A 116,760-nucleotide genomic window follows, 5' to 3' on the forward strand; every position below is an offset into this window, starting at 1 on the left:
AGACCCCCACCAGGCAGGAAAACAAAAACAATAAAAAAACAAAAAATCTCGCAGGAGCACAACGTGCCCAGGTGGAACAGAGCCGGCCACTATGAGTAGATGACAACTAGCTGCACAGTACCTTGCATCCCAACCAGTGACGAAAACTACCTCCTTCCCAGAGGCAAAGAGGGGTGCATGAAGCACCCCAGCTGACTCCAATGGAGGGTAATCACCGAGCAGCAAAAGCCCACAGCAGCGGTAGACCCCAAAGGTGATTTGTGGAAGGTAGCCCCAAGCTCCATGGGCAGTACTTACAGGCAGTACTCTAGGGCTACCTGCCTAGGGAAGGTAACCCTAGGTGCAAGCAGACCGAGTACTGGTAAAAGTACTCCTGGCTCGCACACCACCACAGGACAGGACCACATCACAAGGTACAGTACTGGAAAATTCAGAGCCAGAGTCGCACAACCGTCCAGGAAGCACATCAGCCACAGAACTGATGTGGATAGCCGGCATGTGGGTCTGGGGCTCCCCTACTCCCTCCCGGGAAGGGGGGGTTGCTACGCAGACGGCGGCACGGTGAAGGTTGTGACATCATGTTCGTTTGCTCATTTTTCATTTGGGGAGTTCTGTCCAATAGTTCGGCTTCCAGTAGCAATCTTTTAACCAGAATAGAGGTTTGCTTTGGGATGCCTACTTTTCTGGGTGCATTACCCGGTCGATGGCAGATATAGAATGCTTTCAACCACACAGGGTTTCTATAGACCATTGCTAGTCGTGCCTTTCTGAGGGGAGGCCAGGTTCAGGTCAGTGTTAGGCCTAGAACTCCATTCGCTTGACTGATGTCAGGGGTCTAATACATTCATATCAGCCCGGATAGCTTCGTGGAGCAGAAGGGGCTTCCCCCAGAAAGTTTCCTATATATAAAGTCTACTCTCATCTTGATGTGTCTCCATGTCAAAAGTGTTTATATAGAGGCAATACTACACTCAGTTGGGTGAGAACAATGTGACCTTCAGCAACGTACCTTCACTGAGGTGTGGACAGTCTTGACATCTGGGAAGAGTTCCTGGCACTTCTTGAGCCAATCTTCTACCTTCATGCTGCACTCATCAGCTGTGTCTATGGTTGTGTCAACCTCCTGTAGGGTGTTGACTGTGTTGAGGCTCCCCAACATGGCCTGCAGCTGAGTCTTCCCTTCCTCTCCTTGTGTTGTCATATCCACCACACTGGTATCCTCCAGTTCCAAGAGCTTCATTGCTGACTTGTTCTGCTCTACCAGAGCATAGAGTCTGTCCTGGAGCTGGAGGTGGTGAGTCTTCCAGTCCCCCAGCTGCCCCCGGTACTCCCCCAGCTGGGACAGTACCTCTTCACAGCTAGTAATGAGGCTGCTGATGATGCTCTTCTGCTCCTGCACCAGGGAACGTAACTTCTTACTGATTCCTCTCGCAGGAGTTTTAATGGGTTTTGCTGGTACTGTTACCCCTGGCACAACCTCGATACCTTTTAGTTTTCTGATAAGGGCCTCCATACCATAGTTAATTGGGAACAGAGTAGCAGCTGTGGCAGCATGCTCGGCACGGCAGCTGGGGCAGTTCAGCTGACCATTCTTGATAGCATTGTCAATACACTGGGAGCAGAATGTGTGGCCGCACGGCAGTGTGCGAGGCTGTAGTTGATTGTCGTCATAATCGTTATAACACACTGAACATTCCTCTGGCTTGTTATCCTGTGGAAAAGAATATTTGGTTAAGCTAGATGTATTTGCAACAAAAAGTAATATTACAGTACTGTACTGTATTTATCAATACAAATTATATAATATTTACATAATTTCCTTGTACAGAGGAACCTCAATATTTGCACTGCTTCCAATTCACACGTTACAGTATTCAGACACTGTGTTCATGTTCGGTATTCATTCGTTTGCACAGCATTCAGAAGTAAACATGCATCCCTGATGCTTCAGTTTCACCATAGCTGTTGTTCACTACACAACCCACTACACTTTTCTCTTGGATATTTTGGATATGTTTGATATTCTTAGTGTAAATAAGTCATCATGTCACTTATGAAGTTAGTGATAAGGGCCAAGCAAAAAAAAAAAAATAAGTTATATTCTTCATCATGATACAGATGAAGAAAGTGTCGGAAAATCCGACACCATTTAATAATATCATACAGACAGATAATGTTGCTGTGTTGTATACACAAGTTACCCATAGAAAATGTAAATTGTAGTGGAATTTCCGTCTATAGAAAACGGGATATCATTACCACATACTATTATAAATTCACCACCTATTATGGTGGGAATTATTCTTAAATACATTAGTCTTTGGACTTTACCATCATAAAAACATCTCATATAAATTAACTTAATTATCAGAATTAAAATAGAGTAAATGTGACCCTTCTATCACTTACTGTCATCTGGACAATGTAAGCCAGGAGTCAGGGAGGAGGGAGTGGTCAGCCATTGTTATTGTAATTAGACCAGAGTCGTGGAGCAAATTCAGCTCCTATAAATTCTCTTGGACGAAGTGTTATGGAAGATCAGAGTAGTGATCTGCCATCATCAACACGCTGTCATCAATCTCAAGGGAAGTGTCTTTCCGAAACCCGTTTATCTTTCATTTATGGCCATTAATGTCAATAGATATAGGGTGAGCCGGTTAGATCACGAGATCGCCTCATACTAAAGGTAATTAAGCCAGGTCTTTATGGTTCCTTGTACAGTGTTTTCTCTGATATAGCTGTCATATATTAGGATTCTGGCTTTACAGCTAGCGCCCTTTTGACAGGTCAAGACGAGGAAGTATGCTTTGTGTACCAGTTACTGGGTGATGGAAGCTACCTCAAAGAGGATAATTTGGTGTCTACATCCTGGTTATACCTGGTGGACTAAGGCCTGCTGTACAATAAGATAAGGAACCTCTTCAATGTGTAGTTAATACTGTAGTTTGATTGGCTGCATATATATAAATTTAATATAAACCCCCCCTAATGTGTAGAGGAGAGATTTGTGAGATTATGAGATTATTGCAGAAATACAGTCCACTTATCATTATACAAATTGCTATCGAAGTATACAAATTAACGTAAATATAAATTCTATATAAATTCATATAAATTAAATAAATATAAATCTCACAGGTCGGTTCCCACATTATTTGGACCTTCGGAACCGGAATATTGGTCCTATGAACCCACATTTGGTCATCTTAGTACCGGATGAACCAGTTAACCAGTGGATTCATTAAATATACTAGTGCAGTGTGATTTATACAAAGCCAGCAGTCAAAGACGGCAGCGTTGCCTCGAGTGAATTCACGAGCCCCGCTCAGTTCAGATAAGCCTTAGTCAGCGGTTTCATGCACACCCACAGATTTGGTGGCGTGTTATTCTGTGAAATGACAGCGCTAATATTGAAGCCAGCCAAATTAGTAACTGTGTCTTCGTGATATTGTTCACTGATTTCGTGGTGTTAAATTTCGCGAGAGATTATCTACGAATTTTGTGGAGTTTATTTCGCGAGGTCACTAATAATATTTAATACTTCTAGATAATATTAGAAGTTTCATAGAGGCTAATTAAGAGGCTATTATCAATAATTGTGTAGATTATTTCTCCAAAATAGAGAATTATTTAATATATATTGCACTAGTGATCTCAATATAATATTTACTAATTGCCAACCCACAACAGGGTAGGATATTAACCATTGACTAGTTGAACTATTTATTGTTCATCCTAGTCCCATTATTACCATAGTCTAGTTGTACTATATTGAACAACCTAGCACCATTAATGAATGGTCCAGACCCTATTTTGGGTGTAATTTTTATCAACTCGAGTTGAGTTGTATATATAATAATTTACTTATGGTCATTACATCTCTGAGGGATTAATTAGTGTCTATACCATCCTAGGGTGATATAGAAGAGCTAACCTAAAGGTACTTCCAGTGACACTGGTTTATCACTCAAATCATTAGTGTGTATGATTGTATTATATAATGTGTATTAATTTTAAGTGCTAACCTCTAGTAGAGGTAGGATTACAGCCTAGTGAGTGCAGAATTTGACCCTAGGCTACCATCAGTGCTTGTTCAGTATTATGAGCGACCCAAGTACAAGCCCCACAAGGCTTCACCAACTAGCCAGTATGGATAATGCAGGGAGAATGAAAAGAACCCTTGCAGGTCTTAAAGGCCACTTAACAAGACAGATCAAGAAATGTGAAGATTTGTTACAACAATCTCAAGTTGATTATGCTGACCTGGAAAGCTATTAATCAAGCAGCTGCAGGTAAATTTGAGCAAATCAATGCCAAATAGCAACATATGTGGCTGAACTTGCCAACACCAATTTATCAGAAACAGAAATAGACGACATTATGGTTGATCTAGCGAGTTATGAAGATCACACTCAGGCCACGTTACAGCCTTACGTCAAAATTAATTGCCCAGAACAAGGCAACAGCAACAACAACAGTTGCATCTAATACGAGTCAAGCAGAAGCTCGACTCCATCCAATTAATTTACCCACTTTCTCAGGAAAAGATGAGGAAGATTGGGACAAATTTTGGAACAAATTCGTTGACCTTGTGGACTCAAAACAATCTTTACCAAAGAGTAGTAAATTCTCTTATTTGCAAGGCCAATTATCAGGTGAGGCTAAAACAGTAGTATCCCATCTGAGATTAACTAATGACGGCTATGATCTGGCAGTAAAACTCCTCAAGGATAATTATGCTGATCCAGAAGTAAGAACATCACAATTAGTTCATGAGCTGTTGCATTTACCCCCACCGGAGGCTTCAGCTGATTCACTCCAAGTCTTCAAGCTGGAGGTAGAATCATTGATCAATGCCCTCAGCCTGACAGCAGATACAAACGGGGCTGAGTGGGTCTTGAAATAATTGTCCAGGAGAAAATACCTAGGGACATATTGAGACAAATGAGTGCTCATTACAATAAAAGCATCTTATCCATGAATGAAATATCTGAAGGTTTTAAAGTCAGTAGTTCATCAATTACGAACACATGACAAATTAAAACCACCAAGTAAACCCTCAGAAACCAATAATAGTAAACCACAGAGTACCAAAGGTACTCCAAATCAATCTAGACAATATAATTCAACACCAAAGTGGAACAGTAGCAGTGTGGGTGTATATGCAGTGGGATCCTCCAAGCCTATAGTTACTGTGTCACCCAAGAACGTGACACCAAAGGGTACTGAAGCTATGGAACATGTTTGTTCTGCGATGAGAAACATTCAATGTACCACTGCTCTAATTTTCCTGATAGTGACGCCCGTGTTGAGTGACTCAAAGATTTGCAACATTGCACGAGGTGCCTCAGGAAACATAACATCAAGGACTCTGAGACCAATTACACACCTGTAATAGGTGTAACAAAGGTCAGCACCATGCAGCATTGTGCAGAGACATCAAAACAACGTCTCTAAACCCCAAGGTGGAAGATAGCATTCCCACCACAGTACAGTACTGCAAGGTGCAACCAACAAAGAGTGTCCAATCCGCGAAGTCTAAAGGTAATACAACTTTGCCAACTGCCCAAATTACCATCCTGAATAAGAGGGGCCAAGGTCCATACCCGTGGGTTGTTTGACCAAGGATCCCAGAGAACATATGTCACTAAAAAGTTGGCAGATGAACTACAATTAAGGCCTGTAGCCCAGATGTCATTCAATATCTCAGGGTTTGTAAACAGATGCAGGACCTCAAGTCTACCAGGTGGTACATAACCATCAGTACGTTTAGGCAGGTACGTCTGTCGAGTACAAGCCATTGTGGTGGACAAAATACCAGTAGACCTACAAGTTCAAGGTCTGAGAGCAACAGCCAAATTCCTGAGAAATAGAGGAATAAAATTGGCAGATAATATTAAGTCTGATCACCTCACCGACTTCGGTCTCCTTGTAGGGACAGACTATTGTCATCGATTCATCGGTAGCCCTACTAAATATCAGGGCATAACCATGTTAAACTCTGCAGGAGGTAAATTACTCCTCAGGTCCAGTATCAAGCCTGAGGAGACCTATGCCTGCAGATAAACAATACCAATAGAAATCTAAATTTTGTCAGCTGATTATATTTCTCCAGTAGCATTATACTAAGGAGATTACAGCTGACTATAGTAACAGAGGTTGATGTTAGTATCATCATTTAAAGCTGGAGATGAGTTCATGAGGCCTCAGTGGCAATTCAGTGAACAGTAGCCTAAACAGCTACAAGTCACTGCGACCAATGTCACTGAACCCACTGCAGTCTCAGAACCATACTTACTTTAATGATGAAGCTATTCAATCTTCTGAATCAATTAACTAAATTAAACCCCAATAAATCTGATGACTGATTTGATACATTTATTATTTAATCAAGATGTATTCCATGGGCCTCAGTACTCACCCTAGTTGTGTTTGCGGGGGTTGAGCTCTGGCTCTTTGGTCCCGCCTCTCAACCGTCAATCAACAGGTGTACAGATTCCTGAGCCTATCGGGCTCTGTCATATCTACACTTGAAACTGTGTATGGAGTCAGCATCCACCACATCACCCCCTAATGCATTCCATTTGTCAACCACCTCTGACACTAAAAAAGTTCTTTCTAATATCTCTGTGGCTCATTTGGGCACTCAGTTTCCACCTGTGTCCCCTTGTGCGTGTTCCCCTTGTGTTTAAATAGACTGTCTTTATCTACCCTATCAATCCCCTTCAGAATCTTGAATGTGGTGATCATGTCCCCCCTAACTCTTCTGTCTTCAGCGAAGTGAGGTTTAATTTCCGTAGTCTCTCCTCGTAGCTCATACCTCTCAGCTCGGGTTACTAGTCTGGTGGCAAACCTTTGAACCTTTTCCAGTTTAGTCTTATCCTTGACTAGATATGGACCTCCATGCTGGGGCTGCATACTCCATGGATTGGCCTGACATATGTGGTATACAAAGTTCTGAATGATTCTTTACACAAGTTTCTGAATGCCGTTCGTTATGTTGGCCAGCCTGGCATATGCCGCTGATGTTATCTGCTTGATATGTTGCTGCAGGAGACAGGTCTGGCGTGATATCAACCCCCAAGTCTTTTCCTTCTCTGACTCCTGAAGAATTTCCTCTCCCAGATGATACCTTGTATCTGGCCTCCTGCTCCCTACACCTATCTTCATTACATTACATTTGGTTGGGTTAAACTCTAACAACCATTTGTTCGACCATTCCTTCAGCTTGTCTAGGTCTTCTTGAAGCCTCAAACAGTCCTCTTCTGTTTTAATCCTTCTCATAATTTTAGCATCGTCCGCAAACATTGAGAGAAATGAATCGATACCCTCCGGGAGATCATTCTACATATATCAGAAACAAGATAGGACCGAGTACAGAGCCCTGTGGGACTTCCACTGGTGACTTCACGCCAATCGGAGGTTTCACCCCTCACCGTAACTCTGCTTCCTATTGCTTAGATACTCCCTTATCCACTGGAGCACCTTACCAGCTACCACCCTGCCTGTCTCTCACAGCTTATGTACCAGCCTCTTATGGCGGGTACTGTGTCAAAGGCTTTCCGACAATCCAAGAAAAATGCAGTCCGCCCAGCCCTCTCTTTCTTGCTTAATCTGTGTCACCTGATCGTAGAATTCTATCAAGCCTGTAAGGCAAGATTTACCCTCCCTGAATCCATGTTGGCGATTTGTCACGAAGTCCCTTCTCTCCAGATGTGTTACCAGGTTTTTTCTCACGATCTTCTCCATCACCTTGCATTGTTTATATATCAGTGACCAGTTACCTGAACAAACTTCAAGTTATATCTAATGTCACTGATCTCACTGCAGTCCCTGAATCATACTTGACTGTAGTACTTGATCACATTCAGTCTTCTGGGTTAAATAATATGTAATTAGGCTTGAATTTTAGCCTTTCAAGAGTTTAACAGGGAAATGAAATCGCAATTAGACTTCTAACCCCTGCAACTCTAGTACGGGGACATCCGTCCTGTACGAACAGACGCACAAATGTGTGATTACTAACTACTAACATCAAATTAATCTAATAATTCGAAGGAGGAGTATCGGTGTTCGGTCTGTTCTAAATAGGACTTCGACCCGTGAGCAGCCCCTGGGGAATCATGTCGGAAAATCCGACACTATTTAATAATATCTACAGACAGATAATATTGCTGCTGTATTGTATACACAAGTTACCCATAGAAAATGTAAATTGTAGTGGAATTCTGTCTATAGAAAACGGGATATCATTACCACATACTATTATAAATTCACCACCTATTATGGTGGGAATTATTCTTAAATACATTAGTCTTTGGACTTTACCATCATAAAAACATCTCATATAAATTAACTTAATTATCAGAATTAAAATAGAGTAAATGTGACCCTTCTATCACTTACACAGATTTCGCAAAAGCTTTTGATAAATGTGACCATGGTGTTATTGCACATAAAATGCGTTCAAAAGGAATTACCGGGAAAATAGGCAGATGGATCTACAATTTCCTGACTGACAGAACCCAATGTGTAATAGTCAACAAAATAAAATCCAGCCCATCAACCGTGAAGAGCTCAGTCCCCCAGGGTACTGTGCTTGCTCCAGTACTTTTTCTCATCCTCATATCGGACATAGACCAGAACACAACCTATAGCACTGTATCATCCTTTGCAGATGACACTAGGATTTTCATGAGAGTTGCAACATAGAGGACACGGCAAACCTCCAATCAGATGTAGATCAGGTCTTTCTATGGGCTACAGAAAATAATATGGTATTCAACGAGGATAAGTTTCAGCTCATGCGCTACGGAAAAATTGAAAATATAAAAACAGAAACCACGTACAAAACGCAGGCAAATCATAACATAGAACGAAAAGGCAATGTAAAGGACCTGGGTGTACTCATGTCGGAAGACCTTACCTTTAAAGAACACAATAAAGTAGCCGTCACAACTGCAAGAAAAATGACAGGTTGGATAACAAGAACTTTTCACACTAGAGATGCTATACCGATGATGATACTTTTCAAAACGCTTGTGCTATCTAGAGTGGAGTACTGCTGCACAATGACAGCCCCTTTCAAAGCTGGAGAAATTGCTGACCTAGAGAGCGTGCAGAGATCCTTTACTGCTAGAATCCACTCAGTAAAACATCTAAATTACTGGGACCGACCTAAAGAGCCTAAATCTGTACTCCCTTGAGCGCAGGCGGGAGAGATACATAATAATTTACACGTGGAAAATAATTGAGGGGCTTGGTCCCAAACCTGCACACAGAAATAACACCACATGAGACCAGAAGACATGGCAGGATGTGCAGAATACCCCCGTTGAAAAGCAGAGGTGCAACCAGGTACTCTGAGAGAGAACTCTATCAACATCAGAGGCCCGAGACTGTTCAACACGCTTCCACTACACATAAGGGGCATAACTGGCAAAACCCCTCACAGTGTTCAAGAGAGAACTGGATAAGCACCTCCAAAGGATACCTGATCAACCAGGCTGTGACTCATACGTCAGGCTGCGAGCAGCCGCGTCTAACAGCCTGGTTGATCAGTCCAGCAACCAGGAGGCCTGGTCGACGACCGGGCCGCGGGGACACTAAGCCCCGGAAGCACCTCAAGGTAGCCTCAAGGTAGGTACTGTCATCTGGACAATGTAAGCCAGGCGTCAGGGAGGAGGGAGTGGTCAGCCATTGTTATTGTAATTAGACCAGAGTCGTGGAGCAAATTCGGCTCCTATAAATTCTCTTGGACGAAGTGTTATGGAAGATCAGAGTAGTGATCTGCCATCATCAACACACTGTCATCAATCTCAAGGGAAGTGTCTTTCCGAAACCCGTTTATCTTTCATTTATGGCCATTAATGTCAATAGATATAGGGTGATCCGGTTAGATCACGAGATCGCCTCATACTAAAGGTAATTAAGCCAGGTCTTTATGGTTCCTTGTACAGTGTTTACTCTGATATAGCTGTCATATATTAGGATTCTGGCTTTACAGCTAGCGCCCTTTTGACAGGTCAAGACGAGGAAGCATGCTTTGTGTACCAGTTACTGGGTGATGGAAGCTACCTCAAAGAGGATAATTTGGTGTCTACATCCTGGTTATACCTGGTGGACTAAGGCCTGCTGTACAATAAGATAAGGAACCTCTTCAATGTGTAGTTAATACTGTAGTTTGATTGGCTTGCATATATATAAATTTAATATAAACCCCCCCTAATGTGTAGAGGAGCGATTTGTGAGATTATGAGATTATTGCAGAAATACAGTCCACTTATCATTATACAAATTGCTATCGAAGTATACAAATTAACGTAAATATAAATTCTATATAAATTCATATAAATTAAATAAATATAAATCTCACAGGTCGGTTCCCACAGAAAGAACTCGTAGCTGAATATGAAAGTGGTGCCCGTGTGTCTGCTCTTGACACAGAGTTTGGTATTCCTAAATCTAGTTCTCTAATAAAAGGAATGTGTGCAAAATGGCAAACATTTTCATGAAAATTATCACCCCTGACAAACTGTGTTATAAACCTGTTGAATGACAATGCCATGTCTCACTTTAGAAATATCTTAACCACTGGGCTGCTCGGCTTCCGAATACGGCACCCCACCCACCCCCCGTGCATAGGAAATAAATTCTCTGGATTTTTTTTTTTTTTTTAGTGTCAAAAACCTTTACCTGAGTATGGATATGTTAACAAAAAGTCGAAATTGTACAGGGGTACCTCGGTTTAAGAGTTTAATCCGTTCCTGGAGACAGCTCGTAATCTGAAAACTCGTAAACCGAAGCTAATTTCCCCATAAGAAATAATGGGAAATGAATTAACCGGTTCCTGACTACCCAAAAACCTCACTTCAAACAAAATTTTATACCTAATTCATATAAATCTTTACTACATAAGTATGTTCAAGTTATTACTTATCCTTGCTGAAGACTACTGTTGGTGTATGGAAGATGGTGAGGAGGGGGGAGGAGGAGAGGTGTTACTGTTTGGGAGGGGAGTCCCCTTCCATTATAACATCAGGCAGTGAGGACTTCTCTGGTGTAATTACCTAAGTGTAGTTACAGGATGAGAGCTACGCTGGTGGTGTCCCGTCTTCCCAGCACTCTTTGTCATATAACTCTTTGAAACTACTGACGGTCTTGGCCTCCACCACCTTCTCACCTAACTTGTTCCAACCGTCTACCACTCTGTTTGCGAAAGTGAATTTTCTAATATTTCTTCGGCATCTGTGCTTAGCTAGTTTATATCTATGACCTCTTGTTCTTAAAGTTCCAGGTCTCAGGAAATCTTCCCTATCAATTTTATCAATTCCTGTTACTATTTTGTATGTAGTGATCATATCACCTCTTTTTCTTCTGTCTTCCAGTTTTGGCATATTTAATGACTAACCTCTCCTTGTAGCTCTTGCCCTTCAGTTCTGGGAGCCACTTAGTAGCATGTCTTTGCACCTTTTCCAGTTTGTTGATGTGCTTCTTAAGATATGGGCACCACACAACCGCTGCATATTCTAGCTTTAGCCTAACAAAAGTCGTGAACAATTCTTTAGTATATCGCCATCCATGTATTTAAAAGCAATTCTGAAGTTAGAAAGCGTGGCATAGGCTCCTCGCACAATATTCTTTATGTGGTCCTCAGGTGATAGTTTTCTATCTAGAACCACCCCTAGATCTCTTTCTTTATCAGAATTCTTTAAAGATGTCTCACATAATATATAGGTTGTGTGGGGTCTATGTTCTCCTATTCCACATTCCATAACATGGCATTTATTAACATTAAATTCCATTTGCCAAGTAGTGCTCCATAAACTTATTTTGTCCAGGTCTTCTTGAAGGGCATGACAATCATCTAAGTTTCTTATCCTTCCTATTATCTTAGCATCATCAGCAAACATGTTCATATAATTCTGTATACCAACTGGTAGATCATTTATGTAGACAATAAACATCACTGGTGTTTATTTCTCCAGTCCGATACATTGCCTCTGATCACTGCCCTCATTTTTCTATCAGTCAGAAAATTTTTCATCCATGTTAGAAGCTTACCTGTCACCCCTCCAATATTTTCCAGTTTCCAGAACAACCTCTTATGTGGAACTCTGTCGAAAGCCTTTTTTAGGTCTAAATAGATGCAGTCAACTCAACCATCTCTTTCCTGTAATATCTCTGTTGCTCGATCATAGAAACTGAGTAAATTTGATACACAGGATCTTCCAGATCGAAAACCATACTGTCTGTCTGATATTACATCATTTCTCTCCAGGTGTTCTACCCATTTAGTTTTAATTATTTTTTCCAATATTTTGACTATAACACTTGTCAATGATACCGGTCTATAATTAAGGGGGTCTTCCCTGCTTCCACTTTTGTAGATTGGAACCATGTTAGCCTTTTTCCACACATCAGCTACAACTCCTGTAAACAGGGATGCCTGAAAAATCAGTTGAAGAGGAATGCTGAGCTCAGGTGCACATTCTCTCAGAACCCATGGTGAAACTCCATCTGGACCAACTGCTTTGTTCTTATTTAGCTCCTTAAGCATTTTTTCCACTTCGTCTCTAGACACCTCTATGTGCTCTATGTTGTTCTCTGGAATTCTTATTGTACCAGGGTCCCTGAAGATTTCATTTTGTACAAACACACTTTGGAACTTTTCGTTTAATGTTTCACACATTTCCTTTTCATTTTCCGTGAATCTATTTCCCATTTTCAACCTCTGTATATCATCCTTTACCTGCAATTTGTTGTTTATGAATTTATAGAATAGACCTGGTTCTGTTTTACATTTGTCTGCAATCCCTTTTTCAAAATTTCTTTCTACCTCTCTCCTCACTGCCATGTAGTTGTTCCTCGCATCTTTGTATCGCTGGTATGTTTAGGGGTTTGGCCTCTTCCTGTATTGATTCCATTTTTGTGTCTTTTGGTCTCTGGCCCTCTCGCACTTACTGTTGAACCAATCCTGTTTCCTAGTTCTGCTTCTCTGTTTTGGTATAATTTTTGTTTGTGCCTTTATCATATATTTCACAAAACTTGACATACATCTCATTCACTTCCTTGCCTAGCAACAAGTCTGTCCAATCATACCCACCGAAAATTTTTTTAAGGTTGCCATAATGTCCTCTACTAAAGTCAGGTTTTTCAATTGCATCAACCTTCATATTTTCTTCCAGATTATAACGCATTGCATACTTTATTCCCAAAAAGACATGGTCACTTTTACCCAAGAGAGGAAGGTACTGAATGGCAAATATTTCTTCCTCCTTCCTGGTAAATATCAAATCTAGCATGGAGGGAACGTCCCCTTCCCTCATCCTCGTAGCTTGTTTAACATGTTGATACAAAAATGTTTCCAGGATGAGGTCTACAAATCTACAGGTCCAAAAATCTTCTGTTTTAACTTCATATGCTTCCTAGTCTATGGATTTCAAGTTGATGTCGGTGACTATCAACAGTTGTGATCTATCGTTATCCGCTCTCGCTATAATCTCTCTCATTGTTATAAAACCTTCTCGTTTACTATCTAGCTCCTCCTTTGACCATATGCTGCTTGGCGGTGGAGTATATGCATTTATGATCATTAGTTTATCATCCTCATGGCAGATCTCTAGTGCTATTATGTCAACTTCTTGTGGATTGTCAGTCATTATTTCGTTCACCTTTTGGTGTTCTTTCACCAGCACAGCAACGCCACCGCCTTTCCTAATTTTTCTGTCCCGTCTCCAAATTGAGTAACCCCTTGGGAATATGACCTCATTTAAAATAACATCTTCAAGTTTTGTTTCCGTGAGTGCAACAATGTCTGGTGTCTGCAGCTGTATTACATCACTTAACTCCAGTATCTTCAATCTCACTCCATCTATGTTGGTGTATGCAATCTTCAGGAACTTGTTTCCCCTCTCCTTATTTTTCACTCCCCCCTCTCTCTAATGCTTTTGTTGGTTTGCCTTTATGTACCACTTTACTGGTCTGCCTACCCCTATCACTTTGTAGAAAAAAGAATTGATTTCTTCTTCGTTCCTGCTCTCATTTAAACGTTTTGCCTCGGCGAGGTTCAGTTTCAGCTTCTGGTGGTGTGTGCACTCTCTGGCACGCTTTGCCTGCATACCACTAGGACCTGCTTGTGGCTCACTGCTTGCTTGTCTTACTAAGAATCTGTTTCTTTTTCCCTACATTTTAACACTTGACTGTAGTAAGACATCACATTGTTATTTAAAAGGTCAATGCAACGGCCTGCTACAGCTTTTCTGGTTGAGTTTTTTCAACAAAACTTAGCAGTTCTTCCCATACTTCACACATTTTCTTAATGAGGAAGGGACATCCTCTACTGCCTCTACTCAAACTATTTTCTTAGGTTGAACCTTACCACTGGCTTTCTTGGGACCCATTGCGAGATATATAATAACTTTTATGCTCAAATGGCCAAATATTCGACAAAACACCGTAAATCCTTGTGAAGAATTGAGGCGGGATAGTCCACTGGGCACGAGGCACTGGTAAACTGAGCGGCGATCGCCGTGCCACCATGCACTAGGTTGGCCTTTACGAGTATCAACACCCTCGTATTCCGATGTAAATTTTCTGAGCAAATCCTGCTTGTAATCTGAAAAATGCGTAAACAGGGACGCTCGTACTCCGAAACACCACTACTTACTTTGGCTACTATGGGGTCTGTCAGTTCGCGCGTGATGTCATCAATCCCCGGTCGCCTGTGGCATATGCTCCCAGGACCAGTAGGGTGCCCGGCTCAAGATGCGCGAGTTGCCACGAATATATTTTTATTCACTTTTTGCGCTCAGCTCCCAGTCTCCGTGGTGTAGTGGTAAGACACTCGCCTGGTGTTCCGCGAGCGCTTTGTCATGGGTTCGTATCCTGGCCAGGGAGGATTTACTGGGTGCAAATCCTTAACTGTAGCTTCTCTTTAACTCAACAGTAAAATGGGTACTTGGTTGTAAAAACAATTCTTCAAGGCGGGGATCATATTCCAGGGACCTGCCAGAAACGCTGTGCGTACTAGTGGCTGTACAAGAATGTAACAACTCCTGTATATATCTCAAAAAAAAAAAAGTTACAAATACATTTCATTTGTTTTTTTTGTGCCAATCCTATGTATAAAGAACACGTACACTACTTTATGGCAGTAGAACATCCGTACTGTCCGAAGACACTGTGTTACGTGCATGACACGTGTACACATATCTTGCACATACTTCTAATGTATCATGCTAATTTATGTATATATACAATCTATTTACACACTATACACTATCACACACTATATATACACACACCATAAACACACTCAGAACTCAGCGAGTGTCAGCTGCCACATCCAGCCAGTCCTCCCTCACTCCTCCAACATCGTACTCACCATCACTCCTCCTCCCACCATACTGTTACTCACAACAATGTTTCATGTTCATTTATGTATATTTACAACATATTTACACACTATACACTATTACACACTATATACATTCTCCATAAACACACTCAGAACTCCGCAAGTGTGAGCTGCCACTCCCAGCCAGCCCTCCCTCACTCCTCCAACATCGTACTCGTCATCACTCTTCCTCCCACCATACTGTTATTGTTTTTATTACACTATTTACACGTTATGTATATGTATCTACATGTTTTATCCACCAGAACTATGCAAGTAAGCTGGAATTGTGTCCAAACAGCACAGTGGCCACCATACACTGCATGAGAAATCACACAGCAGCCAGCAGACGATGCTACTATTATGACGTCACCTCCCTCACCAAAATAGCTCCTCCCAACTTACTCCTGTTGCTGTTATTACACTACATATACACATTCTATATATCCATGTACATATGTGTTCACCTAAGCGAACCACTAAGCTAGTGAGCAAAACAAGAGTGACTGCCCCACACAGTGACGCTATATGGATTCTCTCCCTCCCTCACCAAACTTCATCCTTTCACAATACTACGCACATCGCTAATTATCGCCAAAATCCAGCTATTATCACAATCCTGGCCACTAAATCCTGTAAATGAATAACTGACTACAGCTTTATTTTGTAAAGTAACATAAGAAATCGTTTGAAGGTTCCTAGATGGATGAAATAATGCTGTGGTGCTGTGGCTAGCACTGTGAACATTGTGAACAGCCATGATTCACTGATATTTGAACAATGTACGCAGTCATTATCACACTCAGGCTCTTCTGTAATACTATCATGGCTAAATAATACAAGTTATATATATATTTTGACATTATTAGGTGATGCTGTGGTCACAAGCTGAACAGCAGTGCTGCGAGCTCATGATGCGTGTGCCAGCCTTGGTTGCTCACTCAGTACTGAGGCTCTCACACCCAGGAATGTTGCCCACGATTTTTTTTAAAGATGGCATCTGTTTATAAGAGCCCTGAGGAAGCTGATGTGAACCCCATGTAGCCGCGGGAGTTTTGAATTATACGCTAAAAATATAAAATTCCTGGAGGCGCGTTGCTCACCCCCTGTCAAGGGCCTGCAGGCGTGGACAGGCGCATACAAAAAAAAAAAAAAAATTATATTTTCTTCTAAACCTGTTAATTTGTGTTTACTGATCATGGGAAAAAATAATTAAAAAATCGTAAGTGGCATATATTGCCCGCTATAGGGAGGGGAAGTCTGGCAAAAAACAGGCGCTGACTCAGCGTGAGTCCCAGACGTTTTGTTGCTTGCCAGCTGTCAGGCCGGAGTTGCCACAAAGAGATAATTACCTAATTATTTCAATGTCTGATTGATTTTTCGTAGTTTTTTGCTGTAATATTATTCAGTAGTGTGTAGTGCGATATTTTTATATAATAAAATAAGTGAATCATCACTGTACTCAAAAATATGGTGTGCATATTGTTGATTCAATTATGTTCATCAAACAGTGAACAAATACTTTGTCGGTTATTACACTATATACACAGGTTATATATAAGTATCTGCATGTTTTATATAAGTATCTGCATGTTTTGTTCACCATAACGAACCACTAAGCTGCTATTATGAGTCAAAAAGTATCGAGAAGTGACTGCCACACACCAGCCAGCCACTCACTCCCTCAACACCTTACTTGCCCACATTCTCCTCCCACCATACTGTTTTTGCTTTTATTCACTATATACAGACGTTATATATAAGTACTGTAACCCCGCGATTATCCGGGATTCAAACATCCGGAAAACGCCCTTATATGGCCAAAATCGTGATCGGATAAAGTTATCACAATATCTGGCCAAAATGGCCACAGGAACCGGATAAAAGCTGGTTTGGCTGGATGAATATTTGGCCATACCGTATTAATCCCTTCTGTGGCTCTAGACGCATGGTGGAGGAGGGGGTGGGGTGGGTGGGTGGTGTCGGGATGGTGGGAGGGGTGCGTCGGAAGGGACCACCTAGGTACAGGAATTACCATTAATTTTAGAACACTTAATCATAGCCAAAAACAAATGAAATAAGTACTAGTAATTATGTAATAACAAATAAATAAGTTTCCTAAAATTAATGTGCACAGGCTGAAGTTTCCTTCAAAAATATTGTGAGTTTTTTTTCCTCCTGGCGGTCTACGTAACGCGCTATAGCTGCCCCACCCCAAGTGGACCTGTCCAACACTGGTCAACCCATGTGCATCTGTCCCTCGTGTTATACACAGTGCTGCGCCATTAGTGAAATATTTTTTTAAATAACTTTTTTATTTTCATAGTAACTTTGAAAATTTTTGGCCAAGACTGTGTCTGGTAGCAGCATCAATCATTCTGGAGGTGTTAAGAGGAAGAAGGTTGTCCTAGCAATTAAAGACAAGTTATGTGTTGTTCAACCAGTGAGGCGTCACAGGCAGCCAAATGCCTTTAACAAGTGAGGCGCCACAGGCAAGCCAAGCGCCTTCAACAAGTGATGCGCAAGCAAGCAAGCGCCTTCAACAAGTGAGGCGTCACAAGCAAGCCAAATGCTTTCAACAAGTGAGGCTTCACAGGCAAGCCAAGCGCCTTCAACAAGTGAGGCGCAAGCCAAGTGCCTTCAACAAGTGAGGTGTCACAGGCAACCCAAATGCCTTCAACCAGTGAGGCTTCAGCAGCAGGCAGTCAAAACTAACTTTGCTTAATGAATTGTACAGTAATTTTAAGTGTTAATTTTAGTGTTGTGTTAGTATAGGTTACGTAAATTGTTAAGAATTCTTAACTTCAAGATGAGTGGCATCAATCAAGAAGACGAACACCAACAAGGTAAGTTGAGGTTTCTAGTTGAATATTTAATAATTATATGTGGCAAGGCAATTCAAATTACGTTGTTTGTAGTATAAAAGTAGTTGGAAATTGTCACTTTTGGACTCGTAGGTGAAAAAGTACCATTATCCGAAAAATGTGATAATCCGGCTGGGGGTCCTTCCCATATAGTCCGGATGATCGAGTGGAGACAGTATCTACATTCGTGTTCACCATAACGAACCACTAAGTTGGCATGCTGAGTGGCAGTGGCAGTGGCAGCCCGCTGCTGGCTGCTACTTCCTCCCTCCCTCAAGTCACTTGACTCACCCACATTCTCCTCCCACAATACTGTTTTTGCTTTTATTCACTATATACAGACGCTATATAAAAGTATCTACATTCGTGTTCACCATAACGAACCACTAAGTTGGTATGCTGAGTGGCAATGGCAGCCAGTGGCAGCCCGCCACTGGCTGCCACTCCCTCCCTCCCTCCCTCACTTTACCTGACTTGCCACCATTCTTCTCCCACCATACTGTTTTTTGCTTTTATATACAGACGTTATATATAAGTATTTACATGTTTTGTTCCACCATAACTGTACATCTAAGCTTGTATGGTGAGTAAAGGCACCAAGAGGTAGCTACTCACACAGTCAACTGGTGGCGGCTGCCCTCAAGGCCAGACGCACTAATATTTCTCCTCCAACAATACTGTTTGTGGTGTTATTATGCTATATACACACATTATATATAAGTATCTCCCTATTTTATTCACCATACTTGTACAAGTAAACTGGTACGGTGTCCAAAGACCATAGTGGTCACCAGTAAATAATATGATAAGTCGTGCAGACGATGCCACCTTCCTCACCAAAATGGCGGCTCCCAACCTTCGCCTATTGCTGTTTATACCCTCTATACACACGTTATATAGAAGTATCTACATTTGTGTTCACCATAGCAAACCACTAAGCTGCTATGGTGAGTGCAGTCAATAAAAGGTGGCCACACACAGTCAGAAGACAACGCCACCACCCTCCCTCCCACAGCATTACTCCTCCCTCCATGGAGGACAGCGCTAAATATCACCACAATCCAGCTATTATCAGAACCCTGGTCAGTTTTATCACAGTCAGGGGTCTTCTGTAATAATATCATCACTACATAATAGCTTGAACAAGTATATTATGGCATCTTTAGGCGATGTTGTGGTCACAAGCTGAACAGCAGTGCTGTGAGCTCATGCTGCGTGTGTCAGGCTTGGTAGCTTACTCAATACTGAGGCCCCTAACACCCGGGAATTTAGCCCACGATTTTTTTTTATGGCGTCTGTTTACAAGAGCCCTGATGAAGGTGTGGTGAACCCGGTGTATCCGTGGGCCGTTTAAATCTTGCATAGTACTCCAAAGCATCATATGATGCGATGCGCAATTTACTGCAAGTTGGTCAAAGGATCATATGATGCGATGCGCAATTTACTGCAAGTCGGTCAAAGCATCATATGATGCGATGCGCAATTTAAGGGTTAAAGTGCCGACAAAATTAATTATCCTTGGACAAGTTTCTTGTAAGAAAAGCATCCAGTGATGAGGGAAATGAGGGAAACAGAAAAAGACAGAAAAGAGAAAGAATCCCAGAAGCACAACTACCAGAAGTTATAATGGTATGGGACTCCCCTGCCAAAGAACATCTCTCTTCCTCTGCCTCACCACCTTCCACATATGCCATCAACATATGTCTAAGTGTTGGTAAAGTGTGTTAGCATTTATTTCATTTAATTATTGTATAACTATATTTATTTTTGTGGTCTGAAACTGATTAATCCAATTTACATTATTTCATATGAGAACAAATTATTCGGCATTCGCACTTTTTGGCATTCGTCTCTCCTTCAGGAACCAAATAAATCCGAATACTGAGGTTCCACTGTATTAGCTATTCTAAAACAGTGATTCAGTGAAGTTACAGTGAAGTGTAACACGACACATAAAAGTTGAAATGTAGGAATATTGCCATGTGAAAAAGTGGAGATGTATAAGAGTGCCAAAATAAGGCAACACCCTTGAATGTGTATACACTAGCCACGAGGTGACCAGGGCTAGAGCCGTCCTCAGTGAGAATATACTGTATACACTAGCCACGAGGTGACCAGGGCTAGAGCCATCCTCAGTGAGAATATACTGTATACACTAGCCACGAGGTGACCAGGGCTAGAGCCGTCCTCAGTGAGAATATACTGTGAATTTATATTGAAATATGGGAATGGGAATCTAGAAATAAATAATAGAGTAAGTCAACAGAGGAAGCCAGAAAGTAAGCATAAAATTCCTTATGATAATGGATACAGCCAACCAGTCATTAATGGTTTAAGAACAAAGAAGTGGCAACAGGACTCATCAACCCAGAGACCTGAGGGGAAGGTTACGGTCAACAACAGTGACTTGTACACCTCTACATACGATAAGTACCTGTACATAAGGGTTAAGCATATAAATTTAAATATACATATACTGTAATATTAGAAATAGTAAAATACTGAGGACAGTTTACTAAATACTGAAATACTAAGGACACCAAATAGAAAACTGGCACCTCCACATTGGTGGTGATGGTGACCCGCGGAACAGCCAGGGAGTGGACCACTCACTAAACTCCAGGTTGCCATCTACAGTATACCATGGAACATGCAGCTGGGTAGGGTTTGAGATAAAGGGAACAGACAAACTGGTCTTGCATATTGAATGTTGTAATACACACTTTCAAGATTAGGTAAGTACAAGAGGTTGGCATTCGTGCAAATATAGAACACTGGCAACCCCATTCCAAGTGCACAGCAAAACAGGACAAAATGGCAGTAAACAAATTAATTTGCTGCCACTAATAAACCTTAAAGTCAAAGGCAACGGGAATTGAATGTTATATATGTAAGAATAGATTACATTCAGCTTGTACAAGAGTAACACCATGGGACTGAGAGCTGGCCATTTGCTCTGGGTGTGTAAAAATTACTTGCCATCTTGGAATATCCTAAAAAAAACTTCTAGATAACATGACGCATAATCCCGGAAAACATAATTCATTGAAAGCGTACCAGCCATCCAGAGAGAGTTTGAAATGAACAACAATAATTCTAATAGACCAGGGGCAGAGACTATAGTCAGGGAGGAAACTGAAGCAAACTCTGGAAGTTCTAAACTCTGATTCAGTATGCCCGGATGCAGACGACAGTAGACTAGAAAGTGTAATGGACAGCACGATAGGTACAAACACTACAACAGCCCCAGATAGAGCGAGTCAGACCAGAAGGACAGACATATAAATTTTATGTAAAGGGCGTATGCAGACATAGATATGCTGGTAATAAGAAAGGATTAGAATGCAGTTACCACCATCCCAAATTTTTTTTAAATGTACTTAGGAAAGGACAGTGTCAATTTGGATCAACATGTAGGTTTTTCTATCCTGACATGTGCCAAACCTCACTCGAGGACAGAAAATACTATGACCTCAGCTGCCAATACTTTGACGTGAAAGGCACGGAACGTTACATAAAGAGTGGCAAACAAGATAATGAATTTTGAGGAAACTCAATTAATTTTTTATACCAAGCCAAAAGAGATTTCAAAAGGGGGAACATAGAGAATGTATGGAACTGGATGCCAGACCCACTTGCATACCAGAATCACAGATACAATTACACACCCGATACAAATACAGATACATTACAGATACAAATTACAATTTGACAGGGTAGACAAGGATGGATTATTTAACACAGGTGGTACATGCACAAAGGGACACAGGTGGAAGCTGAGTACCTAAATGAGCCATAGAGACATTAGAAAGAACTTTTTCAGTGTCAGAGTAGTTAGTAAATGGAATGCACTATATAAAGTGATGTGGTGGAGGCTGACTCAATACACAGTTTCAAATGTAGATATGCTAGAGCCCAGTAGGCTCAGGAATCTGTACATCAGTTGATTGACGGTTGAGGGGCGGGACCAAAGAGCCAAAGCTCAACTCCCGCAGGAACAACTAGGTGAGTACACCAAAAAGGAACTACAACTACAACAGGCAACTGCCCTACAACAATCAGCACTGGGCCAAACAAACTAAACATGTCCTCCCATAATGTACCTGCCAAAAAAGTCTCCCAGTCAAACTATCCCAAATTGAGTAAACTCATTCATCTTTGCCAACATGCAAGGACTAAAATCAAGAAAAAAAACAAAGTACAATTCATAAATGGCTTCCTCACTGAGTCAAATGCAGTATTTGGAGCTTTCACAGAAACCCATGCAGGGGAATTCTTCGACAGTGAGATCTGGATTCCAGGATATAATCTATAAAGGTGTGATAGGGTAATTTAGGTCACATGAAGGACTGGGTCTGTATATTAGGGAAGACCTTGTATGCTCGGAACTCCTTGACTCTACAAATGAGGTGGTAGAGGTACTGGGAGTAAAAATAGAGAAAATAAACTTAGTTTTTATTCTAATATACAAACTGTGAGATACAACGGCTGAGGAATTCGCAGAACAGATAAACAAAATAGAGAATAGCCTTGATAATTTTGCGAACCTGATACCTGATATTATCTTCCTAGGTGACTTCAACTTGCTAAATCTAAGATAGAGAATAGCAAACAATATTATTATACCAGGAAATCTATCAGGACATAACCAACCACAGATTAGAGAACTGCTTAGATTCTGTGATAAATTTTCACTCAACCAGCAGATATCAGAGCCAATGAGGAATGAAAATATTCTAGATCGGGTCTTTACAAACAATGAAGACATAGTCAGGGACATTACGATATCAGATACCACATACTCATATCACAAGCTCATTGAAGTGTAAACTACCATCAATACCCAGAATAGACCTAAAACAATGATCAAGCGAGAGATGGGTTATTCAGTAAATTAAATTATAATAATAAAATGGTAGACTGGGAGACAATAAACAGAGAACTTACAAACATTACATGAGAAACTGTTGTAAGTAATACATGTCCTACAGAAAGAATAGAAAAACTGCCTTCAAAAGCATATCAAGTCTGGCTGAAACATGTTCCTTGAGGAAAGCCAGAAAGAGGTCCAGCATAGAAAGAAAACGCAGATGACACTATAAAAAAAAGGAAAAAAAATAATGGAAATGCATAAGCATTTCACACACACACACACGCACATCAACAAACTACAAGTTTGTTTGTACAAACTACAAGTTGTACAAGAATGTAACAACTCTTGTATATATCTCAAAAAAAAAAAAAAAAAAAAAAAAACTGGAAAAGGTGCAAAGACATGCTACGAAGTGGCTCCCAGAACTGAAGGGCAAGAGCTACGAGGAGAGGTTGGAAGCATTAAACATGCCAAAACTAGAAGACAGAATAAAAAGAGGTGATATGATCACTACATACAAAATAGTAACAGGAATTGATAAAATCGACAGGGAAGATTTCCTGAGACCTGGCACTTCAAGAACAAGAGGTCATAGATTTAAACTAGCTAAACACAGATGCCGAAGAAATATAAGAAAATTCACCTTCGCAAATAGAGTGGTAGACGGTTGGAACAAGTTAAGTGAGAAGGTGGTGGAGGCCAAGACCGTCAGTAGTTTCAAAGCGTTATATGACAAAGAGTGCTGGGAAGACGGGACACCACGAGCGTAGCTCTCATCCTGTAACTACACTTAGGTAATTACACTTGGGTAATTACACACTAAGCAGACACAACACACACACACTAAGCAGACACAACTTTCCTTACAAAGAAAGAATAATTTAAATAGGGAGATTGAAGAAATCGAGTGGAAATTGGAAGACTCATATCAGACTGAAGAAAGGCGGTTAGAACAGCAAGCAATTCAGGAAATAAAGAAAAATACAAAATACTTCCTCACACATGTGAAACCAAAAGCAAAAACCACTGCCAGTATTGGACCCATTCGTACGAGTGAAGGTTCATACACGGATGATGACAAAGAAATTAGTAAAATCCTAAAAAGCAGTATGAGGACATGTTTAGCTCTCCAATAAATAACATGAAAGTGGAAGATCCAGATAATTTCTTTATGAGTGATATCCAAACCCCAGTATATATAACTGATATCAACACGAGCGTACTAGATGTTATGACCCTGGGTTCCTCAAGTGGAAACCAGAGGTTAAATTGAACTAAATAAGCTACGTTAGATTAGCAAGACGCAAGTCGACGTGTCTTTGTTCGTATCTTTCCTGCCAAATGTAGGACGAATCTTGAGTGCTCACAAACCATTCAGACTCTTGAGCTTGTTGGGGATTAAGTATAACATTGTAGTAATTAGTAACTTTCCCTAGACCGAGTAAAGTAAACAATATGGTACATAGGTGAAGATTGTAATGTGTATAGCTGCACGATCAATTGGGCTCTTCCCGACACCACACAACTGGGGGAGCACTGTCCTGGTCGCTGGATGTGCTCTTCTCTGGCTGGCGTTCTGGTGAAAGGAAACCTCCTCCCCTTCCTCTGTTTCTTTATTTCTGTGTCGTTGTTATCCAGTTAAATAGACTGTGTAGTATCCTCATTGTCTGGCATAAACATGTTCTATGTGTATAGTATTGATGTGTAGCAATTAGGTGTTCACTAGTGTTTATTTTTACAAGTTACTCTAGGGGGTTCCAGGGGAACCACGTGGGCTCCAGTGTTACCAGTAAGCTCCCTAGAGTCATTGCTAGTGTCCCTTGCCTAGTAGAACTTTACCTTAGCTTGTTCTCAGTGTAAACCTTGTATCCTGCTTATGTGGACCAAGGCTTTTACGTAAGATAGTGTGGTAAAGTAATTATTATTATTGTTATTGGTGTGAGTGTATATGGGGGGTTGCTAAGGGGTTAATAAATAAGTTAGTTAAAGGAGTATCCATTCTTCCTGTGTAGGAGATCTATGATCAACCTCTAGACTGACATGAACTAGTAGCAAGTTAATATTCACTGTGGATAGTTTATTTTGGGGGCTGGGCCTTTTAGATCTCCCATATTTGATAACTCTTAATGCTAACTACTGCCCCTACATCCATGTTATACTAGATCCCCCATAGTACAGACTCCCCTTTTATAACACTAGATTTTGAAAGAGAAATTGCAAACATGCCCATACACTGAGTCCCGGGTCCAGATTCATGGAATTCAATATTCATAAAGAAATGCAAGGTGCCAGTAGCACAGGCACTCAATATAGCGTGGAGGAAGAGCTTGGACATGGGGGAGATACCAGATGCACTTAAAGTAGCAGACAGCCCCTCAACACAAGAGAGGTAGCAAAGCATTGGGAAAGAATTATAGACCAGTTGCACTAATGTCCCACATAATAAAAGTATTTGAGGGTGTGATTAGGAGTCAGTTCACCAGTTTTATGGAGACCAATGACCTTCACAACCCAGGCCAACATGGATTTCGAGCGGGAAAATCGTGCCTCTCACAGCTACTTGATCACTACGACAAAGTCACTGAGGCATTAGAAGAAAAACAGAATGTGGATGTGGTATACATGAACTTCGCACGAGCATTCAATATATATGTGACCATGGAGCAATTGCACACAATATGAGGTCAATGGGAATAACCGGTAAAGTAGGACACTGGATACTCAGTTTTCGGTCAAACAGGACACAAAGAGCAACAGTCAACCATAAAAAATTGAGTCCAAGCACAGTTAAAAGCTCTGTGCTTTTAACAGGGACAGTTTGTGCCCCACTGCTTTTCCTTATTCTCATATCAGATATAGACAAAAATACAAGTCACAGCTTCGTATCATCCTTTGCAGATGACACAAAAATCAGTAGGAAAATTACCTCTGCTGAAGACATTGAAAAACTTCAAGCAGATATTAATAAAGTTTTCGACTGGGCCATAGAAAATACTAGTACATTATATGTAAGTATCTACATTTGTGTTCACCATAGGGAACCACCTGCCAAACACACACAACGAAACTACGACGTTGGTATAACGTTCGAGCACGTTTTAACACCACCTAACCAGTGATATCAACCAATATAGCAAGTTGTAACAATGTTCTAATACCTCATAAACACGTTAAGCCAAGATGTAACAACTTTATTACAAGCTGTAACAAGCGGAAAATAGAGACAGTTTCGGTTTGTGCTTCCAAGGGCACTAAGTTGGTATGTTGAGTGCACACGATAACAGATGGCCACACAGATTCGACAGATGACACTATAGCCCTCCCTCCAACATTACTCCTCCCCCCAATACAACGCACAGCACAAATTATTATTTATTTATTTATCTATTTATATCACAACAATCCTGCTATTATTAGAATCCCAGTCATTTTTATCACAGTCAGAGATCTTCTGTAATACTATCATCGCTAAATAATATTGGTACATATATTTTTTACATTTTTAGGTGATGCTGTAATCACAAGTTGAATAGCAGTGCTGTGAGCTCATGCTGCATGCGCCAGCCTTGGTGGTTCATTCAGTACTGAGGTTCTCACACCCAGGAATGTTGCCCAAGATTTTTTTAAATGGCATCTGTTTACAAGAGCCCTGAGGAAGCTGATGTGAACCACGAGTAGCCATGGGACTTTTAAATCTTGCATGGTACTCCTAAACATCATATGATACTGTGCCCAATTTCTTGACAGTTACTCAAAGCATCATATGATGCTTTGTGCAGTTTAAGGGATAAAAAGTTAACACAACAGCCTGCTACAGCTTGATTTGGGTGACATTTTTCAGCAAAACTTTGCAATTCTTCCCATGCTGCACTCATTTTCTTAATAAATGAGGAAGGGACATCCTCTACTCTATATCAACAACCCTCATACCATTTCCGTGTTTATGAATGATCTCTTGTTTTTCCTCTATGGTCATCCTCACATGTGCTTTCTTAGGTTGAACCTTACCACCGACTTTCTTGAGACCCATTACGTGATATATAATAATTACTTTTATGTTCAAAAAACAAAAAAGCACAAAAATAATTAAATTCTTTACAAGCACGATCATCACTAAGCAGGCAGGTCTGATAAACTGAGGCCGGGTCGGCCGTGCCTCCAGGAATCACGGGATTGGTCGACCCATATGCGTTTCAACAAAGTCGCTTGTCGAGGCAAAGGACGTAAATCGAGTTGCATTTTCCGACGAAATTTATGTTGTAACTCAAAAAATTCGTAAGCAGGGGCAGTTGTAAGTCCAGGTGCCACGGTACTTGGTGCACACAACACTTCTAGGAAATCCACTTTCAACTTCCTTTATAAGCTGAACTTTTTGTTCAAAAGTCATCACAACCTGTTTTCTCTTGGCTCTACCACTTGTTGAAGCCATGAACAACAGATTTCCTGCATTTCCTGATATATTACCAGGATGCAAAAAAAAAAAAGCATTGAATGTAATGAACACCAGTTTTTGGGTGAGACCCGGAGGCTCCCGGAGCTATCCAGACTGATATGGATATACTGTATTAGACTTTAGCATCAATCAAGTGAATGGAGTTCTTAGGCCTACCGGAGACCATGAGCCAGAACCTGGCCCCTTCAGAGAGGCACAAGGAGAAATGACCTATAGAAATGCACATGTGGTTTGGAGCATTCTATCTCTGCCATCGACCGGGTCAGGCACCCAAAAAGGTAAATGCCCCAAAACAAACCCTATTCTGGTTAAAACTGCTACTGAAATTCAAACGAGTGAACAGAAATCCCCAAATGAAAACAAGCAAACGAGCATGACGTCACCACGTGCCGCTCCGCTGTCTGCCCAGCTCCCTTCTTACTGGGAGGGGGGTAGGCGGAGCCCCCAGACTCCTTGTGCCGGCTATCTACACCCCAGTTCTGAGGCTGGATGTCAAAACATGCAAAAAAATGCCTACTGGAGGGATGGAGGGTTGCAGGCGATGAGTCACAATAACGTGGCTGAAGAATGTTGACCAGACCACACACTAGAAGGTGAAGGGACGACGACGTTTCGGTCCGTCCTGGACCATTCTCAAGTCGATTGTGATGAAGTTGATGCAGGCAATAAATAGGCAAGAGAGAGGTGAAAAGCAAGGTAAGGTGTAGTAGAGGGGATAATAGTAGGAATAAGAACTGCAGAAGGCCCATTGGCCCATACGAGGCAGCTCCTATTATAACCACCGAATGAGAAGGGGGATAGTAATAGGAATAAGAAGAAGATAGCAAGGGAACATAAGAGAAAACAATGAACAGAAAAGAGAGAGAAGAGAGAAAGAAAAGGAAAGAGAAAGAAAGATAAATGGAAGGGTAAGCTTATGTTAGGAAAGCACGTTTGTTAGAAAGATTAGAGCATTTGAGTATATACTGTACTATGAAAGGGAAGAGTCCACAGCAATAAAGCCAGGACTCAAGTTCATGTTGGGTACGTTGTGTATTGGAGCCAATTCAACAAGACGGCGTCTGTGTAGAATAGAGGCAGGAAAGATTATTTTGGAGGAAGACTAATCAATAGGATGATTAGAATCCCTCACATGACAGAAGAGAGCATTGTTAGTGTCTGCAGACACTAACTTCTCTTGTGTTCTTTAAGCCTGTCATTAAGAGTACGGCCAGTTTCGCCAAAGTATTGGAGAGGACAAGACGAACAGGAAATAGAGTAGACACCAGCAGTATTAGAAGCAGGAGGAGCAGTATGAACTAGATTGCTACGAAGTGTGTTAGTTTGTCAAAAAGCGAGCTTTATGTCAAGAGGACAAAAGGTATTAGTAAAAGTTTTGAGTTCAGATATGAAGGGAAGGCATAGTACAGTGCTACTAGTGTTGGAAGCAGGTTTAGGACGAGTGAAATTTCGTTTAGCTTGAGATGGAGGGTTGCCAGGGAGCCTCCGGGTCTCAACCAGAAACTGACGTTTCATTACATTCAACGCTGATTTTCTGGGGGGGGGGAGGGGGAGACCCCATCCATTCGCCTGAGCTACTTACCCAAAGAAAAAACGAGGGACTAACCCCGGAGGCAGTCGCCACTCGCATACCAACCTGAAAGCGAAGCAACAGGCTGCAACCGCCGACCAAATGCGACACACGCCCAGCTAGGGCCAGGAACATTGTCCTGGCCCATTGTGGCTCGCTAGGTAAGCACTGGTCACAAAGCCCCAGCCAAGAGACGACGTGTCCATAAAAACATTGAGAGAGGGCTCAGGTAGGCACCGAGGCACTGAACCCTGAAAACCTGAAGAGGTAGCCGACGAAGCAACAACCGACACAAGGCCCCCTGAAGGCAGAACCCAGCGATCCCGAGAGAGGCAGAAGGGACGTCCCTGAAGGAACCAGAACAGACAGCATAGCCAAACTCGACCCGGCAGGTAGACCAACACAGCAAAGTTCAGACTCCCGCACAAACCGTCGAGCAACCGCCGAGTGACTTGAGAGCACCCCAGAAACAGTTGAAGGCAAGACTGAAGCTGAAGCAGAGACTCCGGAGGGAGAGACAAGGAAGCGGTCTGAGAGTCCAACACAAGACCCAACCAAGTCCGAACATGAGAGGGAACCAGATGGGGCTTCCTCCAGTTCACTAGGAACCCAAACCCGGCGAGCTGGGAAAGCACCAAATCCCTTGCAAGCAGACACGCGGACCGGCTGGGAGCCTACACCAACCAGTCGTCGAGGTAGGCCAGCACCCAAACCCCTAACATACGCAGACGGGCCACCACGACCCAGGTAAAGCGTGTAAACACGAGAAGAGCCAGATCCAACCCGAATGGGAGGCAACAAAAGCGGTAACTGAGATGCCCCACAAGAAAATCGAGCCAGTCCCTGAACCCCGGATGAATTGGGATGTGCCAATACACGACCCGGAGGTCCAGGGGCACCATGCAAGCGCCCGGCTCCAAAAGCAGCTGGACCTGGGACAGACTAGTCATCCGAAAGGAAGGGCAAGAAACCCAGGGGTTCAGACGTGACAAGTCCAGAATGAACCGCAGGTCCACACAGTCCCGTTTTGCGGACTGGGAACAGAGAGGAAGCCCATCCGATGGATGTCATCGTTTCGACAATGCCCAAGCACAGCCACTCCAAGATGACTCGACAGAGTGCAGGAAAGGTGGCCTGCCACTAGCCCTGAACTCCCCCGAAGGAGAAGGAGCCACTTAACACCCCCCCCCCCCCCCATTGCCCCATCAATGGGGCGAGCCGCGAAAGGGCCGACATCCCTTGCAAGAACCCGACTTACACACAGAGCGATCACCACACCGATCAGACGAAGACAGGTCCGAAGGTGGCGCCAGCTCGAAAACTGGCACCACCTGCCTAACATGACGAGAGGAACCCCGAGCCTTGGCACCACCTCTCCGGGAACCCCCTCCCCCCCCCTCGGGCCTCCCGGAGAACCAACAAGTCCAACATCGGACAGCAACTAAAAGAGGCTGCCTGCAAGTACTGTAGAAACTCCCTAATGCGGGATCCACCAATTCGGAAAACGCCCTAATCCGGCAAAAATCGTGGCCAAATAAAGTTATCTCCCTATCCGGCCAAACTGTTTATAGAAGTCAGACTGGCGGATATTTGGCCGGATCAGCGTATAATGATAGAGTTTGATACCTAAAAATCTCTCCAAAACCAAGGGTCTACTTGCCACCAAATATGAAATGTGAACCTTTACCACTGAGAGATAAGTCCGGCCTAACACTCTTTGTACACCACCACCAGGAAGAGAGGGAGTCATGAAGGGAGGGAGGGAGTCATGAAGGGAGGGAGGGAGTCATGAAGGGGAGGGAGGGAGTCATGAAGGGAGGGAGGGAGTCATGAAGGGAGGGAGGGAGTCATGAAGGGGAGGGAGGGAGTCATGAAGGGAGGGAGGGAGTCATGAAGGGAGGGAGGGAGTCATGAAGGGGAGGGAGGGAGTCATGAAGGGAGGGAGGGAGTCATGAAGGGGAGGGAGGGAGTCATGAAGGGAGGGAGGGAGTCATGAAGGGGAGGGAGGGAGTCATGAAGGGGAGGGAGGGAGTCATGAAGGGGAGGGAGGGAGTCATGAAGGGGAGGGAGGGAGTCATGAAGGGGAGGGAGGGAGTCATGAAGGGGAGGGAGGGAGTCATGAAGGGGAGGGAGGGAGTCATGAAGGGAGGGAGGGAGTCATGAAGGGGAGGGAGTCATGAAGGGGAGGGAGGGAGTCATGAAGGGGAGGGAGGGAGTCATGAAGGGGAGGGAGGGAGTCATGAAGGGGAGGGAGGGAGTCATGAAGGGGAGGGAGGGAGTCATGAAGGGGAGGGAGGGAGTCATGAAGGGGAGGGAGGGAGTCATGAAGGGGAGGGAGGGAGTCATGAAGGGAGGGAGGGAGTCATGAAGGGAGGGCAGGAGTCATGAAGGGAGGGCAGGAGTCATGAAGGGAGGGCAGGAGTCATGAAGGGGAGGGCAGGAGTCATGAAGGGGAGGGCAGGAGTCATGAAGGGAGGGAGGGAGTCATGAAGGGAGGGCAGGAGTCATGAAGGGGAGGGCAGGAGTCATGAAGGGAGGGAGGGAGTCATGAAGGGAGGGCAGGAGTCATGAAGGGAGGGCAGGAGTCATGAAGGGAGGGAGGGAGTCATGAAGGGAGGGAGGGAGTCATGAAGGGAGGGAGGGAGTCATGAAGGGAGGGCAGGAGTCATGAAGGGAGGGAGTCATGAAGGAAGGGAGTCATGAAGGGAGGGAGGGAGTCATGAAGGGAGGGCAGGAGTCATGAAGGGGAGGGAGGGAGTCACCCCTCACTGCTGTTCTTCCTCCCACACTCACTTCCTCACCCCCTCTCCCCACATCCCATACACTCTTTGCTCCACTGGTCACATAGCCTGCCTGCCTTCCTCCCTCTCTGCCTGCCTCCCTACCTCCCAGTCTCTCCCTCCCTCCCTGCCTACCTACCTCCTTCCCCCCCTGCCTACCTACCTCCTTCCCTCCCTGCCTACCTCCCTCCCTCCCTCCCTCTCTCCCTGCCTGCCTGCCTCCCTCCCTCCCTGCCTGCCTGTCTCCCTGTCTCCCTGCCTGCCTGCCTGCCTGTCTCCCTGTCTCCCTGCCTGCCTCCCTCCCTGCCTGCCTCCCTCCCTCCCTCCCCCTGCCTGCCTCCCTCCCTCCCTCCCTCCCTCCCCCTGCCTGCCTCCCTCCCTTCCACCCTACCTGCCTGCCTTTCCCTCCCCCCTGCCTGCATGCCTTTTCCTCTCTCACTACCTGCCCCCTCCCTCCCCCTTGTCTGTCTGCCTGTCTGCCTGCCTGCCTGCCTGCCTGCCTACCTGCCTGCCTGCATCCCTCCCTTCCACCCTGCCTACCTGCCTTTCCCTCTCTCACTCCCTGCCCCCTCCCTCCCCCTTGCCTGCCTGCCTGCCTGCCTGCCTGCCTGCCTGCCTGCCTGCCTGCCTCCCACCCTGCCTGCCTTTACCTCCCCACACCCTGTACTGTCAAAAAGTACGTTAATCCAGAAAACGTGCTAATCCGGCTGAGCATCCTTCCCGTATTGTCCGGATTAGCGGGTTTATGCAGTTCTGCCCAACCACAGACTCTGCAAACAGTAAAGGACAAAAAGGTGAAGAAAACCTAAGAGCCAAGGCCCAAGCAGATTTGAAGGAGGAAGCAAGAACCACCTGCTGACACACGAGACTCGAAGCGAAAAAGACACACCGCATTCCGCAGGATCGTCGCAAACAGCATCAAAAAACCAGCGTTGAATGTAATGAAACGCCATTTTCTGGGTGAGTCCCGGAGGCTCCCCGGAGCTATCCCACGCTGATATGCTAATGTCAGACTTTGGCATCAGTCATGTGTATGGAGTTCTTAGGCCTACCGGGGACCACGGCCAGAACCGGGCCCCCTCAGAGAGGCAAGGGGAGCAATGGCCTATAGAAGCCCCCGTGTACTTGGAAGCATTCTATGTCTGCCATCGACCGGAACAGGCACCCAGAAAGGTAAGCGCCCCAAAACAAACCCCTATTCTGGTTAAAATTGCTACCAAAAACCGAACTAGTGGATAGAACTCCCCAACCGAAAACAAGCAAACTAGTGTGACGTCACACACTGCCGCTGTCTGCGCAGCTCCCCCCTCCCCGGGAGGGGGAAGGGGGAGCCCCAGACCCCCCGCGCCGGCTACCCACACCTCAGTTCTTGAGGCTGGATGTCAAAAACGCAAAAAAAACGCCTACCGGAGGGAGGGAGGGATGCCGGGGAGCCTCCGGGACTCACCCAGAAAATGGCGTTTCATTACATTCAACGCTGGTTTTCTGGGGGGAGCCCCGTCGGCTCCCCGGAGCTAACTACCCACAGACAGAAAAAGAGGGACTTACCCGGGAGGCGGTCGTCGCTCACCCCTCAACTCAAAGCCGAGACAACTGGCTGCAACCGCCGACCCAAAGCAACACAGGCCCGACGAGGCCCAGGACCATTCACAAGGTAACGAGCAGCCAGGACCCTGTTCGACCGCCAAAATCCCCGCGCCCGAATATCAGACCAAGACATATTCCCAAAGACGGCAGCAAGAGCCGCGAACTTACGAACGTCATGGGCACGGGGATAGACCGCAGGCTGGCTGGACCTAATAACCCTGCGGACGACCTGAGAGACCCGAACCCGCGAACAGGGAAGAAGGGAAACCGGATCAACCCACAGCGCGTCCCCGGACACAGAAGCTGTGGCGCGCAAATAACGGCGAAGCGCCGCAACCGGACACAAAACATGATGTACCCCCGGCCTGACCAACCAAGCATCAACCACCCATGGACCCCTCCGGAACGCAGCAGTCTCATTCTTCGCCAGAAAAGAAGGAGACGGCTGCAAACGAACAAAACTATCACCACGACCAAAAGAGCAGAAACCCCTGCGCCGGAGGAGAGCATGAAGCTCCCCTACCCGACCCCCAGAGGCCGAAGCCAACAAGAAAAGTGCCTTGGAAAAACAATCCTGGACCGAAGGGGCCACAACGAAACGAGGAGATGAAAGGAAAGCGAGCACTCTGTCCAAAGACCAGGACGGCTCAGGCGACGCATGAGCAGGCCGGAGGTGAAACAATGCACGAGACAGCTTGCGAAATGGCGCAGACGTAACATCGATACCGAAAGCAAGCTGAAGCGGCTCCGCCAGCGCCGCACAATACGAAGCGACAGTGTTAGGCATAAGATGACGGTCCTGAAACAACCACGAGAGGAAGGACAAGACCACCCGAACAGACAAGGAGCTAACACGACGAAGACGCAAAAAGAAACGGAAGGACCGCCAGGAAACTTCATACTGCCGCCGAGAAGAAGCCCTCAGGTGGGACACCAACAAGGAGGCCACCTGATCACCATAGAGATGATGATAGACTTGAGTCAAAAAAACCATACGCGAAGACTCGAGGAGAAGATCGAACCAGCTACGTGACGTACCGGTTCGATCTGCTGAAAGAGGCGGAGCCGCGGGAAAACCCTTGGGTTCGGACACCGAGCAACCAGCGCCTGAAACCAAGGCTGGGCCGGCCACCAAGGGGCCAGAAGAACAACTCTCCCCCGGTAAGTCTCTAAGCGAGTCAGGACCTGGAGCAACAGCCGAACCGGGGGAAAGAGGTACAGGAACCCCCACCTCGACCAGTCTAGCCGAAAGGCATCGACCCCGACGGCCTCGCAATCGGGGAAGGGCGCCGCATAAACGGGAAGACGCCGCGACCACGCCGACGCAAAGAGGTCCACTTCGGGGCGCCCGAACGTCTGGTAAAGCCAACGGAAGGACTCGTCGTCGACCGTCCACTCCGTGGAGAGGGGAACGAAGCGAGACAGGGCGTCGGCCAAGACGTTGGACACGCCCCGTACGTGAACCGCCAGGAGAGCCAAACCCCGAGAACTCAGCAGACGAGTCACCCGAAGCGACCAACCCCAAAGAGACAAGGACCGCATCGAACCCCCGCGGTTCAGGCAATGAACCACCGGAGAGCAATCCGAATGGAGCCGAATCGTCGATCCGCGGGCCACCCGAATCCTCCCCAGAGCAAACCACACTGCCGCTAACTCCCGCACCGTACTGTGAGCTCGACGGAAGGACGGATCCCAACGCCCCTGGCCGGCCTGGTGAGCACTGGTCACAAAACCCCAGCCGAGAGACGACGCATCCGTGTACACATCGAGCGAGGGCTCGGGTAGGCGCCAAGGCACTGAACCCCGAAAAACCCGCAGAGGAAGCCGGTGACGCAGCAACCGACGCAAGGCCCCCGGGGGTCGAACTCTGCGATCGCGAGAGAGGCGGAAAGGGGAACCCCGAAGGAACCAGAACAGCCGTTGAAGCCAAACCCGACCCGGCGGGTAGACCACCATCGCGAAGGTCAGGCTCCCGCACAGCCCCTCGAGCAACCGCCGGGTGACCCGAGGGCCCTCCAGAAACAGACGAAGGCGGGACCGCAGCCGCAGGAGAGACTCCAGAGGGAGAGACAAGGAGGCGGTTCGAGAGTCCCACACGAGACCCAGCCAAGTCCGAACCTGAGAGGGAACCAGATGGGACTTCCTCCAGTTCACCAAGAACCCGAACTCGGCGAGCTGGGAAAGAACCAAATCCCTGGCTAGCAAGCAAGCTGACTGGCTGGGAGCCCAAACCAGCCAGTCGTCGAGGTAGGCCAACACTCGAACACCTAGGAGACGCAAACGAGCCACCACAACCCGTGTAAGGCGCGTGAACACGCGAGGTGCCAGGTTCAACCCGAACGGGAGACAACGAAAGCGGTAACTCAGACGCCCCACAACAAAACCGAGCCAGTCCCTGAACCGCGGATGAATCGGGACATGCCAATAAGCGTCCCGGAGGTCCAGGGACACCATCCAAGCTCCCGGCTCCAAGAGGAGCCGAACCTGAGACAGCGTAGTCATCCGAAAGGAGGGGCAATGAACCCAGGGGTTCAGACGGGACAAGTCCAGAATGAACCGCAGGTCCGCGCAGTCCCGTTTCGGAACCGGAAACAGACGGGAAACCCATCTGAGGGACGACGTCGTTTCGACGACGCCCAAGCGTACCCACTCCAAGACGACTCGACAGAGCGCAGGGGAAGAAACCTGCCCTGCCAGCCCCGACCCCCCAAAGGGGGGACCACCCAACGCCACCGCAGGCCGCGAGACACGACCCGAAAGGCCCACGAATCGTGGGACCAGGCGCAGGCGAACAGCGCAAGCCGCCCCCCCATCGCCCCGTCAAGGGGGCAAACCGCGAAAGGGCCGGCGACCCTTACGAGACCCAGAACCCCGCACAGCGCGAACACCGCTCCGACCAGACGAGGGAGGGTCCGCAGGAGGAGCCAACCCCAAACCTGACACCAGAGGCCTACCACGACGAGAGGAACCCCGAGCCCTGGCACGACCTTTCCGGGAAGACCCACCCCGGGACCCCCGGAAAACCAACAAGTCCGACATCGGATGACAAGCCGCCGATGCAGCCTGAATAAACTGTGCCACGGCCGACTCCCCAAACAGGAGAGGACAAAAAGGTGAAGAACGCCTAAGAGCCAGAGCCCAAGCAGATTCCACGGAGGAACCCAGCACTGCCTGCCGACACGCGAGACGGGAAGCATAGAATAGGGAAACCGCATCCCGCAAAATCGGCGTGAACAGCTTCAACAAGGCAGCCGACGAACGCGCAGCCGAGGACAAGGTGCCGGACCCCGGGACGGATCCAAGCGTCCCCACATCCTCCACGAGCCAATCCGAAGACAGCTCCAGGAGGGAAAAGAACCGCAAGGCCGAACACAAAAGGCCCCGGGCGCGCAAGTCCTCCGCCATGAGCGCCGCCGAAAGGGAGGGAACCTGCACATGGAGCTGAATAAAGCCCTCATCGTGGGGAAGGGCAGGGGCAAACAAGCACTCATTCAGGTACTCAAGTTCACCCCCCAGGAAAACCTGAAGCACTGGGGAAGCTTCCCGCCACTCCAGCGTGCGGGAACGACAGAAGGAATGCCAGGAATCCAGACCAAACAAGGGGCAGTCTGCTAGCCAGGACGACTCCAGAACCTCGGAACGGAGCCAGAAAGGGAACGAAGTCCCAAACCTGAACGTGGACGGATCCATTTCCGAGGCATAATCCGGGTCACGCAGGAGGTAAGCTGCAAAGGCCGCTCGCACCACACCAGGTTGGATGCGATAAGCCGAAAACCTCCTGAAGGACGGAACCGACGTACCCGGGGGAACACGGAACCGAACCCGGGGAAGGGCCGACACCAAATCCAACTCGTACGCAGAGGGGGGAAAAGAAAACCCCACTCCTTGTAACAATAAGCCCCGCTCAGTGGGAAGAAAAACCCAGGCGGGGTCCAGCGGGGCCCAAGGCCCCCAAGTCAGCCACTCCCCAGCCTCAAGGTCCGTCACCACAGGACCCGAGGCCGAGTCCTCTCCCCAAGCCCCGACCCCACAAGACAAGGACGGAGCAGCCGGAAAAGCTGGAGGAAGGGGGGCCCACTGGTCAGACCCTGAAGCTTCGGCCGGGAGACAAGACTCGAATGCCTCTGCCGCCCCCTGGAAGGGGCAACCCCCGAAGCTGCCCGAGTCTCGAGATCAAGTAACCCCTGCTCCGACCCCGAAACCCTCAGACGCTTCGGGGCCGGAAGCAGGGGCGGGGGACCAGAACGAACAGAAGGGGAAGGACGAGGAGGTGCGGACTGAACCAGGATCGAAGCGACCCCCACCCCCAAGTCCGGGTCTCGAAAAGCAAAGCGGGGCAGCCCCGGGGCATCCGGGGAAGCAACCAACCGAGCGCGTTGCAACAGACGAAACCTAGACTGCAACGCACGTGCCGCCTGTACCCGAATAGAATCATCAGAGGATTGGGTAAATTGAGTCACAAGCAAGCAGCAACACTCACAGGACTCAGGGTCGAAAGTATCACCGACCCAACAGGCAGCGTGGCAGAGGCAAAAACAATGAGGGTCACCCTGAGACAAGGGGACCGAGCAACCCTCAAACTCGCACACAGCGAGTGGGGACTCCGGGGTCACATCCATCGGACCCACGCGCCTCCTAGGGGATTCCCAGGGTCCTGAGCGTTTACTTTAAGAGGACTCGCGCTCAGGTAGTCCCAGGCAGGGTGCTGCAAACCGGCGCCCAAAACTACCAAGCAAACTTCTAAAGCTGAACCCCAGGGACGTGTACACTCACGGGGACCTAGCAGGGGGCGCCACCGAGGAGAACAGTGGAAGGGCAAAAACAAACTGAATAAAACGACAGAACCCCCCACCAGGCAAAAACAAAAAGAAAAACAAAACCCCACAAGAGGACAGCGAACCCCAAGGAACAGAGCCGGCCGCGATGTCGGGAATTACAAGCTGAGCAGCACCCTGCGCCCCTACCAGTGCAAACTGCCTGTTACCCGCCGGTAACAAGGGAGAACAGAACACCCAAGAGCCCAACAGGCGGCCGAAAAACCGAAAGGTAAAACGGACCAGCAGAGGCAGACCCCGAGGAGCCTGTGGAAGGTGGCCCCAAGCCCCAAGGGCAGTACTTACAGGGCACCTAGGGAAGGCAGCCCTAGGCGCATGCAGCCCGAGTACTGAAGATAACTCCTGGCTCTCGTACCCACAAAACTAACACCACACGCAAAGCACAGTGTAGTAGCGACACCGGAGCCAGAGCACACGACCATCGCCTATAGCATCAGCCTCAAGAACTGAGGTGTGGGTAGCCGGCGTGGGGGGTCTGGGGCTCCTCCTTCCCCCTCCCGGGGAGGGGGGAGCTGCGCAGACAGCGGCGCGGCAGTGTGTGACGTCACACTAGTTTCCTTGTTTTCGGTTGGGGAGTTCTATCCACTAGTTCGGTTTTTGGTAGCAATTTTAACCAGAATAGGGGTTTGTTTTGGGGCGCTTACCTTTCTGGGTGCCTGTTCCGGTCGATGGCAGACATAGAATGCTTCCAACTACACGGGGGCTTCTATAGGCCATTGCTCCCCTTGCCTCTCTGAGGGGGCCCGGTTCTGGCCGTGGTCCCCGGTAGGCCTAAGAACTCCATACACATGACTGATGCCAAAGTCTGACTTTAGCATATCAGCCTGGGATAGCTCCGGGGAGCCGACGGGGCTCCCCCCAGAAAATGCATTGCCGAGATCCAGGCACAAGACCCAGGAACAGCCCCAAGCACTTCCACATCTTCAAGCCAATCCGAGGATAGCTTCAAGAGGAAAAAGAACTGCAAGATTGTACACAACAGGCCACGAGCGTGCAAGTCCTCAGCAACTAGTGCAGCTGAAAGGGAGGGAACCTGCACGTGGAGCTGCACTACACCAATATTCTGAGGAAGGGCAGGGGTAAAAAAGCATGCACTGAGGTGCTCAAACTTGCCCCCCCCCCTCCCCCGAGGTAAACCTGGACCACCATTAGCGCCTCGCGCCATTCTAGCGTGCGGTAATGACAGAAAGTATGGCAAGCCTCCAACAAAAACAAGGGCAACTCGCTAGCCAGGACGACTCCAGAACCTCATAATGAACCCGGTAAAGAGATGAAGACCCAAACCTGAATGAAGACGGATTCATGATGGAGGCAGAATCCGGGTCCTGGAGGAGGTAAGCTGCAATGGCCTCCTGCACCTCATGAGGCGGGATGCGGGAAGCCGATAACCTCTGAAAGTATGGGACCAATGGACCCGAAGGGACACCAAACCCGAAGAGGAATTGACACAAAACCAACACGTACGCAGAGGAGGGGTGGAAAAAAAAAAACTAGTAACAACAAGCCCCGCTCCAAGGTTAAAAAAATACTAAGGGGTCCAATAGGGCCCCAAAGCCCCCAAGTCAACCCCTCCCCAGCCCCGGGAACCTCCACATCAGGACCCGGGGCTGAGTCGTCCTCCAAAGCCCCAGCCTGAAAAGAAAAACCGGAGCAGCCAGAAAGGCAGGAAGGAATGGGAACCACTGGTCAGACCCAGATGCCACAGCATAAAGAACCGACTCAAATGCCTCCATTGCCAGCCCGGAAGGGGCATCCTCCAAGACTGTCCAAGTCTCAAAACCAGCTAAACCCTGCTCCGACCCCGAAGCCCTTAGACACTTCGGAGCCGGAAGCAGGGTGGAGGGGAGGGGGGGGACCAGAATGAACCACAGTAGGAGAAGGACGAGGGGGCGTGGACAGAACCATTGTCGAGGTGACTACCTCCCCCAAGTACAGGGGTACCTCAGTTTAAGAGTTTAATCCGTTACTGGAGACGACTTGTAACCCGAAAACTCGTAAACCGAAGCTAATTTCCCAAAAAGAAATAATGTGAAACGGATTAATCCAGTCCTGACTACCCAAAAACCTCACTTCAAACTAAAGTTTATACCTAATTCATTGAAATCTACACTACAAAACTATGTTCAAGTTATTACTTACCCTTGCTGATGACTGCTGTTGGCATATGGAAGATGGTGAGGAGGGGAAGAAGGAGAGATGTTACTGTTTGGAAGGGAAGTCCTCTTCCATTATAACATCAGGCAGTGAGGACTTCTCTGGTGTGCACTCTCTGGCACATTTTGCCTGCATACCACCTGGACCTGCTTGTGGCTCACTGCTTGCTTGTCTTACTAAAAATCTGTCTAAAGACACTTCTTTTCCCTACATTTTAACACTTGTCTGTAATAAGACATCACATTGTCATTTAAAAGATCAATGCAACAGCCTGCTACAGCTTTATCTGGGCGAGTTTTTTCAACGAAACTTTGCAGTTCTTCCCATACTTCACACATTTTCTTAATGAGAAAGGAACATCCTCTAATCACAACTATTTTCTTAGGTTGAACCTTACCAATGGCTTTCTTGGGACCCATTGCGAGATATATAATAACAACATTTATGTTCAAATGGCCAAATATCCAACAAAACACTGTAAATCCTGGTGAATAATTGAGGCGAGATAGTCACTGGGCGCGAGGCACTGGTAAACTGAGCGACGATTGCCGTGCCACCACACGCTAGTCGGCCCGTACGTGTATCAACACCCTCGTATCCTGAGGCAATCCTCGTATCCCGATACAAATTTTCCGAGCAAATCCTGCTCGTAACTAAAAAAAACTCGTAACTAAAGAAACTCGTAACCAGGAGGGCTTGTAAGCCGAGGTACCACTGTACGGGTCTCTATAACCAAAACAGGGCAGCCATCAAAAGAGCGCATTGCAGCAACCTAAACTGTGCATGCAATGCATGAGCTGCCTGCACCCAAATAGAATCATCAGTGGACTGGGTGATCTGATTCACAAACAAGTTACAAAACTTGCAGAACTCTGGGTCGAAGGTGTCACCAACCCAACAGGCAGCACGACGGAGGCAAACACGGTGAGAGTCACCCAGAGACAAGAAGACAGAGCAACCCCCTCAAACTCGCACAAAGCGAGAGGGGACCTAAGGGGTCGCATCTATTAGACCCAGGTTCCCCACGGGGATTCCCAGGGCCCTTAGACTAGTATCACTAAGGAAAGCCCAGGCAGGGTACTGCGAACCGACACCCAAGTCTACCAAGAAAACCACTAAATGCTGCACCCTCGGGACATGTTCACTCACGGGGAACTAGTGGAGATACCACTAAGATTCAATGGTAATAACCGAACACAAGGGGCAACTCCCCACCAGGCTGGGAAACAAAAGAAAAACCCCCACAAGAGGACAACGTACCCAGGCGGAACAGAGCCGGCCGCTATGAGGTGATAATTAGCTGCGCAGTTCCAGTGCAAACTACCCCTTCCCAAAGGCAACCAAGGGTGTAGAAAACACCCCAGCACACTAAGGGTAGCAGATCACCGAGCAGCAAAAGACCAAGCAGAGGTAGATCCCAAGGTGACTTGTGGAAGGTGGCCCTAAGTCCCAAGGGCAGTACTTACTCCTGGCTCACACACCACCAAAGAACAGCACCACACCATAAGGCACAGAGCTAGAGGACAAATCTGGAGCCAGAGTCTTACGACCGTTGCCTATCACATCAGCTTACAAACTGGGGCCTGGGGCTCCCCTTTCCCCCTTCTTGGGAGGGGTGGAGCTGCGTAGACAGTGGCGCGGCACATGGTGAAGTCATTCTCGTTTACTCGTTTTCATTTAGGGAGTTCTGTCAACTCAATTGACTTTCAGTAACAGTTTTAACCAGAATAGAGGTTTGTTTTGGGGCACTTACCTTTTGGGTGCCTGATCCAGTCGATGGCAGACATAGAATGCTCCAAACCACATGTGCATTTCTATAGCCAATTGCTCCTTGTGCCTCTCTGAGGGGGCCAGGTTCTGGCTTGTGGTCTCTGGTAGGCATAAGTACTCCATTCTGAGTACTTTTTAACATACTTTTTGAGTAGCATTTTGACTGATGCCAAAGTCAAATATATATCCATATCAGCCTGGATAGCTCCGAGAAGCCAAAGGGTCTTCCCCAAAAATATGCCCAGATATAAATAAATATGCCCAGGTAAGAGGGGAAAAGGTTTTGCACACTGCAGTTAGCCACAAAAGCAATACAGGGTCATCGAGCAGGTGCAGAGGTTGCGCTGCTACAACGCAGTGGTCGGATGTGAAACTACATAAGCCTCTCATGAGTTGAGGCGCCGCTTGGGGCCGGACAGCAAACGAATAGATGGAATAAACGAAAGATTGAGGTCCGGCAGTTAGGTTGGGGAATGTAACATCCCAGAGGTGGGTAAATATTCTGAGAAACATCCCAGAGCTGGGTTAATATTCTGAGAAACATCCCAGAGCTGGGTAAATATTCTGACAAACATCCCAGAGCTGGGTTAATATTCTGACAAACATCCCAGAGCTGGGTTAATATTCTGAGAAACATCCCAGAGCTGGGTAAATATTCTGACAAACATCCCAGAGCTGGGTTAATATTCTGAGAAACATCCCAGAGCTGGGTAAATATTCTGACAAACATCCCAGAGCTGGGTTAATATTCTGAGAAACATCCCAGAGCTGGGTTAATATTCTGACAAACATCCCAGAGCTGGGTTAATATTCTGAGAAACATCCCACAGCTAGATTAACATTCTGAGAAACATCTGAGATATGGGTTAATTTGCTGACAAACATCGCAGAGGACAGAACTTCAGTACAGTATTGAGCTTTTGTTCAATACTGTTCAATTTGAATTTATTCAAACAAACTTTTGAACATGAACAGAGATTCCAAACACAATCCTGGGAATTAGGAACCTCCCTGATGAACATGTACAGAGAAGGATGACAAACACAATCCATGGAATTAGGAACGTCCCTGATAAAGAGATTAAAAACTTTCTTTACATTCTTTACAAAGGTTAAGAACAAGTAGGAGAGAAGACTCGGGTATACAAAGTTTAAAAATAAAGAGTATAAGGGCATGAACTTGTAAGCCGTACCCTAGAGTACGAACTCAAAACCAATCCTTTACTTCCTTACTTATAGTGTAGATATGTTACTTTAAAACAGGGATGTAGAACCAATGTGCATTTATAAACACTTCAAACCTTCAAACACAAGAGTAACAACGTGGGACCGGTACCATATTTTTTGAACTGGCAGAACTCGACAATCAAAGTACAGTACATGCATTACATTTATTAAAACCCAGGAAATGGGACAATACACTACCAAGGAATAACATCTCGCTCACCATTAATGACAGTATTCCAGTCACAGAGATATAATGGAGGTAAATAACCCCACACAGTGAGGTGGACTCCTCACCAGCACACACCACACACCCGCAGCGTGTGAAGTCTCGCTCCTCCCTCTCTGTCCTCGTACTGCTGGGACGGTACTCTCACGAAAACTTGTGGGAAAACTTAACACACACAATCATACACATTTACTAATGTTCAGTTTAACATACTCTCACATTGCTGGAGTGACAAGACACAGGAATACAAAGGTTAAGAATAAAGAGACAAGACTCAGGAACACAAATGTTACAAGTAAGGGGAGACAAGACTCAGGTACACAAAGGTTACAAGTAAGGGGTGACAAGACTCAGGTACACAAAGGTTATGAATAAGGGGAGACAAAACTCAGGTACACAAAGGTTACGATTAAGGAGAGACAAGACTCAGGTATATTAATACACTCACCAACACACGTTAGCAACAACTGTTAAGAGCCACCAGTCCCTCATAATATCCACCCCACCCAGTATGAGAGTTATAGTATTCCATACTTATACCATGTTTGGACTGGCTTATAACCCATTAATATGCAATACAGTATGTGTAGTTAGGTAGGTAATACAGTGGAACCTCGAATAACAAATTTAATCCATTCTGGCACCGTGGTCGTCATGTGAAACTGACGTCATTCAAAACGAAGTTCCCCATTTAAAATAATGTAAATAAAAATATTCCGTTATACCACCGAAAAACATCAGTATGATATTCGATGCTATAAATAATGGAGTAGCCTACCTTACATACACTGAACAAACCTTTATGACATTTTTCTTTCTTAAATACATGGATGGCGATATACTAAAGAAATTGTTCACGACTTTTGTTAGGCCAAAGCTAGAATATACAGCAGTTGTGTGGTGCCCATATCTTAAGAAGCACATCAACAAACTGGAAAAGGTGCAAAGACATGCTACTAAGTGGCTCTCAGAACTGAAGGGCAAGAGCTACGAGGAGAGGTTAGAGGCATTAAATATGCCAAAACTAGAAGACAGAAGAAAAAGAGGTGATATGATCACTACATACAAAATAGTAACAGGAATTGATAAAATCGATAGGGAAGATTTCTTGAGACCTGGAACGTTAAGAACAAGAGGTCATAGATATAAACTAGCTAAACACAGATGCCGAAGAAATATAAGAAAATTCACTTTCGCAAACAGAGTGGTAGACGGTTGGAACAAGTTAGGGGAGAAGGTGGTGGAGGCCAAGACCGTCAGTAGTTTCAAATCGTTATATGACAAAGAGTGCTGGGAAGACGGGACACCACGAGCGTAGCTCTCATCCTATAACTACACTTAGGTAATTACAGTTCCCTGCCCTATAGCGGGCAATATATGCCACTTACGATTTTTTTATAATTTTTCCCGTGATCAGTGAACACAAATTAACAGGTTAGGAAGAAAAAATCATTTTTTTTTTTTTTTTTTTTTTTGGTATGCGCCTGTGGGTGTCAAATGGTATATAGCTATGCGCCATTTAAGTGTTAATTTCGTTTTTTCTACAAAAAAGTCAATGCTTTACAACATCCCAGCATCAATAGCATCATTAACCCTTACACTGCTCAGGGGTCATATGGACATTTACACCCCTGTGCGCAAGAAAAAAAAAAATTCAAAAAATTTTTTTCGTCTTCTAAACATGTTAATTTGTGTCCCCTGAGCACGGAAAAAATAAAAAAAAAATCGTAGGTGACATATTTTGGGCGCAATTGACCGAGGAAGGCTGGCAAAAAGTGGGCGTTGACAGAGTGGTCGTCAGACCCGGTCAGCGTCACCCGCGTTGACAGATGGGAGTTGCCACAAAGATATTATTACCTAATTGTTTCAATGTCTCCGATTGATTTTTTCTTAGTTTTTTTGCAGTAATATTATTCAATAGTGTGTATTGTAATATATTTATATAATAAAAGTGGTTAATAATCGCTATACTCAAAAGTATGATGTGCATATTAGTGATTCAATTATTATGTTTATAAAACAATAAACAAATAGTTTTGCTGCTATTACACTCTATACACAGGTTATATATAAGTATTGGCATGTTTTGGTCACCATAACGAACCACTAAGTTGGTATTGAGAGTCGAAAAGCAACGAGGAGTTACCGCCACACACCAGCCAGCCACTCGCTGCCACTCCCTCAACACACGCACTAAACTTTCTTCCCCAACAATACCATTTGTGGTGTTATTACACTATATACAGACGTTATATATAAGTATGTATATTGTGACGGTAACGCGTTGGTGTTCGGCTGTTTAAGGCTAGGGGTATGGCCTCGTCACATAGTTATAAAAAAAAATAGAAAAACTGGAACTTCGTCTGTGGTAAGGTAAGGAGAAGACACACAAAACACAAGTAAAACTTTAACAATGAAATTTTAATGACGTTAAATAAATCAAAACATGAAAATAATGCACAAACAAATTCTTATAATAAAATCAATGAATCAAAATAATAAGAATTCTTAAATGACAAAATGAAAAGTTACGTTAAGGCAAAATAACAAGAAGTGCAATACAACAGTAAGTGGGAGGTGCTGGAATATTGGCTTAAAGCCACCACCTCTCTCAGTACACTCTAAGAGTCTAGCTGGGAGGAGTGCTGGCTACGAAAGCACGGAACATTCTGAGGACTGATGTTGGGGCGACCCCAGACATCAGGTAGTATTGGGGCGAGTGCAGGTGCAGCCAGACCGGCGACCAATCAGCGGAGCCGTAGCGATCAACGGGTAGTTTGGTGGTTGGAGTTCGAACAGGTGGCTGGTTGCATACGTTTCTGCTCACCCTGGCAAGCCTTGCTGGTGCTGGTGTTGTTGGCGTTGTTGGACATTTCTTCCATAGTCTTTTATATAGTTGTGAAGACGTAATTATGAAGGGAAGAGCAGGCTCAATCTCTTGAAGGAGATTATCGTCACAACTCTCCCCCGAAGCCTGCGGTTCTGGAAGAAGTACGTCGTTATGTGGTGGAGTAATGGATGGAGTTGCTTCTACTTCATAAACTCTGGAGAGATCATGGGCTAAGATGTTGTCAGACTCTTGGTATAGCGTGTCTCCAGGTTGAATTTCTGCAGGTAGCAAGCCCATAGTAGAAGACGTTGAGATGAGAAGTGGGCGTGCTGCAGGAGGTGTAGGGTGGTGTGGTCCGTATTGATGGTGGACCGAGCACTTTTCAGGTGTGGAGTGAAGTGCTGAAGCTTCAGGATGAGGAAGAGTAGCTCCTTGCCAATTGTTCCGTAGATCCTTGTAGCAGTAGTCGCTGACAGGTGTATTCTTCTCGCCTCGTTGCTGCATCACGACACCACCCACGTCGGTACCATTGGCGTCGACATGGAGGATGAAGGGCTTATCTGACGAGGTGAGAGTGGAATTAGAAGAGGGCATAGGAGCACGATTATTATCCTGAAAGCATTTGGGAAGATCATTAAGGATTTTGGAATTAGAAAGCGCCGACTCCTTGTCAGTGCTTTCGGGAGAAGAAGCCGGGATGGTCTCACTGTGGATGTAGGGTTCTGTGAAGGTAGAACAATTAATCAAGACAGTGGGAGGAGTACCATTATATTGCTTCAGGAGGTTGACGTGGCACAGCTGGGTCTTCCGCCGCCTATCTGGAGTCTCTATCACATAATTATTATTATTCCTGCACTCTTTGACGCAGTAGGGTCCTGAAAATCTGTTCTGTAAAGGTGAACCTGGGATAGGGAAATAAGCAAGGACGAAGTCTCCCGGCTTGAATTTTCTTACTTTGCTGGTCTGGTCGTAATGAGTCTTCATTCTCACCTGGGCTTTCAATAGATTATCATGGGCAAAGCGGTGGACTCTCTCTAGAATGTGCTGAAGGTTTTGAAGAAACTGGGGCACATTCTGATGCTCACTGAAGGTGGCATCTCTGAGAGAGTCTTTGAAAGCCTTAAGGGGAGTACGGCACTTACGGCCGTAGAGCATCTCATAAGGAGATACTCCTAGGGACTCATTGGGGAGACTTCTGAAAATACACATTATTAGGTCAATCTGCTTATCCCAATCCTTTGAGGTTTCACTACAAAACTTTTTCAAGAGTGCTTTGATGGTCTGATGACTACGTTCAAGAGAACCCTGTGAAGCAGGATGATAGGGGCTGGACAATACCTGTTTGATGTTGAACTCCTCCAGTGTCCTTTTGAAGAGATCACTGGTGAAGTTGGTGCCACAGTCACTTTGAATCTCCCTGGGAAATCCGTATTGAGTGAAGATCTTCAGTAGATGTTTGATAACCGTAGCAGCCGTGATGTTCTTCACTGGAACTGCTATGGGAAATCTGGTGGTAGGACACAGGATGGTTAGGATGTAGGCGTTACCTGAACTGGTCCGAGGTAAAGGACCAACACAGTCTATTATGAGTCTGTGGAAAGGTTCCGCAGGCACCTGTATGGGAATCAGTGGTGCTCTGGGAATGGAGACGTTCGGTTTGCCTGCCATCTGACATGTATGACACTGTTTTACGTACTGTTTGACGTTATTTACCATACCTGGCCAGTAGTAGTCTTGACGAATCCCATGGTAAGTCTTGTTGAAGCCGTAGTGGGAGAATGATCCGTGGGCCAGGTGTAGAATAGTGGGCCGCAGGCTGGTGGGAATCACAAGTTGTTCGGTGTTGGCCCAATCGTCCTCCTCCTTCAGTTTACTGGGTCTATATCGGCGGTAGAGCAAGTCGTTCTCTAGGAAGAACCCAGGAATACTGTCGGGTTGAGTCTCAGCCTGGAAAAACAATGGTGTTAAAGTAAGATCTTCCCTCTGCAACTTACGGAACTCCAACTTGGTCAGATGCGGGGGTAGTTTCTGAGGGTCTTGAGGGACAGCGGTAGCAGTAGAGTCAGCTGGCTGTGGACGTGCGGCTTGTGCACGGGTGGTCACGAGAACCGGAGGAGAAACTTCACTCTCTTGAACCTCTGCTGGAACATACTCAAGAATAGGGTTACTTGGCACAGAGTTACACACCTGGGGTTTGTCCATGACGATCAGGTTGGTTGGTTGCAGGTCTTCTGCCAAGTCGTTGCCTAGGAGAAGTTGCACTCCAGGCATGGGAAAAGGCTTTTCCCTGACGGCGACTTGGACTTCCCCGTTCACGTAGGGACAATCCAGGTGGACTCTGGCGAGAGGGTATGGAGTAGTAGCAGTGAGGTCAGTGATGAAGACCGTTTCCCCGGTGTAGACTATGTTGGGCACAGCCGACTTCAAGATGATCGATTGTAGAGCCGCTGTGTCCCTCAAGATCTTCAATTTGAAACGTCCCTCCGGATTTGAACCGTTGGCAGAGACAGTTCCAGTATACAGGTGGTTACTGAAAAGAGAAAGATCATTAACATCAACACCAACATTCATCACAGGCTTACCGGACTTAGGAGGAGTTGGTTTGGGTCGTTGTTGGTCAGTGGTTCCCTTGTATTGAGACTTACCACACTTGTCTATGGTATGTCCATAGAGTCTACAATACTTGCAGTACAGTTGTGAACCAGCTTGATCGGGGCTCACCTTCTCGTAACTGTACCACGACTTCTTACTGGAGGATGGTTCAGGTGTAAGCCGGTGGATGAGGCTGTAAGTGTCAGCCGACTTAGCACACTTCAGGTAGTCGGTTTCTTCTTTATCTGCTAAGTAGAGGCGGACAGGAGGCGGCACACGTCTCAAGAATTCTTCAACAAGCATCAGGTTGACGAGTTCTGCAAAAGTAGAGACATGTGCTGCTTCCAGCCATTTCATGAAATACCTCCGTTTCGTGTTAGCAAACTCGAGGAAGGTAGTGGTACTTGCCTTCAGGTGGTCACGGAATTTCCTTCTATAACTTTCGGTGGAAAGTAGGTAGGCGTCCAACACTGCTTGTTTCAGAGTGTAGTAGTCATTCTCAGACGCCAAAGTACTGAGTGTGACTGCAGCTCTACCTGTAAGATGGACTCTGAGAAGTGTGGCCCATTGGTCGACAGGCCAACTGAGTTGATTAGCAAGGGTTTCAAAGGTGGTAAAGAACACATCAACTTCTGCTTCTACAAAGGATGGCATTAACTTACTTGCATGTGATATATTAAAACTGACGGGAAGATTTGCAGTAGCTTGCTGGCGTTGAGTGAAGTGTGAAGTTTCCAAGGAGATTTCGCGTTGACGACACTCTAGAGCCAGAGTTGCTTGTTGCTTGTCATGTTCGCGTTGCATCTCCAACTCGCGTCGTTTGGTTTCAAGCTGTACTCGTTCCCGCTCCTGGAGTGTTTCAAGCTGTACTCGTTCCCGCTCCTGGAGTAGTGCAACCTCACGTTCCTGGAGGGCGAGTCCACGTTCGTGTTCTTCTCTCCTCAAGGCAGCTTCACGTTCTCGGAGGGTGATTTCTCGTTCTTGTTCTTCTCTTCGTATGGCAGCTGCTCGTTCTTGTTGTTCGAGGGCTTCCCTTTGCTGTTCGCGGGCTTCCTTTTGCTGCTCACGTTCAATCTTAGCCAGCTCTAGTTTAAGTTTCATCGTTGCCAAGTCAGTTTTATCTGCAATATAGTAAGTTTCATGAGTTTCAGAGTCTATCTTACCTTGCTCTAAATAGTAATCCAGCAACAGGTTGTGTAGGTCATTTTTGTTGGCTTGGTAGGGAACTTCTAGTTGATACTCATGTGCAAGAGTTTGTAGTTCAGTCCTCTTGGCACGACTTAAAGTCCCTATTTCACCTGCTGGATTTGCACGGAAAGTTTGGAGACGAAACATGGTGAAATTAGCAAATAAAGGTACACGAATGTTCAATAATGAAATGTCAGAAACAGGACAACGTGGCAACTGGTACCTATCCTGTGTGATCTTTAACAATTAACGTTAAGTGAAAGATATTAAATTAAATCAAGGGCGCAGGAAATCTTGTACCCGGTACTCATGTAAGAGAATAAGGGCAAGAAAATCCTACTAACAAATGAAACAAAGTTTCGAAAACAAATGAAACAGTTAAATGCTTCAAAAGTAAAATTGGTAGTCCAAGGATGTAGGCATACCTTGCCAAGTCTCTATAGGACATAAAGCAAGTTTTTCCTACTGAATTTAATATGATACTTACAGAATTAGCGAACTTTTGTGCTCTGAAAAAATAAGCTAATTCCCTACCGTTGTATGTATCATCATCTCTGACTGACGTGTAGGGGTGCGAGGTGTCAACTGGTGACGAGAACTGCTGCTGAGGTCCCAATTCAGCAACTAAAGTTCGAGCTAGAGGAACTATGGCCCTCTTTGTCCTCCTACAGTCAGATTGCAGAAGATTGGGTACTCTTGACCCGGGGCAGACCACAGTACCAGGGTACCAATATGATGATCTGTCAGAATGAGAAATATTCAAGGGACATAGATGGTAAATACGAGTAATAACATGGAGGGAGAGATGACCAATTAAGAGTATGACTGAGGCCTACAGTCACCACGTAATCCAAAGTTGTCTCACCTTCACTATATGTTACTCTCGTAATGCACAATACACCGCACCTTATAAAAAATGAAATTGAATGAAAAATAGTAAAGCTACGTTAACAGAGTTAAATACGCTTACCATAAATTACCACTTGGCACCAGTACCTGAGTGAGGCTCCTAGGACAGGCCCCCATAAAACTTGTGACGGTAACGCGTTGGTGTTCGGCTGTTTAAGGCTAGGGGTATGGCCTCGTCACATAGTTATAAAAAAAAATAGAAAAACTGGAACTTCGTCTGTGGTAAGGTAAGGAGAAGACACACAAAACACAAGTAAAACTTTAACAATGAAATTTTAATGACGTTAAATAAATCAAAACATGAAAATAATGCACAAACAAATTCTTATAATAAAATCAATGAATCAAAATAATAAGAATTCTTAAATGACAAAATGAAAAGTTACGTTAAGGCAAAATAACAAGAAGTGCAATACAACAGTAAGTGGGAGGTGCTGGAATATTGGCTTAAAGCCACCACCTCTCTCAGTACACTCTAAGAGTCTAGCTGGGAGGAGTGCTGGCTACGAAAGCACGGAACATTCTGAGGACTGATGTTGGGGCGACCCCAGACATCAGGTAGTATTGGGGCGAGTGCAGGTGCAGCCAGACCGGCGACCAATCAGCGGAGCCGTAGCGATCAACGGGTAGTTTGGTGGTTGGAGTTCGAACAGGTGGCTGGTTGCATACGTTTCTGCTCACCCTGGCAAGCCTTGCTGGTGCTGGTGTTGTTGGCGTTGTTGGACATTTCTTCCATAGTCTTTTATATAGTTGTGAAGACGTAATTATGAAGGGAAGAGCAGGCTCAATCTCTTGAAGGAGATTATCGTCACAATATATTTTGTTCACCACAACTGTACAGCTAAGCTGATATAGTTAGTTCAGGCACTAAGAGTCGTCGCTATACACAGATGGCGGCTGGCGGCTCCCTCACTCATTCAAGGTCACACCCACTAAACTTTCTCCCCCAACAATACCTTTTGCAGTGTTATTACCCTATATACACATATTATATATAAATATCTACATGTTTTATGCACCGTAACTGTACACCTAAGCTTGTAGAGCGCCCAAAGAGCATAGTGGCCACCCTCTAAACAGCTAGAGAAATCGTGCAGACGACGTCACCTCCGTCACCCATATGGCTCCTCCCAGCATAATCCTTTTGCTGTTATTACACTAATACACACATTATATATAAGTATCTACATTTGTGTTCACCATAGAGAACCACTGACCTGGTATGGTGAACGCAAACAATAACAGGTGGCCACACAGTCAGTAAACGATGCTGTCTCCCTCCGTCTCTCAGCATCACTCCTCCCACAGCGCTAATTATTACAACAATCCTGCTATTATCACAACCCTGGTTATTTATATCACAGTCATTGGTCATCTGTAATATTGTCATCGCTAAATAATAACAATTATATATTTATTTTGACATTTTTCAGCGATGCTGTGGTCACAAGCTGAACATCAATGCTGTTCGCTCATGCTGCGTGCGCCGGCCTTGGTTGCTCCAACAGTACTGTGCCTCTCACATCTGAGAATATTGCCCACGATTTTTTTTTAAAATGGCATCTGTTTACAAGAGCCCTGAGGAAGCTACTGTGAACCCCGTGTAGCCGCGGGCCATTTGAATCAGGCCTGGCACCCTATGGGGTATATATACGCCATGTGCACCATGGGACATGTTACTCAGTGCGTATATATACGCCATGCGCAGTTTAAGGGTTAACCCTTGAGCCACTAAGGGTCATAAAGGCTTCAACGCCCACAGGCGCAATAAAAAAATAAATCCAAAAAATTCTTTCGTCTTATAAAAGTATTCATTTGTGTTCCATGGTCACGGAAAAAATAACAAAAAAATCGTAGGTGGCATATTTTGGCCACAATCAGGTGGGGAAGTCTGGCAAAAGAGAAGCATTGACAGAGCAGTCGCCAGACGAGGTCTGCTCTGCCCGAGCTGTCAGGTGGGATGTTGCCACAAAGATATTATTACCTATTTATTTCAATGTCTCTGATTGATTTTTTCTGTTGTTGTTTTGCAGTAATAATATTCAATAGTGTGTATTGTGATATATTTATATAATAAAATGTGTGAACCATCGCTATACTCAAAATTATGATGTGCATATTAGTGATTCAATTATTATGTTCATAAAACAATAAACAAATAGTTTTGCTGTTATTATACAATATACACAGGTTATATAAAGGTACCTGCATGTTTTACTCACCATAACAAACCACTAAGTTGGTATTGTGAGTCAAAATGCAACGAGGAGTGACCGCCACACACCAGCCAGCGACTCGCTGCCACTCTCTCCCTCAACAACACCTCACTTGCCCACATTCTCCTCCCACGCTACTGTTTTTGCATTTATTCACTATACACAGACTTTATATATAAGTATTTACATGTTTTGTTCACCATAACTGTACATCTAAGCATATATGGTGAGTAAAGACAATAAGACGTAGCTACTCACACAGTCAGCTTGTGGCAGCCTTCTTCACTAGTTCGAGGCCAAATGCACTAATATTTCTCCTCCAACAATACTGTTTGTGGTGTTTTTACACTATATACACACACATTATATATAAGTATCTACATGTTTTATTCACCATACCTGTACAATTAAGCTGGTATGGTGCCCTAAGACCATAGTGGCCACCAGTAAACAACATGACATGTTTTGCAGACGACACACCTCCCTCACCAAAATGGCGGCCCCAACATACAGTACTTCTATTGCTGTTATTACACTTTATACGCACGTTACATATAAGTATTTACATTTGTGTTTACCATAGTAAACCACTAAGCTGGTGTGGTAAGTCCAGTCAATAAAAGGTGGCCACACACAGTCAGAAGACGATGTCACAACCCTCCCTCCCTCAACATTACTCCTCCCACCATGGAGGAAAGTGCTAAATGTCACCACAGTCCTGCTATTATCAGAATCCTGGTCAGTTTGATCACAGTCAGGGGGTCTTCTGTAATACTATCATCGCTAAATAATAGCATGAACATATATATTTTGACATTTTTAGGCGATGCTGTGGTCACAAGCTGAACAGTGGTTCTGTGAGCTCATGCTGCATGTGTCAGCCTTGGTGGATCGCTCAGTACTGAAGCTCTCACACCAAGGAATGTTGGCCAGGATTTTTTTTTTAGGTGGTGTCTGTCAACTATCGGTCGTGGCTGCACTATAGCTGCCCCCTATCCTATGCGGGGTGTTTAAATTAAGGCACTAAACACTAAAACAGCTATTAATGTATAATGTTAAACAAAGAAAAATAATTTATTTGCATCGTCGGAGGCGTCCGAGAATCTGTGAGAAGCAGTGCAACCCCACCATGTGGTGTTCACATTATTCAAACGAGCGCTCGCCTAACAAGACGAATTGTCAGCGATCGGGGTGTTCGTTAACCAAATTGCGCGCCATTTGAGGCGGTCATCACTCGAGGTTCTACTGTAATGGATTTATAAGTGTTTCAGGTTCTCCAAACAATAGGGATCAACAAAAACTCCATGATTTGCTCATCATCAGCTCTACTGAACTGCCTGAAGAACAAGAATGTGAGAACTACTCAGGTGTAGCTCATCAACTGATTAGATCAGAGATAAACTTTAATGATACTATTAAATCTATCAGAATAGATAAAAACAATCACTAAAGCACCAGACAGGTAAGCTCACTAAACTAGCTTATCCCAATGATAAGTAAGATCTCATTCAATCAGCTATAAATATAAAACCAACCTTTATATTAATGAATGCCTTACCAAGCAGCGTTGATCCTCCTCTACAGACTGCATCATGTTCACAAACAAAACCTAAATCTTATCAAGCAGTGCTACACCAGGAATGGAACAATCATTGGTAAGAAAGAACAAGCAAAAGACGTGAAATAAAAAATGTCCAACAATTATAGGCTTTCTTTGTTGATTGTGACATAACTGGAAACCAGCAAACTTCCAATGTCATTGCTGAAACTAACACATGAGTGACCAAGCCTTACCTAGCCTAACCATATTTAAATTTAGTTTTTTTATATTTTTATATCAATTAATATATGCTTCTTTTTTATATAATTGGCTTCAAATACATATAATTTACCCTGTTATAACTATTACTACAATGACTTCAATTTTATAAAATGTAATAATTTTTTGAATGCTAAATTTGTCTAGTTATCAGATTCTTACCTTACAATATTTGCAACTTACCCATTTATCTGTTGATACTAACACTTCAATTTCCCAAAATGTTATAAACCTTGAACTCTTAATTTGTAAAATTATCTGAATCATTAATTCACTACTTTGTAAATTAAAAATTAATAATTTAATTTCTCACTTATATATCTGCCCATTAATATTAGCTACTAGTCTTGTTTGTTGTCTAATATTCCAGTATTGTTAATGGATTCTTAAGCTTTAAGTACATGAGTGTTTCCAGCCCATATGTGTTTGTTTCTATTGCATACCCTTATCCAACTTGTCTTATTACCATATGATATTACTGTATTACAATCTTAAGAGATTACTGAATTTTTAATTTGATTAATTATGTATCCTTTTTTATTAATTATTTTGAATCTGAATCCATTTGTTTATTCATAATCTTAATCTAATTGTTTAATTTTAACTTTGTTCTCTCTCTTTTTTTTTTGCCTGTTTATATTACATATCCTTGCCCATCTTGTATTATTACCATATTATATTCATGTATTACAATATTAAATTAATTCTTTACTTACCTAATTATTTGTATTCCAATTGATTAATTATTTGAATCTCAATTCGTTTACTCTAGAAATCTTAATTTGATTAATTATCTAATTTCCCACTCTTGTTCTTTATTATTTTTACTTTTATATCTGCTAAATTTTATTACTTATATACAGTATCTGATAAATTTTATTACTTACATATCTGCTGAATAATATTTGCAATCACTTCTCTATTCTTGCATTTTTTCTTTCCAAATACAGTGCATCATCACTCTAACAAACCCCGCTCTAATGAATTGCCGGATGGTCCGAACGAATTGCATTTAGCACTAAATGTTCAGTGGAACATACAAAAATTCATTTGTGCTGTTCCACTGATGGTGATGACCTAGTCCGGCACGGCAGGGCTGTGAGAGCTGTGTACTGTACACACTCTCCACATCGTTCACTTCAATATCCATATCACTAGTAGCAGACACCTGTGTTAGGTCTTTTTCCAGATTTGGGTTATCAAAATCATTGGAATGCTCATCTTCAAGCAATATGCCCGGTATTCCAACATCAGATGGGTTTTCTTAAAAACATGGCCAACTAGGATTGGAAGCTCGATATGGATGAATATGACATGGTTGCTACCTTGAATATGAGCCTGCCCATGACCATGGGGAATGATGGGAATTTTTTTCAATCTGGCAAACACCTCAGGAATCCATCTTGTACCTAAGTCAACACTGCGTTGGACAGGTGTTTGGGAGCCAGAGGCGCGTGTGCCTCCCATTGTTGCTCACCCAGTACTAATCCAGCCAGCAGCCCTACCTTACCTTGAGGTTACCTTGAGGTGCTTCCGGGGCTTAGCGTCCCCGCAGCCCGGTCGTCGACCAGGCCTCCAGGTTGCTGGACTGATCAACCAGGCTGTTGGACGAGGCTGCTCGCAGCCTGACGTATGAGTCACAGCCTGGTTGATCAGGTATCCTTTGGAGGTGCTTATCCAGTTCTCTCTTGAACACTGTGAGGGGTCGGCCAGTTATGCCCCTTATGTGTAGCGGAAGCGTGTTGAACAGTCTCGGGCCTCTGATCTTGATAGAGTTCTCTCTCAGAGTACCTGTTGCACCTCCGCTTTTCAATGGGGGTATTCTGCACATCCTGCCATGTCTTCTGGTCTCATGTGATGTTATTTCTGTGTGCAGGTTTGGGACCAGCCCCTCTAATATTTTCCACGTGTAAATTATTATGTATCTCTCCCGCCTGCGCTCAAGGGAGTACAGATTTAGGCTCTTTAGTCGGTCCCAATAGTTTAGATGTTTTACTGAGTGGATTCTAGCGATAAAGGACCTCTGCACGCTCTCCAGGTCAGCAATTTCTCCAGCTTTGAAAGGGGCTGTCATTGTGCAGCAATACTCCACTCTAGAGAGCACAAGCGTTTTGAAAAGTGCCATGATAGGTATAGCATCTCTAGTGTGAAAAGTTCTTGTTATCCAACCTGTCATTTTTCTTGCAGTTGTGACGGCTACTTTATTGTGTTCTATAAAGGTAAGGTCTTCCGACAAGAGTACACCCAGATCCTTTACATTGCCTTTTCGTTCTATGTTACGATTTGCCTGAGTTTTGTACGTGGTTTCCGTTTTTATATTTTCATTTTTTCCATAGTGCATGAGCTGGAACTTATCTTCGTTAAACACCATATTATTTTCTGTAGCCCATAGAAAGACCTGATCTACATCTGACTGGAGGTTTGCTGTGTCCTCTATGTTGCCTACTCTCATGAAGATCCTAGTGTCATCTGCAAAGGATGATACAGTGCTATAGGTTGTGTTCTTGTCTATGTCCAATATGAGGATGAGAAAAAGTACTGAAGCAAGCACAGTACCCTGGGGGACTGAGCTCTTCACAGTTGATGGGCTGGATTTTATTTTGTTGACTATTACACATTGGGTTCTGTTGGTCAGGAAATTGTAGATCCATCTGCCTATTTTTCCGGTAATTCCTTTTGAACGCATTTTATGTGCAATAACGCCATGGTCACATTTGTCAAAAGCTTTTGCGAAATCTGTGTAAATTACATCAGCGTTTTGTTTGTCTTCCATAGCATCTAATGCCATATCATAGTGGTCCAGCAACTGTGACAGGCAAGAGCGCCCTGTTCTGAAACCATGTTGTCCGGGGTTATGGAGATGCTGTGATTCCATGTATTTTGTGATCTTACTTCTTAGCACTCTCAAAATTTTTTATAATGTGCGATGTTAGTGCTATCGGTCTGTAATTTTTTTGCCTCTGCCTTATTTCCTCCTTTATGAAGTGGTGCTATCTCTGCTGTTTTTAGTATATCAGGAATAACGCCAGTATCTAGGCTTTGTCTCCACAGAATGTGGAGGGCCTACGATAGTGGTTTTTTACAGTTCTTGATGAATATGGAGTTCCAAGAAACCGGGCCTGGTGCAGAGTGCATAGGCATGCTGTTTATGGCTTCTTCAAAATCCAGTGGGGATAGGGTGACGTCTGATATATGATTTGATGTTGGTATCATATCCATGAGATATGATATCCATTTGGGTTATCGATCTTTAGTGCATTTAATGGCTCACTGAAAACAGTCGTACTGCTTCCTCAGTAGCTCGCTCATTTCTTTGTTGTCATCGGTGAAAGTTCCATCTCCCTTTCGCCCTAGGAGATTTTGGAATTTTTTCCAAGATGGCTGTCTCTCACTGGAGGTCCTAAGAATCCATTTCGTACCCAACCTACCTCGAGCGCGTTTCAACTGTGTACGAAAAAAATGAAAAATACTTTTGTCGGTTGGCGCAATAATTGGCGAATGGTATTTGTCATTTGGTGCAGTGCAGTGGTTAAGGTGTTATGCGCACCCCCTGATCGAGTAAAATTAGGCACTACAGTATTTGCATTTCAGAGGGTTAATACACTCAACATAACTGGGTAATAACACCATGATTAACCCTTAAACTGCACAACACGTCATATGATGTGTTGAGTAACTTGCTATAAATTGTGCATCACGTCATATGATGTAATGGAATACCGCACAAGATTTGAATGGTCAGCGGGGTAGGGGGGCCCCCATATGCTGCCCAGGGGCTATAGTAAACAGCTGCCATTTTGTATAAAAATCCAGCTCACGTTACCAACACGTGGGAGGCTCCAATTACCCAGCGGTCACCATGGCGAACGCACGGCCAAACGCCTCCCGAGCACGAACCACGCACTCACTTACTCAAAAGCAAATAACTAGTTAATTATTTTCTGATGGTGAGAAAAGTGATTTTGATGACCCTGACATTGATAAGGACTACAGACAATTGACCGATGATAGTAGCACAGACAGTGAATATGAGATACAGCCTCCTCCCATGGCGAGGCCTACACGCTCACCCGTGCCTCCTCTCCCAGTGTCTACTCCAATTCACCCACGACCACACAGTTCTTGTGCTTATTTAGAGTATGAGGATATTTTGGGCGACGAGTCAGAGAAAGGTGACTCATTTTCTGGTTTTAGTGAAGTGGATTCAGAGCATAATGTTACTGTGACTGTTGCTAGTACCAGTGGTGATACCGGGCGAGAACATGTCGTGTCAGCAGCGTCTCGCCCAGCCAAGCGCCGCTGCATGGAACAACATGAGGAACCAAGACCCTCATGTTCACGTGATTTCACCTCACGTTCACATAGCACCCATACTTTGCGTAGACGGGCTTCAACTCCTGGTCCACGGTGTGCAACGCTTCCTCGCTGTCGTGCCGCTGTTGCGTCTTGCAGGACAGCAGGTGTACTTGTGTGGAGTGATGGTGACGATTTTATTCCTCTAATTCCTGCCTTTGACAATAAAGAAGTTGGGATTACAGACCTTTTCCCTGATAATGGTGAGGACATGTGTGAAATGGATTACTTTACAACATTTTATGATGAGCTGCTCATGGAATATATTGTATACCAAATGAACCTTCATGTGACTCATCTCATTGGAAAAGAGATAACAGAATATTCACGATTGCAGCGTTGGAAAAACACTACTGTAGGTGAAATGTATGTATTTTTGGCAATATGTATGTTGATGAAACATTGTGTCAAACACGCTATCACAGATTATTGGAGCAAAGACCAGACTATTCCAACACCTTTCTTCGGGAAATATTTGTTCCGAGACAGGTTTCAGATACTCCTCAGGTGTCTTCATTTTGCAAGTAATGAGGACTGGACAGAGGACGATAGACTTTGGAGAGTCAGGCACTATATGAATGAAGCGATTGGTAAGTTCAGAGATTTCTACGTACCAGCACAGAAGCTGGTGATTGACGATTCCCTTGTGCTTTTCACAGGACGTGTTTCATTCAAGCAGTATATTCCCTCTAAACACCACAGATTTGGATTGAAATTCTTTGTTTTTTGTGACTGTGAAACAGGATACGTGTTACACACGATTCTGTATTCTGCTAGCGATGTAGACATTCTCGGTTACGACCAACATGGTTTCTCGGGTAGTGTGGTAAAGTCACTGATGACACCATGGCTGAACAAGGGCCACATTTTATACACGGATAACTGCTATACGAGTCCCTTGCAATCTAGGTTCTTGATTTAAAATAGAACTGGATTGTTTGGCACAGTAAAGCCAAGAAGAAGGGAAATGCCAGTGTTTGACAATAAACTTGAAGTTGGTGACTGCCAGCTAAGAAAAAGTGATCAAATACATTCAGTTAGGTGGAAAGACACGAGAGAAGTGAACTTGCTGACAACCGTTCATGATAGTACAATAGTGAACATTGGCAAGGTGAACCGAGTAACGCAAGAACCAATAAGCCAGATTGTGTTCTTGCCTATAATGTCAACATGCATTTGGTTGATAAATCTGACATGATGGTGGGCACTATCGAGTGAGTGCGGAAAACATTGAAGTGGACGAAAAAAGTGTTTTTCGATCTTGTTGACATAAGCATCCTGAACAGCTATAATATGTATCTGGTGAAAACTGGACATAAACCATGTTTCCGTTTGTTTGCTGTACACTTGGACACAGTTTGGCAAAGTTTGGCAAAGATATTTCTGGCATACAAAGACCCATCATGAACCCAGTGTTGCAGCATGCTGCTACACCCAGGCTCACTCACACGGAGTGCTTTCAAGCACACAGACTAAAACGTTTGCCACCAGCTGGAAAGCGTGCAATAGGCCAATGTGATTGCTTAGTTTGTAGAACAATAAACGAGATCAGAAACGTAAACTTGTGCAAACATGGTGTGAAGCGTGTGCAGTCCCATTGTGTGCTGTCAACTGCTTCAACAACTACCACTCTCTCCAAGAATTCTAAATGTGCAATAATAGTGCAAAAACCTGTAAATAGTGTGTGCATGTGTGTGTAAATATAATAATGAACAATGTGAATACATATTATATTTGCATAATGGGAAAATATTTTTGTGTGCATGTGTATACTCAATATATGCAACATTTATTACCATTGAACATGAAGTAACATTATATGCAACACAATTAGTGAAGAATATTTGTGATAAAATACACCTAGACACTGTAAATAATGCAGCAAAAATAAATTTGTGGCAATTCTGACTGCTTGAAGACTGCGCGCAATGCCTCTGGGATGCACCTTGCATGAGCAAGCATGCAGGGTGTGACGTCATCGCTCATATTGTCGGCTCATTTATGTCATTTGTATGTACGATTAATTTTTTTTCTCTCTCTTGTGTCAGGGAACACAAATTAACAGTTTAGGAAGATTTTTTTTTTTCTTTTTTGTTATGCGCCTGTGGGTGACAAGGGGCAAACAGCCCTTAGCAACACAAGGGTTAATACACTCAACATCACTGGGTAATGACAATATGATTAATACACTCACCATCACTGGGTAATGACTATAATTATTACACTCACCATCACTGGTAAATGACAACACCCACATTAATACACTAGTTAATGAAAATATCTTGATTAATACACTGACAATCACTGGTTATTGACATCAACATGATAAACACACACACTGGTAGTACAGTAAGAATAAAATTGTCCTTACCATCATTAATGGGCAGAAGTTGTGTTTGCTATCGTCCTGGGTAGCCGAGCAGAGACTGGAAGCAGTATTACCCATTAAGGCAAAATAAAACAAATTTAAAGTTTCTATGACTAAATTTTTCCCACCAAAACATAGTAAATGTTTAGAAAAATTAAAAAATTTTTTTTAGGTATTGTGCTTTGAGCAAAAGTAAGGAGGGCGGGCAGGAGTAAGGAGGGTGGCCAGGAGTAAGAAGGATGGGCAGGAGTAAGGAGGATGGACAGGAATAAGGAGGGTGGGCAGGAGTAATTAGGATGGGCAGGAATAAGGAGGGTGGGCAGGAGTAAGAAGGATGGGCAGGAGTAAGGAGGATGGGCAGGAATAAGGAGGGTGGGCAGGAGTAAGAAGGATGGGCAGGAGTAAGGAGGATGGGCAGGAATAAGGAGGGTGGGCAGGAGTAAGGAGGGTGGGCAGGAGTAAGGAGGATGGGCAGGAATAAGGAGGGTGGGCAGGAGTAATTAGGATGGGCAGGAATAAGGAGGGTGGGCAGGAGTAAGGAGGGTGGGCAGGAAAGGGGAAGGGGGTATGGGCGGGTTCTCGGCTGCCTCCCCCTCCCTCACTAACAGCCTACGTAATACAAACCACGTGCATTAACCCTAAAGCTGCTACAGCCTGGGCTGTAAAAGCTGGGGCAGGGCAAAAAATATTTGAATTATGTGAAAATTAATATTAAATGTTAAACAAATCTCCAACTTATTGGCTTAAGCATCATGAAAGTTTCATTCCAATATTTTCAAAATATATTTAAGACCATTTTTTTTTTTAAAGAACATTTTGTTGATAAGGAGAACATCTATTAACTGGAACTGAGGGATAATGCAGTAATAAAGAGATGTGAGCACCTGTTCAATGTACAAAGAAGAATAGTAGCAAGAAGTGTCCACAACTTAGATATGCAGCTGGTGTCTGCATAGCATTGCTGAGTAATACATAATAATACCAATAATAACGAGTATGTTATCATGCTCTATTTTGTTAAATATCATAAAAATGCATTGCCTAATGTTAATATCTGTTACTTTCACCAATGTCCAAAAAAATGTTTTTCAGGGACAGGGGGGGGGGGTATTTTTTTTTTTATCTCCTTTGTTTATTATCTGATTTTGTTGTAACCTCTACATCCTGGAGAGTGCATACCCATCCCTAACTATGTCAAGATAGAATGAAATTGGTTATCAAATGAATCAGTCACAACTGGCAGAACTTGGGACTTTGCATTTTTCCTTACTGAGTTTTTCACCGATTTCAAATTCTATTTCCATTGTCTCTTTGTGCTGTTTTGATGATTAGGGACCAGATTAGAGCTTTATCACTTCTATAAAGTATACATTTTTATCCCATAAATCATTATAATTACCCCCATATTTTGTTTTTTGGGGGGTTATTTTTTCTTGACATCATTACAACACATATTGACCTACAACTTTCACATACTCGAGTACGAATACCAAACAACTTTTATTAAAACATATAAGTAAATTAATGAATTAGAACTACCTTATTCATTGTTGATAACTTCAACTTCAATTATCTCTAAAACTAGAGTTTCAACTTTGAGTCAGCTTCAAAAAATCCAGTTTCTCACCGATTCTCACCATTTTTACAAATAATGTGCATAGCTATCTGTTCTACAATCCTATTAGAATGGATTTTTCACAAACCCTAAACGTTTGGAGTTATCAATTTTTTTTTTTCTAAATTTGGCCCATAATTCAGATGCCACAATGACAATTTTTTTTACAGTAAACTAAATTGAAAACATATATTCTAAATCTATGAAAATGAAGATCATATACTAATCTGAGAGCATAACAACACCAAATGAACAATTGGTGTTAGTTTATATTTTTGCAGCTGATTTCAAAATCTGAAGTTTTCAATATTCAATTTTATAATTTTTTTGTTTTCTTATTTTTCAAGTTACGTTTGTGATCATTTAGACAAAGTTGCAGGATTTGCTAGTATGCACAAAAAATTGGAAAGCATTAGAGCAAATTTGAGAAATTGAACTTTGCCATCAGGTCCTGTCGTATATGTATGCCATACACAGCTTAACCCTTAAATGGCGCATGGCTATATAACATTTGACACCCACAGGCGCATACAAAAAAAAAAAAAAAATCTTTTTTCTTCCTAACCTGTTAATTTGTGTTTACTGATCATGGGAAAAAATAATAAAAAAATCGTAAGTGGCATATATTGCCCGCTATAGGGCGGGGAAGTCTGGAAAAAAACCAGCGTTGAATGTAATGAAACGCCATTTTCTGGGTGAGACCCAGAGGCTCCCCGGAGCTTTACCGGCTGATATGCTAATGTCAGACTTTGGCATCAGTCATGTGTATGGAGTTCTAGGGCCTACCGGGGACCACGAGCCAGAACCTGGCCCCCTCAGAGAGGCAAGGGGAGCAATGGCCTATAGAAACCCCCGTGTGGTTGGAAGCATTCTATGTCTGCCATCGACCGGGTCAAGCATCCAGAAAGGTAAGCATTCCAAAACAAACCCCTATTCTGGTGAAAATTGCTACCTAAGCCGAACTAGTGGATAGAACTCTTCAACAGAAAACAAGGAAACTAGTATGACGTCATACGTCACCGCGCCGCTGTCTGCGCAGCTCCCCCCTTCCCGGGAGGGGGAAGGGGGAGCCCCAGACCTCCCATGCCGGCTATCCACCCATCAGTTCTGAGGCTGGATGTCAAAACACACGAAAAACGCCGACCGGAGGGAGGGAGGGTTGCCGGGGAGCCTCCGGGTCTCACCCAGAAAATGGCGTTTCATTACATTCAATGCTGGTTTTCGTGCGGCGCAGGCTCCGCCTGTGCCGCACGAAAAGAGGCGACAGTATGCGGCAAGACGACGGCCCCCAACCCCCACTAGAAAACCAAGCCGAGAGTAAACCAAGCGAACAAGAGTAACCACCTAAGAAGGGACAGGAAAAGGAAGGACCGCCAAAATACCCCATACTGCCGCCAAGAGAAGCACGCAGGTGGGACACCTACCACAAAGCCACCTACCCCCCTACCCGAGCCCAGGAAAAGGCGGAGCCGCGAGAAGATCTCGGGCGCGACCACCGAAACCCAGGCGGCACGAGGAGATGGAACGTCTGCCGAACAGAAAAACTCCCCAAAGCATGCAAGCCCGCCAGGAGTTCAGAAACAACGGGTCCGACGCGAGACATCGCAAGACCCCCCCCCAAAAAAAAAAAAAAAACGGCAGGGCAAGCTAGGAAAACCAAAGAAGGCGGAAGGGTCGCCGCCAGAACAGTACCCGAACCAAGGGGCACGAACAACTGCAATAGACCGAGACAAAGAAGCACATCACAGGACACAGGCTGACCAACGCCTAAGAACACACGCAGAACATCCCTGCTGCAGAGGAGGCAGGAAGAAAGAGCAGAAGCACAAAAAAACCCAGGAGAACAACCAGGGGTGGACAATCAGGCAGGGACAAAAACCCCACGCAAACCCCAGGCACAAAACGGCAGCAAAGTGCCACTCCACAACCGGACACAGGAAGAAGGACATGCCACCGTGAAACACGGTACCAATGCACACGTGCAGCAGCAGCAACAGGCACCACTGCAACAAGCAACATGTAAATAGCAACTCCCCTCTGCAAAGGCAGAGAACGGAGCAGGCAGACCCTAGACAGGGCCAATGGAGACACGACAAAACCCTGCAGGCCCAGAAACCTGCACCAGGCGACCGACGGCGGAGAAACCCCGCTCGATACCTGCTGGATGAGGTACTGGGAGCTCTTTTACACCTGAAGCCCGGCCCAAGGTCAGGCCAGACCGGCCAGAGGATGGCCCACCAGGCAGCTGCTAGGAGCAGTCCACCGGCCCACATACCCCCACAACCAGGACGGGCCGGAACTGCCATACGAAAACAGGCCAGTGCGCCCTGGAAGTCCACGGACAAACCAGCAAGAAGGCTTATGCTCGCAAGTAGGTCGTGTAACAAGCACAGACCACTGATGGTAATACAGTGTTCCTCAAAAGTGCCAACAGCACCACTGCACTCCACTGGTACTATCCCGCAAGTTCTACCAGATAGGCGGGACCCAAGAGCCAGAGCTCAAATCCTGTAAGCACAGCCAGGAGCCTTACCAGGTGAGTACAGAACCAACCCTACAACCCCCCACACCTCACAACATTAAAAAAGGAGGGTCCCCTGAATGACTCCAGCATGGGTTGGACATGCACATGAGGGGGACAGGAAGGGGTGATAAAGGGACAGTCACTGGTGTGCGAACGGTCTCAGTCGTACAAAAATATACCGAAATAAAGACAGGTATATAAACACCGCCGCATCCAGCGCCCGGCCAAAAGACGCCAGACCGCAGAAACTCACCTGGCGAATGGTGGCACGAACTTGACACGACTCAACCGTGCCCAGAAGAACTTGGGAGCACCGCCAGGTGAAGACGCCAGAGCCGCACCCTGCCGGACCCGCAGGAGAACAGGGAGAGGCGAAGGAGGCGGTCCACACCCATGACACAGGGAAAACCGCGGTGTCCTCCCCACAACTGGGAACCAGGACACCCCCGGCGCGAAGGGGCACATACCGCAGCCAGGGAGAAGAACGAGAGGCGAAGCACTGTAGCAAAAAAGGGCGCAAAACCCCAGCACTGAAACACCGCCCAGACCAAAACAAACTCCACGGCGCATGCGCATAACACGCTGGCCGAACCGCACACCCTCCCTGCGGAAAGGCGCCAGCCAGGACTACTGCATGAGAAAAGGAGCCAAAAGAGGAAGCAGGAACAATAAAACCGGCCAAAGAAGCAAAGAGCCCAAAAAAGGAACCCAACCGGGAGACAAGTAGCCCAACCGGGCGACAAGTAGCCCAACCGGGCGACAAGTAGCCCAACCGGGCGACAAGTAGCCCAACCGGGCGACAAGAAGCCCAACCGGGCGACAAGTAGCCCAACAGAACGACAAGTAGCCCAACAGGGCGACAAGTAGCCCAACAGGGCGACAAGTAGCCCAACAGGGCGACAAGTAGCCCAACAGGGCGACAAGTAGCCCAACAGGGCGACAAGTAGCCCAACAGGGTGACAAGTAGCCCAACAGGGCGACAAGTAGCCCAACAGGGCGACAAGTAGCCCAACAGGGAGACAAGTAGCCCAACCGGGCGACAAGTAGCCCAACCGGGCGACAAGTAGCCCAACCGGGCGACAAGTAGCCCAACCGGGCGACAAGAAGCCCAACCGGGCGACAAGTAGCCCAACAGGGCGACAAGTAGCCCAACAGGGCGACAAGCAGCCCAACAGGGCGACAAGCAGCCCAACAGGGCGACAAGTAGCCCAACAGGGCGACAAGTAGCCCAACAGGGCGACAAGTACGAGGAGCCGACAGACGTTCCAATAATGCAGGAAGTAGCGAAAAACCTTCCCGTACCCTCGAGAACACAGAAGCCAACACTAGTCCCGAAGGCACACGAAGGCGCAGGCGCACCCGAGATCAGAAGTCACGCGGAACCCTATCGAATGGGGAAACATGACAAAAACACCGTCCCAAAAAGGGGGGGGAGGAAACATCCACCCACAGGACGGAACCAACCGACTCAAAGGCCAAGGAACCAAGCGCGGGGAGGGGCCGACGTCCAACAGCACGTACGGCGAGTGGGGAGGAAAGACCCCACTCCGCGTAACCACAAGCCCCGCCTAGAGGGGGATAAAAACCCCCACGGGGTCTAACGGGGCCAAGGCCCCCCAAGTCAGCCCCTCCCCAGCCCCGGGAACCTACAAGAACCTACAAGAACCTACAAGGCCCCCGGGGCCGAGCCGTTCCCCCAAAGCCCCGGCCGTACCAGAAAACCGGGGCAGCCGTGAAAACACTAAGGAAGGGAGCCCACTGGCAGACTCATACAACACGGCTGGAGGAACAGGCCCAAATGCCCCCGTCACTACCCCGGAAGGGGAATTCCCCGAGACTGCCCGAGTCTCAACACCACCAAAAACCCCGCCCCGAACCTACAGACGGTAAGAAACCGGATGCAGGCAGGAAGGGTGAACCAGGGGAAAGACAAGGGGGCGTGGATGGAACCGAAGCAACCAACACCCCCAAGTCCCGAAACGAACTACAACGGGGCAGCCCCGGGGCTCCTGGGGAGGAAACCACGAGAACGTTGCCACCACCAAGGCTCAAGCGCAACGCCCCTGCTGCCCGCACCCGCTTTGTTAGCACAACCGGGTAACCGAGCCACAACGAGCAACCAAACTCGCAGGACTCCGGGTCGAAGGTGTCACCGACCCCACAGGCAGCAGACGGAGGCAAAACAGAGAGTCACCCAGAGACAAAAGGTGAGAGCAACCCTCAAACTCGCTGGAAGCGAGGGGGGGGCTCTGGGGTCACATCCATCGGACCCGCGCGCCCCCAGGGGTTTCCCAGGGTCCCGAGCTTTTACTTTAAGAGGACTCGCGCTCAGGTAATCCCAGGCAGGGTACTGCTAACCGGCACCCAAAGCTACCAAACAACTTTCTAAGAGCTGAACCCCCGGGGCATGTACACTCACGGGGACCTAGCAGGGGTACCACCAGAAAATACTCAGAACACAAGGGACACAAGGGGCAAGAACGAAGGCAGACCCCCCCACCAGGTAGATAAACAAAAAGAAAAAGAAAACCCCGCAAGAGGACAGCGTACCCAAGCGGAACAGAGCCGGCCGCTATGATTGGTAAAGACAAGCTGCACAGTACCCCGTGCCCCACCAGTGCAAACACTGCCCCTTACTCTAAGGCGAACAAGGGAGACAGAACACCCGAGCACACAAAGAGCGGCCAAAAACCAAGCAGTAAACGGCCAAGCAGGGGCAGGACCCAAGGAACTTGTGGAAGGTGGCCCCAAGCCCCAAGGGCAGTACTTACAGGGCACCTAGGGAAAGGATCCCTAGGCGCATGCAGCCCGAGTACTGGAGAATCACTCCCGGCTCACGCACCACCTAGAAAACAGACACCACACTCTAGGTACAGTGCTGAAACAACCACTGGAGCCGGAGCACATAACCATTGCCTATAGCATCAGCCGAAGAACTGATGGGTGGATAGCCGGCGTGGGAGGTCTGGGGCTCCCCCTTCCCCCTCCCGGGGAGGGGGGAGCTGCGCAGACAGCGGCGCGGTGACGTATGACGTCATACTAGTTTCCTTGTTTTCTGTTGAAGAGTTCTATCCACTAGTTCGGCTTAGGTAGCAATTTTCACCAGAATAGGGGTTTGTTTTGGAATGCTTACCTTTCTGGATGCTTGACCCGGTCGATGGCAGACATAGAATGCTTCCAACCACACGGGGGTTTCTATAGGCCATTGCTCCCCTTGCCTCTCTGAGGGGGCCAGGTTCTGGCTCGTGGTCCCCGGTAGGCCCTAGAACTCCATACACATGACTGATGCCAAAGTCTGACATTAGCATATCAGCCGGTAAAGCTCCGGGGAGACGACGGGGCTCCCCCCAGAAAACAGGCGCTGATTCAGCGTGCGTCCCAGGCGGTCTGTTGATCGCCAGCTGTCAGGCCGGAGTTTCCACAAAGAGATAATTACCTAATTATTTCAATGTCTCTGATTGATTTTTTGTAGTTTTTTGCTGTATTATTATTCAATAGTGTGTAGTTTGATATATTTATATAATAAAATGAGTGAATCATCGCTGTACTAAAAAATATGGTGTGCATATTGTTGATTCAATTATGTTCATCAATCAGTGAACAAATACTTTGTCGTTTATTACACTATATACACAGGTTATATATAAGTATCTGCATGTTTTGTTCACCATGACGAACCACTAAGTTGCTATTATGAGTCAAAAAAGTAACCGTGTACCAGTCAGCCACTCACGCCCTCCCTCAAGTCACCTGACTCACCCACATTCTCCCACAATACTATTTTTGCTTTTATTCACTATATACAGACGCTATATATATAAGTATCTACATTCGTGTTCACCATAACGAACCACTAAGTTGCTATTATGAGTCAAAAAGTAACGAGGAGTGACTGCGGTGTACCAGCCAGCCACTCACGCCCTCCCTCAAGTCACCTGACTCACCCACATTCTCCTCCCACAATACTGTTTTTGCTTTTATTCACTATATACAAACGCTATATATAAATATCTACATTCGTGTTCACCATAATGAACCACTAAGTTGGTATGCTGAGTGGTAGTGGCAGTGGCAGGCAGTGGCAGCCCGCCACTGGCTGCCACTCCCTCCCTCCCTCCCTCACCTCACCTGACTTGCCACAATTCTCCACCCACCATACTCTTTTTGCTTTTATATACAGACGTTATATGTAAGTATTTACATGTTTTGTTCACCATAACTGTACATCTAAGCTTGCATGGTGAGTAAAGGCACAAAGACGTAGGACCTCACACAGTCAGCTGATGGCTGCCGCCCTCAAGGCCAGACGCACTAATATTTCTCCTCCAACAATACTGTTTGTGGTGTTATTACGCAATATACACACATTATATATAAATATCTACCTGTTTTATTCACTATACTTGTACAAGTAAACTGGTATGGTGCCCAAAGACCATCGTGGTAACCAGTAAACAACACCGTTGTCTGCACGGTGGCGTCGTGCAGACGACGCCACCACCCTCACCAAAATGGCGGCTCCCAACCTACTCCTCTTGCTGTTTATACCCTCTATACACACGTTATATATAAGTATCTACATTTGTGTTCACCATAGCGAACCACTAAGCTGGTATGGTGAGTGCAGTCAATAAAAGGTGGCCACACACAGTCAAAAGACATCGCCACCACCCTCCCTCCCACAGCACTACTCCTCCCTCCATGGCGCACAGCACTAAATATCACCACAATCCTGCTATTATCAGAATCCTGGTCAGTTTTATCACAGTCAGGGGGCTTCTGTAATAATATCGCTACATAATAGCATGAACAAGTATATTATGGCATTTTTAGGCGATGCTGTGGTCACAAGCTGAACAGCAGTGCTGTGAGCTCATGCTGCATGCGTCAGGCTTGGTAGCTCACTCAATACTGAGGCACCCGGGAGTTTGGCCCACAATTTTTTTTTAAAATGGGGTCTGTTTACAAGAGCCCTGATGAAGGTGTGGTGAACCCCGTGTATCTGCGGGCCGTTTAAATCTTGCGCAGTACTCCAACACGTCATATGAAGTGATGCGCACTTTTTCGGTAAGCTACTCAGCACGTCATATGATGTGTTGCACAGTTTAAGGGTTAAGGGTTAATACAGAACTGTAGTGTATAAAATGCATACAAGTTCAAAACTAACAATATTTCTCTAATTATAGCAATAATAATATTTTAAATAAAACAAATTGTAACAGTCAATATGTACATAAAATTTTGAGTAGCCTATAAAATAACCACAGGTCATGTCAACACGTTGGGCCTGGATGAGATGGCTGGCACCATGTGCTTCTCCTCTTCCTGGGGTAAAAATGTCGGGCTCGCACGCGAAGGATTTTCGTGATAAATTTGAACAAATTTTACTGTTTGAACTCATTTAATCTGTCAAGATGTCTCAGAGCAGCATTCATGGTATTGAAGGTATAAAACAAAAGAGAAAACATTTGTCAATTGATCAGACAGTTGACTTGACAGAGAAAGCAGAGCGTGGATACTCTGTCATTTGACTCGCCCAAGAATTCAACATCGGTATAGCTACAGTTTGTGTTATAAAAAAGCACAAGGATAATATTAAGAAATTCTTTGCTCAAACTCATGCAATAGGCAACAGGAAAACATTGAAACCTGCTAAGTATACAGATTTGGACTAATATGTATGTAAATGATTTACACAGCAGTGTGAAAGGAACTGCTGTTTCAGTTGATTCTATTAGAAATGCAGCTGAAAGACTTGCTGTAAAGTTAAACATTGACAATTTGAAGGCTAGCACTGAATGGGTATGTCGATTTAAATAAGAGGCATGGCATCATTAACAAGAAAACTTGTGGCGATGCATTAAGTGCAGATGTTGGAAGTGCTAATGCATATAAGCATAAACTTTCTCAGCACATGATATCTAATAATCTAAGCTGGTTTTAAGTGTACAATGCAGATGTAACAGGCTTTAACTGGAAATGCCTTCAAAGAAACACTTTGGCCTTCAGGCTTGAGAAGGGTATTCCTGGTTACAAGGTAAAGAAGGAAAGAATTTCAGCATTATTGTGGTGTAACGCAGATGGCAGTCACCGAACAAAGTACAGTACGCAATTGTTGGGAAATCTGTCAACCTCAGAGCATTGAAAAACTGCATGAACAGACTACCTGTCATCTACTACAACACAAAAAATTCCTGGTTCACACAGATTATTTTTGAGGATTGGTTCCAGAATCAATTTTGTAAAGAAATAAAAAAGCAGCAGATCAATATGTGTAGAATTCATCCTGCTGAGATAAAGGCAATGTTGTTGACTGATAATGCCCCAGCTCACCCCATTGCTAAATTAACGTCGCCTGATGGCAAAATAACATGTATGGCTTCACCACCAAACACTACATCTGTAATACAGCCCATGGATTAGGGGTTATCTATGCTCTCAAAGGCTTTATAAAAGAGCTATGAATTCAGATATTATGGAAGTTCTGCTTTCTGAGGAAGACGAGATGCCTAATAAGGATACGAAGGTTAGTAGAACACTAGAAAACTTCAAGAAATATTCAATTAAATACGCAATTTACAACTAGGCCAAAGAATGGAGCAAGTTGAAGGTCACCACATTAAAGAATGCATGGAATAAAATTCTGAGTCCGGTACCTGGTTAGAATAAAGACGAATATGACTATGATTTTGAGGGCTTTGCTAATGCGATTTTTGAGACATTCAGAGATGCAGGTGAGGAAGATTTGCAACTTTCTGATGTAAATGAGTGGTTAGATAATGATGCTGATGATCCAGGTTATGTTGAATTAACTGATAATGAGATTATCCAGTGTGTTACTGGTAATAATGATGAGGATGTGACAGAGGAAGATGATAATGTGTTACCTATTCCATATGCTGCATCATTGCAAAAGGTTAATGATCTGCTTGATTTGGTTGTTGTAACTGATAATGAAGAGCTGACAGATTATTACCTGCACCTAAAGGACATGAAAGATATTATAATGAAGCTCACAACAAAGAAACAAACTAAGATTCAAAAGTTTTTGGTATGGTTTCACAGTAGGCCTACAGGACCAGCACCCAGCACTAGCAAGGACTCACCTTCCGAGGATGCCCAGGCAACTGGACCAGCACCCAGCACTAGCAAGGACTCACCTTCCAAGGATGCCCAGGCAACTGGACCAGCACCCAGCACTAGCAACGACTCACCTTCCACTGGCAGACTCATACAACACGGCTGGAGGAACAGGCCCAAATGCCCCCGTCACTACCCCGGAAGGGGAATTCCCCGAGACTGCCCGAGTCTCAACACCACCAAAAACCCCGCCCCGAACCTGGGCTGGTCCAGTTGCCTGAACATCCAAGGATGTCCAGGCAACTGGACCAGCACCCAGCACTAGCAAGGACTCACCTTCCAAGGATGCCCAGGCAACTGGACCAGCACCCAGCACTAGCAAGGACTCACCTTCCAAGGATGCCCAGGCAACTGGACCAGCACCCAGCACTAGCCATAACTTACCTGGGAGTACCAATTGAGCTGTACAGCACAGTTCTAATGACATTAAATGTACAAAGTGTAGTTTATATGATATAAGTGTACTGCAGTAGTATGATTTTAGTGGTCTGTACTTTATGTACAGACTGTAGTGTATAATGTACATTTGTTAGAAAAGTTACTGTTCTTTAAACAATTTATATTCATGTGTGTGGCACTCTCAGGATATTAAGACTAACAAAGTTTGCACTACAAAACTCAACTGGTAGGGTAAGTACAGTACTGTAACGTGCAATATCAATTTATTTCATTGCAATTCAAATTTTTGTTATTTAAATTTTTCAAAAGGCAAATGTGTACTGGCATATGTATTATTAATTTTTTTTTGGGGGGGAAGGGGAATGCTGGGGCCGGATTGATGGAATGAATTCCACACTGGAATGAATCAGCTACGCCCCCATATAGTTCGTTCAAGCGAGGACACACTACTCATATAATTTCTACATTTACTGTCTACATTTAATGTCATTTAATTTCATGCATTTCTTTGATAAAGTGTTTACTCGTGTCCTTTATGATCTTGGTTATTTGTAAGTGTTGGCCCCATTAACCTTAAATTATACTATGTTACTCTATGTTCTGATATGTTCCAAGAAAATGTCATGAGGAGCAGTTCTAAAATACACCTTGTATTTCCATTCTGTAATTAATGTAAATAAACTACTGTACTGTTGCTAGAACTACTGACTCCATAATGTAATAATCTATGCCATTACTCTGACTATACTCTGTACCTGTAAAGTAAGGCTGTAAAGTACCTGTACACATTTTTTGTCTATTTTACTGTAAATTATCTACTTAAAATTATTTGTTAGTTTAAGGACTTCCCCGAAACTCTATGCGTGCTAATGGCTTTACAGGATTGTAAAATCAACTTCATTTCTATGTTCTCTCTTAACCCCCAATGTACCTTCTTGTATATAAATAAATAAATAAATGCTTGTCATCCTTATGTATCACCTTTGTATTAATTTTTTATTTTCCTTGAACACTCATTTTGCTAACTTACTTCTCTTATAGTATTAAGTGTTTTACCCCATCACAACATTAATTAAAAAATTTCTATATTACTATTAATTTTGCCCGAAACACTTTGCGTAATAGTGGCTTCATTAGTACAGTATGTGTAACTGCTGTCCCTTCAATTGAACAATACTCTTATTACACATAGAAATCACAATAGTGTGATGCATCAAATTTATTTATTTATTTATTTAATTATTTATTTATTTATACACAAGAAGGTACATTGGGTTTGTGAGAATACATAGCATGGTATTTACAATCTTGTAAAGCCACTAGTACGCGCAGCGTTTTGGGCAGGTTCTTAATCTAACTGATAATTTTAAGTAGGTAAATTCTAGCGGAATTAATAAAATGATAACAGATATTTTGCAAGAAAGAAAAAAAATGAGATGAGAGAGATTAGTAGGAATATTAAAGCACATTGGTATATTAAAGTTCAGATTGATTGCATTGACAGCTTGATTGGTAATTTAAACGAAGATTAACCCTTAAACTGCGCATGGCGTATATATACGCCCTGAGTAACATGTCCCATGGTGCGCATGGCGTATATATACGCCATAGGGTGCCAGGCCTGATTCAAATGGCCCGCGGCTACACGGGGTTCACAGTAGCTTCCTCAGGGCTCTTGTAAACAGATGCCATTTAAAAAAAAAATCGTGAGCAATATTCTCAGGTGTGAGAGGCACAGTACTGTTGGAGCAACCAAGGCCGGCGCACGCAGCATGAGCGAACAGCATTGATGTTCAGCTTGTGACCACAGCATCGCCGAAAAATGTCAAAATAAATATATAAGTGTTATTATTTAGCGATGACAATATTACAGATGACCAATGACTGTGATATAAATAACCAGGGTTGTGATAATAGCAGGATTGTTGTAATAATTAGCGCTGTGGGAGGAGTGATGCTGAGAGATGGAGGGAGACAGCATCGTTTACTGACTGTGTGGCCACCTGTTATTGTTTGCATTCACCATACCAGGTCAGTGGTTCTCTATGGTGAACACAAATGGTGACAGAAGGTGACACCCCTAGGGTCAACACTTGCAGCAGAGGAGCTCCAGCATATTTCAACAATCCTAAGTATTGTAGTACAGGTTGATGGTAGTGAGTGGTGTCCCAGAGAACATAAAGGTATAGTGCTCTTGAAAAATAGGTGAGATAACAGGAAAGTGCTAAGGGAAGTGAAAAATCGGATGAGAAAAAGTTGCCCTAGTGTTTACAGTGCAGAGAAGAACATTCAAGATGGCCACTGGCAAGGGGAAAAACAAAACAGAGCTTGATTTTGAGGGATTCAATGAAGAAAGCATTGATATTAGTAGTCTACATAACAAGTTGGTAAATTTAGATACTATAGTGAACTCTCATGTAGAAATAATTAGTAAATTGAAAGAAAGTAATGACCATTTGAATAGCAAAGTTTTATGTCTTGAGGGTTTAGTGAAAGACTTGCGCAAGGATAAGAATCAATTGGAAACAAATTGCAAAGCCATGGAAGAAGAAAATAAACTCTTAAAAATAGCTTTGGAAGAAGTTAAAGTAAATTTAAACATAAATGACTACAATAGGTTAGGCAAGGAAATTCAACAGGAGAAACAGCTTTTGTCAGCACAGATGGAGGAAGTTACACAGGGAATAGAACAGTGCAAGAAAGATATGCAACTCACTTATGCACAAGTGGCCAAGGAGAAGGAAAAAATAGAAGAAGCAGTAAAGGAAGTCAAACACTGCAGCAACCAAGATAAAACAAACATTAGGCTAGAAGTGAGGAAAGAATTGGCATCTAACCCGAAGTTGGTGCAAAACACAGTTGATCGGAGTAAGTCCCTGATCATTTTTGGCTGCAAAGAAAAGGCGATAACATCTAGGTCAGAAAGAGCTGTAGAAGAAGCTAAAGTAGTAGATAAAATTGTTGGCCTCGTGGAAGGTCTTACAAACAGAGAGAATGTGTGCGACTACAGGAGAATAGGCAGGTACGTAAAAGGGAAAGATCGACCTTTGAGGATCACCCTAAACGGTGCCAAACAGATGGAAGAAGTACTAAGAAATGCTAGAAAATTGCAAAGGGATGAGGATGGGAAAGGGTGGTCGTTAAGACGAGATCTTTCAAAAGAAGATAGAGAGAAGCTGAAACTGAACCTCGCCGAGGCAAAACATTTAAATGAGAGCAGGAATGAAGAAGAAATAAATTCTTTTTTCTACAAAGTGATAGGGGTAGGCAAACCAGTAAAGTGGTACATAAAGGCAAACCAACAAAATCAATAGAGAGAGGGGGAGTGAAGAATAAGGAGAGGGGGAACAAGTTCCTGAAGATTGCATACACCAACATAGATGGAGTGAGATCGAAGATACTGGAGTTAAGTGATGTAATACAGCTGCAGACACCAGACATTGTTGCACTCACGGAGACAAAACTTGAAGATGTAATTTTAAATGAGGTCATATTCCCAAGGGGCTACTCAATTTGGAGACGGGACAGAAAAATTAGGAAAGGCGGTGGCGTTGCTGTGCTGGTAAAAGAACACCTAAAGGTGAAGGAAATAATGACTGCCAATCCACAAGAAGTTGACATAATAGCACTAGAGATCTGCTATGAGGATGATAAACTAATGATGATAAATGCATATAGTCCACCGCCAAGCAGCACATGGTCAAAGGAGGAGCTAGATAGTAAACGTGAAGGTCTTATAACAATAATGAGAGAGATTATAGCGAGAGCGGATAACGATAGATCACGACTGTTGATAGTCGGTGACTTCAACTTGAAATCCATAGACTGGGAAGCATATGAAGCTAAAACAGAAGATTTTTGGACCTGTAAATTTGTAGACCTCATCCTGGAAACATTCTTGTATCAACATGTTAAACAAGCTACGAGGATGAGGGAAGGGGACGTTCCCTCCATGCTAGATTTGATATTTACCAGGAAGGAGGAAGAGATATTTGACATTCAGTACCTTCCTCCCTTGGGTAAAAGTGACCATGTCTTTTTGGGAATAAAGTATGCAATGCGTTATAAGCTGGAAGAAAATAAGGAGGTTGAAGCAGTTGAAAAACCAGACTTCAGGAGAGGACATTATGGTGACCTTAGAAATTTTTTTAGTGAGTATAATTGGACAGACTTGATGCTAGGCAAGGAAGTGAATGAGATGTATGGCAAGTTTTGTGAAATATATGATAAAGGCACAAAAAAATTTATACCAAAACAGAGATGCAGAACTAGGAAACAGGATTGGTTCAATAGAAATTGCGAGAGGGCTAGAGACCGAAAGACACAAAAATGGAATCAATACAGGAAGAGGCCGAACCCCCAAACATACCAGCGATACAAAGATGCGAGAAACAACTACACGGCAGTGAGGAGAGAGGCAGAAAGAAATTTTGAAAAAGGGATTGCGGACAAATGTAAAACAGAACCAGGTCTATTCTATAAATTCATAAACAACAAATTGCAGGTAAAGGATAATATTCAGAGGTAGAAAATGGGAAATAGATTCACGGAAGATGAAAAGGAAATGTGTGAAACACTAAACGAAAAGTTCCAAAGTGTGTTTGTACAAAATGAAATCTTCAGGGAACCAGATACAATAAGAATTCCAGAGAACAACATAGAACACATAGAGGTGTCTAGAGACGAAGTGGAAAAAATGCTCAAGGAGCTCGGTAAGAACAAAGCAGCTGGCCCAGATGGCGTTTCACCATGGGTTCTGAGAGAATGTGCATCTGAGCTCAGCATTCCACTTCACCTGATCTTTCAGGCATCCCTGTGTACAGGAATCGTAGCAGACGGGTGGAAACAGGCTAACATAGTTCCAATCTACAAAAGTGGCAGCAGGGAAGACCCCCTCAATTATAGACCTGTATCATTGACAAGTGTAATAGTGAAAGTATTGGAAAAACTAATCAAAACTAAATGGGTAGAACACCTAGAGAGAAATGATATAATATCAGACAGACAGTATGGTTTTCGATCTGGAAGATCCTGTGTATCGAATTTACTCAGTTTCTATGATCGAGCCACAGAGATATTACAGGAAAGAGATGGTTGGGTTGACTGCATCTATCTGGACCTAAAAAAGGCTTTCGACAGAGTTCCACATAAGAGGTTGTTCTGGAAACTGGAAAATATTGGAGGGGTGACAGGTAAGCTTCTATCATGGATGAAAAATTTTCTGACTGATAGAAAAATGAGGGCAGTAATCAGAGGCAATGTATCAGAATGGAGAAATGTCACAAGTGGAGTACCACAGGGTTCAGTTCTTGCACCAGTGATGTTTATTGTGTACATAAATGATCTACCAGTTGGTATACAGAATTATATGAACATGTTTGCTGATGATGCTAAGATAATAGGAAGGATAAGAAATTTAGATGACTGTCATGCCCTTCAAGAAGACCTGGACAAAATAAGTATATGGAGCACCACTTGGCAAATGGAATTTAATGTTAATAAATGTCATGTTATGGAATGTGGAATAGGAGAACATAGACCCCACACAACCTATATATTATGTGAGAAATCTTTAAAGAATTCTGATAAAGAAAGAGATCTAGGAGTGGTTCTAGATAGAAAACTTTCACCTGAGGACCACATAAAGAATATTGTGCAAGGAGCCTATGCTATGCTTTCTAACTTCAGAATTGCATTTAAATACATGGATGGCGATATACTAAAGAAATTGTTCATGACTTTTGTTAGGCCAAAGCTAGAATATGCAGCTGTTGTGTGGTGCCCATATCTTAAGAAGCACATCAACAAACTGGAAAAGGTGCAAAGACATGCTACTAAGTGGCTCCCAGAACTGAAGGGCAAGAGCTACGAGGAGAGGTTAGAAGCATTAAATATGCCAAAACTAGAAGACAGAAGAAAAAGAGGTGATATGATCACTACATACAAAATAGTAACAGGAATTGATAAAATCGACAGGGAAGACTTCCTGAGACCTGGAATTTCAAGAACAAGAGGTCATAGATTTAAACTAGCTAAACACAGATGCCGAAGAAATATAAGAAAATTCACCTTCGCAAATAGAGTGGTAGACGGTTGGAACAAGTTAAGTGAGAAGGTGGTGGAGGCCAAGACCGTCAGTAGTTTCAAAGCGTTATATGACAAAGAGTGCTGGGAAGACGGGACACCACGAGCGTAGCTCTCATCCTGTAACTACACTTAGGTAATTACACTTAGGTAATTACAAATGTAGATACTTATATATAATGTGTGTATTAGTGTAATAACAGCAAAAGGATTATGTTGGGAGGAGCCATATGGGTGACGTCGTCTGCACGATTTGTCTAGCTGTTCAGAGGGTGGCCACTATGCTCTTTGGGCGCACTACAAGCTTAGGTGTACAGTTACGGTGCATAAAACATGTAGATATTTATATATAATATGTGTACATAGGGTAATAACACTGCAAAAGGTATTGTTGGGGGAGAAAGTTTAGTGCGTGTGACCTTGAAAGAGTGAGGGAGCCGCCAGCCGCCATCTGTGTATAGCGACGACTCTTAGTGCCTGAACTAACTATATCAGCTTAGATGTACAGTTGTGGCGAACAAAATATACACATACTTATATATAACGTCTGTATATAGTGTAATAACACCACAACTGGTATTGTTGGGGGAGAAAGTTTAGTGCGTGTGTTGAGGGAGTGGCAGCGAGTGGCTGGCTGGTGTGTGGCGGTAACTCCTCGTTGCTTTTCGACTCTCAATACCAACTTAGTGGTTCGTTATGGTGATCAAAACATGCCAATACTTATATATAACCTGTGTATAGAGTGTAATAGCAGCAAAACTATTTGTTTATTGTTTTAAAAACATAATAATTGAATCACTAATATGCACATCATACTTTTGAGTATAGCGATTATTAACCACTTTTATTATATAAATATATTACAATACACACTATTGAATAATATTACCGCAAAAAAAACTAAGAAAAAATCAATCGGAGACATTGAAACAATTAGGTAATAATATCTTTGTGGCAACTCCCATCTGTCAACGCGGGTGACACTGACCGGGTCTGACGACTGCTCTGTCAACGCCCACTTTTTGCCAGACTTCCTCGGTCAATTGCGCCCAAAATATGTCACCTACGATTTTTTTTTATTTTTTTCCGTGCTCAGGGGACACAAATTAACATGTTTAGAAGACGAAAAAAAATTTTTGAATTTTTTTTTTTCTTGCGCACAGGGGTGTAAATGTCCCAAGGACCCTTGAGCAGTGTAAGGGTTAATAGGAACCATACAGCAAATTGAAAGCACATATAAGAAGACAGCAATGATCACAATGGTAATGTTGTTTGGATTGGGTACATGAAGATTGGGTAGCAGTAGATACAGTGCAATTTTAAAGCAACAAGGTAGAAAACTATGAAGATGAAATTAGGTACTTTTTAGTATTGTTTTTGAATGACACAAAAGTTGGACAGCTTTTCAATTCATTAGGGAGTGAGTTCCATAGACTAGGTCCCTTTATTTGCATAGATTGTTTGCACAGATTAAGTTTGACTCTGGGGATATCAAAGAGATATTTATTTCTGTTGTGGTGATAATGGGTCCTATTACATCTGTCCAGGGAGAGTTTAAGAACATGATTTGCATTTAAGAACAGGGTTTTGTAAATGTAGTTGACACAAGAGAATGTGTGGAGTGAGATTATGTTTAGCAGGTTTAGGGAGTTTAACAAGGGGGCTGAGTGTTGTCTGAAAACAGAATTTGTTATTTTTCTGATAGCAGATTTTTGCTGGGGGATGATGGACCTGAGGTGGTTTGCAGTGGTTGAACCCAATGCACAGATACCATAATTAAGATAGGGATAGATTAGTGTATAATATAGTGAGATGAGAGCAGAGTTAGATACATAGTACCTGATTTTGGAGAGTATACCAACTGTTTTAGAGACTTTCTTAGTTATGTGTTGTATGTAGGTGCTGAAGTCGAGTCTCTTATTTAGAAATAGGGCAAGAAACTTTCCATCATTTTTATTACTAATGTTAACATTGTCAATCTGAGACTGAATGGCATTTGTTGATTTGCTTCCAAATAAGATGTAGTAGGTCTTTTCTATGTTAAGTGTTAGTTTGTTGGTTGACATCCATAAGTGGACATTTTTGTAGTTCATTATTAACAGCATTATGTTGTGTATGTGTTTTGGGGTTAGAGTAGATGAGGGTAGTATCATCAGCAAACAATATAGGTTTCAGAATGTTGGTGACATTAAGCAGACCATTGATGTATATAAGAAATAGGAGAGGTCCCAAGATGCTGCCCTGTGGCACCCCAATGGTTATTGGTAGAGTGGGAGAGGTTATATCATTGATGGCTACACATTTGTGTCTATCACTAAGATAGGATTGGATCTAGTCCAGGGCATGACCTCGGATTCCATAATGATGCAGTTTACATAAGAGGTAGTTGTGATTAACAGTATCAAAGGCCCTTCTCAGGTCAATGAAGAGTCCAATCGGAAACTCATTTTTGTCAAGGGCTGAGTAAATTATATCAAGGAGACTAATAATTGCGTCGTTAGTACTCTTTTGGGAGTGGAAGCCAAACTGACAGGGGTCGAGTATGTCGAATTTTACAAGGTAGGAGTACAGCTGTTTGTAGATAATTTTTTCAAATATTTTTGATAGTACGGGTAGGTTTGATATGAACAAATTTGAAATGAGTTTGTTTGTTTCATTTCAAGTTTGAAATGAACAAATCCACAAGAGCCGTGACGAGCGTTCAAATCTACGTCCGAGAGTGTGTAATGAAGGAAGGGCGAAGAGGTAGAACAGCTTATTGACAGAGCTCAGGTGCATGGGAGAATTGTGTAAAAACCTAGTTTGTGTCTCGGAGAGACTGCAGGATCCGTGGTAGGTCAAGTTGATTTCTCGGTTGCAATTCTTATCCATGTCGTAGCTCAGTCGATTAACTACCATGCTGCACCGAGTTTATTGTGAAACTCCTGGGCGCATGAAATAAAGTGTTCCCTAAAAATTTTTTTTTCTTAATGAAATGATAAACTTCCTTCCCTGAACATGTCTATGTAAAAATAAATACCAAATTCCTCTTACTATGACTGTGGGGACGTGGACAAGGTGCGTTGTGATGTCATCAGGGGCTGGTCGCCCATGCGTGACACGCCCAGACAGTCTCGCGGGCCACTCAAGCACCAGATGTTGGCACAAATATATTTTCAATTATCTGTTTTATGTATTTCCAATGCGGTTTTATTTGTTTGTTTTTTTATCGTATATGATGCATATTTGTATCCTTTACAATATGTATACAGCAGAACATTCATAATGTTCCATGAAACTGTGATACATGTGTCAGCGATGTGTCCACAATAAATGCTTATTGTCGCAATAATACTTGTTAAAAATTCACTAAAATTACAATATGTACAGTTTCACACACTACACAGTAACACACTGTATTACACACTCAGTACTTTGGTAGTGAGTAATAATCAACGAAGTAGTCCAGGATACACAGTGCGACTTCTCTCTCGTTGCACCAGGTACAGATAGAATTTCGCTTCCTGTTTCTTTGTTCTGTGTGCTTGCAAATAACGCACTCATGTACACCCTTGGCATTAGTACCTGTAGGTGGTATGTAGTCAAGCTTGTAAAACATAAGGTAGTCTTGCAAAGATTACAGGGAAAGATCAATTTGTAAGGTAGTCGTGAAAAGATCGCCTTGTAAGGTCCCACACAGGAAGAAATTCAGCCAGCCTCAAAGAGTGTCCGTCAGTCTGGAAGAGATTCAGCCAGCCTCAAAGAGTGTCCGTCAGTAAAGAAGAGATTCAGCTATTCTTGAAAATATCTATGGAAAACACCACCATGGAAGCCGCTAACACTGTTTATCTATGCTACTTGTATCAGATGCATCATCACTGAACACAGAAAACGATTCATCTATGTATCATCTAAATAAATTGGAGATAGCATAGGTGGGCAAGGGTGGCGCTCAGAGCTACAACTGGATACGCTCGCTGTATTGTTCTCATAGGTGCTGTATCACTTGCATCTGACCTTTGTGTTAGGTCCTTATTGCATCTAGCTTCACCAATATTATGACCCTTATATTCTTCAAACATTAAGGTTTGAATTTCACCGACAAAGCGCGATCTTTCAACTCCGCGTCGGACAGGTGTTTGGGAGCCAGAGGTGCGTGCGCAACTCATGGTTGCTCACTCAGTACTAACCCAGCCAGCAGCCCTAGGGCATAAGGGGTATTTTTTCCAAGATGGCTACCTCGCACTGGAGGTCCTAAGATTCCATTTCATACACAACCAACCTCGTACACATTTAGAATGGGTACGAAAAAATCAAACCGAGTTTTCTCGGTTGGCGCAGTTAAGTGGTTAAGGAGTGTCTGGGATCTTCTCGGATGTAGGTTCGAACCCTCGTCACGGCCCTTGTGGATTTATTCATTTATTACTCTTATGTTCTTTGTACACACTCTTTTGAATAAATAATAATAATATTATTACTGTATTAATATTATTATTATTATTTACTCACAGAAAATCACACTAACGTGATATACATCAATGAAAAAATTCACTCGGGCTGTGAGGCGATGCGAACCTGCAATGTTTGCGTCACCTCACAGCCCCAGTGAGGAGCTGTTTAGAGCTGTTCATTGATGTATATCTCCTTAGTGCGATTTTCAGTGTTGTATCTGAAGTTGGGCGTACAGTGTTCAACTACAACACTTTACCCCTTCACCTGAGTGCTTGGGGAGGTCTTTGGACTGGCTTCAAGTCTTCCTGTGACATAAGGATATCACAGACTTCCTGTGACATCAGTAGAAATCTGATTGTAAGACTTTTAGGAAGTCAGTGGTGGTACAGTGGTAGAGTATGCGGCTGGCAATGCCTTGGTCGTGGGTTTGCGACACCACACAGTCCCAGGGGATTTTCTCATTATTATTATTATTCTTATTCTTATTATTCGATAAGCCAATGTCCACACCCCAACAATGCCATAGGCTTATAATTTACCCCAACAATTCCATAGGCCTACGTCTACATCCCAACAATGCCATAGGCCTATTTCCACATCCCAACAATGCCATAGGCCTATTTCCAGATTCCAACTATTGTATGTTGGGGTGTAAGACAATGGTGGAGCAGAAAGTACTCCAGTACTTACGGAGGATGATGAGAGTGCGAGGAACAAGGTGGTCAGGTGGAGCCAGTGACTCCTTCCTTCAACAGTTTTGTCTCTCCCTCGTGGTATATCCTCAATGTCTTCAGTGGTGTGGCCTCACCACACACTTACACTGCCACAAGTGTCCTGAGAGTACTGTGGGAGGGACAATTTGGCGGGTATTGTGGACACAGGTCTTTAAGACAGGCGAACCTCACGAGTCATGGAGACGTCGCATAGCAACCTTTGTTGTGATGACGTCACTTGCTCGCTCGCTTACCCGCCACGTCGCTCTTCCCATTTTCTTTGGTTACTGATCTTTGCCGACGTTTAAGTAACCTGAGAGCCACTAATACTGGTGGCCTCAACGAGGACAGGAAGCTGGCGGCTTGTCAAATGTCATAGCCATTTGCTTGGATGATCTTTTCTATCTGTATTTTAAAATCCAGTAAAATTTTGGCGTTTACCTTACCTACTATTCGGCGGGTAGGCTGTTCCACGGGTTTACAACCATGCGGGTGAAAAAGCCTCTCCTGTTTTCTGTCCTACATTGTGGCTTGTTGAGCTTGAACCCGTTGCTCCTCGTTCGTGTTACATCTGACCTTTTGAAGAAAGTGTCCGGATCAACATTGTCCAAATTGTTGAGTATTTTAAGTGTTTCGATGAGCTCCGCCCTGTCATGCCTGGTTTGCTGTGTTGTTTGGCCAGTGGCCCTCAACCCTTCCTGATACGAGAGATGACTAATCTCTGGTATGATTTTTGTTGCCCGGTGTTGCACCTTCTCCAGAGCAGCTATGTCTTTCTGAAGATAAGGTCTCAATGCCTGTATGCAATAATCCAGGTGGGGGCGCACCAGAGACTTATACAATTGAAGGATTACTTTAGTTTACTTGAAAGTAAAGGCACCTTGATTATTCCCAAGGTTTGGTTCGCTTTTTTTTTTTACTGCCGCTCCCACTTGTTGTGCAACTTTTAGTGAATGATGGATTCTGATTCCAATGTCGCATTCTTCATCTATCTGTTGTAAGGTAAAGCTGGCAATTTGGTAGTTGTGACGTGGAATGTTATGCCCTACAGGCAAGGTCTTGCATTTATCGACATTAAAGAGCATTTGCCAGTCATCTGACCATTGGTGGAGTTCATGTAGATCTCTTTGTAAGGTCTCAATATCACTTTCACTTCCTTCTTTATCATAGATCTTAGTGTCATCTGCAAATGTGTCATCTGCCCAACATTCCATCTCCCAGGATGAACAGGACCAGCAAAAGCTGCTTGACTATGTTATTGTGTCGTCCCAAAATATTCCTGTGGAACGTGAAGGTGAAAAGTGTATTGAAATAGTTCAGGCTCTCATAAAAGACGAATTGCGTGTCACTCTAAATAAAACCGACATTATTGCTGCCTACAGAGTAGGCAAAAAGAATCCATCAGGACTAAACCAGCGAAAAATTCGCCTCAAGCTAGCTTCCCAGTCCATAAAATAGCATCTTGTCCGGACAGCTGCATCCCAACGGAAGGGAATATACATCAACGAGTGCTTGACTAGGAACAGACAGCAACTCCTCCACCGCCTGCGGCAAATCCGTAAACAAAACCCAGCTGCGATTCATCAGTGCTTCGTTAGAGATGGCTTGATTAAAGTGAGAAAGACCTCAGGAGGTAAAATGTTTACAATTGCTAATGAGGATAACCTCAACACTTTCCTCTCCCAATGTGGTTTGTCTCACCTTATTATCCCTCTCATTGAGTCAACATAATTAACCCCCTTGTCACCTAGTGAGGGCTACGTATCCTAAGTCTCTTTGTTACACTTTTTTAAAGTAAATTTTAATTTAATGTATATTAGTCATTTATTGGACTTAATTAATTGAGTGCATTAATATATCTTTAGTTCTTATTAATTATAGGATCAAAACTAAACTATTTATAATTAATAATCATTAGATTAAACTTGCCTATGTTTATTATTCAACATTTTTCTTTGCTTTCATTTATTACCTAGGTTGCCTAGCCTCGCCATACTCCCTTACTCCATTGTACCCCTGGCTTTGCCTGTCTCTCAAAATGCAAATTATTACTTACAGTGTACCTGAGAGTACTTGTAAGCAATCTACTTCATTTTCTTTTTGTTCATTTTGTGTTTGTCTTGTATAGGTCTTGTTTATATTTTAATTTTCCCCCCTTTTATATCAAAATTTTGTTTTGTAATTGCCATTCTTGCCTTGTTTTCCTACAACCAGCCTTCTTATGCAAACAAGTATAGACCCAGAACTAAACCTCTTATCCACTATCTTTGACAATCATCACTTTAATGATCAAAATTGCAAATATTTTACAGCACATGATGTAAACAATGTATTAACACATAATCACAATATCTCTGTAATTAACTTGAATGTAAGATCACTTAGCAAACACTTCGATGATGTTAGTGCCTTGATTGAAACTATTGACAACAAATTCTCTTTTATTATACTTACTGAAACGTGGTTAAAAGAGGATACTACTCAACTCTTTAACATGCCTAACTACTCAGCAATTCACAACTGTCGACCAATTCAGAGAGGGGGTGGTACTGCTCTTTACTACCACCAAGAACTAACATGCTTAAAAGTAATTAGAACTAGAGACTACTGTGGGGAGTATATCTCTGCTAGTTTCAGAGTCAAGGGTGCTGAGTCTGTCCTGTCTGTGGGAGCAGTCTATAGAATTCCTAACACTGATGTGTCCGAATTCAACTCTAACGTTAGAAATCTAATACTAGATAACAGACTGAACAAAAACCATCTAATTATCGCAGGGGACTTTAATACTGACCTCTGCGAGCCTGAGCATCCTACTGCTGCCAGCTTCCTCAACTGTATGAATTCCTGCTTCCTCATACCCTTAATCACTAGACCTACTAGAACCTAGCAGTGCAATCTTTTCTTCAAAAAACTCTCAGCCTTTATAACACCCACTGTCCCATGCTAACGAAACAAGTCACAACTAAAAGGCTAAATAATCCCTGGCTTACAAAGGGGATACTTAAATCCATTAATAAAAAAAATGACCTTGAGAACAAGTATAGGGGTTAGGAATCGTTTCCAAAGAATTTTCAAAGAATTACTCATCATTGCTATCTAAAATAATTAGGAGAGCCAAAATTAAATACTACGAAGATAAATTTACCCACACAAAGGGAAACATTAAGAAAACATGGAGCACAATTTCACAAATATTGGGATCAAAGAAGATTTTAAATAACAAACCAATACTCCTGTCAAATAATGATGGTCAGCTTTCAGCCTCTGACACTGCTCTTGAGTTCAATAGGTTCTTCTCTTCCATTGGGTCATCCCTTGCAAATGATATTCCATCTTCCAAATACAAATACAAATATTTATTCAGGTAGAGTACATACATGCAAGGTGAGATACAAAAATTTATAGATTTATAGATATAGCTAGTACATACAATGCCTAAAGCCACTATTACACAAAGCGTTTCGGGGCAGGAAAAACACTAAGACTAAAACTTAGTACTAATTTAGATTAAAGTATAAATTGTGTTGAGAAAAAATAAGAAAAAATGAAAAAAGGGGGGGGGGGGGTAAACTTGAAAGAAAAAAAAGAAAAAATACAATTTGGTCAACAAACAGCATTGTTTCAATTAGTATACATGGGTTGACATTTTGGGGGTGAGGTAGGTTACATGGAGTTAATAAGGTAGTACTTTGTTTTTATCTTAAACTGGTTGGGAGAGGTACAGTCTTTAAGTCCAGTCGAGTTAAGTCCAAATTAGTACAGTCCAGTACTAATATTCAGGACAATCTTACAGGTAACTATCCACAGTCTCTGTACCTAATGCCTACTAATTCCACTGATGTTACTGACATAATCCTTAACCTTAAAACCAAGTCTGGTGCCCTTGAGGAGATACCGACCCTTATTTACAAAAAAGCCTCCAGATCTTTAGCTCCTGCTATTGCATTGCTCTTCAACAAGTCACTTGAGCTCCAAACCTTTCCAGAAATTCAAAAAAGCAAGAGTAACCCCTGTCCACAAATGTGGTGATCCCACTGATGTTAACAACTTCAGACCTATATCAATTCTGCCAAACTTGTCCAAAATATTTGAAAAACTTATCTACAAGCACCTTTACTCTTATCTAGCCAAACACAGTATACTTAGCTCTTGCCAGTATGGCTTCAGACCCCTAAAAAGCACTAATGATGCGCTTATTAGTATGATTAACTTGATACATGCAGCTCTTTATAAAAATGAGTTCGCTGTTGGGTTATTTGTGGACCTGCGTAAGGCTTTAGATACTGTCAACCACCAAAACCTTCTTCTTATATTACAACATTATGGAGTCAGAGGTCACTCCCTGCAATACATTAAGTCTTACCTTACTGACAGGCTCCAATATGTTTCTGTGAATAATTCAATTTCTCCCACGCTACAGATCAACATTGGTGTTCACTAGGGCAGCATACTTGGCCCTCTCCTCTTTCTCATCTACATTAATGATCTTCCAAATGCCTCCCAACATCTCAAACCAATTCTATTTGCTGACGACACGACCTTCATTTACGATAGTCCTGACCCCCTTGCTCTAAATATCACAGTGAATACTGAACTAAATAAAGTCCATCACTGGCTAACTGCCAACAAACTCACCCTCAATATTGACAAAACTTTCTATATTTTGTTTGGCAATAAATCCTCAAATCAAATAAATCTCAGGATTAACAATACCCAAATTTGTAACAAAGTAGATGGCAAATTCCTTGGCGTTCTCATTGTCCGCAAGCTGAATTTCCAAGGACACATTCTAAATATATCCCAAAAAAGTTTCAAAAATTGTTGGCATTCTTTCTAAGATCAGATATTATGTACCTCGCCCTGCCCTTGTGACACTCTATCACTCTCTCATCTATCCTTATCTCAGCTATGGTATTTGTGCCTAGGGTTCTACTACCCAAAATCATTTACGTCCTCTAATTACTCAACACAAAGCTGCTATTAGTACAATATCTAACTCTGGCCCCAGACATCACTCGGTACCCCTACTCAAATCTCTGAATATGTTAGATATTAAGTCACTGCACATTCTCTCATGTGTATTTTATATATATAAAACGCTGAACTGTAATGTCAATCCTGACCTTCAAAGCTTCCTAGAAGGTTGTAACAGATCCCATGAGCACCACACCAGAAACAAATACCTATTTGATATTCCAAGAGTACGACTTAGTCAAACTAGAAATGCTCTACAAATCAAGGGACCTCGAATGTGGAATGACCTTCCCAACCATGTTAAAGACTGTACCTCTCCCAACCAGTTTAAGATAAAAACTAAGTACCACCTAATTAACTCCCTGTAACCTACCTCACCCCTAAATGTCAACCCATGTCTACGATTTTAAACAATGCTGTTTGTTGACCAAATTGTACTTTTGTTTTTGTTTTTCTGTCATGTTTCCCCCCCCCCCCTTTTTTCATTTTTTTCTTATTTTTTCTCAACACATTTTATACTTTAATCTCAATTAGTATTAAGTTTTAGTCTTTAGTGTTTTTCCTGGCCAAAACGCTTTGCGTAATAGTGGCTTTAGGCATTGTATGTACTAGCTCTATCTATAAATCCATCAACTTTTGTATCTCACCTTGTATGTATGTACTCTACCTGAATAAATATTTGTATTTGTATTTTTGTAATTGTCAAAATGATGTACCTTGCATACATCAGATCTTTAGTGGATTATGCTGCACCTCTGCTTGTTTTGATGCCTGAAAGAAAGCTTGAGGGGCTTGAAAAACTGCAGAACGAAGCCTTGAAGATTATCCTTGGGTGCCCTCGTACCACAAAGATACTTAACATGAGAAAGGAACTTAATATTCTGAGCGATGTTGATTGTGTTACTGAAATAAACTGTCAAATTGGTATAAAAATGCTTAGGCTAACTCATCCTAACCCTTGCACAGAAGCCCTCCAGAATTTCTTTATTGAAGGTCAACATTGTTCCAAATGGATGACTAAAACTGGAACTCAACTCAAAATGTATCAGGTTTATGATTTGTACCAAGAGAGACAACTACGGCACTTTCCTGCATATTGATGCTCTGTCCACAGATCATTCTCTCTCTCAAATCATATACTTGATAGTTCCCTACACCGCCCCACGGAAGTGCAGCTGGAAGTGCAGTTGTCCTGACAATGGGCGATGGCTTGTACTTTGAGTGGGGAGTCCGTATAAACAACTGGGCCTCTACCCTTCAGACCGAACTATTTGCCTTGATCCTTGCACTGAAATGTGTACAAGTCTCCAAACTTGATACATTAATTGTAAGTGACTCTTCATCATCCTTAATTGCTCTCAACTCTTTAAGACATAACTGTAACATTCTCGTGTCCGAAGCTAGACACAAATACAACAAAATTATTAAGGATGGCAACAGAGTCCATTTCATGTGGTCTCCATCTCATGTTGTCCTCTGAATGCATGATAGAGCTGATAAGTTACTCAAAGAATCTGCCTTTAAAGGAGATGTTGAGTATAACCTTGGATTCACCTTGGATTATCTGACCTTCCCAACCATGTTAAAGACTGTACCTCTCTCAACCAGTTTAAGATAAAAACGAAGCTATACCTAATAAATTCCCTGTAATCTACCTTACCCTTCTATTGTCAACCAATGTCTGTTTTTTTTTTAAAGAGCGCTGTTTGTCGACATAATTGTATTTGTGCTGCTTTTTCAGCTATGTTTTCATTTCTTGTTTTCATTCTACTCATTATGCGCAATTAGTATTAAGCTTGTCATTTAAGTTTATCATGCCCGAAACGCTTTGCGTAATAGTGGCTTTAGGCATTGTATGTACTAGCTCTACCTATAAGTCAACCAATCTTTGTAAAAATTTATTGTATGTATGTACCTTACCTAAATAAACATTTTATTTTTTATTTTTTTTTGATTGTCAATGAGCAATCTGAGAGCAGCAGTACACCGAGAACTTCAACAAGATCTTGTAGATATGAGGCAAAGTAAAATCGTCACCAGTAATTCCATCTATCATCATACTATCATGCAAGAGGAACCACACATCTATGGTTCATCCAATAAAATCAGCAGACTTCTAGATGTTACTACTGCTCGGCTTAGACTCAGTTACAAGTATCTCTGGGAATTCTCATTATCTGCCGATGTAGACCTGACCAAATGTAAACTGTGTCAACAAAATTATTCGTACACCCTCCGTCACTATGTGATGGAGTGCGAAAAGATACATGAATTCAGAGACAATTCTATAACCAATGTTCCAGCGATGTGTAAATATTTCATTCAAAATGATCTGCTACCAGAAATTTTAGCCAAATATCCCCAGTTTGCTAACTGTAGGTAGTAACTGATTGTAACCTATCCACCGCTGTCCACTGGATGGGGGGCGGTGTGCATGACAAACATATCAATTTTGACACTAGCTCTCCACATATGTCAGTTGCTTAATTTAGAAACTGTACTTGTGGTCGATCTCGAACCCATTGTTGATGTGACGACTTATACTGAATTTTGTAACCTAGCTCATCAAGATTGTAACTTGCTTAGCTAAATGAATTGTGGGGTTCAGTCCCTGAGCCCATTATGTGCCTCTGTAACCCTTTCCACTACCGCCCACAAGATGGGTATGGGGTGCATAATAAATGAACTAAACTAACTAACTTCCGGCCTAAATATAACACTGGCAATGTTGTAACATCTCTGACTGCCCTGTTATCAATGATTTCAGACCAAATGGTACGAGGTATTTTGAGCTCTGTAACTACTTTTATTATTATTATTATTATTATTTATATATGGAGGAGTTCATACATGGTTGTAAAGCCACTAGCACACATAGCGTTTCGGGCAGGTCCTTAGTGCTATGTTCCCTGGAATACCAACCAGGTACCCATTTTACTGTAGGGGTAAACAAAGGCTATAGTTAAGGATTGGCGGCGTCCAGTAAATCCTCCCCGGCCAGGATACGAACTCAGGACAAAGCGCAAGCTAAACGCAGGCGAGTTTTAACCACTACACCACCGGGACTACTTCATACACTTACGTGTATTGGATATTCTTGTGCTAGTGTACTGGTGGATCAGCCTGGCATTCCATATTCTCTCCTGATTCCGTGTATGACTGGCCTTCCTGTGAGGCGGGGAGGTTAGGTGAACTTGTGGCTAGTTTTTGATCTACACTTTGTAATCCATCATATAGAATAGCGAAGCAGCATATTGCTGTGTAGACCTAAGCTTATTAATACAAGATTTTCTGAATATTAATTTCAGTGGGAGACACAGTTCATCTGCCAGTTCTTTTATAACTTGTGATTTAATTTCGTTTACACCTGGGACTTTTGAGTCGTTGACCCAATGTACCTTCTTGTATATATAAAATAAATAAATACATAAATTTACGATGCTTACTGTTTGAGACATTTATTTTTGCTATATTTCGTATATGACAAGTGAAATTCAGTTCCTTGTCAATGTGAACACCAAAAATAATTTTCCAACTACTCTGCTTTCAATTTGGGTATTGTTAAATGTTAGTGTAATATGTTCCATAGCAAGTCATTGAGTGCTCCTCGTACAACAGGTGTCAAGGTCACTAACCAGCAGAGTCACCCTATAAATGTATCTCGTTTTCTGTCAAACAAAAATCACAGAGAATGTTAAAATTTGTCAATAACATAAACTTTGTAACTTCAGAGATATCTGATTCAGATTCAGATTCAGATGTTTATTCAGGTAAGGTATATACCTGAATCTAAGTCAATATGTGGATTTATTCCGTGATAGCGTGACAATTATAGACTAAGTAACATAAATAATTTAAAATACAAGCCTAAGGGACATGTGGGAGCACTGGATAAAACTGGGTTAAAATGTTTATCATAAAATAAAGTCACACACTAAACACGCTAACTCTACGTAGTATACGTGCACGCTACGCTCCTCACTCTAAGCTGTATATCAACCCTTAAACTTACGCCAGATGATGTAGACCACCACCCACAGGCAGCTAAGTACATGGAGTCCAAGCATGTTATAGCAAAACCAAAGTAACCGACCAAAATCAACTCATTCCATCTCAAATAAGTTTCAAAACAAACCTCTACGGCTGTGAGTACCAGTGCATGCTGCCGCCACCGCGCTGCCTGACGCAAGTTTCTTCACAACATATACCCCCCAGTCCATTCTAACCAATCATGTCTCCTAAAAATGTGACTGTGCAGGGAAATAAGGGCAACAAACCCCCTTAACAAGGCATCCATCCCGGCCAACTCTAACAATATCCGTGTTTCTCCGTCTGGAAGCTCTGGGGTCCGGGGTGGCGGGGCTGCCCTCCCCTCCACCCCATTGAGCAAGGGAGCAGAGTCCTCTCAACCCTCTCCTATGAACATGCTAGCATCCCAGTATAAGCAACTCAAGCGAGCTTCCGGTCCCTCGCCGGAATTCACTAACTGGACCGAGAATCAGTGGTTCAAAAAGTTGTGCCTAGTCCTCGAGTCACAAAATACTATCATCTTGAGTCTTCTCAACGAGAATCTAGCGAACCGCGCTAATCTCCAACAACAACAACAAGAAATAACCCTCCTCCGCGAGGATATTAGAAACTGCAAGGCTAGCCAAGACCAACTACAGCATGATTTGAATGATCTCCGTGAGGAAAACAACCTTCGGAAAACTGATGAAGCCATAAAAAAACAGGAGGAAGCTCTCAGCAAAATGACTGCATGTATCAGTACATTTTCAGCCCAACGTTCCGTCTCCCAGGAGGAACAAGACCAGCAAAAGCTGCTAGACTCTGTTATCGTGTCGTCCCAAGATATACCTGTGGAACATGAAGGTGAAAATTGTGTCGTAATAGCTCAGGATCTCTTAAAAAACAAATTGCAGCTCAGTCTAAACAAAACTGACGTTATTGCTGCCTACAGAGTAGGCAAAAAGAATCCATCAGGTCTAAACCAACGGAAAATTTGCCTGAAGCTGTCTTCCCAGTTCACGAAATCCCATCTAGTCCGGACAGCTGCATCCCAACGGAAGGGATTATACATCAACGAGTGCTTGACCAGGAACAGACAGCAAATCCTCTACCGCCTGCGTCAAATCCGTCAACAAAACCCAGATGCGATTCATCAGTGCTTCGTTAGAGATGGTCTGATAAAGGTGAGAAAACCGCAGAGGGCAAAATGTTTACAATTACTAAAGAAGAAAACCTTAACACTTTCCTCTCCCAATGTGGTTTGTCTCACCTTATCACTCCCAATGAATTAACTTAATTAACCCCCTGTCAACTAGTGGGGCTAGGTATCCTAAGTCTCCTTGGTTCATTTTCTGACTTAATTTTTAACTTACTCTTACCTAGTCATTTACCGAAATTATTTAATTGAGTGTATTAAGTAGTTTTTCAGGTCTTTTTAATTATACAGTCATTACTGAACTATCTATAGTTATTAATCATTAGCTTAAATTTGCCTATGTTTATTATTCAACTTTTCTTTGATTTCATTTATTACCTAGGTTGCCTAGCCTCGCCATGCTCCCTTACTCCATTGTACCCCTGGCTTTGCCTGCATCTCAAATTGCAAATTGTTACTTACAGTGTACCTGAGAGTACTCGTAAGCAATCTACCTCATTTTTTTTTTCATTTTTGCTCAATTTGTTTTTTGTATTGCTTAGTCTTGCTTATATTTTTTGTTTTGTATTTCTATATCTTGTGTTTTGTATAGTCCATGTTTATATGTTTTTTCTTTAATCTCATTTATTGCCTAGGTTGCCTAGCCTAGCCATACTCCCTTACTCCATTGTACCCCTGTAAGCCCCATTTGTGTTTGTTTTGTACAGTATTGTGTATATATTTTTCCCTATTTTATAGCTTATTTCTACTTATTTCTGATTTCTGCAATCAGCTTTTTTTTTTTATGCAGACAAGTATAGACCCAGAACTTAACCTCTTATCCACTATCTATGACAATAATCACTTTAATGATCTAAATTGCAGATATTTTGCAGCACATGATGTAAGCAATGTATTAACTCATAATCACAATATCTCTGTAATCAATTTGAACGTTAGATCCCTAGGTAAACACTTCGATGATGTTAGTGCCTTGATTGAAACTATTGGCAACAAATTCTCTTTTATTATACTTACTGAAACATGGTTGAAAGAGGATACTACTCAACTCTTTAACATGCCTAACTACTCAGCAATTCACAACTGTCGTCAACTTCAGGGAGGTGGTGGCACTGCTCTTTACTACCACCAAGAACTAACATGCTTAAAAGAAATTAGAACTAGAGACTGCTATGGGGAGTATATCTTCGCCAGCTTCAGAGTCAAGGGTGCCGAGTCTGTCCTGTCTGTGGGTGCAGTCTATAGAATTCCCAACACTGATGTGTCTGAATTCAACTCAAACCTTAGAAATCTAATACTTGATAACAGACTGAACAAAAACCACCTAATTATCGCAGGGGACTTTAATATTGACCTCTGCGAGCCAGAACACCCTACTGCTGTTAGCTTCCTCAACTGTATGAATTCCTGCTTCCTCATACTCTTAATCACTAGACCTACTCAGATATTATGTACCACGCCCTGCTCTGGTGACTCTCTATTACTCCCTTATCTATCCTTATCTCAACTATGGTATTTGTGCTTGGGGTTCTACTACCCAAAATCACTTACGTCCTCTAATTACCCAACACAAAGCCGCTATTAGAACAATATCCAACTCTGGCCCCAGACATCACTCGGTACCCCTACTCAAATCTCTTAATATGTTAGATATTAAGTCACTGCACATTCTCTCATGTGTATTATACATATATAAAACGCTAAACTATAATGCCAATCCTGATCTTAAAAGCTTCATAGAAGGTTGTAACAGAACCCATGAGCACCACACCAGAAATAAATACAGTTTTGATATTCCTAGAGTACGTCTTAATCAAACTAGAAATGCTCTGCAAATCAAGGGGCCCAGAATGTGGAATGACCTTCCCAACCATGTTAAAGACTGTACCTCTCTCAACCAGTTTAAGATAAAAACTAAACACTACCTAATAAATTCCCTGTAATCTACCTCACTCCTCTATTGTCAACCCATGTCTGTTATTTTCTTTTTTTTTCTTTTTTTTTAATCAACACTGTTTGTCAACCTATTGTATTTGTGCTGCTTTTTCAGTCATGTTCCCCCTTTTTTTTTATCTTTATTTGTATTTGTTCTCAACTTCTTTTATTCTTTATGCTCAATTAGTATTAAGTTCTAGATATTAATGTTTTTCTTGCCCGAAACGCATTGCGTAATAGTGGCTTTAGGCATTGTATGTACTAGCTCTATCTATATATCAATCCATTAATGTAACATCACTTGTATGTATATACCTTACCTGAATAAACATCTGAATCTGAATCTGAATCTACTAGAATCACTGATAGCACTGCCACGACTCTAGATCACATCTGGACCAACATAACCTCTCCGCTTACTTCAGGTATAATCACCGATAGCACTACAGACCATTACCCCACATTTCTCTTAACTAACATTAGCAAACCACCTCTAGAAACAAGGGAGTTAAGCTTTAGGCTGCACAATGAAACTGCTATAAACAATTTTATAACTGCTGCTGATAATGTCAACTGGGAGTCCGAGTTAGGTAACATAGGGGACATCAACCTAGCAGTGCAATCTTTTCTACAAACAACTCTTAGCCTTTATAACACCCACTGTCCTAGGCTTACAAAACAAGTCACAAGCAAAAAGCTTAACAATCCTTGGCTTACAAAGGGAATACTGAAATCCATTAACAAAAAACACGACCTTGAGAAGAAGTATAGGTTAGGAATTGTCTCCAAAGAATTCTCAAAGAATTACTCATTATTGCTTTCTAAGATAATTAGACGAGCCAAAACTAAATACTACGAAGATAAATTTACTCAAATAAAGAGCAACATTAAACAAACTTGGAGCACAATTTCACAAATATTGGGATCAAAGAAATCTTTAAATAACAAACCGACTCTCCTGTCTAATAACGATGGTCAGCTTTCAGCCTCTGATTCTGCTATTGAGTTCAATAGGTTCTTCTCTTCCATTGGTTCATCCCTTGCAAATGATATTCCATCTTCCAGTACTGACATTAAGGACTATCTTACAGGTAACTATCCACAGTCTCTGTACCTAAAGCCTATTAACTCCACTGACGTCAATGAGATAATCCTTTCCCTTAAAACCAAGTCTGGTGCCCTTGAGGAGATACCAACTTTAATTTACAAAAAAAGCCTCCAGATCCTTAGCCCCTGCTATTGCTTTGCTCTTCAACAAGTCACTTGAACTCCAAACCTTTCCAGATATTCTAAAAAAAGCGAGAGTAACGCCTGTCCACAAATGTGGTGACCCCACAGATGTTAACAACTACAGACCTATATCAATCCTGCCAAACTTGTCAAAAATTTTTGAAAAACTAATATATAAGCAGCTTTACTCATATCTAGCCAAACTCAATATACTTAGCCCTTGCCAATATGGCTTCAGACCCAAAAAAAGCACTAACGATGCACTTATTAGTATGCTTAACTCGAGTCATACAGCTCTTGATAAAAATGAGTTCCCTGTTGGGTTATTTGTGGACCTGCGTAAATCTTTTGATACTGTCAACCACCATAACCTTCTTCTTAAATTACATCATTATGGAGTCAGAGGACACTCCCTACAATACCTCGAGTCCTACCTTACTGACAGGCTCCAATATGTTTCTGTGAATAATACAATTTCTCCCACCCTACCCATCAACATTGGTGTTCCTCAGGGCAGCATACTTGGCCCTCTCCTCTTTCTCATCTACATTAATGACCTTCCAAATGCCTCCCAACACCTCAAACCAATTCTATTTGCTGACGACACAACCTTCATTTACTCCAGTCCTGACCCTCTTGCTCTAAATGCCACAGTAAATACTGAGCTAAATAAAGTCCATCTTTGGCTAACTGCCAACAAACTCACCCTTAACATTGACAAAACTTTCTATATTCTGTTTGGCAATAAATCCTCTAGTCAAATAAATCTCAAAATAAACAATACCCAAATTTGTAACAAATTAGATGGCAAATTCCTTGGCATTCTCATTGACCACAAGCTGAATTTCCAGGGACACATTCTAAATATATCAAAAAAAGTTTCAAAAACTGTGGGCATTCTTTCTAAGATCAGATATTATGTACCACGCCCTGCCCTGGTGACTCTCTATTACTCCCTTATCTATCCTTATCTCAACTATGGTATTTGTGCTTGGGGTTCTACTACCCAAAATCACTTACGTCCTCTAATTACCCAACACAAAGCTGCTATTAGAACAATATCCAACTCTGGCCCCAGACATCACTCGGTACCCCTACTCAAATCTCTGAATATGTTAGATATTAAGTCACTGCACATTCTCTCATGTGTATTATACATATATAAAACGCTAAACTATAATGCCAATCCTGATCTCAAAAGCTTCATAGAAGGTTGTAACAGAACCCATGAGCACCACACCAGAAATAAATACAGTTTTGATATTCCTAGAGTACGACTTAATCAAACTAGAAATGCTCTGCAAATCAAGGGGCCCAGAATGTGGAATGACCTTCCCAACCATGTTAAAGACTGTACCTCTCTCAACCAGTTTAAGATAAAAACTAAACACTACCTAATAAATTCCCTGTAATCTACCTCACTCCTCTATTGTCAACCCATGTCTGTTATTTTCTTTTTTTTAATCAACACTGTTTGTCAACCTATTGTATTTGTGCTGCATTTTCAGTCATGTTCCCCCTTTTTTTTTTTTTTTTTTTATCTTTATTTGTATTTGTTCTCAACACTTTTTATTCTTTATGCTCAATTAGTATTAAGTTCTAGATATTAATGTTTTTCTTGCCCGAAACGCATTGCGTAATAGTGGCTTTAGGCATTGTATGTACTAGCTCTATCTATATATCAATCCATTAATGTAACATCACTTGTATGTATATACCTTACCTGAATAAACATCTGAATCTGGATCTGAACATCTGAAAAATGTATAAAATTATCGATTATATCATTGACAGTATTTATTTATTTATTTATTTATTTATTTATTTATAAGAAGGTACATTGGGGATTAACAGAGAACATAGAAATTGAGTTGATTTTACATTCTTGTAAAGCCACTAGCACGCTTAAATTAGCGTCTCCTCCATAGAATAAGAACCATATGGCTTCATGCATGGAAGGAGTGTGCATCATTGCATCACCACCATTCATACTCTTAACACTTTTAACTCTGTATTAGACTCATGTCAGGACCTAGGTTTAGTTATCTCAGCAGAGAAAACAAAGATACACAATCGGCGCCCACCCAGGCAGGGAGGAGCTGTTCGCAAGATGCAACTGTCTGATGGCTCCCAGCTTGACTATGTAAACAGATTCAAATACATTGGCCTTGAGGTGCCACTGTACGGTCCTGTTGTATTCAGACTCTGTCGTCAGTATAAAGAGAGGCTCCGAGCTCTCAAGGCTGTTGCAGGTTATCACTCAGGCTATGGTGCCAATGTTAGGATTGTTAAAATGATGTACCTTGCACACATCAGATCTTTAGTGGATTATGCTGCACCTTTAAATTTAATTTCAAGCGCAAATAAATTTAATTTCAAGAGCAAGCACCTCTGCTTGTCTGCTTGCTCTGGAGGACTTGGAGGCTTCGTGGGGCTGGAGACTTGGAGGCGTGGAGGTCTCGGAGGGCTCGGAGGGCTCGGAGAGGGTTGGAGGGCTTGGAGGGGGTTGGAGGCTTGGAGGGCTTGAGAAATTGTAGACGGAAGCCGTGTGGATTACCCTTGGGTGCCCTCGTGTCAAGCAGAGATTTAATATAAGAAAGGAACGTAATATTCGGAGCGTTATTGATCGTGTTACTGAAATTATGGCACAAGCCTCACTACAGGAATTTCCGGAGATTTCAGAACCGCTAGACCGAGTGGGGCTGATTTGATTGATCTCCATTGCAGCCATTCAGGCAATCGGTACGTGTTGGTATTAGTGGCCCATCTGTCTAGATACACCACCTTGATCGCCATCCCTCAAAAGGATTCTCATACTGTTGCCCGAGCATTTTTGAATAGGTTCGTAAATGTATTTGGACCTCCTAAAGTTTTAGTTTCGGACCGAGGTCAAGAATTTAATGGGGGATATATTTAGAGAAGTTTGTAAGATATTGGAGACAACCTCAGCCTTTACAACAGCTTACCACCCTCAGGCAAACGGGATGACAGAACGTACCAACCGTTCAGTTAAGGATATGCTTGCAATCCTTGCTGAACGCGATGCAAACTCATGGGACGAACACCTACTCTATGTTCAGCTGGCTCTGAATACTGTTATCCACCAGTCTATTAATACCCAACCCCCTTCTTTTGTTCACTGGTCAATCATGCAATTTCCCATCAGGTCTGCTTAACAGACACAATGTTGCATATGGAGAGGATTATCCTTTAGAAGTTCTGAATAAAATGAGGAATGCTTGGAGAGTTGCAGCGGAGGCTTCAAGAAAAGCACGGGGTAGATATGCTCACTATTATGACAGTAATGTACAACCTCTGAAACTGAAGGAGGGCAGCCTGGTCTTGAGAATCAATGAAGCAGCTCCCACCAATCAGAGTAGGAAACTAGCTCCTAGATGGCGGGGGCCGTACAGAGTGATCAAGAAAGACAGCCCTGTCAATGTTGTCATAATGGGAGTATTTGAGGATCAGGTGGAAAGAACTGTCCACATTAATAAGTTGAAGATTTATCATGCTAGGGAGGAACTGGAATTGCCTTCAGCAAGTCTAATTCCTGACCCAGCAGAGCTGACTAATGACTCAAGTTACGAGTCAGATGGGGAGAATGACCCTCTGTCATCTCTCGTCAGTAGTCAAGTGCACTCTCGTCACCCCATGGTAACAAGATCTCGCACTGAGTAGTGTGGTTGAGGACTAGAGCGACGCGCGCCACCTGCCAGGTGGCACTCACGTGAGTGGCACCTGGCAGGTGTCACGTGTCGCTCCAGTCCTCAAGGGTTTTTTGGGGAATTTCCCGGATGTTATGATATGTGTCGGAGGAAAGTGGAGCGCGTCGCTCCAGTCCTCGTGGTTTTTTGGAGCTGTGTGTGTGTGTTTTGGGTGAAGCCATGTTGTGGATGTAGGAGTTGCCACCTGTCAGGTGTCGCGCATGTGTCTAGTCCTCAAGGGGGGAATTTCCCGGAAGTTTGACGCGTGTCGGGGGTACTTGGAGCGCGCGGTTCCAGTCCTCGTGGTTTTGGGGAGCATTTTCTGTGTGTTTGGGTGTTTGGGATGTAGGAGAGTAAGTGATAGAGTAAGAAAATAGAAGGAAGAGAGGAAGGAGTAAATGAATATGTATATGTGTTTTGCGTAGACTTAATCCTGTGTGCGGATAATAATTTTTGTTGATCGTGAGTCGGTAGAGATAGAGTGTAGATGCAAAACATAGTCTGTTATGTTGTTTGGGGGTGTGGGAGGGATAGGGGAGGGATGGATGGAGGGAAGGGTGAGTGGAGCTTCCCCTCGTCGTCGTGAGACTGCTCTGGGTCATTATGCGGTTAGACAAACCATTATCGCCCCCCTACAGGAAGTCCTAAGTGAGAGAGGATGAGAGAGTAGACTCCAGCAGGAGGGATGTGTGTGACCCATTTACCTTAAAAGCATTTCGTTGTCTTAAGAGCAGACTTGGAGCTGTTCATCCCACGGCGGGTCCCCATACACTGCGATTCCGGTAAGGGAGGGAGCGAGGTACATACTCCTGCCGACAGACAGACCCACACCTGTCAGCCATCAATCACTTCTCATTTGACCCGGGTCGTTTCACTCCCCTCACACACAAACGCGCCGCCAGTTCCCTGCTAGCCTTCATCCGCTACACACACACCATACAGCTCCATGTCATGGAAAGGCGAAGGTCTACAGCCTGCATGAAATGCGGAGTGTTTTATATTCCATCACCGAATCAACTGTGTCGACTGCAATGCGCTAGCTGTGAAAAACCGCCCCGAGGACATTACGACATCAAATGCAAGCGATGTCAGCAGATTTTCTGTGATAACCGTGAGTGTTATTCTTATTTAATATTCCACAGTTCATTTTATGGCATCCACAGGTGAAATATCGCGTGTAAACTACTATAGTGTGAGAATATTTACTCATTCAGGCTATTACATTTCACTTAGTTAAATATGTTCTTTCCAATTTCAGTTTACAAAACCGTGAAGTGTCCTTATTGCTCACCCGCCCCGCGAGGAGGTCATCGTCGGAATGAAACTTCACATAAACGTAGGTAGCATATAAAAATATACTTCTCGTATCTGTATTTCATCCACTTGCAAGCGAACACACATGCATAATAAACATATTTTTCCCCATTCACCCGTGCTGAATATCATTTGTTCCATTTCAGGTTATAATCCATACCTCAATCGACGGAGGGAACAGATCGACGCCATCGAGGCTATACCTCATTCCTCACACACTGAGCTAAGGAGAGCACATCTCACTCGCCAGGAGTCACAGCCCCTTCATCAAGGTCAGCCACCCCGACAGATGGGGGGCTACGAGACCATATCACCCCCTGTTAACACAATATTACGGATTCATACCCACTCACCTGCTCAACCCCTTCACCATGACATAAGTAAGTTAATACCGACTTATTTCAGTCTATTTCCTAAACATAATAATTCCCACTAGTCTGTTCCCTAACCTCATAATATATATATATATATATATATATATATATATATATATATATATATATATATATATATATATATATATATATATATATAAATATATATATATATATATATATATATATATATATATATATATATATATATATATATATATATATATATATATATATATATATATATATATGCGTTCATTCTTTCTAGAGATATATATGCTTTCATTCTTTCTAGAGATAATATGTTTTTCTTTTTTTTACAGATGACACACCGCTGTGCATAGATTTGGCATCCAGCAGCAGCAGTAGTGGCTGTGAGAGTGACACAGCAGGGCAGGCATTACCCACATCCGGCTCTCACAGGGAGGGGATGAGGACTCGTTCACGCGCTCACTCAACCCCCCGTTCCTCCCCCAGCCCCATACCCCAATCAATCAGCCACAGCTATGACAGCAACAGCAGCAGCAGCAGTGGTGAGAATACAATACAATACAATACAATTTTATTTAGGTAAGGTACATACATACAATAAATTTTTACAAGGATTGGTTGACTTATAGGTAGAGCTAGTACATACAATGCCTAAAGCCACTATTACGCAAAGCGTTTCGGGCATGATAAACTTAAATTTCGTACCTTCGTAAATTTCGTATTTCTTAAGAATCGTACCATTATCATCACAGACAGTGACTCAGACGACAGCTCAGCAGACCGTGACCTTGACCCGCCAGCGTCTGTCAATTCTGACTTGTTAGCACCGTCTGGCGTAATAGCTGACCATGCGGTCTCACCCATTCATGTCAGAGGGGGCGGGTTATCACCACCCCCCACCCCTCCCAGCCCTCTCCCATCACCCCCCTCTCTCGCCCTCTCCTCCACCTGCCCTAGAAATTCAACCTCAGCTGCTGGATCGAATTGATAACTATAACGGCAGTTATGTCCGGCTTTCATTCTCCATACCAGAACATGTTAACACCTCCCCAGGAGTCTATCTGAGAACATACAGGGATTTTTTCATTAATGAGGTTCGATCCCTTTTCTCACCACAACACCCATCCCTCCTAATTTACCCAGACGTCACTCTAATTGTGCGGAATTTAAATGTACAACAAGACGGGGAGGATAATCTATTGGATCCTATAAATAACGACGGCTTTCCCATACGAGGTGAGGGGCGAAGAATTACTCTCGAGGAAGTAGAAACTCTTATTGATTTTTGGGCTGACGAATTGACCGGGAAAATATCCCAGTATCTGGAAGCGAGGGAAGGGTCCAATGTCTTGGTTGAGCGGCTCACCGGGTTTTACATTAACTGTGGTCAGATTGAACATCCGATAAGATTAGGCTCGCATGTAGACTATCCTGAAGGCTTGCGTGGGAAAAAATTGGTTTTCAATCCAGAGGGAGAGGCTGATATTTGCCTTATGCAGTGTGTTGCTGCTTATAAATGTTTAGCTAAGGGGATGCGACTAGGTAATATCCGCGCTAGATCTGTGAATGCTAGTTGGTGTCTCAGACACATGAAATGGCCAGCAGATGTCAATTCTGCAGTAACATTCGAGGATATTCACAAGGTAGAGAAAATGAATAAAGTCAGTATATTCATCTATTCACTAGAAAGAGATGAAAATGCTAGACGACAACAACGACACTACATTACACTAGCTAGGAAGGGAAGAGGAGGATATACAGATGTCATACCATTGCTGATGTTGGAAGCTCAACACTTAGTATTAATTAAGGATTTTAACCAATATGTACGTAATATGCGCAGCAATCCAGAGCGCATCCCAAGTCATCACAGCTTCTGTCACTGTTGTTTGATATCACTCCCAGCAGATAGGATGCAGAGTCATGAAAGTACATGCAAAGTACATCAAACTCTCAAATTCTACCCACCAGAGAGGAAGATTACTTTCCGTAACTATGGACGGGGATATGGTCCTAGTCACACGTGCTTTTATGACTTTGAGTGCATGTTAGACCGCTCGAACCCTAAGGGAATGATAGAAACACGTCACAACGCAGTGGCGTATGCGTACATCATCATTGACAGACAGAAGAATATTGTTGAGAAAGATACTTATTTGGGTAAAGATGCGGTCAATCACTTTGTAACCACGCTAGAAGCGTCATGGGCTAGAATCAAGAAGGGGTTAGCATCCTATGAACTTCACATGTCCCAGCAACAGCAGGCACTATTTGAGACAAAAACAACCTGTGAACTCTGTGATGTACCTTTTAACGGAGAAGATGTAATCAAAGTCCGTCATCACGACCACACAGTAAGATTCCACAATTATCAAGCAGCTTACTGTGATAGATGTAATTTGCAATGTATAAATTCATACAAGTTCCTATACACATTTTCACACAACGCTTCCTATGATTTAGGAGTAATCCTAAACGAGATGAGAGATAGACAAGGGAGTGAAATAGATATATTAGCTAAGGATGGATTTAAATTTATGAAAGTTGATGTGAACAACTTAAGATTTTTGGATAGTTTAGCCCTTCTCAACGGTTCGCTAGGACGAATAGCCAAGGATCATATTGATAGTGGGAAACCTACCACATTCACTTTGGCTATGTTAAAAGGGGTAAATAAAGCGGCCATCCCAAAACTACTCAAGGGTAAACAATCATTCTGCTATGATTATTTATCCTCTATGTCTGTGTTAGATGAACCACAACTCCCTTCTCGTGATAAGTTTTACAATACACTAAAAGACGAAGAGATGTCAGAAACAGATTATAAACAAGCCTTAGAAATTTTTGATTTGGCTAAATGTCGCAACATAGGGGAGTATCTGCTCCTTTACCTCAAAGTGGACACAGGATTGCTAGCTGATGTGTTCACAGTCTGGCGAGATACCATGCTTGCTCTCTACAAATTAGACATTTCACACTACATTTCTTTACCCTCATTTGCTTGGGATGCGTTCTTGCTTAAATCGAAAGTTCAACTTGATGTTGTGTCAGACCCAATGTTATATGATTTACTTTGTCGGAATCTCCGAGGTGGGTTCACCAGTGTGACGAGACAGTACACGAATGTGGAGAACAGGCACACAGGCTTAGATCTAGGGGAAGATAGTAGCTACATCATTTACTTAGATTTTAATAGTCTTTACGGGGCGTGTATGACTGAACTACTCCCTCGGGGCGGGATCCGGAAACTGACACACGATGAGCGTGACGTACTGCTGGAGCAAGGCTTGGAAAATATCCCATGTGACGGGACCAAGGGATATTGGGTGTTGTGTGATACACTGCAGGTCCGACCGGAGGTAGCTAGGTATACAGATGAACTGCCCCTTGTTCTTTCCCATACTTGCATTACCGAGGAACACATTTCACCCTACAGTAAGAATATTCTTACAGAAGAAAGTCGTGGGCTGCCTAAAAACAACACTAAATTAATTGCTTCTCATCTTCCTCAGAAAGACTACCTCGTTAGTCTGGACTTGTTACAGTTGCTCATGCGCATTGGATTAGAAGTAGCTAAAGTTCACGACATCTACGAATTCGAGCAGGAGAGCTACCTTAAAGACTTCATTGAAACCAATGTTCGTGAACGTGCCAGTACCAAATGCGCGATAAAAAAAAAAGGCTTTCAAACTCGTATCAAACTCTATATATGGAAAGAGTCTCACAGATGTATCTAAATATGGGAACAAACACTATTTGGTCATAGATCGTAGTCATTTCCTGAAACATGCTCGAAACCCATTCTTCAAGCGGAGTCTTTTGTTAAGTAAGGATCGTGTGATATGTACTATCAAGCAGAAGTCTCTCCTAGTCAACACTCCTACCTATCTGGGTTATCATATACTTCAAATTGCTAAGAGGCGACTCTATGAGTTCTGGTATGATGTTGTCAAACCTGCGTATGGGGATAAAGCGAGTCTGTTATATACAGACACAGACTCTTTCATCATTAAACTGGACTGTCAGGATGTGTTTGAAGAGTTGAATAAGTCTCCTCTCTTCGACTGTATGGATTTTAGTAATTTTAATGACACACATCCATCCTACTCTAAAGCGTGAGAAGGTGAACTAGGATTGCTCAAGTCTGAAATAGGCTCTAAGATTATTAACCAGTTAATTGCTCTCAGACCTAAAACATATTCGTTCACCACTCATGATGGGGAGCACACTTGTAAGTGTAAGGGCGTACCATACCATCTACAAGAGAAACTCTCACATGACTCATTTCAACACACTCTTGAAACAAACACTTCAATCAGGTATGTGTCGAGATCTATACGCAACGTGCAAGGAAAGATTTGTACATGTCGCACTACCTGCAGAGGATTGTCAGCATTTGACGATAAACGCTACATTTTAAGCCCCACACAGTCCCTAGCGTATGGGCATCCTGATATTCCCAATAACAATGATGATGATGATGATGATGATGAGATGGATGTAGAAGTGAGAGAGGAGGAGGAGCTGGAAGAAGTGTTTATGGAGGAGGAGGAAGTAGAGCAAGCACAGAGACTCTACCCAATATTCCGCCCCTGGAGCAAACGCGATGCTACAGCTCAGAAACTATTCAACCCTCGCTAGATTTTATGTTGTACAATTGTTAGGTAGTATTAAGATGGATGCCCCATATGACTAGAACTTTTTATACTAAATGAATAGGATGTTTAATATTATTGTTTGTGAACTGTAAGAACTATGTTTAGTTTTAAAAATGATGTTGCTGTACATAAAATATGTGAATAAACACCTGTAAATGACTATGTTTGTATAAATACCACCTCAGTTCCTTAGTTTTTAGCAGTCTTAACGAAGCATTAATCATGGATAGTTCCTATGATATAATCCATGCGGAACATCTAGATATTTTCAGAGAACCATCTCGTGTTATTATTGCTGGTTATTCAAACAGCGGAAAATCCTACTTGTGCAGTAAACTTGTAAGGAAGTATCAACACAAGTTCTCCTCAATAATCATATGCGGAGGAGGTTACTCTGAATTACGATCAGATCCACAAATTAAAGGGAAGCTGATCGAGCATTCAACCATTATTGATCCTGTGGAAGAGCGAGTAGATAATGACTCGCATATCTTAGTAATCTATGACGACCTTTTTACAGAGTCTGCGAATTCAAAAATCGTATCAGACATGTTTACTAGGGCAGACATTTCACGGTTTCCGTCATATTGATTACTCAAAATATATTTTTTCCTGGTAAATATTCGAGGAATATTAGTTTAAATGCTTCTCATTTCATATTGGTTAAATCACGAGACCTGTCACAAATTGAAACACTCGGACGACAAATATTTGGGAAAGTGGATTCAAAGAAATTTGTAGAGGTATATAAGCAAGTTATTAGTCAATCCTACGGCTATTTGCTAGTAGATCTGGGCTCGAACACTCCATCTACGATAACATTACGCGGTAATATTGTTCACGAACCGCCCTATGAGATAGTTTACCAATGGTGAGCAAGAAAGATGTACTGGAACGAGTATATAACGACCCCTCATCTAGCGGAGGGCTTGGAGGGGTACAGAGATTGTATAAGGCCGCCAAATTAATTAACTCTAGTATAACTCTAGCCGATGTAAAGGACTATCTGAAAAGCTCTGACTCCTATACGTTGCATTATTTACAACCGCATAAATTCCCTCGGCGTCGGGTGATAAGCCCTAAACCACGACTATATCAAGCTATAGACTTGGCCGAGATGAGTTTATTGGACAAACATAATGATGGAGTGAAATATTTACTCGTATGTGTAGATATTTTCTCCAGGTACGCCCAAGTAGTACCCTTATGCGCCAAGGATGGGAAAAGCACCAGTAATGCTCTAGCTTTAATTCTAGATTCACCTCATTCTCAGGGAGTGCGCAAAATTAATTCTGATCGAGGTGGAGAATTTTATAACGCCACTATGAAAAAAATGCTGGCAGCAAGGAAAGTACAGTTATATAGTGTATTTTCTCAGGAGACTAAAGCTTCAATCGCTGAGCGGTTCATACGTACTTTAAAAGGTAAACTTTACAAGTTTATGACGGCGCGCAACACTTTAAAATACATGCAGGCTCTACCAGATATTGTGAAAACATATAATTTAACCCCACACAGAGGATTGAAGGGGAAGACACCTGCGGAGGTGCACGCTCTATCCTCGCCCAGCGAACACGCCAAACAATTTGATTTAATGTATAAAAGCCCAAGCAAATCAAAGAGAGCTGTCATTCCACGATTGAGTGTTGGTGATACAGTACGCATCACTCTATCTGATCGCATTTCCAAGTTTAAGAAAGGGTTTAAGAAGCAGAACACCCGCGAGATCTTTACAGTTACACGTATTGATCGGAGACAACACATCCCTTTATACTTTCTAAAAGATCTGAATGGGGAAGAAATTGATAGTGGCTTCTATAAACAAGAATTAACACCAACACATTTGCCTCAAACCTTTAATATTGAGAAGGTATTGGGACAACGCAGAGTCTCTGGCAAACTCCAGTATAAAGTTAGGTACGCAGGTTATGATCGATCATTCGATCAATGGATTGATGCTGCTGAGATATTACATTTATAATGAAGAAGCCCTTAGTTTATAAATACAAGGAATTGATCCAACTATTATCAAAACTTCAGTATTCATCGAGAAAGCAGTTGATTGAAAAATTGAAGAAACCTCATATAAATTGTTTATCAGAAATTTTTAATAACTTTTAAAAAAAAAAATTGCCCGTGCCTGACAAGGTCGTTAAAAAGTTGAAAAAATATAAATGGCTTATTCGGTCACTAGCCTGTAAGAAACCTTCTGTGACAACTAAGAAACAGATATTAACCATCAAACGAGGAGGCAGTATTTTATCCATTATTTTACCAATAGCAGCTAGTTTAATTACACAGTTGTTCAGTAAGTAAAATGAAAGCCTTTTATCTCTTACCGCGTAAAATAGTGGACAACCGGAAAGCTGCACACAGCCCTGCTTACCCCACTGTGAAAGCAGTTGCTCGTCATCTTACTGTCAAACCACCTCCTCATCCTCAGCTGCATACCAACCCTTCCATAAAACATTTAATAGATTTGAAGTTGAAAGTGAGAGATCACGAATATGCAAGATCCTTGCTAAACCATTATGATGCTACCGGAATCGTTCGCTGGGATCTGAATGGAAATGTATTGGCTTCAGTATCTGGCATACATATAATTAATGACATTATACATAAAATGACTGTGCTTAAATCTGTTTTTTTACTGGATAAACTCCCCATTGCTCAACTGTTTTTAACACTAACATCTACATCGCGAGATTTATTCCGTAATACTACGGCAAGCAGTCAAGTGTATGAACCTCCATCTGTTAAGAGAAAGGCAACTGTCAAGATTGATCCTCACAGTAAAAGGAATGCTTCCTGGATCGTATATTAGCAGGTGAGTGTATATAAATGTGCATGTAATGTGTAACTAGCTTTACTAGACAAAAAGCAGTCTAAGGAGATAGAGCGATGGACACTCACGTGATATACGCCACCAGCGTATCAGATACGCATTTATTCCCCAATAACATCCCCGCATCTTTCCAAAATCGATTGTTTAACCAGCTAGAATTAGATCCCAGGAGGAGTTATGAAATGTGTCTACAAAAATTACTCCTCCCCACTTCACATTACGTTATTAAGCGTGATAATCCCGAGGCATATATACGTGTAGGCGTTACGTATGAGAAAGTGAGCGAGGGGAAATACATGCATTCAAAGCATTTATTATCATCTGATGTTTTAGCCGGAACTATAAAAGAAATTAATACCACGATTAATACAGAAATAGAGGCCATATTTTCAAGTAATGCTAAACTGAGTTTTTTAGGAAAGTCATTAAAACAATTTTCAGCTAAATATGGAACGCATTTTATTAAATATGATTCTTCCTCCAATCGAAACAAGTTCACTACTGTGATTAGTGATGAGAATATTAGCTCTGCAACGGGGCATAAAAACATCAGTAGAGTTACATTATCATTTGGAACCGCTTTTGGGAAAGTGTTGGGCGTAGTTCCAGAAATAGAATATGACATATTCGCAAAACGTCAGTATGCCTCGAGTGTAGTTAACACATGCCTATTCCCGCCAATGCCTAGAGGAGGAGTTGATATTCTGTGTGTTTATTGCGATAGAATCTCTTCTACTAGATATGGAAACCAGTCTGTAAATATTTTGGATGTAATCTCCCTAAATGGAATTGATAACAGCAACAATAAAAAACTATATGTGCGTCTTAACACTAACATGATAGACAGCGTCAGCATCACTATTAGGGATCAAGATGGCAACCCAATACATTTTGATGAACGTGGGTGCACCATAGCAGTCTTGCATGTACGCCCCGTTGCGGGAGGTATATAACACCAATGCTTTCCCGCCACTCCTCATTCGTCTGAAACAAGCGGAGAAATGCGTGTCCACTTTATTTCCCCCTCTGTTGAGGAATTATACATTCTGTTAACCCCTCCTAGAGGTGGTGGGACTGATGATATACGGATTTTCAACAGCAGTAGACGTTATACGCGAGGAGGAGGAATATTTTCCTTTTTAAGCGGGATAGCGCGTCGAGCAGCACCCTTTATCATGAGGACTCTGGCCCCGGCTGCGCTTAGCTTGGGGCAGAACGTACTAGACGACATTAATAATGACAAACAAACTTTCAAACAATCTCTTAAGAAACGCGGAATTGAAACATTGAAAGGAGTGGGGAAGCAAATGATAGGTGGAAGAGTGCAGAAAAAGAATAAACAAACAAAAAAATTAGTAAACATCAAACGTTTTACTAAAGCGAAATATAATGATGTGTTGTCATAAATTCTTCTCACTCGGCTGGTGTTGTCTAAAGCGCGAACATGGCCGGATATAACGCTCTGGGCCTCCAGGTGCCATTAGAACATTATACAGCTGCTGTTAGTGAAGCCTTTCCTAAAGTATTTTCCCCTCGATTGGTAGAATCAACAATTGCCAGCAGACAAACGGTGGATGTATTACCTGTGAATTCTGGGGTCAATAATAAGTTTACAGACACTTATCTGGAATTCATCATCAAGGGAGTGAATGGCCAACTGGTGGATTTATCATCTATAGCTTTGGAGTTGTCTATTGATCTAACCGAAGAAGATGGAATAACGCCTTTAGGAGACGCTAAAAACGCATCGTTGGTGAATGGATTATCGCAAACTCTATTCAAATCCGCTATTGTGTATTTAAACGAAACAGTAGTTGAAACCAGCTCATTATTCTCATTCTGGTCATATGTAAAGTTATTATCTACGATTTCTGGGTGTAAGGCTAACCGCTATGATAAACTGTCACAGTTTTTTAACCGAGTCGATCCTGGTAAAATTGAAGCTGGTTATTTCACTAACGCCTCGGCTGGTGAGAAGCAGCGGATGACTGATATGAAAACGAGTGGCGTGAATACTTGTTTTAAACTAATGCTGGATGTCACATCCGTTAGTGAATACGTTTTGGATAATGTGGACATCAGGGTGAGGCTCGAACTTCAACCTGATAAGTGGCTTATACTCAGTGATAATGAACACGCTAATTTTAAATACAATATCAAGTCTACACGTCTATGGGTGGATCGGGTATTGCCATACCCTGAAGGATTAGTAGCCATTAATAAAGCCATGGTGCAGAACAACTCTCCTATTACGTATACTTTTAATAAAACTTTATATAAAACGTATATATTGGGCACAGGTCAGCGCTCTATAACAATGGACCAGCCATGGGGAACTGTTATACCAGAACATTTATATATGATCATCCTTGATATGGAGGCTGTGTCTGGTGCATATAATCGCAACCCACTTTATTTGGAAAACTGCGAGCTTAGTAAAGTATTAATATCGCAGAATAGCACTAATATTGTCAATATTGGGTGTGACTTCCCTCATAACTGCGCCAAGTTATATTACACAGCATTACAAGCCTTAGGCTTCGATAAAGACAATATATTATCTTATGACACATATGTGAATGGTGGAACCATACTGGCCTTTAATTTACAACCTGAGGATATAGATGACACCATACCGATTGAAAAAAGTGGTAATCTGAGGATCGCTTTGGAATTTAAACGCGGAGTGGCTAGAAATAAAGTCATTCTAGTTTATGGGTCTACAACAGGTGTGATCAGCATTAACGCGGATCGTCGTGTTATTTGCGATACGCGAGGATAAAATACTAATATGAATTGTTTGGAAATAAATGAGGCTATCAGAAGTAATTTAGGTGATAAGGTAGACTATCTAGGATGTTTCCTAGCTGATGACGTATGGAAAATATGGATAAAAATACATAAAAAAAGACCTGTGGTGTTCATAATGAACACTCTGGACTCGGGTTCTCGTAATAAAATGGGTCATTGGATAACATTCTATGTAAATAAGGATGAAGGTAGAAGCGAGATAGTTATACTAGACAGCTATGCCAATCCTGCAATAGGATCTTATTCAAGATATTTCGAAGAGTTTATGTCTTACTTCCAAGACTATACCCTATATATTATGAAGAAAAGGATTCAATCCTTGAATAGTTACTTCTGTGGGAATTACGCCGTTTATTTTGCATATCATTTTTGCAGACTAGGCTTAGAGACCGCCCTGCTTCACTTTGATGAAGCGTTTAAATATGGTCATTTTCGCAAGAATGATGAAAAAGTGTTGAAATTCAATTACGCTCAGATGAAAATGCCTGTGTGTAAGCAAACATTCTGCTTAAACGGTAGTGATGCTGAGTGTGAAACGCTGTGTGACGAAGTTGGCTGGGATGATACTGCGGTGAGTAATACTTTATGTTAGGATTGAATGATAAACATAATAATGTCTGTATTTATGTTTACAACATTGACAACAACAACAACAAAACTTATAACCTTTTCCCCTTTCTACAGATTGACTGATTGACTAGCGTGTTGGGAAGGTTCGTTGGAGTGGATGAATGACTCCCAATCGGTCTGTCTACTACCTAAACCCTTTCTACAGACTGACTGGTTGACTAGCGTGGTGGGAAGGTTCGATGGACTGAATGAAAGCCTTTCTCAATCTGTCTGCTAGCTAAACCACCAAGAAGAAGTCTTATTATTATTATTATTATTATTATTATTATTATTATTATCGTTGTAAATCGCTTAAGTGTTTAATAAAGATATAAATTTATATATAATGTGTTTACTTTTCCCTCGTTTATTGCTCTCACCATGTTGGTCACGTTACGATATAGCTTACACATATTAACAGGAATAATACTAAAGGGGGATTGCACGGAACAATGGTTGATGGTAAGGGGAGCGCTTTGTGTGAACTTAGTTTAGAGTTGTGGGATGTGGAGGAGGAGGGACGAGAGCTGGGTTCAGGGTCAAGGTTTGTAGACACACTTACCCTATACCTATTATAGGTTAGGTAATAATTGTAATTACGAAGCAATAAGATGCTTATCTTAACATACTAAGTAGGTTAGGTAAGGTCGGTGTTTTCTATGAATCTTTTTAAGGGTATCTATTATGTTAAGTATGTCATTGATGGTTGGCAGGTGTGGGTCTGTTGTATGTACCTCGCTCCCCTCCTTACCGGAATCGCAGTGTATGGGGACCCGCCGTGGGATGAACAGCTCCAAGTCTGGTCTTAAGACAACGAAATCCCTTTAAGGGAATGGCCCACTTCCGCAGGAGGGTGCTCTCTCGCTCTCTTACCCTCCTCTCCCACTTACGACTTCCTGTAGGGGAAAGCTAATGGACGTCCAGGCGTTCCTCTCAGGTATGGGGGGTTCTCCTCTCCCTCCCCCCTCCCCAAACAACATATCCACTATGTTGGACCCCCTCAACCTCTACTTACGATCATCAAACTATTATCCTCACTCAGGATTAAGTCTATGACAAACACACATACATATTCATTTACTCCTTCCTCATATTCCACTCTTATCCTTGTATTTTCATACGTCTTCCCAGAAATTCCCTTTGTGACTAGAGCGACGCGCTGCGACTAGAGCGACGCGCTGCGACTAGAGCGACGCGATACACCTGCTCACCCACCACTCAAGACCGCGTCCGACACGCGCCAAACTTCCGGGAAAATTCCCCCCAAAACCCTGTGCGACTAGACACCTGCGCAGCGACTGGAGCCACGCGCAGCGACTAGAGCGACGCGCAACACCTGTCCAGCTGGCACACAACAATATAACCTCTTTCCTGTCCACATACCCTAACACAGGACGCTCACATGCGTCCGAAACGCACCAAACTTCCCGGAAATTCCCCAAAAACCCTTGCGACTAGACACACGCGCGCCACCTGTCAGGCGACACTCACCTGAGTGCCACCTGGCAGGTGGTGCGCGCGGGTCTAGGCGTATATTTCACTACTCTTGCACAGTTCATATATGTAACATTTATCATTTTATTTTGTTCACCTTTGAAAGATATGATCGCCAAGCATTCTCAGGTGTGAATTTTGTTCATTAATATATCAGTCAATTGTTTTATTTATTTAATTGATTTTCTTTTGGGTCTACCGTACACACTGCGACTTACAGACTGCAAGGGCCAAAACAATATTTTTTTTATCTTGTGTGACAGAGAGTCATTCACGTTGGTTCAGTATAGCTGCAATACCACAACCTGCCACTAAGATTTGGGGGCCTGTCCAAGGAGCTGTCCAAGGAGCTGTCCAAGGAGCTGTCCAAGGAGCTGTCCAAGGAGCTATCCAAGCAGCTGTCCAAGGAGCTGTCCAAGGAGCTGTCCAAGGAGCTGTCTTAGGAGCTGTTCCTAGCAACCTTTGCTTAATGTTGTGTTTAGTTGTTATACTTGGCTTTTATACTTTGCATTTTTTTTAGGATTCATCTTGAGATTTACATCCTGGTAACTGAACAAATCTACTTTACAGGTGTAGCAATTTGTGATCTGTTTATTACATTGACTCTGATTACATGATGTTTTATGCGCAAATTCATGCTCGTGATGGTTAGTCTTCTAAGCTATTGCTATATCTTTTTTGTCTACGTTAATTTTGTCCCAACAGAAAGGACTCACTCAGGCAGATCACCCCCTCGGG

The 116,760-nt window shown here is 43.2% G+C and overlaps 2 protein-coding genes across 2 annotated transcripts; one reads left to right on the plus strand and one right to left on the minus strand.

Moving 5' to 3' along the window:
- Positions 1 to 907: 907 nt before the first annotated feature.
- Positions 908 to 85,156, minus strand: LOC123756369 (tripartite motif-containing protein 59-like). The gene is made up of 3 exons (XM_069305407.1): positions 84,894 to 85,156; positions 62,014 to 62,068; positions 908 to 1,711 (listed from the first exon to the last, which is right to left on the minus strand). Exons 2-3 carry the CDS (start codon positions 62,017 to 62,019, stop codon positions 998 to 1,000), a joined length of 720 nt encoding a protein of 239 aa, XP_069161508.1. The 5' UTR covers positions 62,020 to 62,068; positions 84,894 to 85,156; the 3' UTR covers positions 908 to 997.
- A 17,360-nt stretch (positions 85,157 to 102,516) lies between these two features.
- LOC138352931 (uncharacterized) lies at positions 102,517 to 108,408 on the plus strand. The gene is made up of 3 exons (XM_069305585.1): positions 102,517 to 103,262; positions 103,387 to 103,620; positions 103,938 to 108,408. The coding sequence occupies exon 3, from the start codon at positions 104,454 to 104,456 to the stop codon at positions 107,340 to 107,342; it is 2,889 nt and encodes a 962-aa protein (XP_069161686.1). The 5' UTR covers positions 102,517 to 103,262; positions 103,387 to 103,620; positions 103,938 to 104,453; the 3' UTR covers positions 107,343 to 108,408.
- Positions 108,409 to 116,760: the final 8,352 nt, after the last annotated feature.

The sequence above is a fragment of the Procambarus clarkii genome, chromosome 55 (genome assembly GCF_040958095.1).
Source record: "Procambarus clarkii isolate CNS0578487 chromosome 55, FALCON_Pclarkii_2.0, whole genome shotgun sequence".
Lineage (NCBI taxonomy): Eukaryota > Metazoa > Arthropoda > Malacostraca > Decapoda > Cambaridae > Procambarus > Procambarus clarkii.

Excerpts from the sequence above, each read along its gene's own strand:
- LOC138352931 (XM_069305585.1), top strand. The coding sequence starts at position 104,454 with ATGCGGTCTCACCCATTCATGTCAGAGGGGGCGGGTTATCACCACCCC.